General features: G+C 47.8%; 1 long non-coding RNA gene and 2 pseudogenes across 3 annotated transcripts; all 3 read left to right on the top strand.

Moving 5' to 3' along the window:
* Nucleotides 1–17,813: 17,813 nt before the first annotated feature.
* LOC307066493 lies at nucleotides 17,814–21,926 on the top strand. Its single transcript, XR_013811378.1, has 2 exons — nucleotides 17,814–17,916; nucleotides 21,688–21,926. It is a non-coding gene; the product is annotated as an uncharacterized lncRNA (long non-coding RNA).
* A 6,587-nt stretch (nucleotides 21,927–28,513) lies between these two features.
* On the top strand, nucleotides 28,514–81,660 carry LOC307066099 (zinc finger protein 541-like; annotated as a pseudogene). The gene is made up of 15 exons: nucleotides 28,514–28,820; nucleotides 59,598–59,841; nucleotides 61,711–63,580; nucleotides 65,552–65,610; nucleotides 65,822–65,981; nucleotides 66,139–66,305; nucleotides 67,195–67,519; nucleotides 73,763–73,826; nucleotides 74,420–74,562; nucleotides 74,966–75,069; nucleotides 76,527–76,602; nucleotides 77,158–77,246; nucleotides 80,798–80,938; nucleotides 81,123–81,304; nucleotides 81,420–81,660. The product of its transcript is annotated as a zinc finger protein 541-like (transcript).
* LOC307066100 (zinc finger protein 541-like) lies at nucleotides 36,094–54,273 on the top strand (annotated as a pseudogene). Its single transcript, XR_013811538.1, has 13 exons — nucleotides 36,094–36,978; nucleotides 38,713–38,771; nucleotides 38,979–39,138; nucleotides 39,296–39,462; nucleotides 39,802–40,126; nucleotides 46,361–46,424; nucleotides 47,018–47,160; nucleotides 47,566–47,669; nucleotides 49,142–49,217; nucleotides 49,776–49,864; nucleotides 53,395–53,535; nucleotides 53,722–53,903; nucleotides 54,021–54,273. The product of XR_013811538.1 is annotated as a zinc finger protein 541-like (transcript).
* Nucleotides 81,661–139,439: the final 57,779 nt, after the last annotated feature.

Genomic DNA, 139,439 nt, shown 5'->3' with positions numbered 1-139,439 from the left:
AATTTGTTCCTTCAACCAACTTTTTTTCTTCCTTTGATGGGTTCCCCTGGGGCTACCTTAGGCTGATCCCAGGGAACAATAGTCATGAAGTCACAGGTGTGAAGGGCCAGTTCCTTTTTTCCCCAACGTGCTTTAAAATAAATGCATAACAATTAAAATGTCACCTGGAGGGCTTCCCTGGTGGCACAGTGGTTGTGAGTCCGCCTGCCGATGCAGGGGACATGGGTTCGTGCCCCGGTCTGGGAAGATCCCACATGCCACGGAGCGGCTGGGCCCATGAGCCATGGCCGCTGAGCCTGCACGTCCGGAGCCTGTGCTCCGCAACGGGAGAGGCCACAACAGTGAGAGGTCCGTGTACAGCAAAAAAAAAAAAAAAAAAAACCTCACCTGGAAATCATCCCAAATGCTACTTTGGGAACCCGGTGACTTAGACTCTGGGGATTAAGGGACAACATCGTGAAGGAAGTCAGTTGTAAGCTAAGACTTGCAAGATAAATAGAGTTAGTCAGACAAGGTTGGAGGGGAAGGGCAGGTGCAAAGCCCCAGAGGTGGCAGCGGCAGGGAAAGAAGGCAGGTTGGGCTGCTGGAGTCTTGAGAGCTTGGCTGAGAGAGGCTTAGGGACTGGGTGACCTTACACCGGGGATTTGGGGTTTGATCCCAAAAGCCATATACAATCATTGAAGGGTTTGTTTTCACTGTCGTTATTACTTTTAACTGCTATGCAATTCACATACCATAAAACTTCTTCATGTAAAGTGGACCATTCCATGGTTTATTGTATATTCACAAGGCTGTGCAACCATCACCACTATCTAGTTCCAGAACATTTTCATCACCCCAAGAAGAAATCCTGTAACATTAGCAGTCCTTCCTATGTCCCCCTCCCCACCAACCCTAGGCAACCACGAATCTGCTTTCTATCTCTATGGATATGTCTATTCCAGACGTTTCATATAAATGGAATCCTACAATATATGGCCTCTGTGTCTGGCTTCTTTCACTTAGCATGATGTTTTCTTTTTGGCCACCCCTCATGGCTTGTGGGATCTTAGTTCCCCAACCAGGGATTGATCCCAGGCCCTTGGCAGTGAAAGCACAGAGTCCTAACTATTGGACTGCCAGGGAATTCCCAGCACAATGTTTTCAAAGTTCACCCATGCTGTAGCATGAATCAGAACTTCATTCCTTTTTATGGCTGAATAATATTCCCCTGTTGGGTCTCCCAAGGCAATAGAGATAAAAGCAAAAATAAACAAATGGAACCTAATCAAACTTATGAGCTTTTGCACAGCAAAGGAAACCATAAACAAAACAAAAAGACAACCTATGGATTGGGAGAAAATATTTGTAAATCATGCAACTGACAAGGGCTTAATTTCCAAAATATACAAATAGCTCATACAACCTGAGAACAAAAAAACAAACAACCCAATCAAAAAATGGACAGAAGGCCTAAATAGACATTTCTCCAAAGAAGACATACATATGGCCAATAGGCACATGAAATGATGCTCAACATTGCTCATTATTAGTGAAATACAAATCAAAACTACAGTGAGGTAGGGGACTTTCCTGGCAGTCCAGTAGTTAAGACTCCACACTTCCAATGCCAGGGGCGTAGGTTCGACCCCTGGTTGGGGAACTAAGATCCCACATGCCACATGGTGCAGCCAAAAAAAAAAAACAACAACAACAACTACGATGAGGTATCACTTCACACTGGTCAGAATGGCCGACATTAAAAAGTCTACAAATAATAAGTGTTGGAGAGGGTGTGGAGAAAAGGGAATCCTTCTACACTCTTGGTGGAAATGTAAATTGGTACAATCACTATGGAGAACAGTATGGCAGTTCCATAAAAAACTAAAAATAGGGCTACCATATGATCCAGCAATCCCACTCCTGGGCATATATCCAGAGAAAACTGTAATTCGAAAAGATACATACACCCCAATGTTCATTGCAGTGCTGTTTAAAATAGCCAGGACGTGGAGGCAACCTAAATGTCCATTGACAGAGGAATGAGTAAAGAAGATGTGGTACATATATACAATGGAATATTACTCAGCCATAAAAAAGAATGAAATAATGCCATTTGCAGCAATGTGGATGGACCTAGAGATTGTCATACTGAGTGAAGTAAGTCAGACAGAGAAGGACAAATATCATATGATATTGCTTATACATGGAATCTAAAAAAATGGTACAAATGAACTTATTCACAAAACACAAATAGCGTCGCAGATGTAGAAAACAATCTTATGGTTACAAGGGGGGAGGTATAAAACGGGAGATTGGGATTGATATATACACACTACTATATATAAAATAGATAACTAATAAAGGCCTACTGTATAGCACAGGGAACTCTACTCAATACTCTGTAATGACCTAGATGGGAAAAGAATCTTAAAAAGAGTGGTATATGTATATGTATAACTGGTTCACTTTGCTGTACAGCAGAAAGTAACATAACATTGTAAATCAACTAGACGGCAATAAAAAATTTTTAAACATAAAATAGATAAACAACAAGGTCCTACTGTATAGCACAGGGAACTATATTCAATATCTTGTAATAACCTATGATGGAAAAGGATATATATATATATATATATATATATATATATATATACATATATATATATATATATATATATAAAAACTGAATCACTTTGCTGTGCACCTGGAACTGACACAACATTGTAAATCAACTATACTTCAATAAAACAATATTTCTACTGTTGGGATACACCTCATTTGGTTTATCCAGTCATCAATTGATAGACATTTGTGTTGTTTCTGCTTCTTGGTTGCTGGGAATAATGCTGCTTTGAACCTTCGGGTACAAGTGTCTGTGTGGACATAGATTTTCCTTTCTCATGGGTACCTACTGAGGAGCAGAATGAAGAGTGTGTTTTTGCTGATTTGTTTTTCACCTGAAATAAGATCAAACTACAGAACTCTTTTACAGTTTACTCTTCTCAAACAAGAAGAGTAAAAAGAACCCCATCCTCCTAGGTTCATCAGTCAATAATACTTAACCACATGTGTTTTATCTCACTCTTTTCAGAACATTTGAGAGGCAGCGGCAGACATCCTGTCCCTTGATCCCTATAAATACTTCAGCATGGAGCTACAGAACAAAGACATTCTCTTCAAAAACCCCAGGACAGTTATCAAAATCAGGAACTGTAACACTGATACAGTAATACTGTTGTTTAATGCACAAATTCAAATCTCTCGCTTCCCTTCAGTAATGTCCTTTATAGCCATGTTTTCGCCAGTATAGGATCCAATCTTGGATCACGCATTGGACTGAGTCATGTTGCTGAAAAATCTTAGGAAGGGGGAGACTTGATTAGCTTGACCCCCTCTTTGCCTCCCTTTGGTGGACTGGGGAGCAGAGACTGGGGGGTCAGAGGGGAAGCGGGGAGACAAGGGAGAAGCCGGTGCTCACAGTCAGAAAGAGAAACTTAGGAATCAGATGGATCTCAGTTCAAATCGTGGCCCAGTTATTCAGTAACCGTGACCTTGGGCAACCGTGACCTTGAGCCTCTCTGCGCCTCAGTTGTCTCCTCGGGAAAATGGAACTGACCCCTAGGCTCACTGGGAGGACCAGTGACATACTGAGCACAGACATAGTACATCGGATGGAATTAATCCCCCCACCCCCATCCTATCATCGCCATTTATCCCTGTCAATTTCCAGGACCAGAACAGTCCCAAGTGCTTCAGATCTTCAGATGAGGTTGCTTTTCGGATCCTTACAGCAAACAACCTTATAAGCAGATACTATTATCATCACTAATCTGTAGAAGTGAGGTGTCTTATAGAAGAGGTATTTTAGTCTGTTCAGGCTGCTGGAACACAATACCATAGACTGGGTGGCTTGTAAACAACAGAAATTTATTTCTTACTGTTCTAGAGGCTGGGAAGTCCGAGATCAAGGTGCTTCCTGGTTCACAGACAGCCATCTTCTTGCACGTCCTCGCGTGGCAGAAAGGGTGAGGGAGCTCTCTGGGGTCTCTTTTCTAAGGGAACTAATCTCATACATGAGAATGCCACTCTCATGACCTAATCACCTCCTAAAGGCCTCATCTACAAATACCATCACATTGGGGATTAGGTTTCAACATATAGAGTTTGAGGGCTGGGGGGGAAATAAACATTCAGTCTCCAGCAGGAGGAAACTGAAGCACAGAGAGGCAAAGTCAGGTCCCTGAGGTCACCCAGCAGATCAACAGCAGAGCCAGGATTAAAAACCAGACACCGGGCTTCCCTGGTGGAGAAGTGGTTGCGAGTCCGCCTGCCGATGCAGGGGACACGGGTTCATGCCCTGGTCCGGGAAGATCCCACATGCCGCAGAGCAGCTGGGCCCTTGAGCCATGGCTGCTGAGCCTGCGCATCCGGAGCCTGTTCTCCGCAACGGGAGAGGCCACAACAGTGATGTTAGTCTAGGGCAAGAGATAATGGTGGGGCCTGGACCGGGATGGATACGTGGGGATGGAAACAAGAGGACTGACCCACAGGGAGGTAGAAGGGTGACTAACTTGGGGCTGTGGGGGGGGGGGGATCTGAGAAAGTGGGAGGAGTCCAGTTTGAACCCCTCCCTCATGAGCATTCAAGAACAAACACCTCCCACAGGAGATGGAAGAAATAAACAAAAGGCAGGGAAGCTGGAATCGGCCTTATCCTGAAGTAGGAGGGGGATTCATCAGCCTCCAATGATGGGTGGAGGTGGGGTTGGGGGCTTGGAGAGTAAGGAATGGGATAGAGCTGCCCCAAAAGAGACCTAAGGGACTCACAGAAAGAAGTGACGGTTAAAGTCAGATAACAGGACTGTGGGGCAGATGAGGCAACTGTGGACAATGGGAATCAGACTGTCATTGGCTCATGGGAGAAGCAGAAATAAGGACCACTCTTCCCTGCCTTAAGGCTGCCCTTCTCCACCCCTCCCTTTATCCGGGCGCTTTGCGGTGTGCTTTCGCAGCTCCTCCCATCACCACATAGAGTCTCTTGGGACTCCCCTTGTGGTCCAGTGGGCAGGACTTCACGCTCCCAATGCAGGGAGCCCAGGTCCGATCCCTGATGGGGGAACTAGATCCCAAATGCCTGCCGCAACTAAAGATCCCGCATGCTGCAGCGAAGATCCTGCATGCCGCAATTAAGACCCAGCAGGGCCAAAATAAATAAATAAATATTTTTTAAAAATTAAAAAAAAGAGAGATGGAGTCTCTTTTCCCATCCCCTGAACTGAAATTTACAACTTGCTTTAGCCGGTAGAATACAGCAGGAGTGCACAAATCCCAAGGCTAAGCCTTAAGAGGCTCAGAGTATTTCTCTTCTCTCTCTTCTTCTCCACCTTTGCCATGAGAACATGCCTGGGCTAGCTTGCTGGAGGGATGTGGGGGAGAGGTAAAGAAGAACTGAGTCATCCCAGCTGAAGTAATTCGAAACCAGCCAGCCTCTAGTTAACCTGCCACAGGATGATGGCAGATTCACGAGTGAAACCAGCCAAGGTCAGCCAAGCCTGGCCCAGATTAGCAGAACTGTCTAGACGACCCAAATACACGTGAGAGAAAAAGAAAAAGTTGTTGTTTTAAGCTACTAAATTTCAAGATGGTTTCTTACACAGCTGTAGCTAACTGATACAAAGGAGAGGCTAAGCACTAGGATGAACGTGTGGGCATCCCCAACACCCAGTATTTTAGTATTTATTGAATGACAAAAGAAATCCAAAATTATCTCTCACCTTTCCCTCAACAACTTCCTCTTGAAACTCTTATTCTGATATTCAGCTTGTAGCTTGCTGCTAATAATACAAAATATGTCCCTTCCAGGGATGCTGGATTAACATTTCAAGAGAGAATGGCACGGCCAAAGAATAACAGCTTTGAAACTTGGACCATGTTTTGGTGAGAGCTATTATTATCATTGAAATCAAGGAACAATGGTCTTGATTTCAGAGCAGTTGATGATCTTGCTGAATCTCAGGAAATAAGGTGAGAGGTACTAGTGGAAGGGAGAGAAGCACAGTTCCTCCTCAGCCACCCACGTCACCTGCGCAAAGATGGCTTTGGCCAAATTGCCTTTGTTACACCCTTTCCTCTTTTCTGGACCCCACACAGGGAAACTTCAACGACTTTGGTAAGGAAGGGACAGTATCTGTGAATCTGGAGTTTTCTGTTAGGAAAATGAATATCCTGGGTGGCCTCAGACATAGGACACACTTGAATTTTTTTCTTCATGGAAGGAGCTGCACTTTGGAATCTTGGAGCCTTGTGCCCTAAAGGACCTGGCATGGCAGAGCAGGGACCCATCTGCCAGGCTGGCCCAGTGCTACTCGTGCTCAGAAAACGCATTCTGTTAAGGCTGGACGTTTCCCATCATTGAAAAAACCCAGCAAAGGAGACAAAAGTCCCCCTTTAAAGGATTTGAAGTAGAGGGAGCTGAAATGACCTGGAACACATTTCCCAAACTCCCCACCCCCCATCCTCTCCACACCCTGCAGCGTTAACTCATTCCATAAATTTTTACTGCAGTTTCTTCTGTTATTTGCTTTGTTTTGTTTAAGGAGAATATCTTTATTATTATAGTCTCAAAGGATTTCTTTTTTTTATTGAAGTATAGTTGATTTACAATGTTGTGTTAATTTCTGCTGTACAGCAAAGTGATTCAGTCATATATACATTCTTTTGCACATTCTTTTGTGATAAACTCTCATGGTTTATCACAGGGTATTGACTATAGCTCCCTGTGCTCTACAGTAGGGCCTTGTTGTTTATCCATCCCCTATATAATAGTTTGCATCTGCTAATTCCAAACTCCCAATCCTTCCGTCCCCCACTCCCCCTCCCCTTTGGTGACCACAAGTCTGTTCTCTATGTCTGTGCATCTGTTTCTGTTTTGTTGATAGGTTCATTTGTGTCATATTTTAGATTCCACATATAAGTGATATCTTATGGTATTTGCCTTTCTCTGTCTGACTTCATTTGGTATGATCACTTTTAGGTCCATCCATGTTGCTGCAAATGGCATTATTTCATTCTTTTTATGGCTGAGTAGTATTCCATCGTGTATATGTATTGATACCACCTCTTCTTTATCCATTCACCTGTCGATGGACATTTAGGTTGCTTCCATGTCTTGGCTATTATAAATAGTGCTGCTATGAACATTGGGGTGCATGTACCTTCTCGATTATGGTTTTCTCCAAATATATGCCCAGGAAAGAGATTGCAGGAACATATGGCAATTCTATTTTTAGTTTTCTGAGGAACCTCCATACTGTTTTCCATAGTGGCACTGCAGCTTCTTTCTTTCTTTCTTTTTGAATTTATTTATTTTATTTATATTTTTTTGGTTGCATTGGGTCTTTGTTGCTGTGCGCAGGCTTTCTCTAGTTTCAGTGAGCAGGGGCTACTCCTCGTTGTGGTGAACAGGCTTCTCCCTGTGGTGGCTTCTCTTGTTGCAGAGCACGGGCTCTAAGCATGTGGTCTTCAGTAGTTGTGGCTCGTGGGCTCTAGAGCGCAGGCCCCGCAGTTGTGGCACACGGGCTTAGTTGCCATGAGGTATGTGGGATCTTCCCAGACCAGGGCTCGAACCCGTGTCCTCTGCATTGGCAGGCAGATTCTTAAGCACTGCGCCACCAGGGAAGCCCTGCAGCTTCATTCTGAAGCCAGAGAGTATGATATCGAAGAGTGCAGGCTCTGGAATGAGGCTTCCAGGTTCATATCCCAGCTCTGCCACCTACTGGCTCTGTGCCTTGAGCAAGTTAGTCTCCTCTCTGTGCCTCAGTTTCCTCATCTGTACAATGGGCATAGCAGCAACCCTCCTTGCTCAATGAGGGAGTTGATGTGAACTGCTAGAACACTGCCTGGTGCTTTTATATTATTGTTACTGGAAGGTCCTCTTAGGTACTGGAGACACAGTGACCAAGACCTGCATGGCCCCCATCCTCATGGAATGAGCAAAAGAGATGCGTACTTAGTCATTAGTTACACAGTGAGGGATTGATTTCATTGCAATTAAACCGAGAGTCATCATCTTTGTCCATCTCCATTCTGACTACTTGACTTCAGGCTGCTATCATCTCTGACGTGGTCAACTGCTGGGAAACGTTGTTCCAGGCGAAAGGCAGAATGAGATGCCAACATCCCTGGGGAAAGGTTGATGGGGTGCAGGATGCTCACACGGTCTCAAAGCATCACGTCTCAGATTGCTGTTCGCCAAGGAGAAGAGATTCCTTTACTACGGAGGGAGCTAACAGTCACCACTTAAACACATTTAGACAGGACAGTAGTAGCTAAATCTGTCCGCAGTACTGTGACCCTTCTTCCCGCCAAGAGGTGGAGGGTCCCCATCCGCCTTTTAGAAAGGATTGCAGCAGCTGGCATGGGGCCAGATTGTACAGCAAGCGGGGAGGAGGAGGAGAATTAGAAGGAGGAGAAGTAGAAGCAGCAGCAGAAGAGGAAATGGGGAAGGAAGGAAAGAAGGGAAAGAAGAAAGGAAATAACCTCAGTCCTTGAGAAACAGGATGGAACCCAAGGGTTGCGGGACTGGTAAGCAACGGGAAAATGAGGGGGCTTGGGCTCTCGGGCTAGGCAATGAGGGGTTCCCTACTGTCGGGTTCAGTTTGCAGAGAGAAGCACGGGACATGGCCATCAGCTGGATGGCAGGGGTGGGTGGGTGGGAGGCCTGGAAGGAAACAGTCCTATTGTGATGGAGCGAAAGCAAGCTCCCCAGAGACACAGAGAGAGTGCCCTGTGCCCCCTTGAGGTCTGTGATTTCTGTGATTCAGGTAAAACATGCCAGGCTGGCTGGGTGGTTTCCTTTCGCTGTGTTCAGCTGGCTTGGGGGGCAGATGGCAGAGTTTGGCAACGTGCCTACTGCAGATTGTGAGGGGCATGGGCTTTGAGGATGCTTGAAGGAAGTGACTCAAGGGATGAATGTGAGGAAAGGAAAGCAGGGTGGAGAGCAGAAACCGGTGGCCAGGGTGGACCCCTCATTCCTTCTGGAGAGCATCTTTTTCCTTCGCTTCACCAGGGCTTAATTTTTCATGGTTTTCCTTCCACTTCTCTGGTTCTTCTTTTTCAGTGTCCTCACTGATTGACTTCTCTTCAAATGCCTGCACTTTTCCGAGTGCAAATCCGGGCACCCCACCCTCATCTCCCCACCCCCCACCCCTTGACTCTACTTTTCTGCCTGGGCTTCCTAAGCATTCTCACCCCTTCCAAAGTTTCGGTGACCAGATAACCTTCCTGATCCCAGTATCAGAAGCACTGTCATGACCTGTTGAAAAAAGCAGGTGGTCTGCATGCAGGTCAGGCAGTGGTGGGAGGCGGAGAGGACCCCAGGGGCAGCTTTATCCACCAACATGCCAGGGAGAGCATGGTGAGGATTTGACTTCTGAGACAGGCAGGTTTTCCTGCAGCCACAGCAGTGATTCCCAAACCAGGATGCACGCTGGGACCACCTGGGGAAGCTTTCAAACCAAACAATGCCCTTGTCATGGGCTTGTCAATTCATTCACAATCTCCAGGCATGAGATGTGCATTTCCCATCACACCATTCCGTTTAGGGCTGGTTGTGTAAAATTTGGTCACTCCAAGGGGAGAAACCATTGGAAGATGCTGTTTGCCACCCCTAACAAATTTTTTTTTGTTTTTGCAATTATGTATGATCAACCTTAGGACAGCTCTAATTGTCACGTGGAATATTATTCATATTAATATTATTAAGGTGAGATATTTGGACGAGGATTGGGAAATCTGAACATGGATTAACATTAGATAAAAGTCACTGAATGAGGGGCTTCCCTGGTGGCGCAGTGGTTGAGAGTCCACCTGCCAATGCAGGGGACACGGGTTCGTGCCCCGGTCCGGGAAGATCCCACATGCCGCGGAGCAGCTGGGCCCGTGAGCCATGGCTGTTGAGCCTGCGCGTCCGGAGCCTGTGCTCCGCAACGGGAGAGGCCACAACAGTGAGAGGCCCGTGTACCGAAAAAAAATAAAAATAAAAAATCACTGAATGAATCTTAATGTTGTGTGGATTTCTCCTCTGGCCAAGCCTAACCCAGACCATATATGGAAGGGAATTCTGAGAAATGTGGTTCCAGCTTAGCTAAGTTGTCACAGTATGAAGTCCCTCAGGCCCAGGGGGACATTTTTGTAAATGCCCATCAGATTGTGTCCCTCTTCGCGTATAGCTCTTCAGTGGATTCTGTTGATTTCACATGCTATCCAAACTCCTTCCCAGGGCCCACCAGGCTCTGGTTGGCCCTCAGCCACTTCTTTAACCACATCAGTATCCTCAACTTGCTTGCCATAGCCACACGGGTCCTCTTTGAGCTCCTCAGACCTCTACTTGGTATAATGACCTTTGTACTTGAAGTTCCCTTTGCCTGGAATTCTTGCTCCAGACCTCTGCTTGACAGCCTGAGTCTTAACCTTCAGGTCTCCATTCAAATGCCACCTCCTCTGAAAAGTCTTCGTGGATCATGCGTCTAAGGCAGTTCTTTTCAAAATTCAAGGTACACATGAATCCCATGGGAATGTTGCTAAAATGCAACAATTCCTGCCTTAGGAGGTCTGGGATAGGGCCTGAGCTTCTGCATTTCTAACAAGCTGTTGATGCTGCTGGTCTGGGTACCGTGCTTTGAACAGCCAGGTTCTAAAGCACCCAGACCCTCTCTATCACACTGTCGTGTTCATTTCTTTCATAGCTCTCATCTCATTTTGGAGTTAACTTGTTATCTCTTTCCTTGTTTATTGCTTGTCTTCTGCACAAGAACATAAATTCCATGAGACCAGGGAGATTGTCTGATTGTTTACTGTGGTATTCTGGCACAGAGCAGGTGTTCAATGTTTGTTAAATGTTTGACTGCAGGAGACTCAAAGATAAAAAGAGATGGTGTCCATCTAGAAGATACTGAAGGGCAAATGCACTTATAAGATGATGGAGGTGTGGCAGAGTACAGCAAAGACTTGCCTAGTGTTATTTTTAATGATGGCCAATCCTAACCCTGATAATTGTTCTTTATTATTTTATGTGTCTCTTTTTACTTCTCCAACCTTATCTGACCACAATTGTGAAGCTGGAAAAGGTGTGTCTTAGTCCATTCAGGCTGCTATAGCAAATATACTACAAACTGGTGGCTTATAAACAATAAACATGTATTTCTCATAGTTCTAGAGGCCGGAAATTCCAAGATCATGGTGCCGGCAGATTCAATGTCTGGTGATATTGCTTCCTCATAGACAGCTGGGGTTTTTTTTTGCTATAACATCGCATGGCGGAAGGGGTGAGGGAGCTCTCTAGGGTCTCTTTTAAAAGGGTACTAATCCCATTCATGAGGGCTCCACCCCCATGATCTAATCGCGTCCAAACATGGATGAGCCTAGAGATTATCATACTAAGTGAAGTAAGCCAGACAGAGAAAGACAAATATACGATACTGCTTATATGTGGAGTCAATAAAAAGATACAAATGAACTAACATACAAAACAGAAAGAGACCCACAGACATAGAAAACAAACTTATGGTTACCAAAGGGGAAAGGAGAGGGATAAATCAGGAGTTTGGGATTAACATGTACACACTACTATATATAAAATAGATAATGAACAAGGACCTACTGTATAGCACAGGGAGCTATACTCAATATTTTGTAATAACCTACAAGGGAAAAGAATCTCAAGAAGAACATTATATATATATATATATATATATATATATGAATCATTTTGCTGTACACCTGAAACTAACACAACATTGTAAATCAACTATACTTCAACAAAAAAATTTTAATAAAAAATCAATTAAAAGGGCACTAATCCCATTCATGAGGGCTCTACCCCCATGATCTAATCATATCTCAAAGGCCCACCTCCTAATACCATCACATTGGGAGTTAGGTTTCAGCATATGAATTTAGGGGGGGACAAAAACATTAAGACCTAACAAGGTGGGACAATTTCTTGGGTCTTTGTCTATAATCTCCTTTGGTGCTTAGCTTACTGGAGATATAGTAGAGACTTAGGAAATACTTGGTTGAATCATTTATTCAGTAAAATGGCTGAATGTCAAACTTAAGAAAAATTTAATAGCATGGCGGTTGTTGTTTACTGTCAAGGCAAGCACCACCCAATTCTCCTTTAGTGCAATATGGCTGGCAGCTCCCCTCCCTTGCTCCCATCTGTTCAATTCATGTGAATACCCAGATACTCCCATACCCAAACCTGGGGGAGAGGAAAAAGCACAGGTCCAGGAGTCAAGATAGCTGCATCTGGCCCTGTTTCTGCCACTGACTTGCTGTGTAACTTTAGGCAAGTCCCTTGCCCTCTCTGGGCCTCAATCTCCTGATCTGCGTATATTGAAAGGGTTGGACCAGATGACATCTCTGGTCCTTTCCAGTTCTACAACCTATTTCGCTTTCCTAAATTGAGGTGAGTTTTCTCTGGGGGTTTGGGGGGAATTCTGAGACTCCACCGGAGATAATGGGACAGGTCTTCAGGGTGGGGGGCCCTGACCCAAGGAGCTGACCCCCTCAGAGTCACACTGCCCCCACCCATGGGAACCAGCATTACCAGAAGAGTGCCCTGCCCTGTGGCCACCAAGTGGCACATTCACTAAGCACCAGAAGGAAAAAGGCTGCTCCAGGAGGCATCCAGGATTCAGGCACAAACACACCTCACTCCCCATCTCCTGTAGCAACTTCCACACAGCCATACTGGCCCGGCCTTCAAGGTGAGGCCTCAGTACCTTTGCTCCTGCCTTTTTCCCTGCCAGGACTGCCAGCCTCCCTCCTGGCTCTTTAATCATTCACATATGTTCAGCATATGTTAGGATTCAGTGAGGGCTTTCTTCCAAGTATTCCCATTTTCTCTTTGTGACCTCCAACACAGTGGGTCGCTGTCCTCAATCTGTGGGGCAGAAACTGAGGTTTGACTGAGGCCATATAGCTTGTGGGTTAGGCTGGGTTCAAATCCAGGTCTTTGGATCCTGACTCCTCCATTGATTCGATGAGTGTCTCTGTGCCTCAGTTTACTCATCTGGAAAACGGGGATAAGAATACTATCTGCCTCATAGGGTGCTTATAAGGATTCAAGTGAGTTCATATATGTAAAGGGCTTCAAACAGTGCCTGGCACATGGCAGGGATGCTGCTGCTTCTGATAAATATTTGATTCAGAGCTCATGCTCCTTCCACCATGGCGTGTGGTCTCTGGCAAGAGGTTAGCACCCCCAGCTTCTAAGCCTGAGCTCACGTCCTACCTCGAAACTCACCCATCAGAGCATCTCCCATGCACCAGGCCCTGCGTTTGCTACCTTCACACACATGTTGCATGAATTCCTTTCATTGTAGAATTAAAATTGTAAAACATCATCGCAGAAAATGTAATTTTATAATTGAAAATTTAATTTTAATTCACTGTTTACTTTTATTGACTCCATTTTAATCAAAATTTAGTAAAAAAGTATAATCTAATCACTAACATTTAAGTTTAATGTGACTACCGAATTTTAGTTGAACTTTCATCAATAATTTAATTTTTTTTTTCTTTTTTGCCTGCGTTGAGTCTTCGTCGCTGCACGCGGACTTTTCTCTAGCTGTAGCGAGCGGGGGCTACTCTTGGTTGCGGCACGCAGGCTTCTCATTGCGGTGGCTTCTCTTGTTGCAGAGCACAGTCTCTAGGTGCGTGGGCTTCAGTAGTTGTGGCACGTGGGCTCAGTAGTTGTGGCTCGTGGGCTCTAGAGCGCAGGCTCAGTAGTTGTGGCACACGGGCTTAGTTGCTCCGCGGCATGTGGGATCCTCCCAGACCAGGGCTCAAACCCGTGTCCCCTGCATTGAATTTCAGTCTTGAAGATTTCACTAGTTTTTCCACTAATGTCCTTTTTCTGTTCCAGAATCATCCAATCCAAGTGGGGTTTTTTTGTTTGTTTTTATTACAAACCTTGCTGCTTATGACTATTCTTGTGCACATCTCCTAGTGTATATGAGCAAGTTTCTCCACCGTCAATCCCTGGATTGCTGGGGCATGGGACACATCACATCTTTTATTTTTTTTTTTTGCGTTACGCAGGCCTCTCACTGTTGTGGCCTCTCCCGTTGCGGAGCACAGGCTCCGGATGCGCAGGCTCAGCGGCCATGGCTCACGGGCCCAGCCGCTCCGCGGCATATGGGATCCTCCCAGACCGGGGCACGAACCCTTATCCCCTGCATCAGCAGGCGGACTCTCAACCACTGCGCCACCAGGGAGGCCCAACACATCTTTTATTTTATTCAATATCTTCAATTTGTACTCCACTGTGATTGTACCAAGTTTACCCATGACCCATGACTGTGAGTTCCCCTTGCTCTGCGTGCTAGAAAAAAATATAAAAATTTGCCAAACTGGTGGGTGTGACCTAATATCTGTGGTTTTAATTTGCATTAAAATCTTGCTACAATTAGGCCCCTTTTCCTATGTTTCCTCTTGTATGAAGTGCCTCTTCATATCTTTTGTTTGTTCATTGGGCTGTCGCATTAACTTGTAGTCTTCTAAAATAATTTCTGAATGCTACTTCTTTGTGTTATGTGTTGCAAGGATCTTGTCTCTGTCCATAAAGTGATCAATGTTTGTCAAAGGACAGGAAAATGTCAGTTTCCTTCAGGAGCTTAAGTCCTGTTCTTTAAACTCTCATCTACCCATTGGCCAGGGTCCTCATTTCTTCCACCAAGAGATCACCCTGCTGAAACTCAGTATTTTTTAGTGTTTGCTATATAAATGAAGAATCCCTCCTAAAACGAAGGCAGGTTTTTAATCCCTGTCTTTGCATAACCTACAAGGCCCTACATAATATGCCCCTAGTTTACGCTTTCCTTTACTCACATCGTTCTAACCACACTGGTCACTGCTGTTCAAATGGATCCCACCTCTTCCTGCCTCAGGGCCTTTGCACTTGCTCCTCCCCCAGATATTTTTATAGCTCCCTTCCTCATGGCTTTCCAGTCTCTGCTCAGTGTAACTTTGCCAGAGAGGCTTTTATTTACCTATAGAAAATAGAATCCTCAGACAGTCTCTACCTTCTTTCCTTACATTTTTCAAAAAGGATAACCACATTGCATTCTAAATGTATTTGCCTGTCCCCCACTAAAGGTATGCTTGCTGTTCAGTACCAAAGCCGTTAGCTGCATTGGGCTATGGAGCCTTTGAAATGTGGCTGGTCTGAACTGACATGTCCTGTAAATGTAAAATATACACCAGATTTTAAAGTCTCCCCCAAAGTAAATTATCTCATTAAAATTTTTTGTATTGATTACCTGTTGAAATAACATTTAGGGTTAAATTGTATTATTAAAGTTAATTTCACTTTTTTTTAACCTTTAAAAAATATGCCTACCAGGAAATGTAAAACTTTGTGACTGGCACTTGCGGCTTGTATTCTATTTCTACCAGACAGCGTTGCTCTAGAACATAAACCAGAGCAGGGATGTTTGACTCATATACTGCGGTATTTCAGAACAAAACGGAAACTCCATAAACAATATTTGTTGAATGAAGGAATCCAAAAGTGGAATGCCAGTCCTTTTCCTCTCCTCTCTGCTCTACCTACCCCAGGGATCAATTTTTTAAAACATCAAAACTTTATTGGGATAGAAGTTACATGAAAGTCACCCATTTGAAGTGTAAAATCCTTGAAAAAGGATTTTTAGTAAAGTCACCACGTTGTGCGGCCATTGCTACAACCCACTTTCAGAATATTGCCATCACCCCAATCAGATCCCCTCGAGTTTGTTTACTAGTCGATACCCATTCCCGCCCCCAGGCAACCACAAATCTGCTGTCTCCATAGGTTTTCAGTGCGCAATTTCTAAGGAATGAATTCCCCTTCGAAGTCGTTCCACGGTTCAGCCTTCTTGGCCGATCAGCACGCCCCCACCTTCCACCCCGGCCCATTGCTCTTCCCGGTTTCCTTCTGTCCGGCAGCACAGCTCAGGACATAGCCTGACCCACACGTGGTTCAGGGTTTGCTTAAAGAAAGGCGGAGCAGATCGCGTCCCGCTTTGTGCTTCTGCAGCCCCACATCTTCCCAACCCACTGCCAGGAAGGCCTCGGTGGCCCCTCGGGAGCACGGGGGACTGCCTCGCTAGGCCCCACGACAATGCGAGGGCGGCCCCTACTCTCAACCCCCTCGCCTGCATCGCGGGAGGCTGCAGCTCAGAGCGGCCCGCGGGGAGCCGCAGCTCCCCATGCTGCGTCCGAACGACGCTCTCAAGGAACAATGGCCGGAGCTGCCCGACTCTCGGCCTCGATGTGTGCGTCGTGGGGGGCCGGCCCCTCCCCCCAAAGCTCCTTTCCCGCTGCCCCTTCACACTCTCCCGCCTTCAACCGCCCTCCTTCCCAAATGGCGACCAACCGCCTCCTTTCCCGCCCGCCACTGGTCACCTGACCACGCCAAGACCCGCCCCCCGCGTGCCCCGCCCCTCGGCGGCGGCCTAAGAGCCTCAGAGCATGCGCGGCCGGGCGGCACGCGCCGGAAGCCGGGGCGGTGCGGGGCGCCGGAAGCCCGGGCGGCGCGTGGCGCGCGCCCGAGGCCTCTCTGGCGGTGCGAGGCGGCCAGCGGCCACGCACGCGCGCCTGCGCTGCGGGTGAGCGGGCAGCCCCAGGAGCGGTCCCGGCTGCGCGTGCGCGCCCGGCCGGCCGGCGGGCGGCGAAGGGGAGGCGGCGGCTGCCGGCAGGCCCGCAAGGCACGAGGCCCGGCGCGCCAGACCCCAGGGTCGGGTAAAACCCGGTTGCTGCTGCCCCTGCCCCCCTCCCCTTCCTCCCTACCCCGTCCTTTCCCGCCCCTTCCTCATTCTTCAACCCGTCCCCCCTTTTAAAATCAAATTCGTTTATATTTCTTCTTCGGGGGGCCCAATCTCCCTTTCGAGGGGCGCAGCAGGCGCGGCGGGTGCCCCTCGCACCGCGTCACGCACCTTCTGCATCCCCGCAGCCCCTTCCTCCTTGGAGAAGACTCTCCTTAGAGGCCCGGGCCGACTTTTCTTTCGTATCCCGCCCCCCCGAGGCCCCAACTGCCCCCTCACAGCTCCCCAGCTCGCGCCGCGGGCCCTACCCGACCTCCGCACTTTCTGCATGTCGGCCTTGCATTCGCCCTCTGCTTTCTAGGCCCCTGGTGCTAAAATCTCCTTTCCTTCTGAAGAGACCCCCTCCCTTTAGGGGACCCAGATTTGTTTCCTTTTAGGATCTTCCAGCAAAACCAAAAAGCCCTCCCAGACTCCTTGATTACGCCCCTCCCGCTCCTTTTAGGAGCTTCCTCTAGCAAAGAAATTATTTTTTCTTTCCCGGATTTCTCCTCCATTGAGGATCACTTTCCAGCAAAAATCCTTTCTTCCCACCAAGAGTCCCCCTGTTTGGAAGGTCTTTCCACTGATAACAAACCAGCTCAGTCCTTCCATTTTCTCTCTCATCTAATATTTATTGTTCCAACCGCCTTCCCCAACCCTCCCTCGAAAACCCCTTTTCCTCACCAGTTCCACCCCTATTAGGCTTCTCCCAGCAAAGCTCTCCAGGTTCCTTCCCAAGGGAGGAAAAATACGGAAAGAAACAAGATAACTCCTCTAACAACAAAATCCCTTTTCCTACCTAGATCTCCCCAGTTCAGTGTTGCTTTCTTCTTTCTTCCCAAAATTGCCAATCTCCCCCAGTTTTACACCTGTGCCCTTGCTTTGGCGACCCAAGTTCTGATTGCCCCTGCCTTTCCACCACCTGCTTTCAGGGCAAAAGAAGTTGGATGAGTGTCCCGAATTTATTACCCAGCATTCCAGGAGGAAATATCTAATGGTCTGTCACCTGAACCCCCTTCACTGTGCGACCTAAACTGGGCCCTCCTGTTCCCTGGAGGTTCTTTCATTCACTCGCACTTGTCCTGGTGAGTTTCCTCCCTTTGCATTTGTCTGAGGACATCCACTTTGTCAGATGGATTCCTTTCTTTCGCAGAAGGGTTTCTCATCAATGCAAGGGTCTCTGTACCAATGGTGAAACCATTAGAAGTTGCTGCTTTGGGAGGTCAGATGAGGAAAAGGGTTATTTATTGTACATGTTGACTGCTCTGTAGGAATGCAGACATTTATTAGATTGGTGTATGTTTTATCATTTATTGCAAAGAAACCCTTTTTTTTTTCCTCTAGCTCAGCAACTTAGATACCTGCAGGGGATGGGCAGGTAAAGGCCCAGACTGGGAAACCTAAGATTGTGTTCCCCATCTAAGCGATGCCAGCCAGTGGAAATGGCCAAGTGGAAATGTTGGGGCAGTGTTGCCAGAACTTTTACTTTCTTTTTTTTTTTTTCCAGAAGAAACCAGAACACTGTCTTTATGTGAAGCTTTTTGATCTTTAAATGTTGACAACCAATTTAATAAGTATTTAAAGACCTTTATTTAAATATTTAATATATTTATTAAAATTATTAAATTTTAAATTATTAAAGTATTTAAATATAAGTATTTAAAGACCTTATTAAAGACCACACCAAGGTGTGGGAGCTTGCAAAACACGTTACTGGCCACCAGCTTGGAATTTTGGGTTTAGGTTAGACACATATACACACCTATTTGGGCCCATGCGTCCATGCTGGACTTTTTCTCTTGAGAGCAGCAGTTCTCAGACTTCTTTATCTTAGGACCCCTTTACACTTAAAAATTATTGAAGACCTCAGGGTCTTTTTGTGCATGTGAACTGTATCTGCTGATATTTGCTGTATTAAAAGTTTAAACATAAATTTTAAAAAATTAATTCATTTAAAAATATCAATAGTAAACCCATTATATATTAACATAATTGACATTTTAATTAAAAAACTATATTTCAGAAGATAAAAACTTTAGCAAGAATAGTGGCATCGTTTTGGGGGGTGCTGCGTTCGGTCTTTGTTGCTGTGCGCAGGCTTTTCTCTAGTTCTGGTGAGCGGGGGCTGCTCTTCATTGCAGTGAACAGGCTTCTCATTGCAGTGAACAGGCTTCTCATTGCAGTGGCTTCTCTTGTTGCAGAGCACGGGCTCTAGGCACATGGGCTTCAGTAGTTGTGGTTCACGGGTTTAGTTGCTCTGCGGCATGTGAGATCTTCCCGTACCAGGGCTGGAACCCGTGTCCCCTGCATTGTTAGGCGGATTCTTAACCACTGTGCCACCAGGGAAGTCCCGTTTTACATTTTTAGAGTCATCTGGAGTCTTATATCTGCTTCTGCATTCAGCCTTTTGAGATAAGTCCTGTAGCCCCTGGAAAGTTTCACTGAATAGGAAGGGCAGATAACATCTAAATATTGTTATGAAAATAATTTTGACCTCAGAGACTCCGTGAAAGACTCTCGAGGACCCCGGGGGTCCTCTCATTGTCCTCACTACGAAAATGTCTATTCTAGGTTTTAACGATTGTCTGCATTTTCTGGTAGGAAGAGCTTGTGGAGTGAGAAACTTTGATGTCTCTTTTCCTCGTTTAGTTAATTCTATGTAAGAAGTCTCTCTGGCAAGTGCAATCATAGCCTTCTGATTCCTCTGTGTCGTTCTGTTTTCCAGCATAAGCTTTATATCTGCTTTTTAAATGAGCGATCAGAGGAAATGAGTGAAACTTACGGTGAAAATTCTATATTGGTTCCATGGCTAGAGGAGGAGTTTTCCTTGGTTGTTCAAGTGAAGAATGTAAGTGCAGAGTATAGGGCAGGAATCCCAGCGTCAAGCGTGGAATCACAGCACAGTGAGTGGTTAAGGGTGAGGGCTTTGAAGTCAGACTTCCCAGGGTTGAATGCTAACCTTGATTTGGGACAAGTTACTTAACTTGTGTGGACTTTATTCACCTCATCCATAAAATAGGGTCAATAATATAGTTTATGCCTCAAAGGGATGTTGTGGGAATTAAATGAAGTGATATATAAGTGATTGCAGTGATGCTTGAAACATGATAACGCTTTGGTAAATGTTTGCTGCTATTCTTAGTATTATGATGGTGGTTATTATGGGGGCCAGGCCGGAAGGTAAGTGGGGACTGTGGGACCTGGAGGCCATTGCCCCATCCAGAGATGGCCGTTGTCCCTCACTCTATCCTATTATTACCTATCCGGGAATATCAAATCTAATCATTTTCAAGAGAAGGCAGAAAGTCATATCTCTAGGTGTAATCTCCCCATTAAAAAAAATGTTGGTGGCTGATCCAATTTTTATTTATTTTTTATATTTGGGGTATTCAGGCAATCTGATCCAATTTTTTTTTTCTTTTCTTTTTTTTTTTTTTTGATCCAATTTTTAAAAACACTGTGTAGGTTAAACAAAAGAAGCCTGTAGATTACAACAATGTTTGGAGTGGGAAAATAAGGAAAGAATTGGCATCGGCGGGGTAAAAGCTGCAAGTCTCTCCTACCTCCCAGCTCCCAACAACCTGATGTTACTGAGACATGATCACTGTGTCCCTGGTAACACTGATGCACAGAGAGGAAGAGAAGGTGGCTCTTGGTGGGGAGTGGGAGGTGGCAAAGCTGACACACCAACAGGTTAGGGCTGCTCAAAGAGGAAGAGAGGTGGCCCAATGGAATCCTGTCACTCATAAGGAAAGGGATGCTGAGAGCCTTCTTTGATCAGAGTTCTGTGACCAGCAAGATGCTATCAGAAGTATAGACACATAAGGTAGAGTCAAAGTCATCCTAGAGCTTACAGTCCGGGGGAAAATAGAAGAACCTGAAAGATAATTAAATTTTGAAGCCATTCAGGATGAGTGTTACATGGATTTTCAGACAAGTGCTTATCAGAGTTGAGAGGAGGGGGAAGTAACCTCAGACTTAGTTATGTTGGGAGTATTCTCTGCAGTAGAGGGGGCGTTTCGGTCTTCTTTGGAAGCGTTTCATTTGGTAAAGCCGAGTGAAGAGAAGGTGGTCAAGGGCAACGGCACAAATCAGTGTCATAAATTCAGATGTCTCGAGGGGCTGGGCAGGGCATATAGATGAGCGGTATGGCCAGGTGTGAGAGGTTAGGGAGTGGTGAGGACTGTGGCAAACTGGAGAGTGCATGCTGTGTCTAAAGGCAGCTGTGGCTTCTCAGCTCCAGCCAGTTGTTGCTTTGTGGACTCAGTGTTGACAGAGCATCAGATATTTTTCCCCAGGTTTTTAAATAGAATTTGGATAACCTTATTTTCAATGCAGTGTCCCAGGTGGTAGCCACAAGCCATTTGTAGCTAACTTAATTAAAATTAAATAAAATAAAGAACTTAGTTTGTCAGTTGCACTAGCTGCATTTCTAGCTGCTCATTAACTGCATGTGCTGAGTGGCTGTCATTGGACAATGCAGATTTAGAACATTTCCAGCAGCTCAGAAAGTTCTTTTGGACAGTGATACTCTGTCCAAAAAAACTCTGACAAATTTTTCAACTTGGTAACTAATTGAAAAATATTGAAATTTACTGCAGGCTGAGTAAAACATTTTTATAGAACAGGTAGATATTGAAATTGTTCTCTCCCTTCCCTCCAAACAAGGCCTCAGTAAATATTATTTACCTAATTGTGGATTTATGGCTGCGGTCTAGAATCTATGGTGGGTTACTTTCCCAAGAGGTTGTAGCATTTCACAGGAGAATCTCTTTCTCCTCCTACCCCACCAGTTGTGGAATGATAGGCCTTTTTATTATTTTTATTTTTATTTATTTTATTTTATTTCTTTGCAGTACGCAGGCCTCTCACTGCTGTGGCCTCTTCCGTTGCGGAGCACAGGCTCGGGACGCACAGGCTCAGCGGCCATGGCTCATGTGCCCAGCCGCTCCGTGGCATGTGGGATCCTCCCGGACTGGGGCACGAACCCGTGTCCCCTGCATCGGCAGGCGGACTGTCAACCACTGTGCCACCAGGGAAGCCCCGATAGGCCTTTTTCAAAAGAAAAATAAAATAAAATTGCTTTGGATCCCCAGTGTTGACTTAAACTGTTTTTTAAACTATTAAACAAGGCCTAAATGATGCTAAAATGAGGCACAAGTTCCTAAAGCTTACAGCTCTCGTGCCACCATAAAGCCAAAGTCAATTTGCCAATCAAATAGAAACAAAGCAACCGAACTAATGTAACTCAAATTACAAACATTAATTTAATGAGAGGGCTGCTATTTTGCTGGAATGTAACGGCTTCCTTGAAACAAATACTTTGCAGACTGCCACACCGGGCCCTTTTGGGTTTAACAGGCCCTGTGGTATCTCAGATCTCCCATCCGTTTTTCAGTTTGAACTGCAGCAAAACCTCCACTTGTACCATGATGTCCACTGGCTTTAGTTGAGCCCAAAAGCATTATCATGAGCTCAATCCACCTCTATCCTCTTCTCATTAGCCTGCAGCAATTAAAGTAGTCCTAGTCAGCGTTAGTGGCATTAGTGCAATCCTAAACAAAGCCCGGGCATTGAAACCAAATGGTAGTATTACTGGGTTATAAAGTGGTAATCCAATAATCCAGATATACAGATTTTCTTGTTTAGATTGTTCTCAAAACGAAAGCACAAAATTACAAAAGTCTTGTAAAGAGTAGTTGGACGCTTGGGAATGTCTCCAGGGGACCAGAAACCCTGCCCTACAGGGACTAGCGGGGAGCTCTGTGCATAGAGGGTGCTAAAACTTGTTGAATTGAATTTATCTGTTGACAGAACAAGAGCAAGTTCAGTACTGGTTGAGCGGGGTGGGGGGGGGGTGTTGCTTTACTATCTGGAAAAGGATGTAAATGTCAAAGCCCAGCCTTTGGACTTCTGGCATGCCTGCCTGAGGTTGTAACCGGACCAGTTTGTTCTATGGACTATAGGAGTATGTTGGAAGGAAGGCAATTTCGGCATTGGGGAAATCCCGAGACATAATCCTGTCTTCCACCCCGCCCCCATTGGCACCTTTTGTGTTTTCTAGTATAATTGGTGCAGTGCAGTCTACAGATTAATTTATAGGGAATCAGTATTGTGCAGCGGGTAAGAACACAAGCTCTAAAGTCAAGATATCTGGGTTTGGGCTTCCCTGGTGGCGCAGTGGTTGAGCGTCCGCCCGCCGATGCAGGGGACACGGGTTCGTGCCCCGGTCCGGGAAGATCCCACATGCCGTGGAGTGGCTGCGCCCGTGAGCCATGGCCGCTGAGCCTGTGCGTCCAGAGCCTGTGCTCCGCAACGGGAGAGGCCACAACAGTGAGAGGCCCGCGTACCGCAAAAATAAATATATACAAAAAAAAATAATAATCTGTGTTTAAGATCTGGTTCAACTACCTGTTAGCTGTGTGAGTGTGGACAAATGATTTACCCTCTCAGAGTCCCTTTTCTTCTCTGCAAAGTGGGAGTAATGATAGAACCGACCTCGGGGTCGTTGTGAGGGGTGAGTGAATTAAGGCCCGAAGAGCACTTGGTGTGCTACCTGACAAGGAGAAAACGCTTACAGTTTTACTTTATAAGATGTTGCTTTATGTTACTTTTAAGTAATGCTTTATGTTTTATTTTATTTGCTTGTTTTTATAGTCGGGAGGTGAAGGAGATGGGTTCTTTTCCCCTTGGAGTGCTGGGAACACTTTAGAGCAGCACTGTAGAAGAAACTTTGGAATTGGCAGAGAAATTCACTTTGCCTTAAAATATAAACTTCTGTCATCCACATTCCCTTGTCTGCAATTTAGAATTCCCAGAAGCTCTGAAAATACTGAGGTGGCTCAGACCTCTTTGTGGCCACACCTGAACTCACATATTGCTCTTTCCTGTCTTTATTTATTCTGTTTACTGTGAGCTGTCAGGGTTTCAATGCAGAAAGAATGATTTGGTCACCAGGTGCTGCCCTGGACCCACTGGCGGTTACTTACAGTGTGGCGTATGCATTGATTTACCTTTCTGAATCCCTCAGATTGTGAATTCTGAAACTCACTTGGGTCCCGGAGTTCTGGTACAGGATTTCAGACCTGCAGTGAACTTTAATTTGAGCCCCCTCAGTAGGCTACTTAACACAGACACACAGGTGGACACATAATGTGACACTCAGACGTTACACTTGCAGCTAGTCTATTCCATTGCAACATGAAAGCTTTAAAAACAGTCGAAACCTATGGCCTAGGAAACTAGCCCAAACTCCAGTTATTCTAGGATCCACTCGATTTATCAGTGAGTCGTCAAGCGTTTATTAAATGTCTCGCTATGGACAGAATTACGCGTGATAGCCCAGAATGGAAACAACCCGAATACTCATCAGCAGATGAATGGATGAAGAAAATGTGTTCTATCCACACAGTGGAATAGTGTTCATCCATAAAAGGGAATAAAGTGATGATATGTGCCCCAAGGGGGGGATCAAACTCGAAAATGCTATGCTTAGTGAAAGCAGCCAGACAGAAAAGGCTGCATATTGTTTGATGCCATTTATGTGAAATGGATGGCCCTCTCCATACTTTGCATACGTCATAACTTTTTGTTGAAAAACTGGACATTTTGAATATTATAATATGGTACCTCTGGGAATCAGATTCTCCCCCGCACCTCCACCCCAGGCTTTGCTGTTGTCCAGTGTGGGTTCTAATTGTTTGTTTGTTTAGTGACTTCTCTAGGCTATTTTTAGAAAGACTGTATTTTTTGTCACGCGTGGTCAGTGAAGTCTCTCTTCAGAGATTTGACAGAGATTTCCTTAAGTGTCCAAAGAGACATTTGACAGAGATTTCCTTAAATGTTCAAAGCAAAGCAAACAAACCCCACATCAAACAACTCACAGTCTCTGCAGTTGACATCTGGGTGAGTGTTGGGACAGGCCTTCAACATTCAGCAGGCAGCTTACAGCTTACATCGGGTCTTCATTGCTGTGTGCAGGCTTTCTCTAGTTGCGGCGAGCGGGGGCTACTCTTCCTTGCGGTGCACGGGCTTCTCATTGCGGTGGCTTCTCTTGTTGCGGAGCGTGGGCTCCAGGCACGCGGGCTTCAGTAGTTGTGGCACGTGGGCTCAGTAGTTGTGGCGCACGGGCTTAGTTGCTCCGCGACATGTGAGATCTTCCCGGACCAGGGATCGAACCCGTGTCCCCTGCATCGGCAGGCGGACTCCTAACCACTGCACCACCAGGGAAGTCCAATAGCTCTTTGCTTTTTATTGCTGGATAATATCCCATTATATGATGTACCGCAGTTCGTTTATCCATTCTTCTGTTGAGAGACATCTTGGTTGCTTCCAGTTTTTGGCAGTTATGAATAAAGCTGCTATAAACATTTGTATGGACATAAGTTTTCAGCTTATTGGGGTGGATACCTAGAAGTGCGATGGCTGGATGGTATGGTAAGGCCCTGTTTATGTTTAGCTTTGTAAGAAACTGCCAGTGTGGAGCCCTTTCAGAGCCCTTGTTCCCCAAAGCATCTCACTCTCCAGCTTTTCTCCCTGGCTTTCAGTGCTGTCTGTTGTCGGCCTCAGTTAATATCCTTTGCCCCAGGCTGCAGTGACTGGTTGACTGCCTTGAATGTTTTTGACAAATGCCTTCCCCATGGCCACTCTCTGCTCTGAGCAAATTCTGAGTTAGACACAACTCAGAAGGCAACTCCCAAAGGCAACACCTTTTCATTAGACCTTCAGAAGCTATTTGACAGGTCAGGACAGACAGCCTCAGTTCTTTGAGAACAAGGTCCTGTCTGCTCCCTCCCACACCAGGAACCCACAAGAGAAGGGGGGTGCTGTCTTCAGAATCACTGCTGAGCTGGAGAGTGGGGAAGCGGGGGTGGTTCATTCCCCTTTCTCTTGATAAGTGTTTGCTTGGTTGCTGTGAACCTTACTATTTTCCACAGTTCAGACAAGGTAGATTGTTTTCACTGTTTCTATGCTGGCATGGGTGGGAAGTTTTTAAATGAGTAATTCAAGCTTTTTACCCTTATAGGTCTTTTCAGATAGTCTGTCTCCTCGAGTCAGTTTTGGTAATTTATATCTTTCTAGAAATCTGTCCGTTTTTCTCCGAGTTGCCTAATTTGTTGGCATGCAGTTGTTCATAGTATTCCTTTACAATCCTTTGAATTTTGTAAGATCATGAGTGATGTCCCTTCTTTAATTTCTGATTTTAATATTTTGACTCTTTTCTCTCTTTTTCTTTTTAGGATCAATTCTACTAGTTTACATGTTACATAGTTTATTCCTTTTCTCTGGCGGTTACGGTTAGATTCTTTGAGTGTGAATACTTGAAGTATGAAGTGAATCTTCATCTTTCTTTTTGTTTTTACTAAATGATTCAAAACCTGTGGTAGTGTTTGAGCCAAAGTGTACAAGGTACAGTCTTATGCCTTGTCTGGAAAAGTCTGTGTAGACTCTTGAATCCTGGTTTTCCTGTGCATTGAGTTCTGCACTGACTCCTGCCTTTCCTCAGTCTGCAGGTGGTGGTAGTCCTTGTCTTCTAGCCTCGTTTCTGTTGAGAAGTTGTAAATGATCTGCCTGGTCTTCCTGGTAGTCTTTAGGGTTTTCTCTTGGTCTTTAGGGTTCTGCAGTTCTGCTTGTGTGTCGAGGAGTGAACTCATTTTTTTTTTGTCCTGCTCTGGCCTTGCAGTGCTTGTTCATGATTAACTATATACCTTCAAGAATCATATCTTTAAGTCTGGAGCCCTGTGTTTCCGCAGTTCTGGAAATCCCTCCGCCATCCTGAGGTAGCATGTCTTCTCCATCCTCTCCTCTTCCCTTTCAGGACCCCTTTTAGGCATATGTTGGACTTTTGCATTTGCTTCTTCATTTGTATTTTCCATTTGTTTCTTTCTCTGCACTGAATTCTGGGGGAGAATTATCTTCAGATTGCTCTGCCCATTCATTATTTGTCTCTTCAGCACTGTTTATCTGCTGTTTAACCCTCCCAGTGAGTTTTAAATTTACAAGTCTTTCATTTCTAGAAGTTTCATTTGTTTCTTTTAAAAAATGTCCTTGCCCCTTGTGTCTTCTTCTTTTCTCTGCCAGGTTTTGTTGTCTCTCGTCCTGTTTTTAACTAGTTCTTGTGATGCTTTTCAAGGCTTGTGTGTGGTGTTTTTCTTTCATTTATTTAGTTTTCCTGTGGATGGCTTGGCTCTTCCAGGGTCCCAGGTCTCCCTTGCCTGTGAACTCAAGTCCCTGTTTCCTTTTCCATGTGTTTGTTACAACCTCAGGTCCCAGTCTCCAGGGTAGTGCTCTTTAAGAGAAATATAATATGAGCCATGTATATAATTTAAAATTTGCAAATAGCCACATTAAAAAATAAAGAGGTAGATGAAATTAATTTTAATAACATATTACATTTAAGCCAGTAGATCCGAAATATTATCATTTCAACATGTAATCAATATGAAAATGAATTATTTGGGGTACTAAGTCTTCCAAATCCAGTGTATTTGACACTCACAGCAGGTCTCAATTCGGGGCCACATTTCCAGTGTGTCATCACCACATGTGACTGGTGGCCACCATATTGGATGACAGTTCCAGGCCCTGTATTGGAGTCTGACTTTCCCCTTGGGCCAACTTGTGCTCGCACCTGTGGCTTTGAGTTTCCTCATTGTTGCTGGCACTTGGGGTCTTACCTGTCTCTTGAGCTTGACTCTGTATTAAAAATGGTCTTTTCTCATATCTCTATGTGTTTATAGTTGGAGAAAGAGGTCAGTTTAGTCCACCATGTTGCCAAAATCCTTTCATTTATTCCTTACAACCATCTTTTTTTTTCATCTTCTTCTTCTTTTTTTTTAATTTTTATAGGGGTATAGTTGATTTACAATGTTGTGTTAGTTTCAGGTGTACAGCAAAGTGAATCAGTTATACATATACATATATCAACTCTTTTTTGAGATTCGTTTCCCACATAGGCCATTACAGAGTATTGAGTAGAGTTACCTGTACTATACAGTAGGTTCTTATTAGTTATCTGTTTTATATATAGTAGTGTGTATGTCAATCCCAATCTCACAATTTATCCCTTCCCCCCACCATCCCCTGGTAAACATAAATTTGTTTTCTACATCCATGACTCTACTTCCGTTTTATAAATAAGTTCATTTATATCCCCCTTTTTTTTAGATTCCACATATAAGTGATATCCTATGATATTTGTCTTTCTGTGTCTGACTGACTTCACTCAGTATGACAATCTCTAGGTCCATCCATGTTGCTCCAAATGGCATTAGTTTGTTCTCTTTTATTGCTGAGTAATATTGCATTGTATATATGTACCACATCTTCTTTATCCATTCCTCTGTTGATGGACATTTCGGTTGCTTTTTCCTTACAACCATCTTATGATGGAGGTACTCTTACGCTCAGTTTACAGATGAGGAAACTAGGGCTCATGGACCTTAAGTGACTTGCCCAAGGTCATGTGGCTGTTAAGTGGCCGAGAACAAACCCCCATACAGGTCTGTTTGAATTCCAAGTCCACGCTCTATCCACCATGTGTGTTGCCATCTCATAATTGTGATTCGTCCTCGTTCATTCTCAGGAAATAAACACCACCAAGAGCTCTCTCCTCCCTGACTCCTTACACAGCCTTGCTTGTCTAGAGAGTAGCTGTTGGCTGAGACCTGGTAGTGGAGAGCCATGGACCAGTGCAGCCTGGTGGACAAGGGCACCCTTCCATCCGAGATGCACCTCCCTTCGTTTCCCGAGAGCCAGGCGCTCAAATGCAGCGACACCCTCAACCGGGATCTGGGGCCTGGCTCACGAGACCTGCTGTACGACGGCCTGAGCCACTTGGACCTGGACCCCAGCCTCCTGATGCCTGACGCGCCCAGCGAGATGCTGGAGGACAACTTGGATGCCCTGTCCGTGTATTCAGGGAAGGACAGTGACTCCATGAAGCCGCTGGTGGAGTATGCAGATCCAGAATCTCAGACTGCCTTACGATAATACCCACTCTGCTTTCCCCCCAGAGTGCCAGCAGTAAGAAGCAAAAGAAGAAATGAAAGTAAAAGCACTTTGCAGGCTGCGAAGCACTGGACAGAGGGTAGTGATTTTTACCAATACTGTTAGAATACCTTCCCACAGTCCATTGATGCAGTTCTAAGTCTTTCTCTTCCGCAGCGGAGGAGCAAAGGGAGAACTAGTGGAACAGTCAGAGACGTTGGTTACATCACCTTTTGGTTTACCTTCAGACTTCCGCCATAGGATAAATTTGATTTTTGTTTTTAACCCACTTCATGGGTTCTTGGGTAAGTTGCTTAGACGAGTTGACTTAGAGCTCCTTCGTATTTATAATCACACCACACGCATGGAAGGCCACATCCGGAACAGCCCTGCAGAGCAAATGTCAATGTTAATTGGGATCAGCAGCTCAAGAACTGTCCTGCATACTCGCTAGAATGAAAGACTGCCGAGGCCCGCACTCCACACAATGTAGACAAGCCGTTCGCCTTGTCCCCGTGTTGGAACCATGGCTAAATGTGAAATCCTAGAAACCAAGGCCATCCTTGGTATTGCAGGTGCTGGGCCAGGCCTGGTTACAGTAATTAAGGTTCTCAACCTGAACCACAGAAATTACCTAAAAATGCTGCTAGGGTGAGTACGTGTGCGTTTTGCTGGGCAGAAAAACTGTGATATTTCACCAGATTTTCATATGGGTCTGTGCCCCCCAGTGAATGTTACAAAGCATTAATCTAGTTCAATTTTTCCTAATTTGTTTTAAAGTTGAGGATTTTTTTTTTTGGTTACCTTATTTAAAAAAATCCACTGAATGTTAAATTTTAACTCTTTACACTTCTCTAACTTAAATTCAGATTCATACAAATGGATATGCTTATATATTTTAATTAGAAAGTGATATAGATTTATATAGAAAAGTTAGAAAATAAAGAAAAGTAATAACAATTAAAATCCCCACCATGGCTCCCACACGTGGATTTTTAAAAAACGTAGGTGAGGCCACTAGGGTACACATGGTTTTGCAGAGATGTATTAAGTGTCTAATTCATTTGAAGTTTCTAAAACTTAGTGAGTCTGCTTTCTTATATGAAGGTAGACTATTCGGTTGTCATTGTAATGGTTATTCCATTGTATTGTCGGACCATATTCTTGCCTGATAGACTGTTACAGTGGATCTGTGAATAACTTTTCCATTGACTTTTCTCTTGGATGAGTTCTTCGCACATATTCCTCCGTGTAGGCTTGCTGGTTGGAGAACACACACAGTTTTAGAGCTTGTGCACATGCTTTCTGGGAAGAGCAAGTGGCTTCCCGGGCCAGTGACTCAATGTGCCTGTTTTTCAGTGTCCCTGCCAATTTCTTTTTTTTTTTTTTTTTTGCATTACACGGGCCTCTCACTGTTGTGGCCTCTCCCTTGCGGAGCACGGGCTCCGGACGCGCAGGCTCAGCGGCCATGGCTCACGGGCCCAGCCGCTCCACGGCATGTGGGATCTTCCCGGACCGGGGCACGAACCCGTGTCCCCCGCATCGGCAGGCGGACTCGCAACCACTGCGCCACCAGGGAAGCCCCTGCCAATTTCTTTGAAACCACATTTTGTTCTCTAGTTTAACAGTTGCTTTAATAAGCATTTTATTTATTTATTTATTTTTAGAGAAAAACTTCTGTTTGTTTATTTAGGCTGCGTTGGGTCTTCGTTGCTGCACGCGGGCTTTCTCTATTTGTGGCGAGCGGGGGCTACTCTTCTTTGCGGTGTACGGGCTCTTCATCGCGGTGGCTTCTCGTCGCAGAGCACGGGCTCTAGGTGCACGGGCTTCAGTAATTGTGGCACGTGGGCTCAGTAGTTGTGGCTTGCGGGCTGTAGAGTGCAGGCTCAGTAGTTGTGGCGCACGGGCTTAGTTGCTCTGCGGCATGTGGGATCTTCCCGGACCAGGGCTCGAACCCGTGTCCCTTGCCTTGGCAGGCGGATTCTTAACCACTGTGCCACCAGGGAGGTCCTAATGAGCATTGTATTTGATTTTATTTTATTTTTATTTATTTATTTTAAATACTCATCTTTTTTAAAAAAAATTATTATTATTTATTTATTTGGTTGCACCAGGTGTTAGTTGTGGCAGGCAGGCTCCCTAGCTGTGGTATGCGAACTCTTAGTTGCCACATGCATATGGGATCTAGTTCCCTGACCAGGGATCGAACCCGGGCCCCCTGCATTGGGAGCGCGGAGTCTTATCCACTGTGCCACCAGGGAAGCCTTCTAATGAACATTTTAAAAGTAAGTTATCAAGGCAAGGACTTTCCCACATGGGAGTCCTATTTTCCCTCATTTAAACTGTTAGAATCATTCGACCACTCAACACAGCAGCTTTTCCTATGAAGAAGATGTAGACCAGACAGGTTAAGTGACAAATGGCCAGAGACAGAGTTGGGATGAGAGTCGAGGTTCCTTTCTGCTGTGTCTCTCAAGCTACATCTCAGGCTCAGAGAATTAGCATTTGGGGTCCTTTAGTGTAGTATGCACGCCCTGACCTGTTGGGTTCTTGGGTCCAGCCTCTGCTGCATCCTAGATGAAGGGCAGTTTTTAAACTTGCTATCACATGAGGCAGTCTAATCCATCTTAAGGGGTAGAAAAATCTTCCATGATTCATCCATGCAACAGTTACTGTGTGCCTACGAGTACAGGAATGGGAATCCCAGGAGCTAGGAACACAGCAGCAAGCCTGCAGAGTTCTTAGGTCTTGTATCCACTGTCCTTACGTTTCTAGTGATTTAAACTCAGCTTCCCTATACTTTTTTTTACACATCTTTTTACTATAAATTTATTTATTTATTTTTGGCTGCATTGGGTCTTCGTTGCTGCATGTGGGCTTTCTCTAGTTGCAGCAAGCGGGGGCTACTTTTCGTTGCAGTTCACGGGCTTCTCATTGAGGTGGCTTCTCTTGTTGCGGAGCACGGGCTCTGGGCGCGTGGGCTTCAGTAGTCGTGTCTCGTGGGCTCTAGAGCGCAGGCTCAGTAGTTGTGGCGCACGGGCTTTGCTGCTCCGCAGCATGTGGGATCTTCCTGGACCAGGGCTTGACCCCATGTCCCTTGCATTGGCAGGCGGATTCTTAATCACTGCGCCACCAGGGAAGTCCCTCTCTTTACCTTTTATTCATCAAATCTAGCTCTGCCCCTTGTAGCAAGACAGAAGCAGTGTGCTCCCTCCTCCACATCCTGGCCCTTCAGCTACTTGAAGACATCTCCCTCTCACACATGGACATTCCCAGCCTCTTCACCTGTTCCTCTGATGAGGTGATTCGTGGAAATACCTTTTATCATTTACCCAAGAAGTACATAAACATGGAAAATTCAGATATACAGGAAAAGGAAAATTAAGTTGATCCATGATCCTACCAATCAATCCCATTCTGTTTGTTTCTATTCAAATTTATTTGTCCCTTCTAAAGACTAGATCATTCCGTTTTTCAGCAATCCTCTTGTTACTGGCACAGCACTTAGTGGTATGGCATGAACATCCTTTCACGTCATCGGATATTTTCCTACAGTTGTATCTTAAATGCCTGCGCCATAGACCATTGAGACCAGAATACAGTCACCCACCTGCCCTCGTGTCAGTTATTAGGTGGTTTCTCACTTTTCACCAGGAAAAACAATGCTGCAGTTAACTCGCTGGCAGTTAACTGCAAGATCTCCGTTAATTTGTACGGATCTGCCTTAATTTCCTTAATTAAAAAACCCAGAGTGGAATTGGCTGGGAGAAAGGACTTAAACTTTTCTAAGATTTTGCCTTGTGCATTTCTGGATTGCACTTGCAAGTGTGCTGTTGATGTTACCGTCATGAAGTCCTGCCTGTCCAGTCACTCTATCCTGGAAGCACTCAGACTGTTGCTGTCCCCTCCCTTACCCCCCAAGTGTGGCTTCAAGATTGGGTGCCGCCCTGGAGGTGTGGCCTGACCAGGGTCCCTTCTCCCCCTCACCTGGTGCTAAGCCTGGTCTTCTCTGCGAGTGAAGCTGCTGAAGTTGGGGTTCTCGGCCAACTCCCTGAGTTGGACTCAGCTGCTGAAGTTGGTCCGAGGGTGGTAGAGTGCTTCCGCCCGGGCTCCGATGTCCCCGGATGTCATAACCTGTGCTTTCTCCCTCTGTCTAGACCTGGGGTTAGGCGTGTTCAAGGTGCCCAAAGAGGCTAACGAAGGAGGCAGGGCCACGTCTGGGAGCACAAGGAAAGGAAAGCGGCAGCACAGTTCCCCACAGAACACACTCCTGGACTGCAGCCTCTGCGGGAAGGTGTTCAGCAGCGCCAGTTCTCTCAGCAAGCACTACCTGACCCACAGCCAGGAGAGGAGACACGTGTGCAAAATTTTCAGCAAGGCCTTTAAGCGTCAGGACCACCTGTATGTAGGAGTCTGGTTGGGACGTCTGTTCAGGGGGTTGCTGGGGGCTGGGCGTGTTCCTGGTTCTTTTGCATCCCCTCCCATCCACCTGCACTGCCCCCCACCGTCAGGTGTCCCAGGTGTGTGCGACCTGTGCTCCTCCCTCGGCCAGTGTTTGTGGGGGGCAGGGCCTACACTGCCCCGGACAGCCCGCCCTCCCCAGCCTCCAGATTCACTGCAGTGAGGAGAGTGCCGCTGCGATTTGCAGACAGGACCCTTGTGCTTTAAAAACACACTCCAGATGCTATTTTGTCATGGAGGGAGTTTGGCTAACTGTGTAGAGAAATTTTCAGAGTCCCTGGTAGGTGTCTGAGCAGAACAGATATGCACTCCATAAGGAATATATGTTGGGATAACACCAGGGCGTAAGGGGTTCTGAGATGCCTGTTTCTAGAACATGGCAATGGAGTGTTCACTCTTTTTTTTCCCTTAATTCCCCCTTTTATTAACTTAGTTTTTTTTTAAACCTGACTTTAAAAAGCAAGCTCAGTGTAAGAGGAGCAGAATTCCATTTGTTCTTCATGTCTTAGAAATGATAAGCTTTACTTGCTGCCGAGGGAGGAGAGACAGACTTTCAAACTGAGAGAGTCGTAAGTGGGAGAGGACGATCCCTTGCATGTTTACAGCTCGCCCGGCCTTTACTGAGGCTTCGATGGATCCCGCTTTCATTGTATCCTCTCCCCTCTCGCCATTAAGGATGGGAAATGATTTACTCCTGTCACAAGCTGGTAACAGTTAGGGCTAGAAAGTGGGTCTCCGGATGCCCTCTCTGCTGCTTCCCTCAGATGGAGGCCAAGGGTCCACGTTTGGGAAAGGGTTTCATTATTTACTGGGTCCAATTGATTAGAACCATCCGGAGTAGGATTGTTGGGAACCCAGAGGGTGATTTACCCATTTGTTTATATTTATAATATATTAATGCAGGTATAAGTATGATGTAAATATAATACATACTTTCATTCGTTTATATTTGCAGAAATTATAGGCAAATTTGGCTTTTTCTTTTTCTTTTTTTTTTTTTTTTTCTGTGGGGCTCCCAGGTAGCTGTCTAGAGGACTCCTGTGGGAAGGCAAAGACTCCTTTGTTCAAGGAAGGATCATCCCCAAGTTAGCGTTTCCTCAACTGCGTTCTCAGAACTCTGCATCTCTGGTTCTTGGGATGCTAAAAGGGTCTATTTGAAAAAATGGTTTTGTGGGCAAATAAGTTTGAGAGACATGGAAAGTTCAACAGATCTCTCTTTATCTGCTCTGTGGCTTTTCAGTTTGCTACTAGGAACCTCCAAGAAGTAAAGAGTGTTTTTTCCAAACTTATTTGCCAGCTGGGCCCAAGTCCTCAGGGAGCAACCCTGGAGACTGGTGTTCCTTAGGAACCCACTTTGGGGAACTCTGACTTGGCTCCCACTGATTTTTTTAATCTCAAATTAGGGGTTTGCTTAGGGATGAGGGCAAGAGCTCCCCCTTCCAGACGGCTTTGGCCTTAGCAGGGGTCTTTCCTCATAGGGTCTGAGCAGAGTTTATGAGTTGCGATGCTGCTCTCCCCTGGGGACACGCCTGGGTTCCTGCAGTTAGTGACCCACGCTGAGACACCCGCTAACTTTCTCCTCATATGATTCCAGGACCGGGCACATGCTCACCCACCAGAAGACCAAGCCCTTTGTGTGCAGTGCGCAGGGCTGTAGCAAGAGCTACTGCGACTACCGCTCCCTGCACTGGCACTCCGAGGTCCAGCACGGCCTGTGCATCCTCAAGGAGGCCCCCCCCCGGAGGAGGAGCCCTGCGGGAACTCACCCCGTGCGCACGAGGTGGAAGCCAGCCCGCACCCGCGAGCCTGTGGTCCCTGGTGCCCCCGGAAGCCCTATCCCCCTGCTCCCTCTTGCCCAACCGAGACCTCCTGTGCTGTATCATGAGCAGCATCGTCTGCCAGAAGATCCCTTCTCCCGGGCCAGCCCTGGGAGGGCCTTCAGACAGCAGCGAAGGGAGGAACACGGCCTGTTCCTCCCTGCCCTCATCAGGGTCCTCCTTCTGCGGCCCAGCCAGCACCCCGGCGGCCCCAGGAGCCCTGGCCACTGAGGTTCCCTGGGAGCCCCAGCCCCCACGGAAGGAGCCGGGCACGGACGTGTTCACAGCCATCCACTCGTGGGCAGCTGAGAACAGCGGCCCGACCCAGCTGAGCCGGAGCTGCCCCTGCTCCAGCCCCCATCATCCCTGGAGGGCTGGTCCGAGGGCGCTCCCCTGCCCGCCTGCCTGCCTCTGTTCCATAGCCAGACTATCCCCGCCAGTTCCCAGCCATCAAGCCACAGGTTCCAGTGGCTCTGAGACCTGTCGGGCTGCCCTAAGAGCAAAGGAAACAGTATGTTTGTCGTCCACAAGCCCTCTGCAGTTCTGTCCCGGGAGGGCTCCGAGCCTGGCCCCGGGCTCAGCAGCGACTCCCGTGCGGCGGAGCCCTCACCCAGCCGGGGCACCGGTCTGGAGGACATGCCGCCCTTCCCTCCCACGCTCCTGAAGGCACCAGGGGAGGCCTCGGGTGACCCCAGATATGTCAGCACCAGTGGGGAAGACGACTCCTGGGCTTCCAAGAGGCGCAAATTTGACTGCGACTCCTCGTGGCAGAACCCTGGTGAGCCTGGCCCCCAGGACAGCCCAAAGTCCAGCGGCCTCCCGTCGGATGCCACGCCGCTCTTCCGGCAGCTGTTCTTGAAGTCTCAGGAGTCTCTGGTGAGCCACGAGCAGATGCAGGTGTTCCAGATGATCACCAAGTCCCAGCGGATCTCCTCCTACACCCATGTGCCGCCGCCTCCTCCCAGCTTCCCACACCCGACGGCAAGCAAATTGCCCTGAAGTCACTGCAGGGGCTGTGGCCACAGTAGCCCCCGCCTATGGCGCCCACTGTTGACTCTCCATGCTGGCCCCGTGAACCCTGATCCAGAGGGATCCCTAACCCGCAGGAGAAAATCCAAACCTGCTTTCCCCACAGAGGCCTCCCCCAGCAGCGTGAGCCAGGACACAAAGGGAAGACCAAAAGTGGCTGCTGCTCCACCTGCCCTCACAGCGTCGTCCCTGGACCCTCTTCGGAACCCAGACATCTCCTCTCTGGCGAAGCAGTTGAGATCCTCGAAAGGGACCTTGGACCTGTGGGACATCTTCTCCCCCGGGGCCCTGCGTCAGACCCAGTTAGGAGGAGAGGAGCCATCCAGAGCCCACCTCCGAGGGAAGCAGGCCCAGGCTGAGAATGGCACGGCCTCTGGGGCCACAAAAGGTGAAGAGGGCCCGGCCTGCTCCTGGGGCGGAGGCTACAGGCTCTTCTCTGGCAACTCCAGGGCCCAGCGCCTTTCAGGCTTCCGGAAGGAGAAAGTGAAAATGGATATGTGAGGGCTTCCCTGGTGGCGCAGTGGTTGAGGGTCCGCCTGCCGATGCAGGGGACACGGGTTCGTGCTCCAGTCCGGGAAGATCCCACATGCCGCGGAGCGGCTGGGCCCGTGGGCCATGGACGCTGAGCCTGCGCGTCCGGAGCCTGTGCTCCACAACGGGAGAGGCCACAACAGTGAGAGGCCCGTGTACCACAAAAAAAAAAAAAATAAAAAAAAAATAAAGAAAATGGATATGTGCTGTGCGGCTTCTCCAAGCCAGGTAGCCATGGCCTCGTTCTCGTCGTCAGCCAGGCCTCCAGCGGATGCCCCCTGGGACTCCAAGTCCAAGCTGACGATATTCAACAGGATCCAGGTACCAGGGCCCTCTCACGGGAGCTGACCATGTGGGAGGCAGAGTGTCGTCCTTACCTGTGTCCGTGTTTCTGACTTGTCCAGGCACTGTATATAACCTCAGCAAATCGTCAGATGCAGTTTGTTTACAGAGGGGGGATTGAAGGTCCAGAGGGGTGATGGTTCCTCACATCACCCTCCGCCCTGCAACACACACACACAAAACAGAACAGGGCTTTAGAGTTGTCAGAGACACTTTGCGTCATGTTTCTTCACTAAACTTTTTCTATTTGCTTTCTTTCTGCCTTTGGCTTCCTTTTGGATTTGCCTCCTTCACTTCTTCAGAGCATGTAAAGGCAGAGCTCCTTTGCCCTTGATATTTGTACGTGAAATGCTCTGTCTTTTCTGGTTGTGAATCACAGGTCCACAAGTCCGACTTGGCCCCTACTGCAGGCCTGGTGCCGGTCCGCCCTTTTGGAGCAGCTTGGGTCCTCCCACATCGTGCCCACGAGGTCCTGGGTGCAGAGAGCTCGGCCACGTCTCTTCGTGATGTTCTTAGGTCCAGCATCCTTCCTGTCGCACCACAGCTACCTCCTCTTTTTTTTTTCACAGCTTTAATATTCACGTGCCATGTAATTCGCCATCTTGAAGTGCACCATCCAGTGGTTTTTGGTTTGTTTACGAAGTCGTGCACCCATCGCCACTCTTTGCCAAAACACTTTCATCACCGCAAAAAGAAACCCCACACCGTTGGTTGTCACCCACAATCTCTCCATCCCTCCCAGCCCCTGGCAACCATGCATCTACCTTCTGTCTCCATGGATTTGCCTATTCTGGACACTTCATGTGATTGGAATCTTAACGCTGCGTGGCCTTTTGTGTCTTTTGCTTCTTTCAATTCACATGATGTTCTCAGAGTTCCTCTGTGCTGTAGCACGGGTCAGAACTTCACTCCTTTTTATCGCTGGTAACTTGTCCATTGTATGGATACACCATATTTTATTTATCCGTTCATCACGTGATAGATATTTGGGTTGTTTTCCCTTCTTGGCCATTGTGATAACGCTGCTATGAACATTTGTGTACAGATTATTGTTTAGACATATGTTTTCATTTCTCTTGGGAAATTCCTAGGAAGGGAATTGCTGGGCTCTAGGGTAATTCTATTGGAGGAAGTGCCAGACTTTTCCAAAATGCTGTGCTGTTTTATATCCCTACCCAGAGTGTAAGAGGCCTCCAGTTTCTCTGCATCCTCACCAACACTTGTTATTGTCCAGTTGGTTCACCTTAGTGGGTGGGAAATGATAATCTCATTATAGTTTAATTTGCATTTCCCCGATGGCTAATAATCCTGAGCATCTTTTCATGGCCATTTGTATATCCTCTTTGGATAAGTGTCTATTCAGACTCTTTGCCCATTTTTAAATTGGGTTGTGATTTTATTTTTGAGCTGTGAGAGTTCATTATGTATCACAGATACAGAAATCTACATAGTCCCTTATCAGATACATGATTTGCAACTTTTTTCTCTGATTCTGTCTTTTCACTTCTTGATGATGTCCTTTGAAGCACAGAAGTTGTAAGTTTTGATGAAGTCCAATACATCTGTGTTTTGTTTGGTTTTGGAGTCATCCAAGAAACCACTGCTTAGTCCAGGGTCACCAAGAATTATACCTGTGTTTTCTTCCAAGTCTTATAGTTTTCACTCTTGCATCTCATTTCTGATATGTTGGCTCAGATGTATTTTCGTCTTAAGGGTGGAAATATCTACCAGCTCCCCCACCCGATGAAGGAGGAGAACATGGCGGGTGGCTGGTAAGTTCCGAAGCCCCTCGGGAATCCTCTGGTGGCTTTTATGTGCTGGCCCTGGGTGAGCGAGCTCTGGATGCTTCACTCCTGAAGGGGCGAGCACCAGGCCACGGAGAATCGGGGGCATCATCTCCATTTCTTTAGGGTTCGTCCAAAGCTGTCAGAGGATCAGTGTTTGGGGACAGAGTTCCATTCTCCCTTTCTTCCCCACAGGAACCAGCACAGTGGTGGTCCCACAGACTGGGCAGAGCCAAGGAGCACTTACGTCTGCAAGAATTGCAGCCAGATGTTTTATACCGAGAGAGGGCTGAGCAGCCACATGTGTTTTCACAGCGACCAGTGGCCGTCACCTCGAGGGAAGCAGGAGCCGCAGGTGAAGGGGCGCGAAGCTGCCACTCATCTCAGGATGGAGCCGTCCTCCTGCGGGGAGCCTGGCTGGGGTCCGGGAGTCAGGGCTGTGCTGCTCTGGAGGGGCCCCTTGCTCCCTACGTACTGTGTCTCTTAAAGGGCTGGCTCTTCTCTGTGTGTAGGTGTGTGGCATGGAGTTTTGCAAGCCACCAAACAGGTGCTGAGGCCGGAGGGAGACAGGCAGAGTTCCCCGGGAGGCAGGAAGTCCTTGGACAACATGACCGCAGCCCCTTTGGTTGTCCCTGTGTCGGTGCCAGTGGCTCCAGCGAACCATCCCCCCGGGAGCAAGGTGGGTGCACTTCCTTCCAGCTGCTTTCCAGCTGCCAGTGGGAGCTGTGAGAAAAGCCCCCAAATCCTGACTCCAGAAGAGCTTGATTTGCGTGTTCATTCATCCATTCAACCTCCAGTGAACTTCCTTGTGTCTGGCCCTGTGCTGGGCAGGGCTGGGGACACTGCAGCGACCACAACAGGCCTGCCCCCGTTTCCTGGGGCTCCCAGCCCAGCGGAGTAGATAGACCCATCCCCAGACACTGACGACCCGGAACGCGCCGGCTGGGAGAGTGAGCTGTGGGAGCCCCGAGGGCACCAGAGACCCACCCCCGTGGTTCTGAAGTCTCTTCTTCTCCAGGGACAGGAGAAGGACGGGGAAGAGAGAGACCGCAAGGAGGGCAGCCAACACAGGAAGCGGAAGAAGCTCTTCCGGCCCAAGGCACTGGTCATCCCTCCTCCAACCTCCATGTCTGGGAAGCCGGGCCCGGGAGGATGCCGCCAGATTTACCTGTGCTCACCCGTGTTCCTAGTGGACCGGCTCCTGAAGGGACTGTCCCAGTGCCCTCCCTACACGCCGCCCCCGAGGCTCAGCCCCATCCGGGAGGGCTCTGGGCTGTATTTCAACACTCTGTGTTCCACATCTGCCCGGGCCCGTCCCGACATGCTCATCAGCGCCATGCTTGGTGAGTGAGCTTGATCACCCCATGATGGGCCTGCGGGGGGCCAGACCCCCGCCCCCTGTAGAATTTGGTCCAGCTATTCTCTCTGGCCTACGCCTGGGTCTGCTCTGGGGGTCCCGTTGCTGTTCAGAACTATCCCAGGACCATCTGGGACCAGCAGCCTTCTAGGTGCTTATAACTTTGTAGCCAGAAAGAAAATAGACGCCATTTAGCCTAACCACCCTTCTGCCTGCCCTTTCGAGTAATTGTTTAAACAGCTTTATTGAGATATAATTCACATGCCACATGAATCACCCATTTAAAGGGTAGAGTGGTTTTTTAGTGTATTCTTAGGATTGTACACCCATCCCACAATCTAATTCTAGAGCACTTTCATCACCCTAGAAGATTATATCCACGAGCGGTGACACACAGGCCCTGTAGCCCCCAACTCCTCAGCCCTGGGCAACCACCAGTCTACCAACCTACTTTTTCTATGGGTCTCCCTATTCTGGACATTTCATATAATTGGAATCATAAAATACGTGACATTCTGTGTCTAGTTTGTTCACTTAGAATAATGTTGTCAAGGTTCATGTTGTAGTATGCATCAGTGCTTCATTTCTTTTTATGGATGAATGATATTCCATCCTCTGGATAGACAACATTTTATTTATCCATTCATCAGTTGACGAGCATTTGGGTTGTTTGTGTCCTTTGGCTATTGCAAATAGTGCTGTTAAGAACATTTATGTGTAAGTTTTTGTTGGACATAAGTCCTCATTTCTCTTGGGTATAAAACTCAGAGTGGAATTGCTGGGTCAAAGGGTAACTATGACTAACCGTTTAAGGAACTGCGAGACTGTTTTCCAAAATGGCCGGGTCACTTTAAATTTCCACCAGCATTGTATGAAAGTTCCAGTTTCTCCACATCCTTGCTCACACTTCTTAGCTGTCTTTTTTATTACACCCATCCTAGTGGGTGTAAAGTGGTAGCTCATTGTGGGGTGTTTGTTTGTTTGTTTTGCAATACGTGGGCCTCTCACTGTTTGTGGTCTCACCCATTGCAGAGCACAGGCTCCGGATACACAGGCTCAGCAGCCATGGCTCACGGGCCCAGCCGCTCCGCGGCACGCGGGATCCTCCCGTACCGGGGCACGATCCTGCGTCCCCTGCATCGGCAGGCGGACTCTCAACCACTGCGCCACCAGGGAAGCCCCCTCATTGTGGTTTTGATTTACATTTCCCTGATGGCTAATGATGTTGAGCATCTTTCCATGTGCTTATTATCCATTTGTATATCTTCTCGGGAGAAATGTCTATTCGGATCCTTTGCCCATTTTTTAAATTGAATTCTTATCCTTTTATTATTGAGTTGTCTCAGTTCCTTATATAGTCTGCATGCAAGCCCCTTATCAGATATATGATTTGCCAATTCTCTCCCATTTTGTGGGTTGTCTTTTCATTTTATTTGTGATATGGTTTGCAGTACAGAAGTTTTTAATTTTGATGCAGTCCAACTTATTCTTAGGCCTGCGATCAATCTTTAGTTAACTTTTATATACTGTATGAGGTAGGAGTCCAAATTCATTCTTTTGCATGTATGTATCAGTTCTTCTAGCACTAGAAAATACTCTTCTTTTCTCATTGAATTGTCTCCGTACCTTGTTTTGTTTTGTTTTGCTGTACGCGGGCCTCTCACTGTTGTGGCCTCTCCCGTTGCGGAGCACAAGCTCCGGACGCGCAGGCTCAGTGGCCATGGCTCACGGGCCCAGCCGCTCCGCGGCATGTGGGATCTTCCCAGACCAGGGCACGAACCCATGTCCCCTGCATCGGCAGGCAGGCTCTCAACCACTGCGCCACCAGGGAAACCCTGTCTTGGTACCTTTGTGGAAAGTCAGTTGACCATAAATGATTTGAGATGTTTCTTCTTTTTTAATACAGCCATTTTACAGCTATAGATTTCCTTCTGAACATTGATTTAGCTACATTTTGTAAGTTTTAGTATGTTGTGTTTTTATATTCATTCAGCTAAAGTATTTTCTAATTAATCATTCCACTTCTTGTTTAATACACTGATTATTAAAGAGTATGTTGCTTAATTTTCACATATTTGTGAATTTTCCAAATTGCTGCCTTTTATTGATTTGTAATCTAATTCTCTTGTGGTCAGAGAACATACTTTGTTTCTTTTTCAATTTAATTTATTTAATTTTTTTTTAAATTTTTTTGGCTGTGCTGTGCGGTTTGCAGGATCTTAGTTCCCCCACCAGGGATCGAACCCATGCCCCCTGCAGCGGAAGCGTGGAGTCCTAATGACTGGACCGCCAGGGAATTCCCTTAAATTTATTTTAAAATTTAAAATTTATTGAGGCATGTTATATGGGCTAGAATCCGGTCTGTCTTGAAGAATGTTCCATGTGAATTTGAGAAGAATGTATTCTACTGATGTTTGGTGGAATGCTGTATTTTGTCTGTTTTGTCTAGTTAGTTTCAATTTCCTTGTTGATCTTCTGCCTAGGTGCCCTATCCACTGTTGAAAGTATTGAAATCTCCAACTATTATTTTTTAATGGTTTATTTCATCCTTTAGTTCTGTCGTTTGTTGCTTGGTGTATTTTGGGGGTCTGTTTTTAGGTGTGTATATGTTTGTAATTGTCACATCTTCCTCACGGCTTGACCTTTTATCATTAGGATGTGATTGTGACATCATTTGTCATTATTACAATAATTTTATCATTATCTCTAGTAATATTTTTTGTTTTAAAGTCTAATGTGCCTGACATTAATGTAGCCATTCCATTCTCTTTTTTGGTTGTTATTTGCTTGGTATATATTTTTCTCTTCTTTTACTTTCAGCCTATTTGTGTCTTTGAAAATAAAGCATGTTACCTCTAGACACCATTAGTTGGATCACGTGTTTTTTATCCAGTCTTACAAACTCTGCCTTTTGATTGGTTTGTTTAATCCATTCTTGTTTAATGTTATATTGATATGGTTGGATTTACATCTGCCATTTTGCTTTTTATTTTCTATACGTTACATGTCTTTTTCTCCCTCTGTTCCTCCTTTCCTGCTTTCTTTTGTATTAAGTGAGTATTTTCTAGGGTGACATTTTAATTCCTTTAATTTTTCACTGTTTCTTAGTCATTTTTTAGTGGTTGCTCTAGGACTTAAAATATATGTCTTATCAGAATCTGTTAGGATGTGTAATAACTCATTAACAGTGAAATATAGAAACACTGCTCCTATCTAGCTCTATTCCTTCTAACTCTTTTGCTATTATATGTGAGAGACCCAGTAATACCTAACTGGTCATGTTTATTGCTTTATATAATTTTATTTCGTGTAAAAACACTGAGAGAATAAAGGAAAGCAAGCATGATTTATAGAGGTTGTTATATCAACCTTCTTATTTACCATTTCTGATCTCTTCATTTATTCTTGTGGATTTGAGCTACTACCTGAGGTGATATTCCTTTACTCCAATGCAGCTGTGCTCCTTGTGCAGTTACTGTCACATATATGATATTTCTGTATGTTACAGGCCCACAATACATATTGTTTTATGCAGTTATTTTTAAGGCCATTAAGAAAAGAAAAGAAATATGTAATCATAGTGATTTTTATAGTTACCCATATTTACTAGCGCTTCGCTTTTTTTTTTTTTTTTTTTTGTGGTTTGGATTCAAGTTACCATCTGATGTCATTTGCTTTCAATCTGAAGAACTTTCTTTAGTATCTATTTTTATTAGGGATATATAATTCACATACCATACAATTCATCCCTTTAAAGTATAGAATTCAATGGTTTTTAGTATATTCACAGAGCTGTGCAACCATCACTACCATCAGTTTTCAGAAATTTTCATCATCCCCAAAAGAAACCCTGTACTTATTAGCAGTCCCTCCTTTCCATCCTCCCCATCCCCAGCCATGGGTAATGACTAATCTACTTTGTCTCTATCGATGTGGCTATTCTGCATATTTCCTATGAGTGGAATCATACAGTATGTGGTCCTTTATGAATGCCTTCTTTTAGTTAGCATGATGTTTTTAGGTTTCATCCACGTTTCAGTATGTATCAGCACTTTGTTCCTTTTTGCGGGCTGAATAATATTTCACCTTTACTATTTCTTGTAAGACAGGTCTGCCAGCAACAGGTATTCTCAGTTTTTATTTATCTGGGAATGTCTTTATTTTACCTTCATTTTTGCAAGATAATTTGCTGAATATAAGATACTTGGTTAACACTTTTTTACTTTCAGTAATTTGAATATATTATCCCATTGCCTTGTAACCTACATCGTTTCTGTTAAGAAGTTAGCTGTTAATTTTACTGTAGTGCCCTTGTATGTAACAAATTGTTTTTCCCTTTTTGCTTTCAAGATCTTGTCTTTATTTTTGATTTCCACATTTTGCCTATGTTATGTCTGGATGTAGAGCTCTTTGTGTTTAATCTTTCTTGGAGTTTGTAGAGTTTGCTGGATATACATATTGTTTTTCATTAATGTTGGGAAATTTTCAGCCATTAATACTTTAAATATTCTGTCCCTTTCTCCCCTCTTTCTGGTACTCCCACTACATATATATTGTTGCATTTAATGACATCTCACATTTCTCTGAGGCTCTCTTCCCTTTCCTATATTTTTTTCTCTCTCTTCAGATTTCATAGTCTCCATTGTTCTATCTTCAGGTTTGCTGATCATTTCTTCTGCCAGCTCAGATCTACTGTTGAGCCTTATTTTGGTTATTGTACTTTTTTAACCCCTGAATTATTTCCATTTGGTTCTTCTTTTTTTTTGGCTGCATCGCACAGCATGCAGGATCTTACTTCCTCGACTAGGGCTCAAACCCGTGCCCCCTGCAGTGGAAGCGTGGAGTCTTAACCACTGGACCGCCAGGGAAGTCCACATTTGTTTCTTTTTAAAAAATAATTTCCATCTCTTGATGGCATTTTCTCTTTGATGAGAAATTTTTATTTTATCTTACTTTAATTCCTTAAGCATGGGAGCCAGGGGAAGAAGAAGCCCCCATCTCCTTGGCTGCACCTACCTGGGTAGAGCTTCCGTTACAAAGAGCTGGGGGCTAGGTGGGTAAGGGAGTGGGCCATGGCTCCAGTGCCACAGACTCTCACTGTTCTTCCCAAGATTTAGTAGATTTTCTTGAATGAGTATTTCTTAAAATGCTGTATGCCTTTAGGACAACTTGCAGAGACTTTAGCTTACTGTTCTTTTTTTTTTTTTTAATGATTTTTGTCAGTAAATTTGTTGTTTTGCCGAGTTCCTTACTCTACTTTTTCAGAAGTCTTATCCCCCTTCCATGCAATCTTTTTATTTTCTTTTATTGTGATGTGAACAGTTAATCTGTGATCTGCCCTTTTAACAAAGATTTAAGTGTGCAATACAGTATTGTTGACTATAGGTACAATGTTATACAGCAGATTTCTAGAGCTTGATTAATTGAAACTTTATGCCCATTGATTAGTAACCTCCCATTTCCCACTCCCCCAACCCCTGGTAACCCCTATTCCACTCTGATTCTATCAATGTGAATTCAACTACTTCAGATACGTTATATAAGTGGAGTCATGCCGTATTTCTCTTTCTGTGACTGGCTTATGTCACTTAGTATAATGTCCTCAATGGTCATCCATGTTGTTGCATATTGCAGAATTTCCTTTTAAGGCTAAATGGTATTTCATTGTATGTTTATGTCACATTTCCTTTATGTGCTCATCTGTCAGTGGACATTTAGGTTGTTTCCACATCTTGGCTATTATGAATGGTGCTGGAGTGAACATGGGAGTTCAGATATCTTTTTGAGGCCTTGACTGCAGTTCTTTTGGATGAATACCCAGAAGTGGGTTTGCTGCATGATATGGTAGTTCTACTTTTAATTTTTGAGGAAACTCCATACCATGCAATCTTTTTTTTCTAATTTTCAATTTTATATTGGATTAGAGTTGATTTACAATGTGTTAGTTTCAGGTATACAGCAAAGTGATTTTGTTATACATATTCACATATCTATTCTTTTTTAGATTCTTTTCCCATATAGGTTATTACAGAGCATTGAGTATAGTTCCCTGTGCTATACAGTAGGTCCTTGTTGATGATCTATTTTATATACAGTAGTGTGTGTATACCATGCAATCTTGAAGAGCCTGCTTTTAGCTGCTCTAGAAAGGCAGGCAGAAAGGGCCTCATGGGTCAGTTGTAGCCAGTCTTCTTGAGGCTCTTCTTTGGGTGTTTTCCAGGTCACATGGACGGCTCTTTTGGCATCAGTGTGGTGAAGGACAACAGCAAGATCAGCACTGAACCGTGAGTTGGAACAGACTTAGAACCTGAGAGTCCTTGCAATGTGGGGATGCTTTTACCCTCCTTGCATTCCAGTGTCGGTTTTTCCCAAGGGAGCCTTCATCACGGGAAAGTCAGGTCTAGATCCAGAGCCTCCCTAGGAGAGAAGTGTTGGATTTTTCCAGGCGTTTCCCCAATATTCCTTCGGTCCAGACATACCATAGTTGGATCTCTGGGGACAGAATGCCCAGCACCCTGGGGTTCTACATAGAATTGGTGACGGCGCAGTGAGATACTGTTTTGTAGCTTGGATGTTACCTTGGATACAGAAGAATGCCAGGTATCAGCACATACCTCCCCTGTCCTAGACCCCAAACGCCTGAAGCCAGAAATCTGGCGATAAAGCCAATTGGAGGAAGGAAGGAAGTATCCCTCAAGAGGTCTCTGGAATACCTGCGCGTGTCTACTGGGCTGATGAGTACTCCCTGTGTCTGAGAGATGGCCAAAAGGTGGGTTCCACAGCCCTGCTGAGCAGGGCTCACCGCACATCTCTCTTGTATTTCCCATCTTGGTCACACACATATGTCTTTATGTCCGTGTGTGTGGCCTCATTTCAGACACATCAACATAGGAAGCCAGTTTCAGGCTGAGATCCCAGAGCTCCAGGACAGATCACTGGCTGGAAGTGACGAGCATGTAGCTACTCTGGTCTGGAAGCCATGGGGAGATGTGATGACCAACCCGAAAACACAGGATAGAGGTGGCTGAGACTTTGGGGCCAGGTTCCCGAGGGCCCTTCTCCATCCCCAAGGGGTTTCTCCTCCCAGTTCTCACCTTGACCAAGAAGCAGTGATCCCCAGGCGGGGGTGGGGTGGGCAGAGCTGGCCTTCAGCGCAGGACTGCTTTGCTGTGCTGCAGTCCCTTGCCCCACCTCTCCTCTCACCCAGTAGCTGGGCAGGCCATCCAGAGCAGGTGCCAGGAGCAGGGTTTCTGCCCGTCCTCCTTGTCCCTCCCTTCCCTCAGCCTGCTTTTAGCAGAGAGGTGAGGGAGATGGTGACAGGAGCCCCCCGCCCCATCTGTGCTGTTGGGGAGGTTTCCTCTCTGGCACTTGCTGACCCTCTGTGTCTCCTCTCCTTCCCGCTGCCGGGCTGCCTGCTGGAAACAGTGACCGAGCTCTGCAACGTGGCCTGCTCCAGCGTGATGCCGGGCGGGGGCACCAACCTGGAGCTCGCTCTGCACTGCCTGCATGAAGCCCAGGGCAACATCCAGGTGAGGTGCAGGCAAGGGTGGGCTCAGAGGAGCTGTGGGAAGCTCCCTGCTCTCTTAGGGCCAGGGGCTCTAGGCGCAAGACACGTGCCTTCTACTTGGGGCTTTGCAGCTCACGAGAACCAAAGGCTGGCCACCCACCCTTCTCCCTGGTCGCTTTGGGACTGGTGGTGTCCTTTTGAACGTAGGGGAAATGCACACATACGGGCTCAATCAGTTATTTATCTGGGGTGACAGCAGAGCACCAGGATTCCTCCAGCGTTACCTCATCTCAGCGCAGCACTGGGGAGGCGGTGACTAGCAGAACCAACTCAGGGCCTGCATTAATCTGGTTTATTTACTGAACATTAACTTTATGATTAAAAATGGTGTATGAAAACCTCTGATGCAACAGAAATGCCTCTGCCTTCTCCAAGGACCCTCCTCACAATCCTGAAGTTTAGAAAATGAAGAAGTCCAACTGTGTGTAGTGGGGGAGGAAGTCACGTCACCCGAGTTGGAGACCCAAGAGCCAGGGCTACATGGTGCTTTTTCTCAAGCTGAGAGGCAGTGGCTGGCACGTGGTGGGTGCTCAGCAGAGTAATCAGCACACATTTACTGGGTCCTCTTGATACCTGGTGATGTCATGGTATCAGGCTGGGGCCAGCTCAGGGGCCCATTCTTGGTTTAATGCTCTGCTGCCACCATCTTGAAATTCTTAATAGTTTCTGAGCACAGGGCCCCGTGTTTCCATTTTGCGCTGGGTCCTGCAAACTGCATAGCTAGTCCTGACCGGGGTTACGCTGTTGAGCAAGACAAATGCCCTCTCTTTGCAGGGCTTACATTTTAGGAGAGTGAGCACATGAAATACATTTTTTAAAAGTGATAGATAATGATTAGTGCTGGGCTTCTCTGGTGGCGCAGTGGTTGAGAGTCTGCCTGCCGATGCAGGGGACACGGGTTCGTGCCCCGGTCCGGGAAGATCCCACATGCTGTGGAGGGGCTGGGCCCCTGAGCCATGGCCGCTGAGCCTGTGCTTCCGGAGCCTGTGCTCTGCAACGGGAGAGGCCACAACAGTGAGAGGCCTGCGTACTGCAAAAAAAAAAAAAAAAAAAAAAAAAAAAAAATGATTAGTGCTATGAGGAACATAACATGGGGTAGGGCGGGGGCAGTGCCACTCCAAATGCTGCTCCCTGAAGAAATAAGGAGCTTGTGCCAGAATAAGTCCACACACTGTTTCGTCATCAAGTAAATCTTGCTATGAAAAAGGTAACGTCAGCTGGACTCACCAGTCTGCTTAGTGCTGTAGGCAGTGTGTCCCAAGTGGTTCACAGCTGGTGGCCAGTCCACAGACCGACCACACTTTGAGTCGCCCTGGGGTAGGGGTAGCTTTAGGGAGGGCTGCACATATTTTCTGAACGAATGAAAGAATGAAGGCGGGCCTCTACCTCACCTTCCCTCTCTCAGAGAGTTGCCCACCACTCCTCTCGTTCCAGGTTGCCCTGGAGACCCTCTTACTGAGAGGACCCCAGAAGCCACGGACTCACCCTCTCGCCAACTATCACTACACAGGTAACGAGCGTGGCTGCCCACGTGGTTTTGGCCTGGCTGAGGCCCCTGCGAGCCAGTCAGTTTCCATGGCAAGCTCTGCACGTGCCTCCCGGAGTTCTCTTGGGGCCTGCACCTGCCCTCCCAGAAGGGCCCGTCGTCTCTGGGGGACTCAGTGGGTGCTGCTCTCTAGTTGGACCCAACCTTCCCCTTTCCACTGGTTCCCTCGTGGGCTCTTCGTGGCCACAAGGTGGGTGCCAGGTTGGGGTGGGCTCACGTTCCGCAGTTGAGCACTCCAGCGTTGGAGTCAGGCAACCAGGGGCCCACGCCTGCCCTTGGCAAGTCTCTTAACCAGAGGAAGCCTCAAGTTGCTGCACCTGTCAAGTGGGGATGGTAAGAGCCCCTACCTGCTAAGGTTTTTGTGAGGATTGTGTGAGATAAAGCAAGTAAGGGGCTTAGCAGTAATCTTGGCATATAATGGGCGCTCGGTGGCCTAAAAAAAGAGGGGAGTCTGCACTTCAGCCGTGGCTGTGGTCCCAGAAGGAGAAACATTCTTCCTCCTCTTGGCTGTTTCTCCAATAGGTTCGGACATCTGGACCTCCATGGAGAAGAGGCTCTTTAAGAAGGCATTCTGTGCCTACAAGAAGGACTTCTACTTGATACACAAGATGGTAAGGCGAACATGGCAGGCTGGTGTAGACAAGGCTCCTTCACACGGCCGAGGCGCTAGAACTGCAGGGCCTGTCAGGGGCGATACTCTGCTCATGCTGTGAACAGTTGACAACTGAAATGCCATTGCTTTGAACAACCCCAAACAGTACAGAAATGAATCCCATGTTCAAAATAAAGCCCTCCAGGCCCCTCCCCACAATCCTACTTCTGATTGATAACCTGCCAGGTATTGACTGCCCATACGGATTTTACACACCTATATGCACTTTCTCAAAGAAGGATGACATCATATACTTGATATCCTGCTGATTATTTTGCTCTTTTTGTAACTTGATGTATGCAAAATTGCACATAATCAAAGTGTAAGATTTAATGTTTTTGACATATTTATACACTTGTAAGACCACCACCATGATCAAGATGATGAAAATATCTGTCACCCCCCAAAGTTCCCTCCTGCCCCTTTGCAACCCTTCCTTCCTGCCACCCGGGTCCCTAGTCAAGTCTTGTCTACTTTTTGTCACTCTAAATTAGTTTGCATTTTCTAGAGGTTTCTATAAATGGAATAATCATACAGCATGTGATCTGCTTTGTCTGGCTTCTTACACTCAACCTAATGATTTTGAGATTCATCCATGTTGTCGTGTGTACCCATTGTTCATCCCTTTATTGTTGAGGAGTATACCACAGTGTGGACTGACCACCGTTCATTTAATCATCCACCTGTTGGCGGTTTCCAGTTACTGATGACTACAGATAAAGCTGCTGTGAACATTCACGTACAAGTCTTCGTACGGACATGTACTGGGTTCTTTTTTTTTTTGCAGAGATGGGGGTGGGATTATAAATACCTAGGAGGTGAATGAGGGTAACTTATAATAGATGTATGTTTAACTTTTTAAGAAACTGCCAAACTGTTTTCCAAAGTGGCTATACCACTTCCCATTCCCACCAGCAGGTTATGAAAGGTCCAGTTGCTCCACACCCTCGTCGACACTTGGTATGCTAAGTCTCTTTAATGTTAGCCATTCTAATGAGTGTACAGTAGCATCTGACTCCATTTTCCTAATGACTAATGATGCTGAGCATCTTTGTGTTTTTTTGCTCTATGTGCACCTTCTTTGGTGAGCTGTCTGTTCATATCTTTTGCCTCTGAGTTTATTGGAGTGTCTGTGTTTTTATTGAGCTGTAGGAATTCTTATTTTGTTCTGAACACCAGTCCTTTATCCAGATATATGCTTTGGAAATATTTTCTCCCAATATGCAATTTGTCAGTCACCTAACAGTGTTTTTCGAAGAAAAGTTTTTAATTTTGCTTAAGCCTAACTTACTAGTTTCTCTTTTATAGACTGTGCTTTTCGTGTTGTATCTAAGAAATCTTTGCCTAACCCAAAGTCACAAAGATTTTCCCCTATGTTTTCTTCTGGAGGTTTTCTAGTTTTAGGTTTTATTTCTAGATTTATGATCCATTGTAAGTATATTTTTGTATGGGGTGCGAGGTGAGTTCATTTTTTGCATATGGATATTTATTGTTCCAATACCTTTTCTTGGAAAGACCATACTTTCTCCACTCAGTTGCTTTTGTACCTTTGTTAAATATCAGTTGGCCATATATATATGCATCTACTTCTGGACGCTGTATTCTGTTCCATTGATCTGTTTGTCTTTTATTAAGCTATTCCCATACTGTCTTTATTACTGTAGCTTTATTCTAAGTCTTGAAATCAGAAAATGTTAGTCCTTCAACTTTGTTATTCTTTTTCAAAGTTATTTTTTTTATTCTAGATCCTTTTTATTTCCCTATGAATTTTAGAAATAACTTGTCAAATTCAAAATAAAAATTCCTGCTAGGAACTTGATTGGTACTGTTTTTGACTCTATAGGTCAGCTTGGGAGAGTTGTTACCTTAACAATATTGAGTCTTCTGACTCGTGAACAGGGTATATCGCTCTATTTCAATCTTTAATTTTTCAGCAATGTTTTGAAGTTTTTAGTGTACAGTTGTTGCATACTTTTTGTCAGATTTATTCCTAAGCGCTTGGTTTTTTTTCTGTTTTTGTTGGGTTTTTTTTTTTTTTTTTGCGGTACGCGGGCCTCTCACCATTGTGGCCTCTCCCGCTGCGGAGCACAGGCCCCGGACGTGCAGGCCCAGCAGCCATGGCTCACGGGCCCCGCCGCTCCATGGCACGTGGCATCCTCCAGGACCGGGGCACGAACTCGTGTCCTTGCATCGGCAGGCGGACTCTGAACCACTGCGCCACCAGCGAAGCCCAGTACTTGTGTTTTTTATGATGTTATAGAGTTCTTTTTTATTTCAGTTTCCAATGGTTTGTTGCTAGTATGTATAGAAATAAAATTGATTTTTATATTGATCTTGTGTTCTGAAATGTTGCCAAACGAACTTACTAGTTTTGGTAACTTCTTTGTGGATTCCACTGAATTTTCTACATAGACAGTCATATCATCTGCAAATAAAGACACTTTTATTTCTTCCTTTCCAACCTGGATGCCTTTACTTTTTTTCTTGCCTTTTTGCACTCTAGAACCACCAGTACAGTATTGAGTAGAAGTGGTGAGAGTGGAAATCCTTGTGTTGTTCATGATATTTGAGGGGAAACCACTCCACCGTTAGCTGTAGGGATTTTGTAGGTATCATTTCTCAGGTTGAAGAGAAGTTCCTTCTATGCCTATTGTGCTGAGAGTTTACATCAGGAATGGACATTGGATTGTATCAAATGCTTTTTCTGCACCTATCAAGATGCTCATATGATTTCTCTTTTTTAAGTTTAATATGATGAATTACATTGATTTTAGATTGTTAAACCAACCTCACGTTTCTGGGATGAGCTCCACTTAGTCATGGTATATTGTCCTTTATATATATATATATATATATATATATATATATATATATATATACATATATATATTGTTGGATTCTGTTCGTTAAAGTTTTGTTTAAAAATTTTCATCTATGTTCATGAGGGACATTGGTCTGTAGCCTTGTTTCCTTGTAATATCTTTGTCTGGCTTTGGTATCAGAGAAATGTTGAACTTACGGACTGAGTTGGGAAGTATTCCTTCCTCTTCAGTTTTTTGGAGGGCTCTGCCTAGCTGTCGCATAAGGCTATGAGGTATCCACCACGTAAGGACACTCTGCTTTAATTAGTCCCAGTCGGTAGACATGTGGCTCCACATGATGTCACAGTTAGCGTCCTCGTGTGTACCTTTGTGTGCGTTTTCCTGGAGAGAAGCCTTCCTGGGCCAGCCTTGTTGCTCAGAGCGTGCAGAGCTTAGATGGTGTTGACTCTGGTGGCTTCTCTCTGAACTCCTTCATCCCCAGGAGGACTTTGTGATTCTCTGTCCCCCGTAGCAGAGGAGCATACCAAGCCATAGGGGAGAGACGTTTCAGGAGGGCTTTCAAAAAGTGGCAGCTGGCCCCATGGGGAGGGGATTTAGGGCGTCAACGCCATCCTCACTGCTGCTCCTGAGGCACTGTCCTTAGCCGGCTTCTGTCTTCCTCCACTAGGTCCAGACTAAAACAGTAGCCCAGTGTGTCGAGTACTACTACACTCAGAAAATAATGATTGATTCTGACCGCGGCCGAGCCCCAGTGCCAGAAAAGAGGGTCAAGAGAGAGCTGGGTGAAGCAGACAGGACAGAAGCGAAGGTAGAGGGTCTCGGGGTAGGGCTTCAGGAGTTCAGCACGGATCTGGATGCCCGGTGCCCATCCAAGCTGGGTGGCGGTGGGGGGGCGTTGCACCCCGCGACGTCTGGACGCTCTGGACACCTGCTTCTCCCTTAGAAGGGTGGCGGGGCGGTCAGCACCCTTTCATCACCTCTGCCCCCTCTGCAGGTCACTCGTAGCCCTCGGAGGAAACGCAGCCACCGTCCAACCCCCGAATTACAGAGGACTACTGAGAGTTACAGGAGGGAGTCCATCCCCAACTCCAGCCCAAACACCAGCTCGAAGCGGACCCCTGAGCTGCCGGGGAGCAGCAAGGGCCAGGGCTTCTTTCCCTGCCGGGAGTGTGAGAGGTACCGCCCTTTCCCTGGATGCTCCCACACCGCCTGCCCTCAGCCCTCTTGGGTGCCCCCCTCAGGGCTACCCGCCTCCCCCTGCTCTGACCCCTGTGTCCTCTGGTGCCTCCTCAGGGTGTTTGGCAAGATCAAGGGTCGGAATGCCCACATGAAGTGGCACCGCCTTCAGGACCACGTGGATCCCACCGTCAGGGCAAGGTGGCCCGTGGAGCCCTTCCAACTGTAGGAGGAGGAGGGCGAGCTAGGGGCTGGCATCGGCCCTCTGCGTGGGCAGCTAGTTGGGATGGGCACCTCGAGCCCTGTTGCGTCTCCTTTGTTTGTTTTTGTACGTTTTTCCTTATATATTATTAAATTGGTTTTTTAAGCAGCTGTCTTCTGGCTTCCCTGCTTGTTGATGCAGCGAAGGCTTTTGAGCCCCTGCCGCTCCCAGAAGCCACAGTGACTGAGTCCCTGCCCTGGAGGAGCCTCATACATGAATGCAGCCAGCATTTATCAAGCACCTGCTGTAGCTGTGCCAGACAATGCCCAGTCCACGTGATGGGGACATAGTGATGGAGGGACAGGCCCCTCCCCTCACAGAGCTTACATTTTAGGAGCGGGAAGGTAGCAGTGATAAAGCAGCAAAAAGGTGAGTTTAGATATCTATAGTGCATATGCTTTTGGCCGTAATAACAGAGGAGTCAGCGTAGGTTTAAGCTCTCAGGACACGTGGTGGTGCCAGTGGCTCCACGGTGAAGTCAAGGCCTGCCAGCAGTGGCCAGCATCTGCAAGTCGGCTGCAGCAGCAGCAGCAGCAGCAAGAATCCCCTCTTGTACGCCGAGCACCCAAACCTTCGGAGGGTGCAGGGCAGAGAGCAGCTCCCTCCCTTCCTTGTTCCCCTTTTTAAAAGTGAGGAAAGCTTGTAGCAGCGCCCAACAGAACGCCCCTCACGTCTCCTCGGCCAGAACTGTAGCCCGTGCTCTTTCTAAACTGGTCCGTGGCAGTGAAAAGGGAAGTGGCCACCGTTATCCCGGACCCTCAAGATTTGTCTCCAGGACAAAAGCATAAGTTGTGTTCCCCCCAGTTCCAGGAGTGGGGAGAACCAGTGTGCTCCCTCAAATTTGTTGTCATCCGATCCAAACTGGAATCCCATTTGCCAGGAAAAGAAGAGGAAGCAGAAATGGCCACTGGGGAGTCAGACCTTGTGTCCACCACAAAGTGACATGAGGAAAGTACAGCAGGGGGCCAAGTCCGAGGGAGTGACGGAGTGGCAGACGCTGGCAGGTGGATGGCGCGGGGGTGGGAAGCCACACTGAGGATGCTGCTGAGGCTGAGACCCACTTCCAGGCCCCGGTGAGGCAAAGCACAGACTCTGCCACGGGAACCAGGGGAGGCTGTGCAAAGCTCTAGCTGCTGTGTGGGGGCCGTGGGCGGCAAGACGGGAATCCTGGAGAGTAGCTGGAAGGCTCTCAGCGGAGATGGTGGCCTGGGCTGGAGTAGCAGTGAAGAGGACAGAAGCGCAAGGATCAGGGATCACGTTAGAAGTAGATTCAGACTTGCTGATGGGTCTCACGTCACAGGGAGAGCTGGAAAGGAAAAGGACAGATGGAGGTTGGCAGGGCAGGTTGGGGTTTGAGCAACTGAGTAGATGCTGTTAACTGAGATGAGGAAGAGGGACACATCAGAGGATTGATGGCTTAAAGGCGTGATTGTGTCTGTAACTGTGTGCTGCCTTCGGAGGGACTGGCTAGGGGAGCAGGGCAAACGGTGGTGTCAGGAGGCTTCACAGAAGGGCCAGGTTGCAGCTCAGTACATCTGAAAAGACGGGGAGGGAGGAGGAGCAGAGGAGGAAGTTGAGTTGGAAGCGGTGCGGGCACTGTGGTTGGAGAAAGAACTCTGGCATCAGATGAACCAGAATCTACAGCCTGCCTCTTCTTCCTTCTTTGCCACCTTGGGCAAGTCATTTTCCCTGTTTGAGTCTCAGTTTTCTCATTCTGTAACTGGGATGGAAAACGCCTACCCCCATATATCTGGTTGGTTGGCTTGTTGTTAATGCCCTTTAACTTTTTTTTTTTTTTTCCTGTGCTGGGTCTTCGTTTCTGTGCGAGGGCTTTCTCTACTTGCGGTGAGCGGGGGCCACTCTTCATCGCGGTGCGCGGACCTCTCACCGTCACGGCCTCTCGTTGCGGAGCACAAGCTCCAGACGCGCAGGCTCAGTAGTTGTGGCTCACGGGCCTAGTTGCTCCACGGCATGTGATATCTTCCCAGACCAGGGCTCGAACCCGTGTCCCCTGCATTGGCAGGCAGATTCTCAACCACTGCGCCACCAGGGAAGCCTTGATGAGAAAAATGTAAATCGGATATTGGCAGGTGCCCCGTATTACCTGAGCACTCATGCTGTTGCTGTCACCGTGTGGGTCCCACCCTCCATAAGAAGTGAAGCCCGATGACACTGGAAATGAAAGTCTCTGGCTTCATGGTCTGGTGGTATGTTAGTTATCTATTGCTGTGTAAGAAATTAAGCTGAAACTTAACAGCTTTAAACTATTGGAAGCTTTTACAATAGTGCTGCTTAGAGGGGCAGGGAACCCAAACTGTTTGTGGTTATCCAAACTCACCCCCATCTTATCCGCGGTCAGAATACAGTGGCAAGCACAAGTGGGTGTTCCAGAAGAATTTCTGAATGTAAGAAGAGAATTGGGCAAAGGTTTCTTATGAATTACCTCCCCCCAGCCAAACTCCACCCCCAGAAAACAGTGTTTTCTCAACCCCAAATTATCTGCATCGTAATCATCTAGGGGTCCTGTGAAAAATGCAAATTCCTGTACCCCACCACAGACTTTGCTAATCTGAATCATTGGAGGTAGGGCCCTGGAACTTAAATTTTTTAAAGAAACTTTCTTAGAAGAATAGTTTTTAGATATGCATAAAAATTGGGAAGATGGTATAGAGAATTTCCATATACCCCACACTCAGTTTCCCCTATTCTTATCTTACATGAGTATGGTACTTTTGTTACCATTAATGAACCAATATTGCTATGTTATTATTAACTAAAGTCCATGCTTCATTCAGATTTCATTAGTTTTTACCTCATGTCCCTCTTCTGTGCCAGGATCCTCCCAGGACACCACATTACATTTAGTTGTCACATCTCCTTAGGCTCCTCATGGCTGTGACAGTTTCCCAGACTTTCCTTGTTTTTGATGACAGTTATGAGAAGTCGTGGTCAGGTATTTTGGAGAATGTGCCTCAGCTGGGGTTTGTCTTATGTTTCTTATGATCCGAGGGGGAGGAAGACCACAGAAGTGAAGTGCCACTGTCCTCACATGGTATTCAGGGTGCACAGTATCAGTGTGACTTGTCACTGTTGACGTTAACCTCCACCACCTGGCTGACAATGTTTGTCATGTTTCTACGCTGTAAACTTAGTCCCCGCCCCCAATACTGTCATCTGTGGAAGGAAGTCACTGTGCACAGTTCATGCGTAAGGTGTGAAGAGTCATGCTTCAACTTCTTGAGGGCAGAATAGCCACACAAATTATTTGGAATCATGCACGGCCATTTATTTATTTGTTCGGTCATTCATTTATATCAGCATGGGCTCACGGAGATTTTATAGACTGGGTTATTATCCAGTGCTACTTTGTTGCTCAGATTGTTCCAGCTTTGACTATTGGGAGCTCATTCAGTTGGCTCCTGTGTCTCTTTGACATACCCCATGTGTGTGTGTGTGTGTCTATGAGGGAGAGAGACAACGAGATGGAGGCTGAGAGACTTCTGTTCTGGAACTACCAGATACTCTAAGCACATCCTGTATAAATTCCTGCCCAGTCTTAGAACCAGCCGTTTATCCAAGGAGCCCTGGTTACTTTTATTGGAGAACAGTATTAAAAACTAAGATCTGGGCACTAGGTGTGTTTGAACCTGAATTTTTAACACAGTCTCACCAGCTATTTCTTAAAGAAACCAGAGTTAGAGAACCTCTGCTCTCAGTTTTGACTCCCGTCGCTCAAGTATCAGCATACATCAGAGGTACTGCAGGTCCGGTTCCAGACCACCACAATAAGGCCAATCATAGGAGTTTTGTTTGTTTCTTTCCCAGTGCCCATAAGTTATGTTTACACTATACTATAGTCTATTCAGTGTGGAGTAGCATTATGTGTTTAAAAAAAAAAAAAAGTGGGGCTTCCCTGTTGGAAAAGTAGTTGAGAGTCTGCCTGCCGATGCAGGGGACATGGGTTCGTGCCCTGGTCCGGGAAGATCCCACATGCCGCGGAGCGGCTGGGCCCGTGAGTCATGGCCGCTGAGCCTGCGCGTCTGGAGCCTGTGCTCCACAACGGGAGAGGCCACAACAGTGAGAGGCCCGTGTACCACACACACACACACACACAAGAGTACATATCTTAATTTAAGAATACTTTATTGCAGACTTCCCTGGTGGCGCAGTGATTAAGAATCCGCCTTCCAATGCAGGGGACACAGGTTCGAGCCCTCGTCCAGGAAGCTCCCACATGCCGCGGAGCAACTAAGCTCATGCGCCCCAACTACTGAGCCTGCGCTCTAGAGCCCGCAAGCCACAAGTACTGAGCCCACGTGCCACAGTTCCTGAAGCCCGTGAGCCTAGATCCCATGCTCCTCAATAAGAGAAGCCACTGCAATGAGAAGCCCACGCACCGCAACAAAGAGTAGCCCCCACTTGCCACAACTAGAGAAAACTCGCGCAGCCATGAAGACCCAAAGCAGCCAAAAATAAATAAATAAATAAAAGAAATAGAAAAAAGTCTTCAAGTATTTGGAAACTAAAGAACACTGTTCTAAAATAACTCATGGGTGAAAGGAAAAAATCAAAAATGAAATTATAAAAAAAACCTGCTACTCATTTACCCAAGGAGTACAGAAACATGGAAAATTCAGATATACAGGAAAAGGAAAATTAAGTTGATCCATGATCCTACCAATCAATCCCATTCTGTTTGTTTCTATTCAAATTTATTTTTCCCTTTGAAAGACTAGATCATTCCGTTTTTCAACAATCCTCTTGTTAGTGGCACAGCACTTAGTGGTACAGCATGAACATCCTTTCACGTCAATGGATATTTTCCTACAGTTGTATCTTAAATGCCTGCGCCATAGACCATTGAGACCAGAATGCAGTCACCCACCTGCCCTCGTGTCAGTTATTAGGTGGTTTCTCACATTTCACCAGGAAAAACAATGCTACAGTTAACTCGCTTGCAGTTCACTGCAAGATCTCCGTTAATTTGTACAGATCTGCCTTAATTTCCTTAATTAAAAAACCCAGAGTGGAATTGGCTGGGAGAAAGGACTTAAACTTTTCTAAGATTTTGCATTGTGCATTTCTGGATTGCACTTGCAAGTGTGCTGTTGATGTTACCGTCATGAAGTCCTGCCTGTACAGTCACTCTGTCCTGGAAGCTCTCAGACTCTTGCTGTCCCCTCCCTTACCCCCCAAGTGTGGCTTCAAGATTGGGTGCCGCCCTGGAGGTGTGGCCTGACCAGGGTCCCTTCTCCCCCTCACCTGGTGCTAAGCCTGGTCTTCTCTGCGAGTGAAGCTGCTGAAGTTGGGGTTCTCGCCCAACTCCCTGAGTTGGACTCAGCTACTGAAGTTGGTCCGAGGGTGGTAGAGTGCTTCCTCCCGGGCTCCGATGTCCCCGGATGTCATAACCTGTGCTTTCTCCCTCTGTCTAGACCTGGGGCTAGGCGTGCTCAAGGTGCCCAAAGAGGCTAACGAAGGAGGCAGGGCCACGTCTGGGAGCACAAGGAAAGGAAAGCGGCAGCACAGGTCCCCTCAGAACCCACTCCTGGACTGCAGCCTCTGCGGGAAGGTGTTCAGCAGCGCCAGTTCTCTCAGCAAGCACTACCTGACGCACAGCCAGGAGAGGAGACACGTGTGCAAAATCTTCAGCAAGGCCTTTAAGCGTCAGGACCACCTGTATGTAGGAGTCTGGTCGGGACATCTGTTCAGGGGGCTGCTGGGGGCTGGGCGTGTTCCTGGTTCTTTTGCATCCCCTCCCATCCACCTGCACTGCCCCCCACCGTCAGGTGTCCCAGGTGTGTGCGACCTGTGCTCCTCCCACGGCCAGTGTTTGTGGGGGGCAGGGCCTACACTGCCCCGGACAGCCCACCCTCCCCAGCCTCCAGATTCACTGCAGTGAGGAGAGTGCCGCTGCGATTTGCAGACAGGACCCTTGTGCTTTAAAAACACACTCCAGGGCTTCCCTGGTGGCGCAGTGGTTGGGAGTCCGCCTGCCGATGCAGGGGACGCGGGTTCGTGCCCCGGTCCGGGAAGATCCCACGTGCCGCGGAGCGGCTGGGCCCGTGAGCCATGGCCGCTGGGCCTGCGCGTCCGGAGCCTGTGCTCCGCAACGGGAGAGACCACAACAGCGAGAGGCCCGCGTACCGCAAAAAAAAAAAAAAAAAAAAAAAAACACACTCCAGAGGCTATTTTGTCATGGAGGCAGTTTGGCTAACTGTGTAGAGAAATTTTCAGAGTCCCTGGTAGGTGTCTGAGCAGAACAGATATGCACTCCATGAGGAATATATGTTGGGATAACACCAGGGCGTAAGGGGTTCTGAGATGCCTGTTTCTAGAACATGGCAATGGAGTGTTCACTGTTTTTTTTCCCTTAATTCCCCCTTTTATTAACTTAGTTTTTTTTTAAACCTGACTTTAAAAAGCAAGCTCAGTGTAAGAGGAGCAGAATTCCATTTGTTCTTCATGTCTTAGAAATGATAAGCTTTACTTGCTGCCGAGGGAGGAGAGACAGACTTTCAAACTGAGAGAGTCGTAAGTGGGAGAGGACGATCCCTTGCATGTTTACAGCTCGCCCGGCCTTTACTGAGGCTTCGATGGATCCCGCTTTCATTGTATCCTCTCCCCTCTCGCCATTAAGGATGGGAAATGATTTACTCCTGTCACAAGCTGGTAACAGTTAGGGCTAGAAAGTGGGTCTCCGGATGCCCTCTCTGCTGCTTCCCTCAGATGGAGGCCAAGGGTCCACGTTTGGGAAAGGGTTTCATTATTTACTGGGTCCAATTGATTAGAACCATCCGGAGTAGGATTATTGGGAACCCAGAGGGTGATTTACCCATTTGTTTATATTTATAATATATTACTGCAGGTATAAGTATGATGTAAATATAATACATACTTTCATTCGTTTATATTTGCAGAAATTATAGGCACATTTGGCTTTTTGTTGTTGTTGCTGTGGGGCTCCCAGGTAGCTGTCTAGAGGACTCCTGTGGGAAGGCAAAGACTCCTTTGTTCAAGGAAGGATCATCCCCAAGTTAGCGTTTCCTTAAGTTTGTTCTCAGAACTCTGGTTCTCTGCTTCTCGGGGATGCTAAAAGGGTCTATTTTAAAAAAATGGTTTTGTGGGCAAATAAGTTTGAGAGACATGGAAAGTTCAACAGATCTCTCTTTATCTGCTCTGTGGCTTTTCAGTTTGCTACAATGAACCTCCAAGAAGTAAACAGTGTTTTTTCCAAACTTATTTGCCAGCTGAGCCCAAGTCCTCAGGGAGCAACTCTGGAGACTGGTGTTCCTTAGGAACCCACTTTGGGGAACTCTGACTTGGCTCCCACTGATTTTTTTTTAATCTCAGATTAGGGGTTTGCTTAGAGGTGAGGGCAAGAGCTCCCCCTTCCAGACGTCTTTGGCCGTAGCAGGGGTCTTTCCTCATAGGGTCTGAGCACAGTTTCTGAGTTGCGATGCTGCTGCCCCCTGGGGACACGCCTGGGTTCCGCAGTGGGTGACCCACGCCGAGACACCCGCTAACTTCCGCCTCATGTGATTCCAGGACCGGGCACATGCTCACCCACCAGAAGAGCAAACCCTTTGTGTGCATTGAGCAGGGCTGCAGCAAGAGCTACTGCGACTACCGCTCAGTGCGCCGGCACTACGAGGTATAGCACGGCCTGTGCATCCTCAAGGAGGCGCCTCTGGAGGAGGAGCCCTGCGGGAACTCACCCCATGTGCACGAGGTGGCCTGCCAGCCCGCACCCGCGAGCCTGTGGTCCCTGGTGCCCCCAGAAGCCCCATTCCCCAGATCCCTCTTGCCCATCCGAGACCTCCTGCACTGTATCGTGAGCAGCATCGTCTGCCAGAAGATCCCTTCTCCCGGGCCAGCCCCGGGAGGGCCTTCAGACAGCGGCGAAGGGAGGATCACGGCCTGTTCCTCCCTGCCCTCGTCAGGGTCCTTCTGCGGCCCAGCCAGCACCCCGGCGGCCCCAGGAGCCCTGGGCACTGAGGTTCCCGAGGAGCCCCGGCCCCCACGGAAGGAGCCTGCCACGGACGTGTTCACAGCCATCCACTCAGGGGCAGCGGAGAACAGCGGCCCCGACCCAGCCGAGCCGGAGCTGCCGCTGCTCCAGCCCCCATCATCCCTGGAGGGCTGGCCCGAGGGCCCTCCCCTGCCCGCCTGCCTGCATCTGTTCCATGGCCAGACTGTCCCCGCCAGTTCCCAGCCATCAAGCCACAGTTTCCAGTGGCTCCGAAACCTGTCGGGCTGCCCTAAGAGCAAAGGAAACAGTATGTTTGTCGTCCACAAGCCCTCTGCAGTGCCGTCCCGGGAGGGCTCCGAGCCTGGCCCCGGGCTCAGCAGCGACTCCCCCGCGGGGGAGCCCTCACCCAGCCGGGGCACCGGTCTGGAGGACACGCCGTCTTTCCCTCCCACGCTCCTGAAGGCCCAGGGGGAGGCCTCGAGCGACCCCAGATATGTCAGCACCAGCGGGGAAGACGACTCCTGGGCTTCCAAGAAGAGCAAGTTCGACTGCGACTCCTTCTCGTGGCAGAACCCTGGTGAGCCTGGCCCCCAGGACGGCCAGAAGTGCAGCGGGCTCCCGTCGGATGCCACGCCGCTCTTCCGGCAGCTGTTCTTGAAGTCTCAGGAGTCTCTGGTGAGCCACGAGCAGATGCAGGTGTTCCAGATGATCACCAAGTCCCAGCGGATCTTCTCCCACACCCAGGTGGCTGCTGCCTCCTCCCAGCTTCCCACACCCGACGGCAAGCAAGTTGCCCTGAAGTCACTGCAGGGGCCGTGGCCGCAGCAGCCCCCGCCTATGGCGCCCACTGTTGACTCTCTCCATGCTGGCCCCGTGAACCCTGATCCAGAGGGATCCCTAGCCCGCAGGAGAAAATCCACACCCGCTTTCCCCACAGAGGCCTCCCCCAGCAGCGTGAGCCAGGACACAAAGGGAAGACCAAATGTGGCTTCTGCTCCACCTGCCCGAACGGCGGCGTCCCTGGACCCTCCTGGGAACCCAGACATCTCCTCTCTGGCCAAGCAGTTGAGATCCTCGAAAGGGACCTTGGACCTGGGGGATATCTTCTCCCCCGGGGGCCTGCATCTGACCCAGTTAGGAGGGGAGGAGCCATCCAGAGCCCACCTCCGAGGGAAGCAGGCCCAGGCTGAGAATGGCACGGCTTCCGGGGCCACAAAAGGTGGAGAGGGCCCGGCCTGCTCCTGGGGCGGAGGCTACAGGCTCTTCTCTGGCAACTCCAGGGCCCATCGCTTTCCAGGCTTCCGGAAGGAGAAGGTGAAAATGGATATGTGCTGTGCGGCTTCTCCAAGCCAGGTAGCCATGGCCTCCTTCTCGTCATTGGCCGGGCCTCCAGCGGATCTCCCCTGGGACTCCAAGTCCAAGCTGACGATATTCAACAGGATCCAGGTACCAGGGCCCTCTCACAGGACCTAACCATGCGGGAGGCAGAGTGTCGTCCTTACCTGTGTCCGTGTTTCTGACTTGTCCAGGCACTGTATTTAACCTCAGCAAATCGTCAGATGCAGTTTGTTTACAGAGGGGGGATTGAAGGTCCAGAGGGGTGATGGTTCCTCCCATCACCCTCCGCCCTGCAACACACACACACAAAACAGAACAGGGCTTTAGAGTTGTCAGAGACACTTTGCGTCATGTTTCTTCACTAAACTTTTTCTATTTGCTTTCTTTCTGCCTTTTGCTTCCTTTTGGATTTGCCTCCTTCACTTCTTCAGAGCATGTAAAGGCAGAGCTCCTTTGCCCTTGATATTTGTATGTGAAATGCTGTGTCTATTCTGGTTGTGAATCACAGGTCCCCAAGTCCGACATGGCACCTACTGCAGGCCTGCCACCGGTCCGCCCTTTTGGAGCACCTTGGGTCCTCCCACATCGTGCCCAAGAGGTCTGGGCACAGAGAGCTTGGCCACGTCTGTTCGTGATGTTCCGAGGTCCAGCATCCTTCCTGTCATACCACAGCTACGTCCTCCTCCTTTTTTTTTTTTCACAGCTTTAATATTCACGTGCCATCTAATTCGCCATCTTCATGTGCACCATCCAGTGGTTTTTAGTTTGTTTACTAGGTCGTGCACCCATCACCAATCTTTGCCAAAACACTTTCATCACCACAAAAAGAAACCCCACACCGTTGGTTGTCACCCGCAATCTCTCCATCCCTCCCAGCCCCTGGCAACCATGCATCTACCTTCTGTCTCCATGGATTTGCCTATTCTGGACACTTCATGTGATTGGAATCATAACGCTGCATGGCCTTTTGTGTCTTTTGCTTCTTTCACTTAACCTGATGTTCTCAGAGTTCCTCTGTGCTGTAGCACGGGTCAGAACTTCACTCCTTTTTATCGCTGGTAACTTGTGCATTGTATGGATACACCATATTTTATTTATCCATTCATCAGCTGATAGATATTTGGGTTGTTTTCCCTTCTTGGCCGTTGTGATAACGGTACTATGAACATTTGTGTACAGATTATTGTTTAGACATATGTTTTCATTTCTCTTGGGAGATACCTTGGAGGGGAATTGCTGGGCTCTAGGGTAATTCTATTGGAGGAGGTGCCAGAATTTTCCAAAATGCTGTGCTGTTTTATATCCCTACGAAGAGTGTATGAGGCCTCCAGTTTCTCTGCATCCTCACCAACACTTGTTATTGTCCAGTTGGTTCACCTTAGTGGGTGGGAAATGATAATCTCCTTATAGTTTAATTTGCATTTCCCCGATGGCTAATAATCCTGAGCATCTTTTAATGGCCATTTGTATATCCTCTTTGGGTAAGTGTCTATTCAGACTCTTTGTCCATTTTTTTTTTTTTTTTTTTTTTTTTTTTTGTGGTACGCGGGCCTGTCACTGTTGTGGCCTCTCCCGTTGCGGAGCACAGGCTCCGGACGCGCAGGCTCGGCGGCCATGGCTCAAGGGCCCAGCCGCTCCGCGGCATGTGGGATCTTCCCGGACCGGGGCACGAACCCGTGTCCCCTGCATTGGCAGGCGGACTCTCAACCACTGCGCCACCAGGGAAGCCCCTCTTTGCCCATTTTTAAATTGGGTTGTGATTTTATTTTTGAGCTGTGAGAGTTCATTTTGTATCACAGATACAGAAATATGCATAGTCCCTTATCAGATACATGATTTGCAACTTCTTTCTCGTATTCTGTCTTTTCACTTCTTGATGATGTCCTTTGAAGCACAGAAGTTGTAAGTTTTGATGAAGTCCAATACGTTTGTCTTTTGTTTCGGTTTGGAGTCATCCAAGAAACCACTGCTTACTCCATGGTTACCAAGAATTATACCTGTGTTTTCTTCCAAGTCTTATAATTTTCACTCATGCATCTCATTTCTGATATGTTGGCTCAGATATATTTTCATCTTCAGCGTGGAAATATCTACCGGCTCCCCCACCCAATGAAGGAGGAGAACATGGCGGGTGGCTGGTAAGTTCAGAAGCCCCTCGGGAGTCCTCTGGTGGCTTTGATGTGCTGGCCCTGGGTGAGCGAGCTCTGGATGCTTCACTCCTGAAGGGGCGAGCACCAGGCCACGGAGAATCGGGGGCATCATCTCCATTTCTTTAGGGTTCGTCCAAAGCTGTCTGTCAGAGGATCAGTGTTTGGGGACGGAGTCCCATTCTCCCTTTCTTCCCCACAGTAACCAGCACAATGGTGGTCCCACAGACTGGGCAGAGCCAAGGAGCACTTACGTCTGCAAGAATTGCAGCCAGATGTTTTACACCGAGAGAGGGCTGAGCAGCCACATGTGTTTTCACAGCGACCAGTGGCCGTCACCTCGAGGGAAGCAGGAGCCGCAGGTGAAGGGGCGCGAAGCTGCCACTCATCTCAGGATGGAGCCGTCCTCCTGCGGGGAGCCTGGCTGGGGTCCGGGAGTCAGGGCTGTGCTGCTCTGGAGGGGCCCCTTGCTCCCTACGTACTGTGTCTCTTAAAGGGCTGGCTCTTCTCTGTGTGTAGGTGTGTGGCATGGAGTTTTGCAAGCCACCAAACAGGTGCTGAGGCCGGAGGGGGACAGGCAGAGTTCCCCGGGAGGCAGGAAGTCCTTGGACAACATGACCGCAGCCCCTTTGGTGGTCCCTGTGTCGGTGCCAGTGGCTCCAGCGAACCATCCCCCCGGGAGCAAGGTGGGTGCACTTCCTTCCAGCTGCTTTCCAGCTTCCAGTGGGAGCTGTGAGAAAAGCCCCCAAATCCTGACTCCAGAAGAGCTTGATTTGCATGTTCTTTCATCCATTCAACCTCCAGTGAACTTCCTTTGTGTCTGGCCCTGTGCTGGGCAGGGCTGGGGACACTGCAGCGACCACAACAGGACTGCCCCCGTCTCCTGGGGCTCCCAGCCCAGCGGAGTATAGACCCATCCCCAGACACTGACGACCCAGAACGGGCCGGGCTGGGAGAGTGAGCTGTGGGAGCCCCGAGGGCACCAGAGACCCTGCCTGCGGAAGGGGGCGTTGCAGCTGAGAGCTGGAAGATGAGGAGGTGTAAGATGGGCAGAGAGGAGGGGAGATTGCGTGGAGGTAAGAGAGAGTGTAGCAAGATCAAGCCGTCGTCTCTTCAGCCTGTGCTGGAAGACCCCACCTGGAGAAGTCCATGCTGGACTCGGGTACGGGGTGCATGGAGCCCACTGTTTCTCTCCCAGGAGCTGCTGTCATTTTGAGGGCAACAGGTTTTCCTTTTGTCATGCTGTTGCATCCGTCTGGCCCCCACACTTTAAGTGCCAGTCACTTTAACAACGGACATGAGTTCCCGAAATGGTCTGAGTGAGGGCCTCTCCTTTGGGGTGTGGGTGCCTGAGAAGGCCCCAGCGTCAAATGTCGCCAGGCTTAGGGTCTGGAGTCTGGCTTAGACATGGTGGCCCTGCCCGGCTTCCTGTGCTAAGAACTCTGGGCACGGCCATGCTGGGTGTGCATCTGGCTGGTCAGTACCCTTTCCCACTCTCAGGCCATCTTGAGGTCTGAGCTGTGGGGCCGGTGGCCTCAGGTGACCCCCGTGGTTCTGAAGTCTCTTCTTCTCCAGGGACAGGAGAAGGACGGGGAAGAGAGAGACGGCAAGAAGAGCAGTCAACAGAGGAAGCGGAAGAAGCTCCTCCGGCCCAAGGCACTGCTCATCCCTCCTCCACCCTCCATGTCTGGGGAGCCGGGCCCGGGAGGATGCCGCCAGAGCTGCCTGCGCTCTCCCGTGTGCCTGTTGGACCGGCTCCTGAAGGGACTATCCCAGTGTCCTCCCTACACGCCGCCCCGGATTCTCAGCCCCATCCGGGAGGACTCTGGGCTGTATTTCAACACTCTCTGTTCCACATCTGCCCGGGCCTGTCCCGACAGGCTCATCAGCGCCATGCTTGGTGAGTGAGCTTGATCACCCCATGACGGGCCTGCGGGTTGCCAGACCCCCGCCCCCTGTAGAATTTGGTCCAGCGATTCTCTCTGGCCTACGCCTGGGTCTGGTCTTGGTGTCCTGTTGCTGTTCAGAATTATCCCAGGTCCATCTGGGACCAGCAGCCTTCTAGGTGCTTATAACTTTGTAGCCAGAAAGAAAATAGACGCCATTTAGCCTAAACACCCTTCTGCCTGCCCTTTCGAGTAATTGTTTAAACAGCTTTATTGAGATATAATTCACATGCCATATGAATCACCCATTTAAAGTGTATAGTGTTTTTTTAGTGTATTCTTAGGTTTGTACACCCATCCCACAATCTAATTCTAGAGCACTTTCATCACCCTAGAAGATTATATCCACGAGCGGTGACACACAGGCCCTGTAGCCCCCAACTCCTCAGCCCTGGGCAACCACCAGTCTACCAACCTACTTTTTCTATGGGTCTCCCTATTCTGGACATTTCATATAATTGGAATCATAAAATACGTGACATTCTGTGTCTAGTTTGTTCACTTAGAATAATGTTGTCAAGGTTCATGTTGTAGTATGCCTCAGTGCTTCATTTCTTTTTATGGATGAATGATATTCCATCCTCTGGATAGACAACATTTTATTTATCCATTCATCAGTTGACGAGCATTTGGGTTGTTTGTGTCCTTTGGCTACTGCAAATAGTGCTGTTAAGAACATTTATGTGTAAGTTTTTGTTGGACATAAGTCCTCATTTCTCTTGGGTATATAACTCAGAGTGGAATTGCTGGGTCAAAGGGTAACTATGTCTAACCATGTAAGGAACTGCCAGACTGTTTTCCAAAATGGCCAGGTCACTTTAAATTTCCACCAGCATTGTATGAAAGTTCCAGTTTCTCCACATCATTGCTCACACTTCTTAGGTGTCTTTTTTATTACACCCATCCTAGTGGGTGTAAAGTGGTAGCTCATTGTGGGGTGTTTGTTTGTCTGTTTGTATTGCGGTACATGGGCCTCTCACTGTTTGTGGCCTCGCCCGTTGCAGAGCACAGGCTCCGTATACACAGCCTCAGCAGCCATGGCTCACGGGCCCAGCCGCTCCGCGGCACACGGGATCCTCCCGGACCGAGGCACAAACCTGCGTCCCCTGCATCGGCAAGTGGACTCCCAACCACTGCGCCACCAGGGAAGCCCCCTCATTGTGGTTTTGATTTACATTTCCCTGATGGCTAATGATGTCGAGCATCTTTCCATGTGCTTATTATCCATTTGTATATCTTCTCGGGAGAAATGTCTATTCGGATCCTTTGCCCATTTTTTAAATTGTATTCTTATCCTTTTATTATTGAGTTGTCTCAGTTCCTTATATAGTCTGCATGCAAGCCCCTTATCAGATATATGATTTGCAAATTCTCTCCCATTTTGTGGGTTGTCTTTTCATTTTATTTGTGATATGGTTTGCAGTACACAAGTTTTTAATTTTGATGAAGTCCGACTTATTCTTAGGCCTGCGATCAATCTTTAGTTAACTTTTATATACTGTATGAGGTAGGAGTCCAAATTCATTCTTTTGCATGTATGTATCAGTTCTTCTAGCACTAGAAAATACTCTTCTTTGCTCATTTAATTGTCCTCGTACCTTGTTTTGTTTTGTTTTGTTTTGCTGTACGCGGGCCTCTCACTGTTGTGGCCTCTCCCATTGCGGAGCACAGGCTCCGGACGCGCAGGCTCAGTGGCCATGGCTCACGGGCCCAGCCGCTCCGCGGCATGTGGGATCTTCCCAGACCGGGGCACGAACCCATGTCCCCTGCATCGCCAGGCAGACTCTCAACCACTGCGCCACCAGGGAAGCCCTGTCTTGCTACCTTTGTGGAAAGTCAGTTGACCATAAATGATTTGAGATGTTTCTTCTTTTTTAATACAGACATTTTACAGCTATAGATTTCCTTCTGAACATTGCTTTAGCTACATTTTGTACGTTTTAGTATGTTGTGTTTTTATATTCATTCAGCTAAACTATTTTCTAATTAATCATTCCACTTCTTGTTTAATACACTGATTATTAAAGATTGTGTTGCTTAATTTTCACATATTTGTGAATTTTCCAAATTGCTGCCTTTTATTGATTTGTAATCTAATTCTCTTGTGGTCAGAGAACATACTTTGTTTCTTTTTCAATTTAATTTATTTAATTAATTAATTTATTTTTGGGGGCTGTGCTGTGCGGTTTGCAGGATCTTAGTTCCCCCACCAGGGATCGAACCCATGCCCCCTGCAGCGGAAGCGTGGAGTCCTAATGACTGGACCGCCAGGGAATTCCCTTAAATTTATTTTAAAATTTAAAATTTATTGAGGCATGTTATATGGGCTAGAATCCGGTCTGTCTTGAAGAATGTTCCATGTGAATTTGAGAAGAATGTATTCTACTGATGTTTGGTGGAATGCTGTGTTTTGTCTGTTTTGTCTAGTTAGTTTCAAGTTCCTTGTTGATCTTCTGCCTAGTTGCCCTATCCACTGTTGAAAGTATTGAAATCTCCAACTATTATTTTTTAATGGTTTATTTCATCCTTTAGTTCTGTCGTTTGTTGCTTCGTGTATTTTGGGGGTCTGTTTTTAGGTGTGTATATGTTTGTAATTGTCACATCTTCCTCACGGCTTGACCTTTTATCATTAGGATGTGATTGTGACATCATTTGTCATTATTACAATAATTTTATCATTATCTCTAGTAATATTTTTTGTTTTAAAGTCTAATGTGCCTGACATTAATATAGCTATTCCATTCTCTTTTTTGGTTGTTATTTGCTTGGTATATATTTTTCTCTTCTTTTACTTTCAGCCTATTTGTGTCTTTGAAAATAAAGCATGTTACCTCTAGACACCATTAGTTGGATCACGTGTTTTTTATCCAGTCTTACAAACTCTGCCTTTTGATTGGTTTGTTTAATCCATTCTGGTTTAATGTTATACTGATATGGTTGGATTTACATCTGCCATTTTGCTTTTTATTTTCTATACGTTACATGTCTTTTTCTCCCTCTGTTCCTCCTTTCCTGCTTTCTTTTGTATTAAGTGAGTATTTTCTAGGGTGACATTTTAATTCCTTTAATTTTTCACTGTTTCTTAGTCATTTTTTAGTGGTTGCTCTAGGACCTAAAATATATGTCTTATCAGAATCTGTTAGGATGTGTAATAACTCATTAACAGTGAAATATAGAAATACTGCTCCTATCTAGCTCTATTCCTTCTAACTCTTTTGCTATTATATGTGAGAGACCCAGTAATACCTAACTGGTCATGTTTATTGCTTTATATAATTTTATTTCGTGTAAAAACACTGAGAGAATAAAGGAAAGCAAGCATGATTTATAGAGGTTGTTATATTAACCTTCTTATTTACCATTTCTGATCTCTTCATTTATTCTTGTGGATTTGAGCTACTACCTGAGGTGATACTCCTTTACTCCAATGCAGCTGTGCTCCTTGTGCAGTTACTGTCACATATATATTTCTGTATGTTACAGGCCCACAATACATATTGTTTTATGCAGTTATTTTTAAGGCCATTAAGAAAAGAAAAGAAATATGTAATCATAGTGATTTTTATAGTTACCCATATTTACTAGCGCTTCGCTTTTTTTTTTTTTTTTTTTTGGGTTTGGATTCAAGTTTCAAGTTACCATCTGATGTCATTTGCTTTCAATCTGAAGGACTTTCTTTAGTATCTATTTTTATTAGGGATATATAATTCACATACCATACAATTCATCCCTTTAAAGTATAGAATTCAATGGTTTTTAGTATATTCACAGAGCTGTGCAACCATCACTACCATCAGTTTTCAGAAATTTTCATCATCCCCAAAAGAAGCCCTGTACTTATTAGCAGTCCCTCCTTTCCATCCTCCCCATCCCCAGCCACGGGTAATGACTAATCTACTTTGTCTCTATCGATGTGGCTATTCTGCATATTTCCTATGAGTGGAATCATACAGTATGTGGTCCTTTATGAATGCCTTCTTTTAGTTAGCATGATGTTTTTAGGTTTCATCCACGTTTCAGTATGTATCAGCACTTTGTTCCTTTTTGCGGGCTGAATAATATTTCACCTTTACTATTTCTTGTAAGACAGGTCTGCCAGCAACAGGTATTCTCAGTTTTTATTTATCTGGGAATGTCTTTATTTTACCTTCATTTTTGCAAGATAATTTGCTGAATATAAGATACTTGGTTAACACTTTTTTACTTTCAGTAATTTGAATATATTATCCCATTGCCTTGTAACCTACATCGTTTCTGTTAAGAAGTTAGCTGTTAATTTTACTGTAGTGCCCTTGTATGTAACAAATTGTTTTTCCCTTTTTGCTTTCAAGATCTTGTCTTTATTTTTGCTTTCCACATTTTGCCTATGTTATGTCTGGATGTAGAGCTCTTTGTGTTTAATCTTTCTTGGAGCTTGTAGAGTTTGCTGGATATACATATTGTTTTTCATTAATGTTGGGAAATTTTCAGCCATTAATACTTTAAATATTCTGTCCCTTTCTCCCCTCTTTCTGGTACTCCCACTACATATATATTGTTGCATTTAATGACATCTCACATTTCTCTGAGGCTCTCTTCCCTTTCCTATATTTTTTTCTCTCTGTTCTTCAGATTTCATAGTCTCCATTGTTCTATCTTCAGGTTTGCTGATCACTTCTTCTGCCAGCTGAGATCTTCTGTTGAGCCTTATTTTGGTTATTGTACTTTTTTAACCCCTGAATTATTTCCATTTGATTCTTCTTTTTTTTGGCTGCATCGCACAGCATGCAGGATCTTACTTCCTCGACTAGGGATCAAACCCGTGCTCGCTGCAGTGGAAGCGTGGAGTCTTAACCACTGGACCGCCAGGGAAGTCCACATTTGTTTCTTTTTAAAATATAATTTCCATCTCTTGATGGCATTTTCTCTTTGATGAGAAATTTTTATTTTATCTTACTTTAATTCCTTAAGCATGGGAGCCAGGGGAAGAAGAAGCCCCCATCTCCTTGGCTGCACCTACCTGGGTAGAGCTTCCGTTACAAAGAGCTGGGGGCTAGGTGGGTAAGGGAGTGGGCCATGGCTCCAGTGCCACAGACTCTCACTGTTCTTCCCAAGATTTAGTAGATTTTCTTGAATGAGTATTTCTTAAAATGCTGTATGCCTTTAGGACAACTTGCAGAGACTTTAGCTTACTGTTCTTTTTTTTTTTTTAATGATTTTTGTCAGTAAATTTGTTGTTTTGCCGAGTTCCTTACTCTACTTTTTCAGAAGTCTTATCCCCCTTCCATGCAATCTTTTTATTTTATTTTATTGTGATGTGAACAGTTAATCTGCCCTTTTAACAAAGATTTAAGTGTGCAATACAGTATTGTTGACTATAGGTACAATGTTATACAGCAGATTTCTAGAGCTTGATTAATTGAAACTTTATGCCCATTGATTAGTAACCTCCCATTTCCCACTCCCCCAACCCCTGGTAACCCCTATTCCACTCTTTGATTCTATCAATGTGAATTCAACTACTTTAGATACGTTATATAAGTGGAGTCATGCAGTATTTCTCTTTCTGTGACTGGCTTATGTCACTTAGTATAATGTCCTCAATGGTCATCCATGTTGTTGCATATTGCAGAATTTCCTTTTAAGGCTAAATGGTATTTCATTGTATGTTTATGTCACATTTCCTTTATGTGCTCATCTGTCAGTGGACATTTAGGTTGTTTCCACATCTTGGCTATTATGAATGGTGCTGGAGTGAACATGGGAGTTCAGATATCTTTTTGAGGTCTTGACTGCAGTTCTTTTGGATGAATACCCAGAAGTGGGTTTGCTGCATGATATGGTAGTCCTACTTTTAATGTTTGAGGAAACTCCATACCATGCAATCCTTTTTTTGTAATTTTCAATTTTACATTGGATTAGAGTTGATTTACAATGTGTTAGTTTCAGGTATACAGCAAAGTGATTTTGTTATACATATTCACATATCTATTCTTTTTTAGATTCTTTTCCCATATAGGTTATTACAGAGCATTGAGTATAGTTCCCTGTGCTATACAGTAGGTCCTTGTTGATGATCTATTTTATATACAGTAGTGTGTGTATACCATGCAATCTTGAAGAGCCTGCTTTTAGCTGCTCTAGAAAGGCAGGCAGAAAGGGCCTCATGGGTCAGTTGTAGCCAGTCTTCTTGAGGCTCTTCTTTGGGTGTTTTCCAGATCACATGCACGGCTCTTTTGGCATCAGTGTGGTGAAGGACAACAGCAAGATCAGCACTGAACCGTGAGTTGGAACAGACTTAGAACCTGAGGGTCCTTGCAATGTGGGGATGCTTTTACCCTCCTTGCATTCCAGTGTCGGTTTTTCCCAAGGGAGCCTTCATCACGGGAAAGTCAGGTCTAGATCCAGAGCCTCCCTAGGAGAGAAGTGTTGGATTTTTCCAGGCGTTTCCCCAATATTCCTTCGGTCCAGACATACCATAGTTGGATCTCTGGGGACAGAATGCCCAGCACCCTGGGGTTCTACATAGAATTGGTGACGGCGCAGTGAGATACTGTTTTGTAGCTTGGATGTTACCTTGGATACAGAAGAATGCCAGGTATCAGCACATACCTCCCCTGTCCTAGACCCCAAACGCCTGAAGCCAGAAATCTGGCGATAAAGCCAATTGGAGGAAGGAAGGAAGTATCCCTCAAGAGGACTCTGGAATACCTGCGCGTGTCTACTGGGCTGATGAGCACTCCCTGTGTCTGAGAGATGGCCAAAAGGTGGGTTCCACAGCCCTGCTGAGCAGGGCTCACCGCACATCTCTCTTGTATTTCCCATCTTGGTCACACACATATGTCTTTATGTCCGTGTGTGTGGCCTCATTTCAGACACATCAACATAGGAAGCCAGTTTCAGGCTGAGATCCCAGAGCTCCGGGACAGATCACTGGCTGGAAGTGACGAGCATGTAGCTACTCTGGTCTGGAAGCCATGGGGAGATGTGATGACCAACCCGAAAACACAGGATAGAGGTGGCTGAGACTTTGGGGCCAGGTTCCCGAGGGCCCTTCTCCATCCCCAAGGGGTTTCTCCTCCCAGTTCTCACCTTGACCAAGAAGCAGTGATCCCCAGGCGGGGGTGGGGTGGGCAGAGCTGGCCTTCAGCGCAGGACTGCTTTGCTGTGCTGCAGTCCCTTGCCCCACCTCTCCTCTCACCCAGTAGCTGGGCAGGCCATCCAGAGCAGGTGCCAGGAGCAGGGTTTCTGCCCATCCTCCTTGTCCCTCCCTTCCCTCAGCCTGGTTTTAGCAGAGATGAGGGAGATGGTGACAGGAGCCCCCCGCCCCATCTGTGCTGTTGGGGAGGTTTCCTCTCTGCCACTTGCTGACCCTCTGTGTCTCCTCTCCTTCCCGGTGCCGTGCTGCCTGCTGGAAACAGTGACCGAGCTCTGCAACGTGGCCTGCTCCAGCGTGATGCCGGGCGGGGGCACCAACCTGGAGCTCGCTCTGCACTGTCTGCATGAAGCCCAGGGCAACATCCAGGTGCGGTGCAGGCGAGGGTGGGCTCAGAGGAGCTGTGGGAAGCTCCCTGCTCTCTTAAGGCCAGGGGCTCTAGGCGCAAGACACGTGCCTTCTACTTGGGGCTTTGCAGCTCACGAGAACCAAAGCCTGGCCACCCACCCTTCTCCCTGGTCGCTTTGGGACTGGTGGTGTCCTTTTGAATGTAGGGGAAATGCACAAATACGGGCTCAATCAGTTATTTATCTGGGGTGACAGCAGAGCACCAGGGTTCCTCCAGCGTTACCTCATCTCAGCGCGGCACTGGGGAGGCGGTGCCTAGCAGAACCAACTCAGGGCCTGCATTAATCTGGTTTATTTACTGAACATTAACTTTTTGATTAAAAATGGTGTATGAAAACCTCTGATGCAACAGAAATGCCTCTGCCTTCTCCAAGGACCCTCCTCACAATCCTGAAGTTTAGAAAATGAAGAAGTCCAACTGTGTGTAGTGGGGGAGGAAGTCACGTCACCCGAGTTGGAGACCCAAGAGTCAGGGCTACATGGTGCTTTTTCTCAAGCTGAGAGGCAGTGGCTGGCACGTGGTGGGTGCTCAGCAGAGTAATCAGCACACATTTACTGGGTCCTCCTGATACCTGGTGATGTCATGGTATCAGGCTGGGGCCAGCTCAGGGGCCCATTCTTGGTGTAATGCTCTGCTGCCACCATCTTGAAATTCTTAATAGTTTCTGAGCACAGGGCCCCGTGTTTCCATTTTGCGCTGGGTCCTGCAAACTGCATAGCTAGTCCTGACCGGGGTTACGCTGTTGAGCAAGACAAATGCCCTCTCTTTGCAGGGCTTACATTTTAGGAGAGTGAACACATGAAATACATTTTTTAAAAGTGATAGATAATGATTAGTGCTGGGCTTCTCTGGTGGCGCAGTGGTTGAGAGTCTGCCTGCCGATGCAGGGGACACGGGTTCGTGCCCCGGTCCGGGAAGATCCCACATGCTGCAGAGCGGCTGGGCCCGTGAGCCATGGCCGCTGAGCCTGTGTGTCCAGAGCCTGTGCTCTGCAACGGGAGAGGCCACAACAGTGAGAGGCCTGCGTACTGCAAAAAAACAAAAAAAATGATTAGTGCTATGAGGAACATAACATGGGGTAGGGCGGGGGCAGTGCCACTCCAAATGCTGCTCCCTGAAGAAATAAGGAGCTTGTGCCAGAATAAGTCCACACACTGTTTCGTCATCAAGTAAATCTTGCTATGAAAAAGGTAACGTCAGCTGCACTCACCAGTCTGCTTAGTGCTGTAGGCAGTGTGTCCCAAGTGGTTCACAGCTGGTGGCCAGTCCACACACCGACCACACTTTGTGTCGCCCTGGGGTAGGGGTAGCTTTAGGGAGGGCTGCACATATTTTCTGAACGAATGAAAGAATGAAGACGGGCCTCTACCTCACCTTCCCTCTCTCAGAGAGTTGCCCACCACTCCTCTCGTTCCAGGTTGCCCTGGAGACCCTCTTACTGAGAGGACCCCAGAAGCCACGGACTCACCCTCTCGCCAACTATCACTACACAGGTAACGAGCGTGGCTGCCCACGTGGTTTTAGCCTGGCTGAGGCCCCTGCGAGCCAGTCAGTTTCCATGGCAAGCTCTGCACGTGCCTCCCGGAGTTCTCTTGGGGCCTGCACCTGCCCTCCCAGAAGGGCCCGTCATCTCTGGGGGACTCAGTGGGTGCTGTTCTCTAGTTGGACCCAACCTTCCCCTTTCCACTGGTTCCCTCGTGGGCTCTTCGTGGCCACAAGGTGGGTGCCAGGTTGGGTTGGGCTCACGTTCCGCAGTTGAGAACTCCAGCCTTGGAGTCAGGCAACCAGGGGCCCACGCCTGCCCTTGGCAAGTCTCTTAACAAGAGGAAGCCTCAAGTTGCTGCACCTGTCAAGTGGGGATGGTAAGAGCCCCTACCTGCTAAGGTTTTTGTGAGGATTGTGTGAGATAAAGCAAGTAAGGGGCTTAGCAGAAATCTTGGCATATAATGGGCGCTCGGTGGCCTAAAAAAAGAGGGGAGTCTGCACTTCAGCCCTGGCTGTGGTCCCAGGAGAAACATTCTTCCTCCTCTTGGCTGTTTCTCCAATAGGTTCGGACATCTGGACCTCCATGGAGAACAGGCTCTTTAAGAAGGCGTTCTGTGCCTACAAGAAGGACTTCTACTTGATACACAAGATGGTAAGGCGAACATGGCAGGCTGGTGTAGACAAGGCTCCTTCACACGGCCGAGGCGCTAGAACTGCAGGGCCTGTCAGGGGCGTTACTCTGCTCATGCTGTGAACAGTTGACAACTGAAATGCCATTGCTTTGAACAACCCCAAACAGTACAGAAATGAATCCCATGTTCAAAATAAAGCCCTGCAGGCCCCTCCCCACAATCACACTTCTGATTGATAACCTGACAGGTATTTACTGCCCATACGGATTTTACACACCTATATGCACTTTCTCAAAGAAGGATGACATCATATACTTAATATCCTGCTGATTATTTTGCTCTTTTTGTAACTTGATGTACGCAAAATTGCACATAATCAAAGTGTAAGATTTAATGTTTTTGACATATTTATACACTTGTAAGACCACCACCATGATCAAGATGATGAAAATATCTGTCACTCCCAAAAGTTCCCTCCTGCCCCTTTGCAACCCTTCCTTCCTGCCACCCGGGTCCCTAGTCAAGTCTTGTCTACTTTCTGTCACTCTAAATTAGTTTGCATTTTCTAGAGGTTTATATAAATGGAATAATCATACAGCATGTGATCTGCTTTGTCTGGCTTCTTACACTCAACCTAATGATTTTGAGATTCATCCATGTTGTCGTGTGTACCCATAGTTCATCCCTTTATTGTTGAGGAGTATACCACAGTGTGGACCGACCACCGTTCATTTAATCATCCACCTGTTGGCGGTTTCCAATTACTGATGACTACAGATAAAGCTGCTCTGAACATTCACGTACGAGTCTTTGTACGGACATGTACTGGGTTCTTTTTTTTTTTTGCAGAGATGGGGGTGGGATTATAAATACCTAGGAGGTGAATGAGGGTAACTTATAATAGATGTATGTTTAACTTTTTAAGAAACTGCCAAACTGTTTTCCAAAGTGGCTATACCACTTCCCATTCCCACCAGCAGGTTATGAAACGTCCAGTTGCTCCACACCCTCGTCGACACTTGGTATGCTAAGTCTCTTTAATTTTAGCCATTCTAATGAGTGTACAGTAGCATCTGACTCCATTTTCCTAATGACTAATGATGCTGAGCATCTTTGTGTTTTTTTGCTATATGTGCACCTTCTCTGGTGAGCTGTCCATATCTTTTGCCTCTGATTTTATTGGAGTGTCTGTGTTTTTATTGAGCTGTAGGAATTCTTATTTTGTTCTGAACACCAGTCCTTTATCCAGATATATGCTTTGGAAATATTTTCTCCCAATATGCAATTTGTCAGTCTCCTAACAGTGTCTTTTGAAGAAAGGTTTTTAATTTTGCTTAAGCCTAACTTACTAGTTTGTCTTTTATAGACTGTGCTTTTCGTGTTGTATCTAAGAAATCTTTGCCTAACCCAAAGTCACAAAGATTTTCCCCTATGTTTTCTTCTGGAGGTTTTCTAGTTTTAGGTTTTATTTCTAGATTTATGATCCATTGTAAGTTTATTTTTTTATGGGGTGCGAGGTGAGTTCATTTTTTGCATATGGATATTTATTGTTCCAATGCCTTTTGTTGGAAAGACCATACTTTCTCCACTCAGTTGCTTTTGTACCTTTGTTAAATATCAGTTGGCCATATATATATGCATCTACTTCTGGACGCTGTATTCTGTTCCATTGATCTGTTTGTCTTTTATTAAGCTATTCCCATACTGTCTTTATTACTGTAGCTTTATTCTAAGTCTTGAAATCAGAAAATGTTAGTCCTTCAACTTTGTTATTCTTTTTCAAAGTTATTTTTTTTATTCTAGATCCTTTTTATTTCCCTATGAATTTTAGAAATAACTTGTCAATTTCAAAATAAAAATTCCTGCTAGGAACTTGATTGGTACTGTTTTTGACTCTATAGGTCAACTGGGGAGAGTTGTTACCTTAACAATATTGAGTCTTCTGACTCGTGAACAGGGTATATCTCTCTATTTCAATCTTTAATTTTTCAGCAATGTTTTGAAGTTTTTAGTGTACAGTTGTTGCATACTTTTTGTCGGATTTATTACTAAGCGCTTGGTTTTTTTCCTGTTTTTGTTGGGTGTTTTTTTTTTTTGCGGTACGCGGGCCTCTCACCCTTGTGGCCTCTTCCGCCGCGGAGCACAGGCCCCGGACGCGCAGGCCCAGCAGCCATGGCTCACGGGCCCCGCCGCTCCATGGCACGTGGCATCCTCCAGGACCGGGGCACGAACTCGTGTCCTTGCATCGGCAGGCGGACTCTGAACCACTGCGCCACCAGCGAAGCCCAGTACTTGTGATTTTTATGATGTTATAGAGTTTTTTATTTCAGTTTCCAATGGTTTGTTGCTAGTATGTATAGAAATAAAATTGATTTTTATATTGATCTTGTGTTCTGAAATGTTGCCAAACTAACTTACTAGTTTTGGTAACTTCTTTGTGGATTCCACTGAATTTTCTACATAGACAGTCATATCATCTGCAAATAAAGACACTTTTATTTCTTCCTTTCCAACCTGGATGCCTTTACTTTTTTTCTTGCCTTTTTGCACTCTAGAACCACCAGTACAGTATTGAGTAGAAGTGGTGAGAGTGGAAATCCTTGCCTTGTTCATGATATTTGAGGGGAAACCACTCCACCGTTAGCTGTAGGGATTTTGTAGGTATCATTTATCAGGTTGAAGAGAAGTTCCTTCTATGCCTATTGTGCTGAGAGTTTACATCAGGAATGGACATTGGATTGTATCAAATGTTTTTTCTGCACCTATCAAGATGCTCATATGATTTCTCTTTTTTAAGTTTAATATGATGAATTACATTGATTTTAGATTGTTAAACCAACCTCACGTTTCTGGGATGAGCTCCACTTAGTCATGGTATATTGTCCTTTATATATATATATATATATATATATATATATATATATATATATATATATATATATATATATATATATATATATACATATATATATTGTTGGATTCTGTTCATTAAAGTTTTGTTTAAAAATTTTCATCTATGTTCATGAGGGACATTGGTCTGTAGCCTTCTTTCCTTGTAATATCTTTGACTGGCTTTGGTATCAGAGAAATGTTGAACTTACGGACTGAGTTGGGAAGTATTCCTTCCTCTTCAGTTTTTTGGAGGGCTCTGCCTAGCTGTCGCATAAGGCTATGAGGTATCCACCACGTAAGGACACTCTGCTTTAATTAGTCCCAGTCGGTAGACATGCGGCTCCACATGATATCACAGTGAGCGTCCTCGTGTGTACCTTTGTGTGCGTTTTCCTGGAGAGAAGCCTTCCTGGGCCAGCCTTGTTGCTCAGAGCGTGCAGAGCTTAGATGGTGTTGACTCTGGTGGCTTCTCTCTGAACTCCTTCATCCCCAGGAGGACTTTGTGATTCTCTGTCCCCCGTAGCAGAGGAGCATACCAAGCCATAGGGGAGAGACGTTTCAGGAGGGCTTTCAAAAAGTGGCAGCTGGCCCCATGGGGAGGGGATTTAGGGCGTCAAGGCCATCCTCACTGCTGCTCCTGAGGCACTGTCCTTAGCCGGCTTCTGTCTTCCTCCACTAGGTCCAGACAAAAACAGTAGCCCAGTGTGTCGAGTACTACTACAGGCAGAAAATAATGATCGATTTTGACCGTGGCCGAGCCCCAGTGCCAGAAAAGAGGGTCAAGAGAGAGCTGGGTGAAGCAGACAGGACAGAAGCGAAGGTAGAGGGTCTCGGGGTAGGGCTTCAGGAGTTCAGCACGGATCTGGATGCCCGGTGCCCATCCAAGCTGGGTGGCGGTGGGGGGGGTGCACCCCGTGACGTCTGGACGCTCTGGACACCTGCTTCTCCCTTAGAAGGGTGGCGGGGCGGTCAGCACCCTTTCATCACCTCTGCCCCCTCTGCAGGTCACTCGTAGCCCTCGGAGGAAACGCAGCCACCGTCCAACCCCCGAATTACAGAGGACTACTGAGAGTTACAGGAGGGAGTCCATCCCCAACTCCAGCCCAAACACCAGCTCGAAGTGGACCCCTGAGCTGCCGGGGAGCAGCAAGGGCCAGGGCTTCTTTCCCTGCCGGGAGTGTGAGAGGTACCGCCCTTTCCCTGGACGTTCCCACACCGCCTGCCCTCAGCCCTCTTGGGTGCCCCCCTCAGGGCTACCCGCCTCCCCCTGCTCTGACCCGTGTCCTCTGGTGCCTCCTCAGGGTGTTTGGCAAGATCAAGGGTCGGAATGCCCACATGAAGTGGCACCGCCTTCAGGACCACGTGGATCCCACCGTCAGGGCAAGGTGGCCCGTGGAGCCCTTCCAACTGTAGGAGGAGGAGGGCGAGCTAGGGGCTGGCATCGGCCCTCTGCGTGGGCAGCTAGTTGGCATGGGCACCTCCAGCCCTGTTGCGTCTCCTTTGTTAGGTTGTTTTTGTACGTTTTGAGTTGTTTGTCTTAATAAAGTGTGTTGTTAAGCAGCTGTCTTCTGGCTTCCCTGCCTGTTGATCCAGCGAAGGCTTTTGAGCCCCTGCTGCTCCCAGAAGCCACAGTGACTGAGTCCCTGCCCTGGAGGAGCCTCATACATGAATGCAGCCAGCATTTATCAAGCACCTGCTGTAGCTGTGCCAGACAATGCCCAGTCCACGTGATGGGGACATAGTGATGGAGGGACAGGCCCCTCCCCTCACAGAGCTTACATTTTAGGAGCGGGAAGGTAGGAGTGATAAAGCAGCAAAAAGGTGAGTTTAGATATCTATAGTGCATATGGTTTTGGCCGTAATAACAGAGGAGTCAGCGTAGGTTTAAGCTCTCAGGACACGTGGTGGTGCCAGTGGCTCCACGGTGAAGTCATGGCCTGCCAGCAGTGGCCAGCATCTGCAAGTCGGCTGCAGCAGCAGCAGCAAGAATCCCCTCTTGTACGCCGAGCACCCAAACCTTCGGAGGGTGCAGGGCAGAGAGCAGCTCCCTCCCTTCCTTGTTCCCCTTTTTAAAAGTGAGGAAAGCTTGTAGCAGCGCCCAACAGAACGCCCCTCACGTCTCCTCGGCCAGAACTGTAGCCCGTGCTCTTTCTAAACTGATCCGTGGCAGTGGAAAGGGAAGTGGCCACCGTTATCCCGGACCCTCAAGATTTGTCTCCAGGACAAAAGCATAAGTTGTGTTCCCCCCAGTTCCAGGAGTGGGGAGAACCAGTGTGCTCCCTCAAATTTGTTGCCACCCGATCCAAACTGGAATCCCATTTGCCAGGAAAAGAAGAGGAAGCAGAAATGGCCACTGGGGAGTCAGACCTTGTGTCCACCACAAAGTGACATGAGGAAAGTACAGCAGGGGGCCAAGTCCGAGGGAGTGACGGAGTGGCAGACGCTGGCAGGTGGATGGCGCGGGGGTGGGAAGCCACACTGAGGATGCTGCTGAGGCTGAGACCCACTTCCAGGCCCCGGTGAGGCAAAGCACAGACTCTGCCACGGGAACCAGGGGAGGCTGTGCAAAGCTCTAGCTGCTGTGTGGGGGCCGTGGGCGGCAAGACGGGAATCCTGGAGAGTAGCTGGAAGGCTCTCAGCCGAGATGGTGGCCTGGGCTGGAGTAGCAGTGAAGAGGCCAGAAGCGCAAGGATTAGGGATCACGTTAGAAGTAGATTCAGACTTGCTGATGGGTCTCACGTCACAGGGAGAGCTGGAAAGGAAAAGGACAGATGGAGGTTGGCAGGGCAGGTTGGGGTTTGAGCAACTGAGTAGATGCTGTTAACTGAGATGAGGAAGAGGGACACATCAGAGGATTGATGGCTTAAAGGCGTGATTGTGTCTGTAACTGTGTGCTGCCTTCGGAGGGACTGGCTAGGGGAGCAGGGCAAACGGTGGTGTCAGGAGGCTTCACAGAAGGGCCAGGTTGCAGCTCAGTACATCTGAAAAGACGGGGAGGGAGGAGGAGCAGAGGAGGAAGTTGAGTTGGAAGCGGTGCGGGCACTGTGGTTGGGGAAAGAACTCTGGCATCAGATGAACCAGAATCTACAGCCTGCCTCTTCTTCCTTCTTTGCCACCTTGGGCAAGTCATTTTCCCTGTTTGAGTCTCAGTTTTCTCATTCTGTAACTGGGATGGAAAACGCCTACCCCCATATATCTGGTTGGTTGGCTTGTTGTTAATGCCCTTTAACTTTTTTTTTTTTTTTTTTTTCCTGTGTTGGGTCTTCGTTTCTGTGCGAGGGCTTTCTCTACTTGCGGTGAGCGGGGACCACTCTTCATCGCGGTGCGCGGGCCTCTCACCGTCACGGCCTCTCGTTGCGGAGCACAAGCTCCAGACGCGCAGGCTCAGTAGTTGTGGCTCACGGGCCTAGTTGCTCCACGGCATGTGGGATCTTCCCAGACCAGGGCTCGAACCCGTGTCCCCTGCATTGGCAGGCAGATTCTCAACCACTGCGCCACCAGGGAAGCCTTGATGAGAAAAATGTAAATCGGATATTGGCAGGTGCCCCATATGACCTGAGCACTCATGCTGTTGCTGTCACCGTGTGGGTCCCACCCTCCATAACAAGTGAAGCCCGATGACACTGGAAATGAAAGTCTCTGGCTTCATGGCCGGGTGGTATGTTAGTTATCTATTGCTGTGTAAGAAATTAAGCTGAAACTTAACAGCTTTAAACTATTGGAAGCTTTTACAATAGTGCTGCTTAGAGGGGCAGGGAACCCAAACTGTTTGTGGTTATCCAAACTCACCCCCATCTTATCTGCTGTCAGAATACAGTGGCAAGCACAAATGTGTGCTCCAGAAGCATTGCTGAATGTAAGAAGAGAGTTGGGCAAAGGTTTCTTATGAATTACCTCCCCCCAGCCAAACTCCACCCCCAGAAAACAGTGTTTTCTCAACCCCAAATTATCTGCATCGTAATCATCTAGGGGTCCTGTGAAAAATGCAAATTCCTGTACCCCACCACAGACTTTGCTAATCTGAATCATTGGAGGTAGGGCCCTGGAACTTAAATTTTTTAAAGAAACTTTCTTAGAAGAATAGTTTTTAGATATGCATAAAAATTGGGAAGATGGTATAGAGAATTTCCATATACCCCACACTCAGTTTCCCCTATTCTTATCTTACATGAGTATGGTACTTTTGTTACCATTAATGAACCAATATTGCTATGTTATTATTAACTAAAGTCCATGCTTCATTCAGATTTCATTAGTTTTTACCTCATGTCCCTCTTCTGTGCCAGGATCCTCCCAGGACACCACATTACATTTAGTTGTCACATCTCCTTAGGCTCCTCATGGCTGTGACAGTTTCCCAGACTTTCCTTGTTTTTGATGACAGTTATGAGAAGTCGTGGTCAGGTATTTTGGAGAATGTGCCTCAGCTGGGGTTTGTCTTATGTTTCTTATGATCCGAGGGGGAGGAAGACCACAGAAGTGAAGTGCCACTGTCCTCACATGGTATTCAGGGTGCACAGTATCAGTGTGACTTGTCACTGTTGACGTTAACCTCCACCACCTGGCTGACAATGTTTGTCATGTTTCTACGCTGTAAACTTAGTCCCCGCCCCCAATACTGTCATCTGTGGAAGGAAGTCACTGTGCACAGTTCATGCGTAAGGTGTGAAGAGTCATGCTTCAACTTCTTGAGGGCAGAATAGCCACACAAATTATTTGGAATCATGCACGGCCATTTATTTATTTGTTCGGTCATTCATTTATATCAGCATGGGCTCACGGAGATTTTATAGACTGGGTTATTATCCAGTGCTACTTTGTTGCTCAGATTGTTCCAGCTTTGACTATTGGGAGCTCATTCAGTTGGCTCCTGTGTCTCTTTGACATACCCCATGTGTGTGTGTGTGTGTCTATGAGGGAGAGAGACAATGAGATGGAGGCTGAGAGACTTCTGTTCTGGAACTACAAGATACTCTAAGCACATCCTGTATAAATTCCTGCCCAGTCTTAGAACCAGCCGTTTATCCAAGGAGCCCTGGTTACTTTTATTGGAGAACAGTATTAAAAACTAAGATCTGGGCACTAGGTGTGTTTGAACCTGAATTTTTAACACAGTCTCACCAGCTATTTCTTAATGAAACCAGAGTTAGAGAACCTCTGCTCTCAGTTTTGACTCCCGTTGCTCAAGTATCAGCATACATCAGAGGTACTGCAGGTCCGGTTCCAGACCACCACAATAAGGCCAATCATAGGAGTTTTGTTTGTTTCTTTCCCAGTGCCCATAAGTTATGTTTACACTATACTATAGTCTATTCAGTGTGGAGTAGCATTATGTGTTAAAAAAAAAAAAGTGGGGCTTCCCTGTTGGAAAAGTAGTTGAGAGTCTGCCTGCCGATGCAGGGGACATGGGTTCGTGCCCTGGTCCGGGAAGATCCCACATGCCGCGGAGCGGCTGGGCCCGTGAGTCATGGCCGCTGAGCCTGCGCGTCTGGAGCCTGTGCTCCACAACGGGAGAGGCCACAACAGTGAGAGGCCCGTGTACCACACACACACACACACAAGAGTACATATCTTAATTTAAGAATACTTTATTGCAGACTTCCCTGGTGGCGCAGTGATTAAGAATCCGCCTTCCAATGCAGGGGACACAGGTTCGAGCCGTCGTCCAGGAAGCTCCCACATGCAGTGGAGCAACTAAGCTCATGCGCCCCAACTACTGAGCCTGCGCTCTAGAGCCTGCAAGCCACAAGTACTGAGCCCAGCTCCCATGCTCCGCAATAAGAGAAGCCACTGCAACGTTCACTGACGTCACGTACAGGAGGTGCTGAGAACCTGACCAGGGACGTTATGGGCATTAAGAGGATGGCACGGCTAGGAATAATGCACATTGTTACTGGTCCGTAAATGTAATAACATGAACATAATGTGTATTTGTTGGGTTCTGGATTTAGTCATTTATATTATGCCAGATAAATTATTTGGAATGCTACTGTGGTTGTTGTGAGGACTAAATAAAAATTACTGTAAAGGGCCTGGCATATGAGAGGTATTTGGTAACTGATAGTTATGTTAATGAAGAGGGAGGAGGGGGGAGTGGGAGGGAGAGACAAGAGGGGGGAGGAGGAAAAAGGAGGGGGAGGGATGGGGAGCGAAGAGGGGAGGGGAGAGGCCACAGAAGAGGAAGAAGAGGGAGGGACGACTGGCACTGAGTAATGGGCCCGGCACACAGTAGGTGCTCAATAAAAGTCCACTGTGTTCCCCGCTCTGGGCTTTGCTCATCACCCCTGCCTTCATCTTCCAGGTGGAGACTGAGGTCCACAACAGTCGATCCCCTTCCCCCAGGTCACACACCCCACCCATGGCTGGGCCGGGACAGGACCCCCTAGCGCCCCCGCCCTGCCCACTGTGAACTCCAGAGCCAGCCTCTGCCTCTGTACCAGCTCTGTAGCAGCTGCCCTCCAAGGCCAGGGACTCAGGACCACACCTCCTTCTCTGAGGGGCCGGAGGGCACAGCTGGGGGTCCAGCAGCTCCGGCCTCACCTCCACCCCACACTGCTCCTCAGTGACTGCCCCCTGCCCCCCTCCCGGCAAAGTGCCTCAGGGGACGAGTGTGACCCCTTCTCCCCTCCCCCACTGGCTGCCACCACAGGCGACTTGGGTGATGCCTGGAGCCCACGGCCTTCCCCGAGCCCCCGGGCCACTTACCCCATGACCTTCATAGAAGGCACTTCGGGCCTCCCCGGGATTATCCAGGAGCTCATCACTGTCAAGCTGCAACAAGACCCGCCCCCACCCAAGGTCAAAGGTCAGCTGGGCAGTGGGCCGGCCCACCTCTAGAACAAAAACCAATTGAGGGTTACATGGGACAAAAAGACAAAGACGAGGTGGGGGGGTTGCGGGGGGAGATTCGAGGGGTACAGGAAACTCCGCCTCCAGAAAAGTCGCCCCAAAGAAAGGGGCTTGGCTGCAAGATTAAAACGCGAGGCAACCCCAGCACTGAGTCCGAGCCTCTCCTGACATGCCTGCCTTGAACTCTAGAATCCTGCCTCCGTGGCTTTGCTCAAGCGTCTTTGGTAACACATCTGGCAGGGCCTGTCACATTTGTCACCTCCTCCCGACAACTGTCCGTCCCTTCCTACTAAGTCACTCCTTCCACTGCCCAGCCCAAGCACCCGGCACGCCCTGCCACCCGGGCGCCTAACGTGCGTGCTGTTCCCGTGTCTCGGAGCACAGGGACCTGTCTCGTTCCCGCAGACATAGGCAATGTCTACAACAGGCCCTAAGCGCCCAATGAATGGCTGTCCACAGCCAAGCCTCCCCAGTTTCTCTGTCCAGCTGATCTTTTTCCAGAACCCCAGACTGGTATATCCAATAGCCGCCCTTGGACTTCTGGCATCCACCTCGAACTCCCAGTCTCAGAGAACGGTACCACCACCCACTCAGGTCAAGTCCAGGAGGCATTCTGGATGCTCTTTCTTCCTCACCGTCTAAGCCACCAGCAAGTCTAGTGATTCTGCCTCCCAGACAGATCCCAGAGCCAGCATCTGGTACCTCCTCCCGTGCCTGCCCTGGGGCCCAGGCCACCAACTTCTGCTCCGCACTCGCCTCCGCTCCACAGATTATTTGATACATCCCCTTTCAAGGAGCAGAGCCCCGTTCCCTCCCTCTGAGTGTGGGCGGGCTTAGTGACTCGCTTCTAGTAAATGCAGTATGACGGAAGTGACAGTGTGCGACTTTGGAGACTAGGTCATAAAAGGCACTGAGCTTCCTCCTGCCTCTCTCCCTTGGGTCACTTGCTCTGGGGGAACCAGCTGCCATGCTGTGAGGACACTCAAGCAATCCTAGGGGGAGGCCCACATGGTGAGGAGCTGAGGCCTCCAGCCAACTGCCACGGCAGTGAGTCATTGTGGAGGCACATCCTCCAGCCCCAGACAAGCCCTCAGATGACAGTGGCTCCAGGCAACATCCTGATTGCTACTCAGGGGAGACACTGAGCTAGACACCCAGCTAAGCACTCCCCAGTTCCTGACCCTCAGAAACTGAGAGCTCTAACAAATGTTGTTTTAAGTCACTAAGTGATGAGATAACTTGTTATGCAGCTGTAGGTGACTGATACAGCTCCTCATGGCTCAACAGACATCCACTCGCCCCCACTTTGTTCCATTCTCTGGAGGGCAAACGGAATGTGGCATTCTCCTGCTTAATAACCCGTCAGAACTGCCTGTCACGTTCAGAATAAAGTCTGAACTCCTCGATCAAGTCCTCCAAGCCCTTCATGACCTGGTGATTTTTGTCCACTCCAGTCTTACCACCTTCTAGTTTCCCCTTCATTCCGGCCCCACTAGCCTTCTTTCTCAAACTTTCCAACCTTCCTACCTGTCCTTCCCCTGCCCAGAGCGCCATGGCCACCTCCCTTTGATCCTTCAGGTTCACACCAGCTAGAGAAGCCCCTGCTTCCACCTCCCATTCATTTTCTTTTAAACCTCTTTTGTTGTGCAAGTGACATTATTATTTCTTATGCTGCTCTGCATGGTGCTTTCCACCATCACCTTTATTAGCTCTCGGTTGCTTTGTTTACCAAGGAAATGTGTATGGAGTGAGGGCAGGGATTTGCCATCTCTTTCACTCTCTGCCATAACCCTGGGGCCTGGCTCATGGAAGGCAAGGGGCAGATGTCTACTGAATCAGCGGGGAGTGTCTCTCAGCTCCCAATTCCACAGGCCCCTGCCCTGGGGATGCTTCTCCCTGCCCCAGCACTCACCTTCTCAGATCCATGTAAGAAGTCATTGAGGGCCTGAGGGTCACTGAAAGAGAGAAGGGGAGAGACATTTGAGGAGATGAGGGACAGGGGAGGGGAGGGAGAGGGTGGGGGAGGGTGGGGTGGGGTGGGGAGCCCATTACTCACCAAATCATGTCTAGTAAGCATCTCCCATCCTCATCATCCATCGCCACTGGACGGGGCGGGGCGGGAAGAGGGCAAGGGAGACAAGTTAGATGTCGGCAGCGTGCCAGGACCCTCCCTGCAAGGACCATTCCCTGGGGCCAAGACCCCTGGAGGGGTCAGGGTTTCTGTCCCCTTAAGTCTAGGGGCATGGGTAGGGGTGGGGCAGGTGCCCTCCGTACCAGAGCCTCCTGATCAGAGACAGACAGCTGCCTTTTCCTCCTCCCTCTCTCTCCCCAGCATCTGATGATGATGGTGATGACATCAACCCAGACTGAGTCCTGATCACATGCAGGCCCCGTGCTAAGTGCTTCACACACATGTATCTCATTTAATCCCCACAGTGTCCCTCGAGGTGGGTCCTGCCACCCCCGCTTTGCAGACGAGTAAAAGGAAGAGCTGAGACCATGGTTCTCTGTCTCCCAGCTAGCAGGTGGCAGAGCCAGCCCTGAACCCACAAGTCTGGCCCCAAGCCTGTGCTCCTGTCCTACACGTGACTGGGTGAAGGAGGGAGGGAGGGGAGGCGGCATGAAGGGGCCCAGGCTCTGGGTCCCCCTGGAAGACACATGCAGCGTGGTTCTCAAGGAAGGGAACAGAGAGGGAGAGGGGCCAGGAGGGCAGGCGCTCTGAGTCAGAGGAACCGCCAGAGCCGGGCCGAGCCTGTCAGAATGATGAGGATGAGGACGGCTAACATTTGGCTCCTGCTTACCATGTGCCAGGCACTGTGCCAACCGTTTCACAAATGTTAGCTTGTTCAGCCCCCATGGGAAAGGGATGCCGTGTGCCCCATTTTACAAGTGAGAAAACAAGTTCTCTGTTTGCCCATCCCCCCCCGCGCCAACCACCACTGCTCCAGACATCCTACCAAGCTTCCATGCACCCATCTTTACAAACTTCCACCCAACCGCCCATCTTTCTTGTCTTCCAAACACACAAACTGACCCGTCCTTCCATCCGCTCCTCCTTTTTACTTTTTTGGGCCGCACTGAGAGGCTTGCGGGATCTCAGTTCTCCGATCAGGGACTGAACCCGGGCCCGGGCAGGGAAAGCACTGAGTCCTAACCACTGGACCGCCAGGGAAGTCCCCATCCGCCCATCCTTCCATCAGCCCACGCATCCTTCCCTCCCAACCACGCAGACAGAACACGATGAGAAATCACACACAATCCCAGTCCAGAGCTATGGAGTTGCTACCCTCTCTTTTTCTTCTTGGTAGGGGGAGGGGGATGGTCCCGAACTCACTGAGGACATGGTGACTGTCGTGCCCCCACCCAGCTGGGTCACCACCCCTAACCCCCAATAGCATTCTCTGAACTTCCTGATCACCACTACAGCCCCTATTACCCTCGACGGCTCTGTGACATAAAGAATCTCAGGGAGGGACCCCACATGGTTAGTTCAGGGGCTTCTCTGAACAGTACCCTGGGGAGTCTGATGAAAACAAAGGACCCTCTTGCCAGAAACATGCATGTGGGCCAGAAACGTTACACGTTCTTTCCCAGGGGGAAGTGTGTCATGGGACACACACACACACACGTATGCACACACGTACACACTTCACGGGCCCTGGGTTAACAAGCCCAATCTAGAACAGAAATACATGGCCCCGGAGCCTCACACACCCATCACGCTCGCCTCTAGAGCTGGCCCCGGGGACTGTCCCCAGAGAGGCCCTTCCAAGGCTCTTGCTGCATCCGTGCTGCAAGATAACACACTCTCTCTGGCTTCATATCTCCGCCCACACCCACTGTCTTCCCATGTCACCAGCTCTGTGGCCTACGAGCCCCTGCCCTTCCCAACCAGCCTAAGGTGGGCAAGGCCTGGCCAGGGAATGACAAGGCAGGATCTGCAGAGAATCTGGAGAAGACGGAAAGGGGGGAGGGAGATCCTGCCTGCAGATGGCATGGAGGTTGGGGGGGAATGGCCCGAATGACCCAGGGGGCCCAGGATGGAGAGGGCGGGGCTGAAGGATGTGGCTGAGCCAGGATCTTCCAAGAAGGAACGTCCCTTCCGGGGAGGTGGACGGGAGACCACGGCCCCTCCGGGAATGAGCGGGATGCTTGGCTGGTTACCTGCGCTACAAATGAATCATGAAGGGAAGGAGGGTGCGTCCACTCCAGCTCTACGCAGGGCCCCCAGCTGGGGATGTGGGGAGGGTCCTTTTGGGGGCCAGCTGTGGAGAGAGAATGAGAGAGAGGCTGTGAGTGAGACAGTCAGTGGAAAGGAGAAGGATGTAGCCAGAGAAACGAGAGGTCAAATACAAGTTTAAAACCACAGAAAGGGGCTTCTCTGCTGGTGCAGTGGTTGAGAGTCCGCCTGCCGATGCAGGGGACGTGGGTTCGTGCCCCGGTCTGGGAAGATCCCACATGCCGTGGAACGGCTGGGCCCGTGAGCCATGGCCGCTGAGCCTGCGTGTCCGGAGCCTGTGCTCTGCAAGGGGAGAGGCCACAACAGTGGGAGGCCCGCATACCGCAAAAAACAACAACAACAACAACAACAAAACACAGGAAACAACACTGTACATTATCACATATATATATGCAGACACACTGCACTATATTTATATACAGTGTGTGTACATATATATATATATATTCACACACACACACATCATGCAATAGTATATAACATTATATGATATAATCCATCAGCACTTCAATCTAGCAAAATACAGTCAGGTCTCATCATCTGAGGTGCTTATGTCCTATAAGGTCACCGTGAATTTGCGATTATGGCCGCTGAGCCGCAGCCCCTGGGGAAAGACAGGGTTAGCTTCCTGCCAGCCTCCAGTCCCATTCTCATCAACCCATCAATACATACCCTTGGTTTATGTGTGTTTCTGTTTAAAGACACCTTGTTTGGGACTTCCCTGGTGGCGCAGTGGTTGAGAGTCTGCCTGCCAATGCAGGGGACACAGGTTTGAGCCCTGGTCCAGGAAGATCCCGCATGCCGTGGAGCAACAGAGCCCGTGCGCTACAACTACTGAGCCTGCGCGCCTAGAGCCCGTGCTCCGCAACAGGAGAAGCCACCGCAATGAGAAGCCCGCGCACCACGAGAGTAGCCCCTGCTCGTCGCAACTAGAGAAATCCCGCGCACAGCAACGAAGACCCAACTCAGCCATAAATAATAAATAAATAAATAAATTTATTTTAAAAATAATAAAAAAAACAATAAAGACACCCTGTTTAATATAAATGGTTGATTCGCTCACACCGAGCTCAAGGCCCACAGCGCTGTAACTCGTGCCTGAGGGCAGGTCACCTCACACGCACGATCTCTCCAGAGCACATTGCAGCCTTCCTGTGCTTATGGACAGTGGGCGGCCTTCACCCCTACACGGGAGGGGCCGTCTTTAACAGCAAAACCACCCACAAAAAGCACAAAAGTGCAAAACAACAGGGCACTAAAGAGGAAGCTTGTTTACAGCTCTCGAGCTGAACAGAGAGGCAGAGGGTCGCCGCGTTCAACCTCAGCTGGTAGCACGTGCATCGGGAGACTCGAGATAGACTCACGGCTATGCACACGTCTGCAAGTGACCAGGAAAGCGCCGTGAGTACGGATTTGGGGGTTAACAATGTTAGCAAATAGGCGGATTCACAAATATGGAATCCACGACTAACAAGGATTGACCTGATGACAGTAATGATGGTGGCTGTCATGACGATGATGATGGCTGCTGGTTTGAAGTACTCTGCACGTATCAGCCTGTTCACCGCCTTTGAATCCCTATGAAGCAGGTGCTTTTTGCAGCCCCATTCCACAGATGAGGAAGGGGAGGCTCAGAACGGCGAGCCATACGCTCTATATCCCTCCAGTGGTCAGTGGTCAGGCTGGGGTCTGAGCCAAGGTCGGCTGACTCCAGAGTCCCCGCCCTTAACCACTATCCCACAGACGGTCCTCTCCTCATATTGTTTCTCTTTTAAATGTGAAGCCAACACGCCACAGTGTCAAGATAAGACGAAGCTGGGTGACAGCCTTTGTTAGCATTTTGTGAATGCCTGGGATAGCTCAGATCCAAAAAAGCGATAAAGCGAGCAGATGGAAGAGAGGAGGAATGGGAGCTGCTTCTCCTTTGTATGGAGAGCCCCAGGCCCTGGAAAGATCTAGAAAGCATCTGTCACAAGACCCTGGAACACGGGATCCTGGCCCATCTAGATTCCAGGTGCACTGCCCTGGACCAGGGTGATCACAAGCGCCCAAGGTGGCTTTGTGAGCGCCGCCAGCTCCATGTGGGTTCCCCCCTCCTCCATGCCCCAAGCTTTCGGTGTGGCCCAAGTTCTGTAAACGTCGGACCAGAAGTAGAGCCAGGAGGTGGGTGTCTCCTCAACAGGGCTCTCCAAAGGGGATCTGCGGGTGAATGTCCAGTGGGAGGCTCCAGCCTGTGAGAATCTGTTATCCATGTGTTTTCATTCAGATGGTAACAGCAGAGCAATGGACGAGGGGGACTTTCCGGGGAGAGGGCAAGGTTCTGCATGGTGATGCGGTGTCCGTTACATGGGGGTTTAAAAATTCACAGCTCAGGTTTGTGTATGTCAACACATGTCAATTCAACCATGTTAATTTTACCTTTAAAAAACTGTACAAAACAGGGCTTCCCTGGTGGCACAGTGGTTGAGAGTCCGCCTGTCGATGCACGGGACGCGGGTTCGTGCCCCGGTCCGGGAAGATCCCACATACCGTGGAGCGCCTAGGCCTGTGAGCCATGGCCGCTGAGCCTGCGCGTCCGGAGCCTGTGCTCCGCAACGGGAGAGGCCACAACAGTGAGAGGCCCGCGTACCGCAAAAAAAAAACAAAACCAAAACTGTACAAAATAAATAATCAGCATAGAGTTGTAGTGGGGGAGGAGAGCTAACAGACATGGCAAATGTTGGTAACTGTTAGAGCTGGATGATGGCTACCTGGGGGCTCAGTACACCGTTGTAGTTAATTTACACCTTCTCAAAAGTTTCCATAATAAAAAGAAAACCATTTGTCAATGATCAGCAGGTCCGGGGTTCCCCTGAGATGGGTCGCCCGTTCAGGTGCCAGGGTTGGCATCTATGTCGCCTATCAGGTTGATGCCAAGAGGCCCAGCATGGGGTTACAGTTTGGGGTTGGAGTCAGCAGTTCAAATCTCCACTTCCCCACACATGGGCTGAAGTCGGGCAAGTGACTTCACCGCTCTAGGCTTCAGTGCCCTCATCTGTAAAATGGGCACAATCATAGTCCTTATTTTCACGTATGGCAGTGGAGAGGCTCTTAGGCCTTTAATCCTCTGGTGTAATAAAGTATTTTGTAAGCGATAGATACTGTTACACAATCATTTTAGCTGCCATTGTGAATCTTACCTAGTGGGGCAACTCCCAAAGCTTTCTGGCCACAGCACAGTCAGGTTGGACAAAAGTCCCCAGGCCCCAGCTTTTCCACTTGGTGCCTTTTGTCACGTTTGGCCCTTGAGCACATTTTGAAGGGTTTACACCCAAGGCAACAGAAATGAAAGCAAAAATAATCAAATGGGACCTAATCAAACTTATATGCTTTTGCACAGTAAAGGAAACCAGAAACAAAAGGAAAAGACAACCTATAGCCTGGGAGAAGATACTTGCAAATGATGTGACTGACAAGGGCTTAATTTCCAAAATATACAAACAGCTCATACAACTCAATAACAACAAAACAAACAACCCAATCAAAAAGTGGGCAGAACACCTGAATAGTCATTTCTCCAAAGAAGACATACAAATGGTCAACAGGCACATGAAAAGATGCTCAACATTGCTAATTATCAGAGAAATGCAAATCAAAACTACAATGAGGTATCACCTCACACCAGTCAGAATGCCATCATCAAAAAGTCTACAAATAATAAATGCTGGAGACGGTGTGGAGAAAGGGGAACCTTCCTGCACTGTTGGTGGGAATGGAAATTGGTGCAGCCAATATGGAGAACAGCATGGAGGCTCCTTCAAAAACGAAAAATGGAGTTACCATATGGAAGGGTTTACATACCATTTGATTACGCACGTGGTCCGACTTAAACTGCCAGGTACCAAGTCTCCTTGGGTCCTTCCAAACCCCTGTTGTTACCCCATTTGTCAGGTGAGATAAACGAGGCTAAATAGAGTGGTGAATGGGAAACCATGGGCCACACACAACCAGTGATACGTGCCCCCTACCCACTCATGCACAGGGCTACCCAGGAGCCTGCAGCTCTCAACCCGGCAGACAGAGGGAGCCTTGAAAGACACAAATGAACCCACTGAGAGTGGAAAGACAGAATTTGAATGCTGTCTGGATATCTGATGATACTAAGAAATTGGGATTAAGATTCTAGGTATAACAATGGCATAGTGTTTTTGTTTTTCTGCCTTTTTTCCTTTAGAGTTCTTACCTTTTAGTAATACATCCTAAAATACATAGGGGTGAAATGATCAAATGTCTGTGATTTACTGCAAAATAATCCAGTTCTGGGAGGTCAGGGGCATACTGACCTGCGCTGTCCAATATGGAAGCCACTAGCCATGTGTGACTACGTGCATTTAAGTTCAAGCTAATGAAATGAAATTAGGGCAAATGACTTGAGTAGTTATTTGTCCAAAGAAGATATACAAATGGCCATAAGCACAGGAAAAGATGATCCACACCACCAATCATTAGGGAAATGCAATCAAAACCACAAATGCCGCCTCACCCCCATTAGAAGGGCTACTATCAAAAAACCAAACATTAACAAGTCTTGCCGAGGACCTGGAGAAACTTGAACCCTGGTGCTCTGTTAGTTAGTGGAAATGTAAAATGTTGCAGCTGCTGTGAAAAACACTTTGGCGGTTCCTCAAAAAATTAAAAATAGAATTAGCATATGACCCAGCAAGTCCACTTCTGGATATATACACAAAAGAATTGAAAGCAGGGTCTTGAAGACAGATTTATACACCCACGATCACAGCAACACTATTCACAAGAGCCAAAAGGTAGAAACAACCCAAGTGTCCATCAACAGATGAATGGATAAGCCAAATGTGGTGTCTATTTACAATGGAATAGCATTCAGGGAGAAAATTCTGATACACGCAACAGCATGGATGACCTTAAGCTAGGTGAAGTGAGCCAGTGACAAAAAGACAAAGATACCATCTGATGCCACTTATGACGGAGAGACAGGAAGTAGAATGGCAGCTGCCAGGGACTGGGGGCAGGGGAGGAGAAACCGGGAGTTATTGTTTAGTGGGTGCAGAGTTTCAGTTCTGCAAGATGCTACAAGTTCTGGAGAAGGATGGGGGTGAAGGTTGCACAACTATGCAAACGCACTTACTGTCGCTGAATCGTACACTTCGAAATGGATGAGATGGTAGGTTGTGTTATGTATATTTTACTGCAATAAACAAATGGGAAAAAAAGGGGACAATGAGGAATGTGAAAGTTTTAAATAAAAAAGATTTACCTTAAGAGTGTAAAGGAAATTAAACATTTAGTTCGCGGTCACGGTGGCGACATTTCGTGGGCCTGACAGCCACACGTGGCTGCTGGCTACCCCACAGGACACCACAGATCTAGAATATTCCCATGGTGGCAGAAAGCTCTCTTGGGCAGCGCTGGTCTGTCAGAGTGGCGGAAAACTGAAAATTGGCAAAGAGTTGGTTGATGGGGTCCATGTTTTACTATTCTACTTTGAGCACATTTGCAGTTTTCCAAAATGAAAATTTTTTATTTTGAAAATACTTGAACATCAAAAAATCATATGTCTCTCTGAATTTTTGTCGTCTGTCTCCCCCACCAAAATGTCAACCCCCACCAAGGACAGGGATTTTGTCTGTTTTGTTCCCTGTGGGACACCCAGAGCCTGCACAGACCATGGCACATGGTAGGGGGTCACTAAATATTTGTGGGGTGAACAAATGAATTTGCACAGGTGGTTAAACAAACCCAATCGTTCGTTCAAAGAGCAGCCTGGTGAGAAAGGCATTTACGAATTGCCCGCTCTGTGTCCAGCATGGGGGAGAGCTGAGGATACCGTAACGAACAAAAGCAGACCCAGTCCTTGACTTTGGGCAAGATCAGGACTAGTGGTTCTCAACCAGGGGTGACATTAGACGCCCCTCTCCTTCCTCGACACACACATACTCAAAAAGCTTTTGAAAAAGTGACCAGGGGAGGTGGGGGACACACAATTAGCATGCCAAGCTGCAACCCCAAATTACGCACAGGGGAGTGGACGCCTTGCGCTCCTTCAGAGCAGAAGCTTTAAAAGCCATCGCACGGTTCTGCCCAAGTCCTGGCATGACAATGGGTACGAGGACGGAGCCACAGCCAATGCACGAAGCTCGGACACACGAGCGAGAGAGGAGCCTTTGCTGCTGTCAGCTGCTGAGATCTAGGGCTCACTCATTACTGCAAATCACTCAGCCGAAGCTGGCTGATACATCTAGGAAGAGCCTACCCTGCCCCAGTGCTTCCTTGGTATCAGGCCCTGTGCTAACCCCACACCTATTGATTCCTCCCAGTCCCCGGGGAGGCAGGAGGAACATTTCCCACAGCGCAGGAAACTGAGGCTCCCAGGGGTCAGGACACTTGCCCCAAACCACACTGTGAGGCCAGAATTCGAACTCAGACCCTGTGATTCTGAAGAACCTCATTCTCCACCACTGGGCTATAAAAAGCACGAAAAGATGGGCTTGCGAAACCACAACCAGCTCAAGAGAACAGCCACGATGCAACAATGACAAAGTGTCCTTCCAGAAAATCCTGTGAATGCCTCCGGCACTTGGAATGCCATCGGAGTTTTGCGTTGTCATCAGGAGTTGTGCAGAAGCCAGGCTGCTGAGCAGGATACAGAATTAAAAGTCCCCGCAAAGCTCCAGAAACAGGCTAATTTTAATTTAGATTTAATTTAATGCTAGTAACCCTCAGGTTATTTGCAAGTCATAGAAATGAAAGTCGACGGAACACTACCATTTGCTCATGGGAAGTGATAGGTGAAGAGGATGTGGCAAAGTCTAGCTGTTGCTTTTCCAAACACCATTTCCCCACCCCTCCTCGCCTTGCTCACAGAAGCCTGATGCTGCTCGGAGTAACCCCTGCCAATTCCAAGATGTAAACAAACGCTGTTCTGAGTCACTCAGTCTTTTTCAAACTATGGGTCATGCCTTTGAGGGTTGTGAAATCAAATTAGCAGGTTGTGACAAGGAATTTTGTTTTAAGTTAAAGAGTATGGGGTCAAATGGAATGGGATAGAATAGGAAATATTAAAAGGCGTCACACAGGGTAAGCAAAAGGATCAGTTTGTGATACTCGTTTCAATTTTGTGTGTCTCTGTGTGTACATATTTCCTACTGTGGGTTGTGGCCAAAATAGCTTTAAAATAATTGGACGAGGCCAGTGGCACTGCTCTCCCCTTTATCAGCCATTCACTTTCCCAGGCTTCCTAGCAGCTAGGCTAGCCATAGTTTTGCAAATAAGTAAAAGCCAAAGTGTACAGAGTTGGGTTCTGCTCAATGAATCTTTTGGGGAAGACAGAATTTGGGAAAGGTTTTCTTCCAGAATATAAAGACAGAGCTTCTCTAGGGAGAAAGTCTTTTGCTTCCTGCTTCCAGCTTTGAATACAGTAGAGAAGACTGGAGCTGTGGCAGCTATTTTGCAATCATGAGGCAATAAATCTGACGCTGATAAGCCCACCTACGGAGGATAACTGATGAGAGGAGAGAAAAAAACTAGGCTCTTAACAACTCCTCATGGGTTGCCTGCCTCCAGACTTCTTAATCCTTACAGTTTAAGCCACTGTTAGGTTTTCCGTTATTTGCGGTCAAACACAACCTGACACAAACGAGTTGGCATTTCTACACATCTTTGCAGCCCATCACAAGGACTCTCAAAGCCTTCCGTGGGTCAAGGACTGTACTCTGTGAATCCGCTGATTGAGAAGACAGGCCCAGCAAAATGGGAGAGGGCTGATGGTAAGGGGATCTGGAAAAAAGACCACTGGGGCCAAACACTCTTCTTCTCCCTAGTCCCACTGTTTACAGCCCCTCCTATTTATTATCCAACCCTTGAACTTGGGCTGGCCTTTTGACTTGCCTTGGCCAACAGAATGTGGTGGAAGTGATGGTGTGCGTTTCTGAGCCTACTCTTTGCCCAGCTGCCATGTGACAAAGTCCAGGCTAGCCTTTCGGAGGACAAGAGACACATGCCCATCACCTCTATCATCCCAGCTCACAGCCAGCCAAGCCCTAGAAGCAGAGCTGCCTAGCTGACCTACAGCTGACCACACCCAGGTTAAGACAGAAGTAACCAGAGGTACCCAAGGCCAAATTCTAACCAGTGGAACCACAGTTTTGTTTTAATCCACTGTGGCGCATCGTGTTTTCCAAAGATGGCTGAAATAATGTCTACAACCTCGCATGATCTACCAAGGTGGGATCTTGCCAGTCCCCTTGAATTGAGGAAACTTTGTGACTACTTCAACCAGGACAGTGCAACAGAAGTGCCACTATGTGACTTCTGAAGCTAGGTCATAAAAGTCAACTCAGTTTCTGCCATGTCCACCAGGACATTTACCCTGGAAGCCCTAATAAGCCACCTTAATAGAATTCTTACCGTTCTGAGGCCACCATGCTATGGGGAAGCCTAAGCTAGACACATGGAGAGACCATGAGTAGATGCTCTGGTTGATGGTCTTATCTTCAAGTCATCCCAGCCCAGGTGCCATGCATGGCATATGAACAAGCCCTCAGCCCCCAGCCTGCGAGTCTTCCCAGCCAAGACTGCAGACATCATGGAGCAGAGACCCACTAGGGCAAATTCCATGTCAAATTCTTGGCCCATAAAACCTGTGAGCATAATACAGTTGTTCCATTAAGCTGCTACATTTTGGGGTAATTTGTTAAACAGCGACAGTAACCAGAACAGCCTCTAAAGTTGGGGGTTATTTGTTATGTGGCAGCAGCTAGCTGATACAGCCCTCTCTAGAGACTAAGTACCAACTTTGACCTCACACCTCGGACTCACCCAACTCTTTCTTTTTTTTTTTAATTAATTCATTTATTTTTGGCTGCACTGGGTCCTCACTGCTGCGTGCAGGCATTCTCTAGTTGCGGCGACGGGGGCTATTCTTTGTTGTGGTGCACGTGCTTCTCACTGTGGTGGCTTCTCTTGTTGCGGGGCACGGGCTCTAGGTGCATGGGCTTCAGTAGTTGTGGCATGCAGGCTCAGTAGTTGTGGCTCACGGGCTCTAGAGCGCAGGCTCATTAGTTGTGGCGCACGGGTTTAGCTGCTCCGCAGCATGTGGGATCTTCCCGGGCCGGGGATTGAAGCCATGTTCCCTGCATTGGCAGGTGGATTCTTAACCACTGTGCCACCAGGGAAGTCCCTCACCCAAGTCTTACCCATTCCACCTCCCAAATCTCTCCACTTTATCTCCTCCTCTCCATGACCACTATTCCTGCCCAGATCCAGGCCTCACCATCTCTCTTTTCATCTATCCATCTACCCAGACTTTTGGGGAGAGAGAAAGAAAGAGCTATTTGGAGAGCAATTAAAATCGACACCACCTTTATGTTCAGTGACCTTTAGAGTTCTAAAATCACTGAATTAGTTTAACAACAGAAAAGCGTGCCCTATAAAACTTGGATTGCTCATAAAGCAACTGGTGTCTAGCTCCTAAAAGCCTTGTTTACACAGGTAGTCACACACTAGAAATGTTTGGTATGTTCTCTCTTTCCCTTTTTGCCATTCACCGCTGTTCTAAATGAAGCTATAAAGCCACAGACTTGCCAAGAAAATCAGGCATCTGAAAAGGTTTTTGAATTTTTTCTTAATACTAGTGTATAAAAAACAGGGGGGAAACTCTGAGGAGTGAAACAGGTAACGGGGTGGGGTGAAGGGAACAAAAGCAGCGATTACACTGACCAGACACAGGGCTGCCCAGGGCATCAAGCAAAAGAGAACACTTCAAGTTCAGGAAAAAATGGAGTTAAGAGAAGCGAAGGGGAAAGAAAAGCCCCTACAACATTCCACACATGCTTTAGACCACTTGTTCCTAAACGTGGGCAGGCACCAGAATCACCTGGAAGGCTTTTAAAATAAAGAATGAAAGAATGGATTTCAGAAACAGCAGGTTGGGGGCAGGGGCGGGGGGTGCTGAAAATTTGCATTTCTAACAAGTTCCCAGGTGATGCTGATGCTGCTGGTCCAAGGACCACTGCTCTAGAAGCTTTTGTCTCTTTAGTTTTCCTTCTGGGGCTCTTGCTCTTGTATAGAACACAAGCCACCAGTTCCTAGCCAGTGTCCAGGCCCCTGACAATGTGGCCTCGCAGGGTCCTCTCCGAGGCTCAGGAGGGTCCAACAGCCAGTCTCAGTCTGATATCCTTTTAAACAGAACTTGGATTTGGTTCCATTCAGCAATGTACCCTCCTAAGAGGACAACTCACAGTGAGTGTAGGCCTTTTGCCCCTTTGCCAGAGACTTCCTTTCTCAGCCTCCTTTGCAGCCCAGTGTGGACATGGGAAGATTTTTACATTTGGATAAAAAAGACAGAACCTTACATTGGGAAGATTATTTGCCCCTACTCTTTCCTGCTTGAGAGAATGATGTGAAGCATGGTGACAATGGCCAGTGCTACAGCAGCCATTTTGCACTCCTGAGGGGGAAGGCCCAGTGAATCAGAGACAGACCCAGCATCCTGGCAATACTGAGCTGCCAAATATTCCTGGAATGGCCTTCACTAGATATGTTCTTCCAGAAGAGAACTAAAAGCCTGAATTAACTAAGGTTCAACATACACCTACTCTATGACCCAGAAATTCCACTTCAAGGAATTGACTTAATGGATGTGAAAAGTATGTCTACAAAAACATTTGTACAGAAATTTTCATAGCAGCATTATTCACAAAAGCCCCAAATTGGAAACAGCACAGTGTCCATCGACTGTTAGATGGAGAAACAAACTATGTTATATCCACGCACTTGAATACAGCTTGATAATGAAAGGGAATAAACTACTGATACACGCAAGCTCATGGATGAATCTCAAATCCACCATGCTGAGGAAAGGAAGCCAGACACAAAAGACCATTCACTGTGCGATCCCCTTGAAGTAAAGTTCTGGTGAAAGTGATGGGGAAAAACATCGGAGGTGTGATGGCCTTAAGCGAGCAGCAGGAGGGGGAGAGGGCTAAGTACTGACTAGGAAGGTCCACGAGGAAACCTTCTGGGATGATGGAAACGGTCTGTAGCTAGATCTGGGTGATGGTTACATAGGTAATATTTGCCAAAATTCATCAAGCAGTGCACTTAAGGTTTGTGCCTTTTATTATACTTCATTTGTAGCCCAGTAAAGCACAGCTTAAAAAAACAAAAAACAAAAAAACCCTACACAATCGATTCTTGTTATTCGTGGTAGTTATGTTCGACAAAGTTGCCACAAACACTGAATTAGAGAATAAGGAACTATTGCTCCTGGGGGAAATACAGGTTCTTATGAGCCTCTGGTCCCAACATTTTCATCAACTGATCAATACATAACCTTGTTTTTACGTGTGTTTCTGTTTAAAGACGCCTGATTTAATATATACGTCTGATTCATTCGCAGTAGACCCATAACCAACGGCGCTGTAACTCACACCTGAACGAAGCTCATCTGAGACACATCACAGCCTTCTGGAACTTAGGAACACTAGCCAACACTTCAGCACAATGTTTGTGGGGCATTTTAAACAGCTAAACCAGCAACCAAAAGCCCCAAAATGTGAAAAACGTGGCACTAAACAGACCAAGAAAAAGCCACTTGGCTACAGTAAGAGCTGAAACAAGAAGACAGAGGGTCGCCCCGGTTGATCTCAGCTGGGAACAGGCACACAGGACAACTCAAATTTTTCACTTGCTCTGCACATGTCTGTAAATGACTGGGAAAGCACCCGGTGTGCTGATCTGCGGGTTACAAAGAAATTTTAGCAGGTAGATGAATTCACAAATATGGCATGTGGGAATGAGAATCAACTGTACAGGGAAATATTGGTCAAGATTATAGCACATTTATTTACCCTTTACCTGGAGATTTCACTCATGGTCTGATCCTACAGGTACAACCTGATATATCCAAAATTATACATTTAGGAGGTTTTTAGGGCAAGGTGTGTGTCTACCAGCGAGATATTGGAAGTAATCCACTGGCCATCACTGGAAAACAGGTTAAATAAACTGGGTCCATCTAAATGGGAATACTATGCAGCTGTAAAAAAGAATGAAGAATACAAATGGCCACCTATATGGGAAAAGAATCTGAAAAACAATACATATATGTACATATATAACTGAATCACTTTGCTGTATACCTGAAATTAACACAACATTGTAAATCAACTATACTCCAACTTAAAATTTAAAACAAAATTTTTTTTAAAGAATACAAATGGCCAACAAGCCCATGAAGAGATGCTCAACATCATTAGCCACCAGGGAAATGCAAATCAAAACCACAAGTGGATGGGCTTCCCTGGTGGCGCAGTGGTTGAGAGTCCGCCTGCTGATGCAGGGGACACGGGTTCGTGCCCCGGTCTGGGAAGACCCCACATGTCGCGGAGCGGATGGGCCTGTGAGCCATGGCCGCCGCGACTGTGCGTCCGCAACGGGAGAGGGCACAACAGTGAGAGGCCCGTGTACCGCAAAAAAAAGAAAAAAAAAAACAACCCACAAGTGGAGACTGCTTCACCCACTAGGATGGCTACAATCAAAAAGACAGACAATAATCAGTGCTGGTGAGGATGTGTAGAAATCAGAACACTCATACACTGCTGGTGGGAATGGAAAGTGGCGGGGCCTCAGTGGAAAGTAGTCTGGGAAACTCCCCAAATAGTTAAACACTGTTACCATGTGACCCAGCAATATCACTCCTACATATATAGCCAAGAGAAATGAATACATGCATTCACACAAAAACCTGTATACAAATGTCCATAGCAGCATTATTCATAATAGCCAAAAGGTTGAAATAACACAAATGTCCACCAACGGATGCATGGATCCACAAAACGTGGTCTCTCAATTTGGTGGGATATTACTCAGACATCAAAAGGAATGAGGTACTGATATACCACAGTACAACATGGATGATCCTTGAAAGCATCATGCTGAGTGAAAGAAGCCAGACACAAAGGACCATATATTGTATGATCCCATTTTATGAACTGTCCAGAATAGACAAATCCACAGAGACAGAAAGATTAGTGGTTGCCAGAGGCTGTGGAGAGGGAGGAATTTGAAGTGGCTGCTCTTGGGCACAAAATTTTTTGGGGGGGTGGTGAGAAAAATGTTCTGAAACTAGATAGTGGTGATGGTTGCACATTATATAATCTTGAATATATAACCTGTGAATCTACTAGAAAGTGCTGAATTGTACACTTTAGATGGGTGAATTTCATGGTATGTGAATTACATGTTAATAAAGATGCTATTTTTTAAAAAGGAACAAGGATGTTCTCCATATACTGACAGAGAAAGTTCTCCATGACTATTGTTCTGTGCGAAAGTAAAATGCAGAACAGTGTATAAAACGTTACCATCTGCTTAAAGACAGTAGGGAGGAGATACAAGAATATATATTCTAGTAAATCAACTATACATCTACTTAAAAAAAAAAAAGACTATATATCCTAAATGCCTTTCTAGGTCTAAAGAACTTCCAGAAGGATCTCTACAGCACTAAACCCACTTATGAACTAGGAGGGGGACCCAGCAGATGGGACAAAGATGGGACGGAGACACTGCGCTGCAAATGTTTCAAAAATAGCTTTTGGTTTTTTATAATTTGTTTTTTGGTTTTGGGGTTTTTTTTTGGCCATGCCCCGAGGCTTGTGGGATCTTCGTTCCCTGACCAGGGATTGAACACGGGCCACAGCAGTGAAGGTTCCAAGTCCTAACCAGTGGACCACCAGAGAATTCCCCGAAAAGTACATTTTAAAAAATGTGTTAAAAAAAATAAGAGGACAGTTTCCACCATCACTCATCAGTGTAAACTGTTACTTGCAGCCGAATGCACACAAACTAAAAAGCTATTCAGTGGTAAAAGGAAGAACTGGGATTTGAACCCAGACTTCGGGACACCAAATCCTTGGACAGCCTTCCAGGACTCCCCACTGCCTCAACTCCAGTGTCCATGAAAATGCTGGGAAACTGGGCATCTGCTGGCACGACCTCCCTTCCCTCTACCCTTCCCCGGCAGAAATTCTTTTCTTCCTCAACTTGTCAGGAGCCTTCCCTAATCATGGCCCGATTTCTCTCACATGATGCTTGAGGCAGAACCACTGGGGAGTCCTGAGAAGTGGGAGCCTGAGGTCTACCCCACGAGGGCCAGGGAGCTGGGTGGGCAGGTCCTGAGCCAGCCATGGGTTTGTGGTCCTGGTTTCAAGATGTCACACTTCATCCTGTTTCTTAACAAATGCCCCCCACCCTCCTCCAGGGCTTACTTACAAGCAGCAACGTCCGTCTAACCCTGTCTGTGCTCACCGTCTGGAGGGCTGCAGGGGAGTGGCTAACCGGCCTCCAGCTTCCTCTCGGGTCCCTTCTAAACTCAGCTCCCCACTCGGGCCAAAGAGGTCCATTTGATTTGAGGTCACGTGGTTTCCCCTTCCCAGGACTCTCCACTGCCCCACTCAACAAAACAGTGCTGGGGAGACAGCGGCAAGGACAACAGACATCCCTACTCTTCCTGGTGACATTCTAGGGCAGGAGTCCGATGACAAACAGAGAACAAAGACATGGTGCCGAGAGGAGGAAAGCAACAAGGCGGGAGAAAGGTGCTGTGGGGAGGGGTCAGGGAGGGCTGCGGGTGCATTTTTAGTGAAAGTGGTTGGGGCGGCCTCATAGAGAAAGGGGAGTCTGAGTTGATGTGCAGGAGGTAAGGGAAGGAGTGATTCAGACACCCAGGGAAGGGTGGTCCAGGAAGAAGGAACAGCAGATGCAAAGGTCCTGTGGCAGAAACATGCTGGGGTTGCTTGAGCAACAGCAAGGAGGTGAAGCAGGGTTGAGGAGACGATCAGGGTCAGCCACAGAGGGCCTGGTGGGCCGTGGTGAGGACTCGGGCTTTTATTCTGGGTGAGTCCAGGGACGTGACCTGACTTGGGTTTTCACAGGATCCCTCCGGCTGCTGAGTGGAGAAAGAATTGCAGGAGGCAAGGATGGGAGCAGGGAGCCCAGAGAGGTGGCAATGGTGGCAGGGGAAGAGGCGAAAAGTGGTTGGAGTCTGGATTTGATGGCAAAGCAATAGGGTCTGCAGACGGATTGACCAGGAGGTAGGAGGTGTAGGGGAAAGAGCAGAGTCAAGGGCCCGCTGGAATTTGAGCCGGACAGCAGGGCAGAGCAGCTAAAAGTGGGCAGCCAGGCAGGATGTGAAGTGCACACGCACCCTTACACCAGCTCTCCTGGTTGATCAAGCAGCTGCTCCAGCTAAGGCCATTTCTCGCTAAGGTATTCTGATGGTCCCAAAACTACTAATTATGTTATTAGGAGAGGGGTTGGCCTCCCACCCAGGACAAAGCAAGGAGGGCTGCTGCTCAGAGCCTCAGAGACAGAGAAAAATAGCTGAGATATGCAAGGCCTTCAAATCTTCCTCACCCAGCAGCTCTTTGTGTGTCTTGTTTCAGAATCTGGCCTTTCCCCAAAGTCTAAACTGAGATTGGCAGTTTACATCTGACTTTGAATCCTTAAACCATCTGGGGCTATATGGTGTAAGGTAGGGATCCCATTTCATCTCTTTCCAAATGAATGACTGGTTTTTGGTCCCCAGCTTGGTTTATTAAGTCTCTCCCTTCCCCATCAATGTGACCACTGGCCACTTTGGCCTCAGACCACATGTCCGTATCTTGCCTGGCTCTCATCCTGGGCTCTCTGTTCTTTTCCATTGGTAAAATGTCAATTTCTATTTATTCCCTAATCTCAGAGATAAAACATATTCAGCTGGACGGGTAATCAATATATGGATTGATGCTGGGCAGAAGGTGATGGATAGTCCAGGCAGCAAGGTGCCTCAGAAGGGTACAAGGTCCCCAAAGCAGAGACCGTGATGTCCCTTTGCTTGACAATACATTCTCGAGTAACTTGACTTATATATCACGTTATCAACTTTTAATGAAACTATCCTCACAAGAAGAGACAGAAGGCATAAGTACTCACAAAGAAACCAAAAGGTTACAAATCATAATCTACAGACACAAAAGGTCACATATCGTATGATGCCATTTCTAAGAAATGTCCAGAAAAGATAAATCCATAGAGACAGAAAGCAAATTAGTGGTTGCCAGGGGCTGGGGGGAGGAGAAACAAAGAGAAACTGCTTAATGGGTATCGGGTTTCCTTTTGGGCAAACAAAATTATCCTAGATAGGTGGGTTGGCAGGAAACTAGATAGAGGTGATGGTTGCATAACATTATTAGCGTACTAAAAGCCACTGAATTGTGCACTTTAAAATGGTTAACTTTTTAAAATTGAAGTATAGTTGATTTACAATGTTGTGTTAGCTTCAGGTGTACAGCAAAGTGATTCAGATCTATATATATATATATATATATATATATATATATATATATATAATTTTTCAGTTGCTTTTTCCGTTATAGGTTATTACAAAATATTGAGTATAGTTCCCTGTGCTACAAAGTAGGTCCTTGTTGTTTATCTCTTTTATATATAGTAGTGTGTATCTGTTAATCCCAAACTCCTAATTTATCCCTTCCCCCTCAAAATGGTTAATTTTTATGCTATGTGAATGTTATCTCAAAAAAAGAAAACACAGTTAATGTAAGCAGAAAATAAAGACGATGGTCCCATTCCTATTGTAAGCTGTTCCTATTGTAAGCTCTTTTTAAGCCACATTAAAAAGTAAAGTCAGGGACTTCCCTGGTGGCGCAGTGGTTAAGAATCCGCCTGCCAATGCAGGGGACTCAGGTTTGAGCCCTGGTCTGGGAAGATCCCACATGCCACGGAGCAACTAAGCCTGTGTGCCACAACTACTGAGCCTGCGCTCTAGAGCCTGCGAGCCGCAACTACTGAGCCCACGTGCCATAACCACTGAAGCCCGTGTGCCTAGAGCCCGTGCTCCGCAGCAAGAGAAGCCACTGCAATGAGAAGCCCACACGCTGCAAGGAAGAGTAGCCCCCGCTCGCCGCAACTACAGAAAGCCTCGCAGCAACGAAGACCCAACACAGCCAAAAATATGGAAAAAAGAAAAAAAAAAAGTAAAATCAGTGATGTTTTCAGCAGAACTGGCAAAAAGCTGACTGAAACTTTAATTATCAAGAACATCATTCAAAATAGAGCCTTTAGGTTTTATCATTAGTAATGACTATTGATAAATATAATGCTATGTAAAATGTTTGATTTTTTAAAATCTCCCTCACCTGTTTTTAATCTACTTTTTATGTATTTTTTTATAATGTACCAAAGTGGAGTCATGTACGTATAGTTTATAAAAAACAGGTGACCGTTAAGGCCTGGACTTTGGAGCCAGACCTTCTGGGTTCAAATGCCACTTAATTGATGTGTGACCTCAGGCGAGTCACTTCAGTCTCCCTTTCCCTATAGTTTCTTTCTCTATAAAATGGGATTAAAAGTAGTGCCCACCTCAGAGGGTTGTGAGGATTAAAACGAATGGATGCATGTAAATAGATATGCATTAGGCACACGCTTACCATTTTTACTGCCACGAGTGTAGAATCACAAGTATTGTGCCCTCCGCCAGGTGATCAAGGTCAACATCAGCCATGATAAGTCAAGTGCATAGTATGTACCTTTGATGTGCTAAGATGGGAAGGGCACTTTATCTCTGTGGTCTTCCTCCCAAACCCCCTAACCCCTTATCTAATCACGAGAAAGACATCAGACTAATCCCGAGAGAGGCACATTCTCCGAAATCCCTGGCCAGCTGTGCCCCAAAATGTCGAGGTCATCAGCAGTAAGGAAAGTCTGAGAAACTGTCACAGCCAAGAGAGGTCTAAGGAGACATGACGACGCAATGTAATGTGGTGTGCTGGGTGGAGTCCTGGAACAGAAAAAGGACATTAGGGGGAAACTAAGGAAATCTGAATCAATTCTGGAGTTGGGTTCATAGTGATGTTGGTTTTTCGCTGTGACAAACATCAACCAGGTTCTGTCCCCTCTGTCCCCCTGATTCTGCCCTGGTTCTCCTACAATCTCATCCCCACATGGTGACCAAAGGGATCATGTTAGAATGCAAGTCCGCTCACACGGCCCTCCTCTGCTCGGAGCTCCCCCATGGCTCCTGCCTCACTCTGAATCAAAGTCCAAGTTCTTACTGTGACCATCCGCCCCCAGCCCACCTCTGCCCTCACCTCTCACCCTCTCTCCCTCCTTCACTCCCCTCCACCCACACCAGCCTGCTCCACATTCCTCCAATGCACCAGGCACACACCTGCCTCAGGACCTTGGCACCAGATAGGTGAGGCTCAACCTGACACTGTTGGCAGCCGTGATCCCCACCCCCTCACCCAGCGCTTCCACCTCCCTCTCCTGCTTTGCTTTACTTCAAAGCTCCCATTACTAGCTCACGTGTGACTCTGATTTGTCTTATCTATTGCCTGGCTCTGCAAGGAGGAGCGGGTGAGCCCAGGTTTCGGTCTGTTTTCTTCCCTCTGTGTAAACATGGACTGAATGACAGAGGGGGACCCTTCTCCGTGGTCACAGCTGATTCTGAACAGAGTAGGTGTGTGACCAGGTTTGGGGGTGGGCGTGGTGGGCAGGGGGGCACATCACAGGCTGACCAGGGAACCATCGGGCAGGGCTCACCATGGGGGACCGGCCACTGGGATGACAGCAAGGCCCAGGGGCCCAGAGGGAACCTGTCAGGGGCAGATGGGAGAGGAGGTGAAAGGTCACAGGTGGGGGAGGGGTGAAATTGGGCCCCACCACAGAAAGCTGCTCAGAGAAGGGAGAACTGAGCAGAGGTGCTGATGGGGCCGATGCCATAGAGAACGTCTCAGAGACAGACACGGAGAGAGAGAAGAGGTGGGCGCATCTTCCCAGGACACTGGGGGGATGCTCCACAGGACTTACCCACCCGCCCCACCCTGCACACCAAACCAGGTGGCAAATTAAGCCAATCAGTCTACACCAGTGGCTCCTGCCCCAAATGCCAGGAGCCACCCCAATATGGAAGACAATAAAAACTCCAGGCAAGTGTGCAGAATGTGTACAGACACCACCCGGCTGAACCCTGTCAAGCTGGTTAGGAACCCTCCACAGGGACAGGACGCCCAGACAACACCCGCATCCCCACCGACATCGTGGACGGCTCGTTCACAGGTGCTGTGGAAGAGAACATCTCTCAAGTCCACAGAGCAAGAGTTAAAGAACCAACAACAGCAGCAGGGACTGCCATGATGGCTTTCAACCCTCACTCAGAAAGGAGGGTTCTAGAACGTGCGATGGGGCCACACCTCCGTCAGGAAGGGAGGGGAGTCTACAGACGATTTCCACCTGGCATCACACAGAGCCTGCGGCTACTCCACGTCCACCCTTATGAATGATGGGGCAGATGTAGAACATTCTAGAATGTTCACAGCACCCTTGAGCTGGAAACAACCCAGATGTCCATCAACGGAAGAATGCATGAATACGCTGCGGTCCATCACATAATGGAATACTACACAGCAACGAAAAAGGAACAAACTACTGGTATGTACAACATGGAATCATCACACCAACATCGTGTTGAGTGAAAGAAAACACCACTGTACGGTTTCATGTGTAAAGTACACACCCACTTTTCACTATGGAGTTAGAATCAGGATGGTGGTTCCCTGGGGGTCGGAGGGGTGGGGGGCAGATGGAGGGGCCAGAAAGGGTTGGGGCAGCTTTTGGGAGGAGGTCATGTGCTGGGGGTTTTTGTGTGTTTTGTTTTTAAATCTGGGAGCCAGTTACATGGGTATGTCCAATGTGCAAAAAATTCATCCAACTGGACATTTATGATGTGTGCTCTTTTCTCCATGTTGTAATTCAACAACAAGTTCCCCCAAAGGGGGAGAAGACAGAAGAATACAAAAGAATAACTGTCTTCCTCATCTACTACTGGTAGAATGTAACATGGTGTGATCGCGTGGGAAACAGTCTGGCAGCTCCTCGAAGGGTTAAACAGAGTTACCTTATGACCCAGCAATTCCACTCCTGGGTACATTACCCAGGAAACATGAAAATATGTATGCACTGAAAAACATGTACACAAATGTTCACAGCAGCATTATTCATAATGGCCAAAAGGTAAAAGCAATCCAAATGCCCATTAACTGATGGATGGAGAAACAAAATGTGGTCCATCCACACAATGGAATATTACTCAGCCACGAAAAGGAATGAAGCACTGACACATGCTACAGCATGGATGAACAGAGAAACCATCATGCCAAGTGAAAGAAGCCAGGCACAAAAGACCACATATTATATGAATTCTGTTTATATGAAATGTCCAGAATAGACAAATCCATAGAGACAGAAAGTACATCAGTGGTTGCCAGGCCTGGGATGGATGGGAGTGGCGGGGGAGGGTGATGGCTCAGGGGCACAGTGTTTATTTTGGGGGTGATGAAAATGTTTTAAATTGAAATGGTGATGGTTACACATCTCTGCGAATGTACCAAAACCAGAGTCGTACATTTTAAATGGGTGAATTGTATGATACGTGAACTGAAGCTCAATAATGCTGTTTAAAAACAAAGTAACTGTGAGAGTGTTAGTTGATCATTGCTAGGCGGAAGACACGTTTTCTACGCTTCTGTATGAACCCTCTATTTCAAAATTTAAAAAAAAAGAAAACTAGCAAACATGTACTGACCACACCCAGGCACTTGATTAGTCCCATTTTACAGAATGAAAATTGAGGCAACACCCCCCTGAGCATGCCCCAGGTCACAGAGCAGGTCTGCCTGGAAGCCGGGCTTTTGGTTGTTAAGTGGCTGGGTCCTCCCGATACCCTGCTGGTTCTAGGGGGCAGAAGCATGAGAGACTGCTTTTGGGGTGTGGCTGGGACAGACCTTCCAGCCCTCTCCCCTGCACATTTGCTTCAGCAAATGCCTCCTACTGCTTTGCTGGAATCATTCCTTCCTTCAATTCAAAAATCAATAAATATTGCCCGAACCCACATTATGCCTGAATTTCTTCAGCGGCCTCCTCAACAGTCTCCCCACCCCCACTCCCAGTCTAGGGATCTGGTTTGATCCTGAGTCACCTCCTGTCCCTCCTCTGCCCTGAATCCGAGCAGAGTTCTTGTTTCACTCGGAGTCAAAGCAAAGTCCTCACTGAGGCCCACCAGGCCACATAGGAACTGGCCCTGCTCCCACTGCCCCCATTCCCTGCCCTCCCTCCTTCTTCCACTCAGCTCCAGCGACATGGGCCTCCTCAACTTTCTTCTCCCTTGCCTGTCTGTCCAGGGCCACCTGGCAGGGGACTGTTCCCAGTTTCTTTTGGGGGGGGAATGAAAATGTTCAAAAATTGATTGTGGTGATGGTCGTACAACTCTGTGAATATACGAAGAGCCACTGGTGAAATGGAGGGTATACGAATTACATCCCATAAAGCCATTTAAAGAGAAGCACCAGAGGAGGCATAAGGTGGGAACAGGGATGCCTGGGTGCTTGCAGAAGAGACAGGGTGGTCTTGAGAGGTATCTGAATTGGGATGTAGGCTGGTGGGGGGAGTCACCACAGCGGCACATCAGCTGGGGGGCCTCAGTTAGCTGCCCGCCACTTGGAAAGCCAGCAGGATCTCTGAAAAGACCCCAATGTGGTGACTCTGTCAACTTTACAGAACACACCTACTGCAAATAACAAGAATGGACTCACATGTTGTGAGAAAATGTTCACAACACATATATCAGACCAGGACATATATTCAGAAATACTACAACACAATAAGAAGACCAACAACCCAATTTAAAAATGAGCGAAAGGAGACCTACAAATGGCGCATAAGCCAATGAAATATTCGACATCTTTAGTCATGAGGGAAATTTCAATTAAGACCATAATGACACCACTACATACCCATTTGAAAATTTATAAGACTGATAACAGCAAGTGGTGGTGAGGATGTGGAGCAACTGGAACTCTTATGCACGGCTGGGGTGATGTTAAATGTTCCGGGCACTTTGGAAAATGGCTTGACAGTTTCTAATAAAATTAAACATATCCTCATCCAACCCAGCCATTCCACGCCTAGGTATTTACCCAAGAGAAAGGATGGCATATGTCACACAATGATTAGTACCCGAATGTTCACAGCAGCTTCATGTGTGATGGGCAAACACTGGCAACAGCCCAAAGGTGCACCCACAGCCGAAGGGATAAACAGATCGCAATGTATTATATCTGCACAATGGAATTACTGCACAGCAACAAAAAGGAACGAACCACTAAGATGTGCAACATAGATGAACCTCAAAATCACTGTGCTGGGTGGCAGGAGCCAGACACCAAAGAATACAGGCTGTGTGATTCTACTTACATCAAACGCTAGAAAATGTTCTGTGCCTTGACTGGGAAGGCGGTTACACAATAGTACTGATTTGTCAAAATGCATCCAATAAGTACCCTTAAAATGGATGCATCACTTGGGGGGAGGGATAAATTAGGAATCTGGGATTAACAGATACACACTACTATATATAAAATAGATACACAAGAAGGACCTACCGTATAGCACAGGGAACTACACTCAATATCTTGTAAGAATCTATAATGGAAAAGAATCTGAAAAAGAATATATATATATGGGGCTTCCCTGCTGGCGCAGTGGTTAAGAATCCGCCTGCCAATGCAGGGGACACAGGTCGAGCCCTGGTCTGGGAAGATCCCACATGCCACGAAGCAACTAAGCCTGTGTGGCACAACCTCTGAACCTGTGGTCTAGAGCCCACGAGGCACAACTACTGAAGCCAGTGAGCCACAACTACTGAAGCCCGCGCGCCTAGAGCCTGTGCTCCGCAACAAGAGAAGTCACCACAATGAGAAGCCCGTGCGCAGCAACGAAGACCCAATGCAGCCAAAAATAAATAAATGAATGAATGAATGAATGAATGAATAAATAAAAGAATATACATATGTATAACTGAATCACTTTGCTGTACACCTGAAACATGGTAAATCAACTACACTTCAATTTGAAAAATTAAATTAAAAACATTTTAAATGGATGTATCACATTAAATATAAATTATATCTTAATGAAGTTCATTACAAAACAAAAACAAAAACAGACTCCAACTCCAGACTGCCTGGTTCAAACTGTGGCTCCACAAGTTACCAGCTGTGAATTGGGGCAAGTATCTTCATTTCCCTGCCTCAGGACCTTTGCACTTGCTGTTCTCTGTCAGGAACACCCTTCCTGCAGATAGCTACGGGGCTTCCAGCTCACCTTCTTCAGGTCTTTGCTCAAATGTCACATTTTCAGCGAGGGCAGGTTAAAATGACCACTAGCACCACCAGCCCTCTCCACCCACTTTCCCTTTTGCTCCACTGCATTCAGTACCTTCTGATGAGTCCTATCATGGGTCTCCCCCACCAGCCAGCCAGTCCCCAGACAGTGGGGATTTTTGTCTTGTTCATGCTATATACCCCCTCCTAGAATAGTGCCTGGCACACAATAGGCACTTAGTAAATAACTGCTGAATAAGTGAGCTAAGGGATACATGCTACTCCCATTTGGGGATGTGAATTGCAAAATGCTCAATAAGAATCTAGTCAAGGAAAGAAGGAGAAAGCACAAGGGAAGATGGAAAGAAATGGGCTTCACCACTAACCTCAAGGATCTGAAGCTCAGAGAGGCGAAGGCACTGGCCCCAAGTCACACAGCAAGTAAGGGGTGGAGCTTGGGTCCTCACTGGGCAGGTTGACACCACCAACTACCTACATTGCACACTGCACGCTGCCCCAGAGAAGGGCATGAGCCCAGACCACCATGAAGCCCAGATTTCCTCCCCTGAATGACAGGCAGCAAGAAGGATTGGCGGTCTCTGTACACAAAGACTACTCAGTCAAGACGGAGAAAGCAGGGGCAGAGAAAACAGGCAGGGAAGAGGGAAGGAGAGTGTTTCGGGGAAAATTAAAGACAAAAGCCAGTGAAAACCAGTGGTCCCATCTGCCAAGTGGAAACAGAGATGAGAATTTAGATGCACACCCCCACCCCATTTAAAGATGTTCAACATCATTAGCCATTAGAGAAATGCAAGTCAAAACCATAATGGGGGCTTTCCCTGGTGGCGCACTGGTTGAGAATCCACCTGCCAATGCAGGGGACACGGGTTCGAGCCCTGCTCCAGGAAGATCCCACATACCGCGGAGCTACTGAGCCCGTGCGCCACAACTACTGAGTTTGCACTCTAGAGCCCACGTGCCACAACTACTGAAGCCCACGTACCTAGAGCCCGTGCTCCGCAATAAGAGAAGCCACCGCAATGAGAAGACTGCGCACCGCGACGAAGAGTAGCCCCCGCTCACCGCAACTAGAGAAAGCCCATGCGCAGCGACAAAGACCCAATGCAGCCAAAAATAAATTTAAAAAATTTAAAAAACAAAACATAATGGGATACCACCTCACACCCAGTAGGATGGTTATGTTAGAAAAGAGAAATTGGAATCCTCATGCATTACTGGTGGGAAAGTAAACTGGTGCAGCCGCTGGGGGAAAAAGTCTGGCAGTACCTCAATAACTGAACACAGAATTATCATTTAACCCAGGAATTCCACTCCTAGGTATAGACCCAAGAGAATTAACATACATCCACACAAAGACTTGTGCACAAATGCCCATACCAGCATATTCACAAGAGACAAAAGAGTGGCAACAACCCAAATGTCTATCAATGGATAAATAAAACCTGGTATATTCATATAATAGAACATTAATCAGCCAGAAAAAAGAATGAAGCACCGATCCATGCTACGACATGGACGAACCTTGAAAACATTATACTCAGTGAAAGATGCCAAGTACAAAAGGCCACACACATACTGGATGATTCCATTCATGTGAAATGTCCAGACAGGCAAATCTATGGAAACAGAAAGTAGATTAATGTTGATCACGGGCTTGTAGTGGGGAAGGAGGGCTGGGGGAAATAAGATTTCTCATGGAAATGGGATTTCTTTTGAGGGTGATGAAAATATTCTAGAATCAGATAACGGTGACGGTTGTACAACCTTGTAAATATACTAAAAACCACTGAACTGTATACTTTCAAACAGTGAATTTTATGGTATGTGAATTACATCTCCATAAAAAAAAGTAATTAAAAAAAGCACATCCCTTGATGATACCAAATGACCGTAATTTTTACTAGGTTTGACAATGTCATTGTGGCTATGTAAGAAAATGCTTAGTTTTGCTTTTTAAATACACACTTGAGTTTGTAGAATTAAAATGACAGGAGATCTGGGATTTGCTTTAAAATATTGATACTTCAACAGCAACAAAAAAGATATCGATACAAGCAAGTGTGGCCAGATCTCGATCTATGGAACCTGGGGAGAAGTAAGGAGGGTTCATTATGCAGTTCTCTCTAATTTTGTATACAGTTGGAATTTTTCATTAATAAATTTGATTTTCTTCTGTACACCCTTTGCCCCAGCAATTCCACCTCTGGGCTTTTAACTTACACGGTACTCACATTGCTTGCATTCATGCAAATCAACAGTGGTACACACGGTACCTCACTGTAGTCTTGTTTGTGATAGCCTAGAACTAACCTAAGTGTCCAGCAGATGGGGACTGCTTCAGCAAGCTAGGGCCCTCCAATGGAATAAATACCATGCAGCTGAGAAAGACACAGAACTTGACAAGTTAGAACCTCCAGGATATATCATTAAAAGCTAAAGGCAAAGGGCAGAACAGTGTTAGAATAACCTGTCATTAGTGCCTTAAAAAATGGGGGGAGGTGGGGCATGAAGAGAGACGGAGGGAGGGAAGGAGGAGGAAGGAGAGAGAGAGAGAGAGAGGGAGAGATGCTTACACATGCACAGAATGTCTGTTTGAAAAGAGGCCCCCAAACAATAACCATTTACCTCTGGGAAGAGGATATGGGTACAGATAGCTGGGAGGTGGGAGAGGGAGGGAGACTTTTGACTAGAAATCTCTGATATTATTCGAGTTTTCTACTTGGGTGCATTGTTCCTATTTAAAAAAAAGAAAAAAAAAATTTTTTAAGCCCCAAAGAAAAGCTGTTTCCTACATGTGGCCCTGTCCCCACACATCTCCCCTGGGGCTGGATTAGAAGGATCAGGTTGTCCCCTCTCTTCCCTCCCAGGGGTGGGAGGCCAGGCAGGGCTGAGGCATTCCTGCTGGGAGAGCAGAACCGCCCTGTGGGACTGCCCAGGGCTCCCTGGAAAAGATTTCCAGACTCCTAAGCCCTGGGCTGAGGCTGGGGGAGGAGGAGGTACAACACAAGAAGAACAGGAAGACTAGGAAGAGAAAGGAAAAGAGGAAGGGGAGGCGGGGAGGGAGAGAGGGAAGGGGAAGCCTGTGTACCTGTAAGCACACAAAGGAAGAACAGGCCTGGGCAGGGGGTGGCTGGAAATGCCATCTTCCACCTCAACTGAAGAAACAGCCACCAAGTAGCTTTATTCATAGTTGACAAAAAGTGGAAACAACCCAAATGTCCACCAATTGACAAGCGGATAAACCAGATGCAGTACATTTGTACAACAGAATATTATTCAGCCATAAAAAGGAATGAAGCACTGATCCATGCTACAACATGGAAGAACCTTGGAAACAATACATGAAATGAAAGCAGCCAGACACAAAAGACCACATCTTGCACGATTCCATTTGTACGAATGTTCAGAAAAGGCAAATCCCCAAAGACAAAGTAAATTAATGGTTGCCAGGGATTAGGGGAAAATATACAGGGTTTCCTTTTGAGTGAAATTGTTCTAGAACTAGATTGTGAGGATGGTTGCACAACTCTGTAAATGTACTAAAACCCACTGAATTGTACGCTTAAAGGGGAGAAATTAATGGTATGCAAATATCTCAATGTTTAAAAAGAAAAAAAAAAAGGAATGAAGCTCTGACACATGCTACAACATGGATGAACCTTGAAAACACACTGCATGAAAGCCAGACCCAAAAGGCCGCATAGTGTAGGGTTCTATTTATAGAAAATGTCCACAACAGGCCAATTCATGAGACAGAAAGCAGGTTAGGGGTTGCCAGGGGCTGGATGGAAGGGGGAATGGGGAGCAACTGTTAAGAAGACGGGGTTTCCATTTGGGGGGATGAAAATGTTCTGGAACTAGATTGTGGGGATGGCTGCACAACTCTGCAAATGTACCAGAAAACCACTGAACTGTATGCTTTAAATGGGGGAATTTTATGGTATGTGAATTATATCTCAATAAAGCTGCTCAAAATTTTAAGCAAGCAAAAACGGAAGGAAGGGAGGAAGGGAGGGAGGGAGGGAGGGAGGAAGGAACTGGTCACATGGCCCATCCCCACCCCCACCCCCACCCCCACCTGGACCATGACTCCCAACCTGCACTTACCAGGCTGCACATCCTCCCAGAACATGTTCCCTCAGCACAGCCCCCGCCCCTCAAACACATGGGGCAGCGCCGGGACCCCCGCCTCCAGCCCTGGATGAATTTCCTGGGTGCCCTCCATGACCCAGGTGGGACACCCCCAGCACGTCCCTGGGTCACTTCCCTCTGTACCTACTACTGGCCCTGGGATGGGGGCGCCACGTGTGAGAGGTGAGTATGAAACTTTAGCCTCTCATTCCATCCACCACACCCCGCCCCCCAACCCCACCAAAGCCAAAAATGGGCAAGAAAACACAGAAACCACAGAGGCATGTGAAATGTGCTGGGTTTGTAGAATTTTCTAAGTGTGTCAAGTGCTGACTTCGGAGGCAGAAATACCTTTATACTTCAAAACACAAAACCAAGCAAACATAGAAACCTTTAGACTTCAACAAACAGTGAAAAAACACACACACATAGCAAATCAGGCCAGAGGGACCTGAGGGAACCCCCACCCTGCCCCGCCACGCTCTGCGGTGCCTTGGGAGATTAAGTTGGTTAGGAGGTGAGATTGAGCACTGTTATTTCAGCAGGGGGGACAGAAAAACCCACACAGTTCCTAAGCGATTCTTTTATGAAATAATAATCTATAGACATATGTTCTCACATCAAGCAACCAAGCTATTGATTCCACAGAATTCCTGGGAACAGCTTTCCCAGCTCGGTTCTCTCCCTCCCACCCGACCCCCACCCAGACCCTCTCTTACAACACCCGGTGGACAATTCACCTTCCCAAAATGCTGATGAGCGGAAGCTGCTTTCCCACTGGGCAGGGAGAAAAAACCACAAAACCAAAACATTTGCATTCATTCACTCAACAAATATTCAGTGAACACCCACTATGCCCCAGGCCCTGGGAGACCCCTCATAGAGCTAAATTCTCCTGGAAGAAGCAAACCATAAATTGGTAAACAAAGTCATCTACGATGTGATATTGGCTAGTGGCAAGTGGCCAGGAGGAGCTCAAAAAGCAGGATAAGGGAATGATGGGGAAGGGGAGGCTTTAGTTTTAAAACAGGGTGGTCAATACATGTGACACTGAAGCAGAGACTGAAATGAAGGGAGCCGTGCAAATAGATGCAGGAAAAGCATCCCAGGCTGAGGGAACAGTGAGTGCAAAGGCCCTAAGGCAGGAATCTGCCTGACAGGCACGAAGAACAACTAGATCACTGTGAGGTGGGGGGAGGGCGCTGGGAAGGACATCAGAGAAGTAGCTGGGGGGGGGCGGGCAGTAAGCACGGGAAGCCAGTAGATTTTGTCCTAAGTGTTCTAACCTTCCAGAGTTGCCCCAATGCCTCCAACGCGCTTCTGGAACTGGGCTTGGGACGCATGGGGAACTGAGGTGGTACTCTCTCAGGAGTGTAGAAGTTGCCCATAGGGTTCCTCACATTTCTACTTTCATTTTCAGCGCTTTTCAAATTGTGAGTTGGAAAATTTGAGCAGTGATGAAATCAGTATAGTGAGTCTCAACCATCACTGAAACAAATGAAGGAAAAAGAACAGAGTACAATTGAAAAAACATATTGAATGACTCAAAGGTGGTTTAGCTAAGTATTCCACAAAACTTTGTTTCAGGTGTGTGTGTGTGTGTATCCCTCCTGGATCATGGTGTCAAATATATATGTCTTATCAGAGACTGCAGGTCCAAAGGTCAGGAAAACAGCTAATCCACATGCCTCCTCCCATAGATCTGAGACCTTCCCACTCATTCCACTGGCCACCCGGGCATCTACAAATACACACCCACTATGGTGAAGACTGCTGTGTGTTTCTCTCAACCATTTTCTTTCCCTGGACTACATTTCCCAGCATCCCTTGTAGCTGGGTGTGGTCACATGACTGAATTCTGGCCAAAAGAATGTACTTGGAAGTGACATTCACATTCCTACTTTCCAGGCCTGGCACAAAAGACATCCCTCCACACTTCTTCATCTGAAGTGGACTCCACAGACTTAGGGAGGGCAAAGACACTCTAGGGAAGGAGTCTGGTTCTCTCAATGAGTTCACATGAGGCTGCCCCACCAGAAACACCCTCACTGGTCTATAACATGTGTGAGAAAAATGCTTTGAAGCCATTTAGTACACTGAAGCCACTCAGAATAAAGGGCTTATTTGTTACAACAGCTAGCATGACCTGTGCTAACTTACACACCCCCCAAACGAAGGTTGGTTAACTCAGCAGCCTGCTGAACGAAGAATCTTTTGCTGAAGTTCCAGAGAGGAGAGGAGAGGAAACTGAGTCTCTGGACGCCTCACGGTACAACAGGTGTGCCCAACTCAGGAAAGCCTAGTGAAGCATCAGGGTCACGTCCAAGGCCAGAGATTTAGCATCCACAAAATGCGTTCTAAGCCACGCCAAGTTCATATTTTGAAAAGAAACATAAGCTCCATGGGAATTCCCTGGCGGTCCAGTGGTTAGGACTCAGCGCTTTCACTGCCTGGGGGTGCCCAGGTTCAATCCCTGGTCGGGGAACTAAAATCCCGCAAGCTGCGTGGCGTGGTCAAGAAAAAAAAAAGAAAAGAAAAGAAACATAAGCTCAATGATGAAGGGTCCAAGTTGCATCTCGAGCCCAAGACCGCACCAATAACAAAGCCCTCATTTAGAAATCACCATTACCATACACGGGGTACCAGGCTTCCATGACAACCACGCACGGTGGGTACCTCTATCCCTACCTTACCGATGAGGAAAGCTGAAGCCTACAGCTAACCTGACGACAGGAACTGCGGTTCACCACAGGACACCACAGTGCTTAATTCTACATGACCCTGGAGGTGGGGGCCTGGAATAGATCAATGAGGGTGAGGACGCTGCCTGCCTCATCTACCACAGTGCCTGGCACATGGCAGGAATGCAGGAAATATGTATGTTCATGTTGCATTCATGAACGAACAGCTGCCCTTCTCCCTTTTTACAGATGAGGCAATGAGGCCCAGAGAGGACAAGTCACTGACTCAAGGTTACCCAGCAAATGAGGGAACCACATTTCAGGCAAAGCTCAGACCTCCTCCACCCCCAAAGCACGCACTGTGTCTCTTCTGCCAGCCTGTTCCCTAGTGTCCCTCACACTCACCCAGGGCCTGATCACACCAGCTTTTAAGCCTCGGGGCCCTTTTTCTGCGCTTCCCAGCTTCCTCTCCTCTCCCCGATTAACACACTTTCTTTTAGCTCATTCACATCCTCCCGGGTTCCTCATTCACGAAATATCCAGCCATTCAGCAATTAAGGCTTGGGATATGTGCTGCGTGCCAGGCTCTGTTCTAGAAGCTGGAGGGATGGCTGTGAACAAAACAAAGATCCCTGTTCACGTGGAGCTTACATTTTTGAGGAGAGTAAGGAGGGAAACAAAGAAAGAACAATATAACAGATTATACTAAGTATTTACAAATATTTAATTTACATGTATTTAGCTTTTATTTATTGAATAAATATTTAATAGATATTAGAATATATGTCATGTATAGAATTATTTATCATATTTAAAATACAAATGTTATAAAAGATTAGGACATGTAAAATCAATATAAATGTAACATAAATATTATGTCAGAAGTTGCTAAGTGCTGTGGAGGAAAAGCAATGAAAAAGAAGGACAAGGTATTTGTAATTTTAACTACAGTAATAAAGGCAGGCTTGATTGAGGAGGGGAGGGAGGGAATCATGGAGCAGAGGAATAGCAAGTGCAAAGGCCCTGAGGTGGATACGTGTCTGAGTCAAGGAAGGAGGCCAGTGAGGCTGAAGCGGAGTGAGTAAGGGGGAGAGTAGTTAGTGGGAGATGAGGTTAGATAGATAGATAGAAAGCCAGGGGTCAGATCATGAACTAAAAATAATATCAGTTAAAAGGCAGAAACGACCCACGTGCCCATCACCTGAGGGGTGTAGAAACAAAATGCGGTACAGCCACACACTGGATGTATTATTCAGTCTTGGAAAGGAATGAAATTCTGATACATGCTACATTATCGATGAACCTTGGCAACATTATGCTAAGTGAAATAACTCAGACTCAAAAGGACAAATATGGTATGATTCCATTTAAATGAGACCATACGGGACCTCCCTGGCAGTCCAGTGTATAAGACTCTGTGCTTCCACCGCAGGGGGCACGGGTTCCATCCCTGGCCGGGGAGCTAAGATCCCACATGCCGCAGGGTGCAGCCAAAAGATTAAAAAAATTCTAAAAACTTTTAAATGAGGTGCATAAAATAGGCAAATTCATGGAAACAGAAAGTAGATGAGAGGTTACGAGGGGCTGGTGGGAGGGGAGAACAGGGAGTTATTGTTTCATGGGTACTGAGTTTCTGTTTGGAATGACGAAAAAGTTCTGGAAATGGATACAGATGATGGCTGCACAACACCATAAACGTACTTAGTGCCACTGAACTGGACACTTAAAAATGGTGAAAATGGTAAATGTTATGGTATGCACATTTTCCCACAATTAAAAAGCAATAACAGGACTTCCCTGGTGGCGCAGTGGTTAAGAATCCGCCTGCCAATGCAGGGGACACGGGTTTGAGCCCTGGTCCAGCAAGATCCCACATGCCGCGGAGCAACTAAGCCCGTGTGCCACAACTACTGAGCCTGTGCTCTAGAGCCCGTAAGCCACAACTACTGAGGCCACGTGCCGCAACTACTGAAACCCGTGCGCCTAGAGCCCGTGCTCCACAACAGAAGCCACCGCAATGAGAAGGCTGTGCACCGCAACAAAGAGTGGCCCCCACTCGCTGCAACTAGAGAAAGCCCACATGCAGCAACAAAGACCCAACACAGCCAAAAATAAATGAATAAAATAAAAAAATAATAAATAAATATCCTAGCAGTTAAATATCTATTTTTTAAAAAAAGCAACAGCTAACATGTTGCATTAGACGTATCAGGCACTGTCCTCAAAGCTTTACGTATGTTCATTCATTCACCCCTCAGACAACCCAATAGGGGAGGTGCCTTCTAAACCAGTGCTGCCCCCCAGAAAGGCAATGCAAGCCACATATGTCATTCTAAATTTTCTAGTGGAAAGAAGAGGTGAATTTAACGTATGTTAATTTCAAGAATACATTTTATGTAATATGATATATACAAACACGATCATTTCAACGTGTCATCAACATAAAAATAGTATTAATGGGGAACTGACTTTTTCCCCCTTCCTTCGAAGTCTTTGAAATCCAGTGTGTTTTTTTTTTTTTTTTTTTTAAGACTTACACTCACCCAGTGGTTAGTGCATTGGTGAGCGGAGTTCTTGGGCGAGCACGGGAGGGCTCTGAGCAGAGAAGGGCCGTGAGCTGACTCAGGTTACAACAGGGTCTGGTTGGCTGAGTGAGGGAAATAGCCGGTGGGGGGCAGGGGATGGAGGGAGCCCCAGGAGGAGGAGACTGAGATGGTCCAGGCGGGAGGTGATGGTGGCTGGACCGGGGTGGGAGCAGCGGGGGTGGGGACAGAGGCCAGACGGTGGAGATCTTCCACAAGCAGAGCTCACAGGCTACACTGCTGGACTGACGGGGTGCAGAAGACAGAAGGATAAGGGGCATCCACACAGCAATGTGACTAAAAAGGGCTTAAGATGGTAAGTTTTGTGTCATGCGTTGTTTATCACAATAAGAAAAATTAAAATCGGGAGTTCCCTGGCGGTCCAGTGGTTAGGACTCGGCGTTTTCACTGCTGCAGCCTGGGTCTGATCCCAGGTTGGGGAACTAAGATCCCGCAAGCTGAGCAGCAGCCATAAATAAATAAATAAAATTTAAAAAGAGAGAGAAAAAAAAGAGTCAAGGATGATGCCAAAGTACCTGACCCAGGCCACTGGGACGATGAACCGAGATGGTGACAAACTGGAGGGGGCAGGCTTTACTTTTGTTTGTTTGCTTGGGGGGTGGGGGTGAGGGGTCCGATGTGTTAAGTTTGAGGTGCCTCTGAGACAACCCAGTGGAGGGCTCGGCAGAGCGGGACGGGCTGGAGACAAAAGTGAATAAAATCTGCCCTGAATTCCTCTCCTGCCCATTTCCAGGGCCTGGCTTCTCTCTTGGTTCCCTTGACACAGTGTCCAGCTGCGCAGGAGCATCCTGTCACAGGGCAGGCCCCAGTCTGGCCCATCATCACGTTCCCCCTTCCTCCCTCATCACCAGTCACAGCGCAACACAGCCTCCAGGCTCCCAGCTTTCAGGGAACAGGCTTCCAGAAGCCTCCCTGCCCACTCCTACCACCCACCCGGCTTCCTCGCCTTTGGAGCCCATGAAGGCCCGATGCGGCTGCTCGTTCCGCATCGTCTAGCAAGGAGCGCGGAATCTGAATAGTAAACACCATCCAACGTCGCCAAACAGTACAGGCAACACGCACCCTGGGGGGTGGGCAAGCGCGAGACAGAATATATATTCTAAGGGGTCCAAGAGCCTTTATTCGAAACCTTTGAGGGGAGATGCTTTCCGAAAAGCAGATTCTTTTCCAGACTTTGCCAGGCGCTGGGATGCGCACCTGTCTATGGCGGAACACCCACAACCAGCTCTGAGACGCCACCCAGGAATCAAACACTAATATTTCTGCAGCCAAATGTATGAATATTCACATGGAGAGCAAAGACAGACTACGAATAGCTTGGCTTCGGGTCAGGTCCTGCTGCCTGTTCAGTCACAGCGGGCGAGCTGCCCTTATCATCACTGATGGAGGTGGTGTCACTGTGATTGCACGCCTTGCTCCCTGGTTGATCTAAGAAGGGAAGAGTCTTTGTGCTAAGCCCAAGGCTCCCCCAAGGCCTGGAAGCAGGGAGCCCCTGAGCTCAGGTCAGACACACCTGGCTTCAAATCCCTGCTCTGCGATTTCCTGACCCTGAGCAACTGACCTCATTTCTCCAGGGGTCTCAGTCCTGGGGGGGCAGGTCTGGAAGGACCTGGCTGTTGCCTATAAGCCTTAAATCAACAACAATGACAACAGCAGCAGCAGCAATAATAATAATAGTGGCTAACCTTCATGGAACCCTACTCTGGTCCAGGAGGCCCCTGCGCTCCATGTGGTGACCGTCTCATTGCCTGACCCTCATCACTCTCCTGAGAAGCAGCTTCTACTGTTATGTATCCTCTTTTAACAGAGGCCTGGTGCAGCTGGCCTGAAGAAGGAGACAGCTGGGGCTCCAAGTCCAAGTCTGTCTGCCACAGGGCCTAAACATGTCCAAAGCATGGATCATGCCTGTCCCTAGGTCTGGCCGCCCCGTCCCTGATACTGATCCCCTCCCAGGGGGGATAAGTTAGCCAAACAACAACCGTGTGATGTCTGCTTCCTGCTGAACCCTCCCAGACAAGCCCCAAGGGGGAGGTGCTATTATTTTACTCCTTAGCTGTACCTCGATATGTCCCACATGGATGGGGGGCCCACACACGCAGTCTCCAGGACAATACACTCCACTTCTTGGTCCAGCCAGAGCTCACACCAGGGCTGTGCCAGGCCTCCTTCTGCCACCTAGAAGAGCCTCTGGCCTCTCCTTTTTTGGTTCCTCCGAAAGCTTCACCTTCCTTTCAGCTCAGAGGCCACTCCAGAGACTGCCCTGCGTTTCCAGGACCAAGAGTTATTTAAGTAGCAGGACTTGGGCTGATTCTCGCCAGCATCTCTACGGCCTGGCACCAAGCAGTCACTCGGTAAATTCTGGCTGCTCTTTGCAAGGGATGAGAACAGTGAGGCCTTTCTGGAATGCCATTTGCCAGGGCCTCCTCAAACCTCAGCACACGCTTCCCTTTGCCTTAGCAAGTCCTCTTCCAGGAATCTGGCCAGTAGAAACGCTCCTGCACAAGCAACTGCACATGTGGATACAAAAATGCCAGGTCGGGCCACTCCCCTGCTCAAAAGCCTGCCATGGCTCCCATCTCACTCAGGAACAGAGCCCAGGTCCTGGTCAAAGACGCAGAATGGAAACTCTAGAGTAATAAAGACGTAGCATGAATCAGCTCCTAATGGAGATAAGATGGAAGGCCAAATTATTCAATTAATCTAAAGGAGGCAGGAAACGAGAGAATAAGGAACAAAGAACACCAGAGATAAACCAAAAATGAATAGTAAGATAGAAGATTTCAATGCAGCCACATCAGTAATGAGGGCAAATACGAACGGTCTAACCCTGCACCGTCCACTCAGAGAGGCCTCATGTGACTGCCCAGCCCTGGGAACGGAGCTAGTCCAATAAGATGTTCTGAGTGGAAAATACACACTGGATTTCAAAAACTCAGTGCGGGGTGGAAGGCGGAACACACTGTACAACACGTGCTGGCGACGATGTGGAGAAATCGGAACCCTTGTGCATTACTCGTGGCAATGTGAAATGGTGCAGCCACCGTGGACAACAGTGATTCCTCAAAAAGTTAAAAAGAGAATTACCAGATGACCAAGCGACTCCATTCCTAGGTGTATATCCAAAAGCACTGAAGGCAGACTCAGATTCTTGTATGCCCATGTTTATAGCAGCGCTATTCACAATATCCAAAAGGTGGAAATAACCCAAGTGTCTGTCTATTATTGGATGGATAAACACAGTGTGGTCTATTCAGACAATGGAATAGTATTCGGCCTTAAAAAGGAAGGAAATTCTGATAGATGCTACGAATGTGATGACTCTCCTTGAAGACATTATGGTAAGTGAAATAAGCCAGACACAGAAGGATAAATACTGTATGATTCCACTTATATGAGGAAGAAGTGGTCAAACTCATAGAGAAAGAAAGTAGAATGGAGGTTACCAGTAGGTGGTGGGAGAGGGGATGGGGATGATTGTTTACGGGGCCCAGAGTTCCTGTCTGGAAGGATGAACAAGTTCTGGAAACGGAGAGCGGTGACGGTTACACAACATTGCAAATATACATAATGCCACTGAATTGTGCACTTAAGAATGGTGAAAATGGGAAATTTTAGGTCACGTGCATTTTACCACAATACAAAAGACTGTAAAATATCTCATTAGTGACTTCTAGACTGATTACGTGTTGAAATAATAGTATTCTGTATATAACAGGTTGCATAAAATATATTCACATTAATTTTCCCTATTTCTTTCTCCTGTGGCTACTAGAAAAATTTAAGTAATGTATAAGTGGCTAGGATTTTCTTACTGGACAGCACTGGTCTCGACATTCCAATCATCAAAAGGACATAGACTATTTGCTGTCTGCAAGAGACACACTTTAAATGTAAGCACACTTTAAATATAAAGACATATATAGGCTCACAGAAAAAATTGGAACCAAAAAAAAAAAAATCCATAGAGTAGAGGTTAAATAAATTATGGAATACTCCTCCTCCTTTAGTTTGCTAAAAGAACGGGTTCTGGGGGGAGGGGTGGGGGACGGACGAATTGGGAGTTTGGGATTAGCAGATGCAAACTATTATATACACAATGGATAAACAACAAGGTCCTGGGACTTCCCTGGTGGTCCAGTGGTTAAGACTCTGTGCTTCCAATGCAGGGGATGTGGGTTTGGTCCCGGGTTGGGGAACTAAGATCCCACGTGCGGCACAGTGCAGCCACACACACAAAAAAAACTTAAAAAACAAATGAACAAACAAACAAAAACAACAAAAACAACAAGCTCTTGGGGACTTCCCTAGTGGTCCAGTGGTTAAGAATCTGCTGTCCAGTGCAGAGGACGTGGGTTCGATCCCTGGTCAGGGTGCTAGGATCCCACATGCCTTGGGGCAACTAAGCCTGCACACCACACCTAAGCCCGCGTGTGCGGCAACTACTGAGCCCACGTGCTCTGGAGCCCACGTGCCACAACTGGAGAGAGAGGCCCATGCACCACAGTGAAGAGCTCATGTGCCACAACTAAGACCCGACAAAGCCAAAAATAAATAAATAAATTAATTAAATAAATATTAAAAAAAAAAACAAGGTCCTACTGTATAGCACAAGGAACTGTATTCAATATTCTGTAATAAACCACAATGGAAAAGACTATGAAAAAGAATGTAAATATATATGTATAACTGAATCACTTTGCTGTACAGCAGAAATTAACACAACATTGTAAATCAACTATACTTCAATTAAAAAAAAAAGAGTGGAGCTCTAGATTGCTGCCATGGAAATAATTCTAAGACATTTGTTCAAGTTAAAAAGCAAGCTGTAGAATAATTCATATGGTACGTGTGAGCAAGAGGAAAAAAATGTATGCACAGAAGAGAGGGGTAGAAAGAATGCACCCAAACTCCTCACATAGGGCTCCTCTGGAGAGGGCAGGACAAGGGGACAGTGAAAAGACTTTCATAGTGTTATATATGACTTTTTTCCGTGTCGAATTAATTCATACAGATCTGCCCTCAAACTGGCAAACCCCAAAGAGTTAAGGAATCTGATCTTAGCCTCCGCATCCAGTGCAGGGCCCTTGAAGCAACTCGGAAATCGTCCGGAAACCACTCTACCCCTTGCTACTCAAAGGAGCGGCCTCAGTGTCCCCTGGGAGCCTGCTAGAAATGCAGAGTCTCACGCCTGCCACAGACCCGCTGAATCAGACCCCGCATTCGAACAGGCTCCCCAAGGGATTCGTGTGCACGTTCAAGCTTGAGAAACTGTTGCTCTGCAACACAGCCCAATCTGTCTGCACAGACTTAGTAGGTACAGACTAAAGGCTGGTCAGTGATAATAATAGCAGCCAGCACTTACAACGGGCTTATTAAGTGCCAGGTGGTACCTTATCTCAATGAAACGCCACAGACATCCCACCATGTCCCAGATCATCTCGATCTACAACCCCATATCTGCAATTCCAACCTCCAAAAATCTCTAAAAACCATCCCTTTGTTTTCCCCTTTACTCATTGTGGGGCAAAAGCTGACCTGCAATGACTATCCTTATGTATCCTTCTTAGTGTAGAACAGCCACAGATATATTAGCAGCAGGAATAGTATTTGCTGCAGAAATCTTTAGCCCATTTGGGGAAGGGGAGCTGCCCTGCCTGGCTGAGGGCTGTTCCACCTCATTGCAGCCTGCGCTGTGGTCTGAAATATTCTGAATGTTGACACACCTGGGAAGCTGGTTACTGCCATAAATTTGCAGCACATCTGTTGACATGTGACGTCATCTATGAAACCTCCGAGAGGAAGGCATCAGGCCACCCCCCCTCGCTGATGGGGAAACTGAGGCTGCGAGAGGTGGTGGGCCCCTGCTCCAAGTCCCGCAGCTGCCTCCAGGCCAGATCTGCCTCCGGGGTCCTGACCCCTTCCTTGCAGGTCTCCCTGTCAGTCACCCACCGGGGTTCCCTCACAAACTCACAAACACATCCGAGGAAGCTGGGGGCGCCACAGTTATGTTAATGAAGACACCACGGAGGGTAAAAAGGGAAAGAGGAGGCTGGGACGGCACCCTGCTGAGCCGGGGCCTCCACTGGCTAAGCTGAGACCCAAGCTGGATCCCAGGGCAAAAAGCGGAGTGGAGGGGGGCGGGGCAAAGGCAACTTCCTGACTGTGGCCTTTCAGTCCTGGTCCCTGTAACAAGCAAACAGTGAGGCTTTATGGCTAAAAGCCTGGGCTTTGGGGCCAGACTGCGACCCCCAGGGTGGGGTGGGGGATCCCCAGTATACCCTTTAGCAGATGTGTGACTCTGGGCAAGTCACTTAACCGCCCAGTGCCTCAGTTTCCTCATCTGTAAAATGGGGATGCTCACTGCACCTACCTCCTAAGGTCCTAACGTGAGTAACTGAGTCAGGACTTGTGAGGGCCCTAGACTGGTGCCCATGGCCGTGTGGGCTGTTATTATTATTGTTGCTACAGTCATGAGCTGTGGAAAGCTCCTAACTGGATCCACAACACCCCTGAAATCCTCCACCAAAGGTTGCCATGTAGAGTCAAGCATGCGTTTCTCTGGGGGAAAGGTCGGAGGCCTCCGAGCAGGTTCCCCAAAGGACCTGAGCCCTCCTTCCCCCACACTAAGGACCACCTCGTGCTCTTAAGACCTTGTCCTGGAAAAGATAAAAGGCGGCTGCCTCTCCCAGCTGGGGCAGGACGGCCAAAGCTCTCGCCCTCCCAACAGCTGGCAATACCACCGGCCTCCCCCGCTCCCGCCCCCCACCTCCTGCCACCCCCTCCTGTCTCCAAGCAGCTTTGCACTGGCCTCCTGAACTCCTTCCCAACTGCACAAACATCTTTCTTCTGCCTTCACACCCCTCTCTTCCTCACCTCCTGACCTGTAAGGAAGCTTCACTCTTGAGCCCAACCCACCAACCCCCCTCCTCCCTCTTCTTCTAGAATCTTCCTTTGCTCCTTTCCTTTTCTCTAAGCCTGCTCAGATCCTAAAACTCTCTAAGCCTGGTCCCTCACTCATGCAGTGAATACTGAGTCTGGACGCATTCCCAGTGAGGTCCGGGGGATGAATCCTCACACAGAAGCAAACCGCGTGACATGGAGAAAGTTGGACAGGGTCCTCAAGGAAGGCTTCCCAGAGGAGGCGGTATTTAAGCAGAGGCCTGCAGGACAGGACGAGGAGCCCAGAGACAGGAAGCAATGGGAGAAGATCATGGCAAGTAGAGGCAAGGGCAAAGGTGGGGAGGCAGGAACAAGCTGGGTGTGGGAACAAAGCAAGGTGAAAGGGCAGGAGATGAGGTCAGGGAGATAAGCCCAGGCCAGACTAATGGGGCTCTGTGGGGGGAGGTGAGATTAGACTTTCACCTGAGGGCACTAGGGAGCCATAAAGGGTAGCAGGATTTTTTTTTCCAATCTCTGGCTGCCAAGAGCTCCATCTGCCTGCCTTCCGTCCGTCCATCCGTCCATCCATCCATCCATCCATCCATCCACAAAGCCATCCTTCTCTCATGACTCCTCACCATATTCCAGTCTGGCTTCTGCCCCTACATACCCATCAAACCCAGGAAACCTTTGCTTCCACAACAGCCTCATCCAACCCAGGAAGCCTGTCCTCAGGTCCATGGAAGTTAAACCTTTCTAAAAACTCTCCCCCTTTGTTCCTGAGAAGCTCATCCTGCCTTATCCTGCTCCTCCTCCCTTTCTCTGTTTTGGCCAAAGAAGCTCCCACCCCTCCCTACACGTGGGTGGCCGCCTAAGTTGACTCTCCACCCTCTCCTGTCCTCTCCCTGGGGAATCATCCCCATCCCTGGGACTTCAGTGATCACTCCATGTCACCGTCTCTCACTCATGATGCCTCCAGTTCATTCATTCATTCCATCTGCACCTCACCACCAGCCGAGAGGGTGCTGGAGCTTTACTCTCTGGGGTTTGTGTTCCCCAAACTATAGACACCACTACAGCATCTCAAGAAAGGGCACCTGCATCCACTCAGTTGCTCAGGCCAGTGACTTTGGATCATCCTGGACTCCCTCCTTCCCTTACCTCCCATCAACAAAACCAAAGCACCCCAGATCTCAGCCCCAGTGTCCTGGGTCCTCTTTCCCCGTGAAGCTTCAACTGGCCTTTGTGCAAAGCATCCCAGGTTTCTCTCTGCTAGAAATGGCATGGAGCCCAAAGCCTGCCCCCAGAAGCCCTCTCCTCCAGGAAGCCTGCCCTGATGCACCAACATACCCCACAAGCAATGCCTCCTCCTGGCCTTCACCAGCCCAGCTGACACTCCTGAGACACTGATCTCACCGTGCAGGGAGGATGGGTGTGTTTTGGGTTTACCCCCCTCCCCTGTCCCGAGTGCAGAGCTCTGAGGCCCGGCACAAGGGAGGCCTGCTATGTGGGTCTCAATTAACCAGTACAATGCGCCTGGATTCACATCCCTGCTCTGCCAGCAGCTAGCTGTGTAACCTTGGACAAGGCACTTCACCTCTCACTGTAACTGGGAAAGGAAGGCAACCCAGGGGTCTGGCCCTTGGGAAAATTCTAAGCAAACCATGAAAACTGCACCGCACGGAGTCCCACAGCCAGGAGAAGCAACAGACAAGATGCACAAGTAGCAACACAGGAGGCCTGAGAGTGGGTGTTGGGCGAAAAAGACTCAGAAAGAGAAATACAGCAGGATCCTCTGTAGAAAGCAAAAATCCACCACACAAAGCAAACAATTTGCCAGGGCACAGAACAATTTGCCAGGGCACTGGGCCAGGAAAGGAAATGAGAATACAAGGGAATCTTATACAGATATATATATATATATACATTTGCACTTGCATATATGTGTATATAATATATACATTTACTACATGCCTATTATACTGCTAAGTTTAAATTTACCACTAAATTATTACATAAAGTATAATAATATGTAACATATATTAATGTATGTGTGTGGGTATATATATTTTACTGTTCATTTGCTTAAAGCAGACTTCTGTTAGGAACTCCCTTAAATAAATCTCCCTATTCTGCTACAGAGTCTGGCCGGGGGCTCTTCAGGCCCAGAAGTTGGCTCAGTGTCCCCTGTGACCAATGCACACACGACTCCCTGCCCCTTAAAGGTCGCAAAGAAAAAATAGGACTGTGGAAGGGGGACGGGCTCGGGGACGGGCAAGGGCTGGGCAGATGTCAGGGAATTCTGCTGGTCCAGCTAAGGAGACAGAAATCTGACAAAGGAAAACAGCTCCTCACGGAACAGCTTTGAGACTTTAGGTGGCAAAGCACAGGCAGCCCGGAAGGGCCGCAGAAACCAGAGGCAAAGACGGAGCAGAAGTTTCCCGGACATTTTTATCAACTTCGAGACCTGAGTCTTTGCCCATTTTAGCATCTCTGTAAAAGGAGGCGTAACTTACAGCAAATGGCTTGTGTGAACACAGCATGTGTGGCTTCCAGTCCTGGCTGAACTGAGGAGGGCAGCACCTGAGCGCCCCCCTCCAGCCTCAGTCTCCCTGCTGAGCAGTGGGCAGTCCTGACCTGTCCCATGGGCCCTGATTCACTCCATCTCTGAAGACACTGAGGGAGCGAGTACTGGGCAGTGGGGAGGTGGCTAGGGCAGGATGGGCAATGTCCATGGACCAAGTGTCAAGTGCAGTTGGGAGACCCATGGCTGCCTGTCCTGGGTGAGGGGCCTGCCGGTGGAGCTTTGCCACTGCAGGCAGAGCCCTGCAGCTTTCAGGCCTGGGCTTCCTGAGCCAAGGAACCACTCAGGGGTCGGGCTTGATAAAAGTGGTGGGGGGATGGGCCCGGGGGGGCGGGCAATGAAGGCAGCTGAGCCTGGCTGGGGGCCTCTCTGGCCCTACCCACCAGGACTCCCAGGAGATGCGTGGCACCCCGAGATTGGCATTTTTGGTGCTTTGGAAGCAGGTGGGTCACACTTTTTAAGAAACAGAATAGCGACCTCAAGCACAGGCTCTCTGCTCCCTTTCTCCATGCCTGTGACATGTCCATCCTTCAGTCAGTCAGTGAGTCAGGCAACAAACATTACAGGATTCCTACTGCACACCAGGAGCTGAGAACACGGGGCACATCATTTCCCTCCTTCTGTAGTTTATAGAATCTAGTGAGAAAGCCAGGCCTGAAGAAAAGCTCACGGGACACCTACATCCCAATGGGGCTACGAGGGGTGGAGCAGTGAAATGGGAGAGCGTCCCTAGGCCGGAGGCTGAGGCTGGGAAGGGCACCCAGGGGAGGGACAAATGGGATGATGAGACTTCAAGGGGGGGCGGGGGGGCAGATGTCTCTCTCCCGAGAGAAAGGAGGTAAAGCCTTCCCAAGGACTCCTGCTCAGGGATAAAAAGGCTAAATCTCAAAACAGTGATGCTGAGCTGAGGTGCTCAACCCAAAGGACCACACAGGTCGGCGAGATTCAAGAAGAGGCAAGGCAGATCCACAACAGGATAAACGAGCAGCGGGCCAGTGACCCGCTGCTCTGGGAGGGGGTGTTGACGGTGAAGGGGCACAAAGGAACTTTTTGGCTGCGATGTGAACGCTCTGGATCTCGATGGGGTGTGGATTACACACGCTGCTATGGTTTGGCAAGACTCATGGAGAAGCACCCTTAATCTGTGTATTTCATTGTATGCCAATTACACTCAATGAGAGGATGGGGGAGAAATACATACACACATACACACACACACACAAAACTTTCTGTGAAAGGGGACGCATGGGGGCTTCCCTGGTGGCGCAGTGGTTGAGAGTCTGCCTGCCGATGCAGGGGATGTGGGTTCGTGCCCCGGTCCGGGAGGATCCCATGTGCCACGGAGCGGCTGGGCCTGTGAGCCATGGCCGCTGAGCCTGCGCGTCCGGAGCCTGTGCTCCGCAACGGGAGAGGCCGCAGCAGTGAGAGGCCCATGTACCGCCAAAAAAAAAAAAAAAAAAAAAACCGGGGATGCATGTCCACAAAAGCGGGAGGGCACTGGGCATGTTCTGGGGAGAGAAGTGAGGCCACCGTGGCCAGAGCCTGCTAGGCCGAGGGGAGCCTGGCCTGAGAGGGTAAAGAGCTGAGAACTCTTCCGGGGGCCCCCGTCACCTAGCCTGGAGGGCTTGGTGTTCGAAGATGGGTGAGGTGCCTTGAACGGCAGGAGGGAGGTTACAATCTAGCCAACTGCCACAATCATCCCGTGAGCATCTGCGAGCAACAGCCTGCCCAGTACCACATAGTGGACGAGAGGCAGGGCGGCATCCATCCTCTGGAAAGGGGGCTCCAGGCACCTTCGATCTGCAGGTGTCCTGGAGGAATGGACCGCCCTTCACCTCCAAGCTGCGGAGGCCACCGGGGCTCCCTCCAGGGCCCCAGCGGTCATTAACGAGGGTCACACAGCCATAGAGATGGTCCTCCCTCACTCTGCACCCAAGGCTGCCAGGATGGGACATAGGGGACACAGGAGACTGCGGGGGGGTGGTTACCTAGAAGTCAACAGCCCCCTCCAGCCCCTCGAAGGACAAGAAACACTTTGAAGGAGAATTATAGAGGATGGAGTGAGCAAAAGCGGGGGATTAAGGCAGCCAGGCCTGGTCAGGGGCTCCAGGGATATAACCCTTCCTCTGACCCTCTTACCCCTGGAAGGAGCGTTTGGTTACAGCCTCCACGGAAGTGATAACTAACTACAGTGACAATGGTGACTGCTACCTTCTGCAGAGCGCTTACTCTGAGCCAGGCACTTGCAAAACACTTTTCCACTCGGGACCTGATTTAACTGATGCAAAAGCTCTTGAAAGAAGCATCGATTTATTATTCCTGTACTTCTGGTTCTCTAATCTGGAATTAGAGAAAGGAAGTAACTTGCCCCCAAGTCACAAGGTTAGAAGGGGCAGAAAGAGGACTCAAACCCGGGCGGCTGACCCAGTAACCCCTCACTGCCGGGGTCATCTGTCCATCCCCCTGCCACTGGCCCACCTTCTCTGACTGTGATTTCTGCACAGAATATCAGAACCCACATCCAGGCATAAATCCCCAAGCCCGTGTGATCAGAAACAGCCACCAAGGTGCAAAGCCTGGGCTGGCCAAGACAGGATGGGAACACAGATCAAGGACAACCTGACCAAAGTTTACTGCCTGCAGCCTCGATTTCCCCAATCTATGAAATGGGCCTAATGTCTCTTCCAGCACAGAACAGGATAGAACCCGGAGGTGATGAAACAGATTCTGGATACCAAAAATAATAACACCATTAGTAACGATAATGATACAATTGAACTGATATGCTATCTGGAATTTGCTTAAATGTACTCCATCAGAAAAGGGAAAAGAAAGTGCAGGGTGGCGCGGGGGGTGGGGGTGGGGGGGCGGGAGGAGGGATCAGTGGAAAATTGGTGAAGCTGGCGATGGGTACACAGGGGTTGATTATTTTATTCTCTCAACTCTTGGTAGGTACTTTAAAATTTCCATGATAAAAAATTTAAATAATAACAAGCAAAGTGAATTTTCACTGCACTCCTGCAAGCCAGGGCCTGTCTTAAAAGCTTTCTACATCTTCACTCATTTAAGCTTCACAAAGACCCCATGAGTTCTGTTACAGATGAGGAAACTGAGGCCCAAAGGGTATTCGATTGCCTTGGAACCTTCCCTCTGATTAAAATGCCAACATTGACTGCCCGGGGTTTTAGGGGAAGGAGGCAAGGACGCAGGTATCTAATTCCACAGGAGATTTCTCTCCATCATCATCATCATCATCATCACCACCATCATGACCATCATCACCACCAACACCATCACCATCACCATCACCACCACCACCACCATCACAGCCACTGACATTTTCTGAGCACTTGTGATATGTCAGGCACTGTGTTAAGCACTGAACATCCGTGAGCACACAGGTAGGTCTCCCATCACAGCCGTTCTTCCAGATGAGGAAAACGAGACCCAGAGCAGGACAGCCCTGTCTGTCCCCAGGGCCATGCCGCCGCAGCAGCCTGCCCTGTGCCCTCCGCTGCTGTGCGGTTTAGAATGCCAACAATGTTCCCTATGTGCCTTTCAGGAAGACAATGGAGAGCTTTCAGAGTGGCGAAGTCAGCATGGGGCCCACAGGAGAACAATAACCATAGTGAAAATAACAGCAACATCAGATGCTCCTTCCCGAACAGCTACTGCACGCCCGGCTGGGGAGGGCAGTGCCTCCTTCGGCCCTCACAGCCCACCTGCCAGGGAGCCATCATGGGCCCATTTTACAGACAAGGAAATCGAGACCCAGAAAAGGATCGCTTGCCCAAGGTCACGCTGCAGGTAAGTGAAAAAGCCAGCATTCCCTCCCCTGCCTGCCAGTAAGGGGGCTCACAGCCCAGAATTAAGGGGTTCCTCACCCCAGGAGACAGAACTGCCATAGAATGACAGATGACACCTCCACTGAATGACTCAGCTAGGCTACCCATGCACCTTGATGGGTATTATTTAATCCTCACGACCACCTTTCCAAAAGTAGGTACTGAGGTGAACCCATTTAACAGAGGGGACAACTGAGGCCCAGAGCCAGCAAGCCCCCTGCCTGCATCCATTCAGCCAGCAAGCGGCAGAGCCAGGATTCGAATCAACAGCGCCCCCACCCTTGACCTCTATACCGAGTGGCAAGCACAGGGTGCAGGCCACAGGCAGGAAGGAAGGGGCAAGGAGGTCACAAGAGGCAAAGACGGATGGGTGGGATGACTTGAACAGGAGGGGAAACGATTTCCTTCAAGATACAGCTCCACAGGTGCCTCCCAAGAGTGACCGAATGACAAACCGCAGGCTCTTGACCCAGCAATCCCGCCTCCACGAGTTCACCCCGCTGGCATACCCACTTCCCAGTAAGACAAATGGATGCATGCCCTCTGGCTCTGCATGCTGAAACTTTAGGAAACACCTCCATATCCGTGTTGAGTCAAGGAGGATTTGCCCACACTGAGGAATACAATGCAGCTGAGAAAAAGCCAAAGAAATGCCTCCATGTATTGTGCACATCTCCCAGGGAGATGAAGTGAAAAAAGCAACGTGCACAACGACGGGAAGAGGGTGCTACCATCTGTGCAAAATAAATATTTTTTAAGACATACACAGGTATATAAATGTGTGCGCACAGAACATCAGGATTGAGGCGGTGCGCTGGGGAGGCGAGTTGGGGGACCAGGGATGCCCCGGAGGGTAAAGGGGGAGACTTACTATGTTTGAGGTTTTGAATTTGTCCCATGTGGATGTATCACTTAGAAAAAAAGAGAAAGAGAGAAAGAAGCTGCTTCCCCCTTGGAGCCTTTGCAAACCACCCAGACAGAAGGCATCAAAGTCCCCCAGCAGCCTTGAAGACAACACTTCTCTCTAGCCTTCTCCCGGATCGGGTCCCAGTATCATAACTGGGCCCCAGGTCCGTGGCACACAGTAGGCCCTCAGGAAGTTTAATCGGGAACAATTACAGACAGACAGGCCCTCTCTCCAGCTTCTCCTGCCAACAGATCCCCCGTCACCATGAATACCTGCAAACTCAGGACACAAAACTGTCGCCAAACGAGAAATGCCTTAGAAAACCTTCTCTTTTCCCCTTGGGGGATCTTGCATGCCACTGAGACACAAAGGCTTCAGTCAATGGGGATAAAACTCTATTGGTGGTACCCCAGGCAGGGGAGAAGTCTAGGGAAGGAAGGAGGAGGGAATCCTTGGGGACCAGTCAACCAAACATTTCCCATGTGTCTCTAGTGTGACACAGCCTACGCTGGGGAGCCAACTGAGACAGGCCCTCCGCCCTCAGAGAGCGGGGACAAACTTGGATATGACCTGGTGAAAAAGGGGGGCAAGTCATTCTGATTGGTGGGAGAGCATTTTACATCATGGATGTAAAACAGGCAACTTGCTGTTTCCACTAAGAGTCAGGGAGCCTGGTGGGGGAAAGACCCCGAAGAGACAGAGGTGAGAGAACCATGCTCCCCCACCACCTCTCCCCTGCAGGGCGGGAGAGGGAGAAAGGCAGCCCCTCACTGCTTTCCAGGCCCAGGCCAGCTAGAAAGGAATGCCATGTTCTCCTGTTTCCAATTAACTTCCCCCACCAGCAGCCCTCCGCATTCTTGAGACCAGGAGTCAAGACAGCCACGGGGGAGAGCTGGGAGAGCGGGCAGGAACTCTGATGGTGGCTGGGCCTGGGGCTCAAAGGTGACCCCCCCAGGACCCCGGGGTACCCACACCACACCCCAGGACCCTCCTGCCAGGCCCCCTGGGCTTGGTGCTGACCCCTGGACCCTTTCACAGCCTCTCAGAGGGGAGAGGGGGAAGACCCCACATCCCCAGGGAAGGTTAGGGAAGGCCCCTGAGGCCTCTGGGAAGGAAGCGGGCAAAAAAGGGGGGCGGGGCATAGGCCTGTCACTCTTGGGCCTCACACCTCCCCCCTTTTCCACTGCCACCCTGCCCCCCCAAAATCAGTTCCAACTTTCAGGAAGCACTCACCCTAGAGAGACCTACAGCCCCTCCCCTCCTGCCCCCACCCCACAGGAATTAGGATTACTTATGATGCCTGTCACCTCAGGAAGGTATTTGCAGGGTGTCCCTCAAAGTGTTAGC

Source organism: Hyperoodon ampullatus, assembly GCF_949752795.1.
Source record: "Hyperoodon ampullatus genome assembly, chromosome: 18".
Taxonomy (NCBI): domain Eukaryota; kingdom Metazoa; phylum Chordata; class Mammalia; order Artiodactyla; family Ziphiidae; genus Hyperoodon; species Hyperoodon ampullatus.
Note: the sequence above shows the minus strand (reverse complement) of the source record. Positions and strands in the feature narration are given on the sequence as shown.